Consider the following 125,117-nt stretch of genomic DNA (forward strand, 5'->3'; position numbering starts at 1 on the left):
CAGCCATATTATGCTCATTTTCAGGTTCATAATTGTATTTTAAGGTTGTACCAGAATAGGTTTACATGGTTTAATTTTCAAAAAACACCATATTTTTGTTGTACTGCACCGCTCTCTCTCACTGCTGCAGATCCTCTTTTCAGCTGGTCTCTGTTTTAGCTACAGAGTGAGACCTCTTTTCTTCTTCTTCTTCTGTACTATCTTTGATTGCACTCGCACATGTGCAGTAGCTCAGATGTAGATCATGTCAGCTAGCTAGCTCCACAGACAGTAAAAGAAAGGCTGTTTCTACAACTTCGGTCAGTTACAAGGCAGGATTAGCTGGGAGACTCCAAATGAGGGCGCACATGTAAGTAGTTCTTTTGTAGATTATGGTGAACTTGTGTGTGTTGTAGCAGTGCTTTGCTATTGAGAACGAGGTAGCATGCTAGCGTTAGCATGCTAGCGTTAGCATTAGCGTTAGCATGCTAACGCTAACGCTACGAGCTAATGGTTGCGGCAAGGGGGTAAGCTTCGCCTCAGAGCTCGAATCTCCTATGGCGCCATTTTGATGCTACAAAGCGATCACCCGACATTAGCATTCCATTGACTGCCATTCATTTTGACGTCACTTTGACCGCGAATAACTTTACATCTGAAGCGTTTAAAGACTTTATTTGTCCATTGTTTATTTCTAAAGAAACACGACAATGTATAAAAGGCTCCATTACCTTGTACCTCACGTTATGGCTCCGTAGCAGACGTTTTTGTAAAAATAGGCTAACGATTGTGTCATAATGTGACTTACTGTCGCATAGTAGAGGAATTACCGTATAGTACAGGAGAAGCTCGCAGGCAGTTTGGACTTACATTAGCTGTTTAAGTGTAATTACTAATGTTAACTAGCATTTTAGTTAGCAATAATTAGCCTGTGTCCACGTTATCTCCTTACATATACCTACGCTCTCCTTCTCTGCAAGATTCGGAATGATTGAGATTTCTCTTGGCACAGCTACCAGAAGACTTACAACTTTCAGACACGTTGCTCACGTCACATTTACGTCGTCTCTCTCAGTTGGAGGCTGCGAAGTAATGCTCAGCGCTCACCAGAAAAGTGCTTCTAAAGGCCTTCACTGGTCTCCGTCCAGAGCAACGGGATCTGTTGGTCCACTCTTATATACAGTCTATGGGTTGCGGTTAGCCTGCTCGTTTCGGCTTGTGACGTCACAAGCCGTGCCGATTTTGAACAGCTCACCCAGAGACTGAAGGCAGGACACATTCAGAAACCGTATCTCACTCTAAACAGCATGGATGGATTTTTTTCAAAGTTTGTATGTGTGTGGAAGCACCAGAGACACAACATAACACCCCAAATCCCAGAAAAAGTGATTTTTTTCATAATATGGGCACTTTAACGTTACACATGTTCCACCAAACAAGTTCCTTCCCGAGGCTATTTTGCAGCGGCACCGTGGCTCCGCTCGGCGCTTAGTGAGTTTCATGTTCTAACAAGAAAAATTATCATGTTATAATGTGAAACGTTACATGTTACAACACTAATAATTATCACTATATACGTGATAATTTATTGTTATAACGCAAAACTTTTCACGTTATAACGTGATAAATATTATATTGTAATAACAACATTTTCGTGTTATAACTTGTTTTTATGTTGTAAACATCTTCTTTTTACAATAACATTTTCACGTAATAACATGATACTGATATGTTTTTCATTTTCAGGCGTGGCAGCACTATGCCTCCGTAAGAACATAATACCACACAGTTGAACAAAAAAACAATCATCGACTGATTGATCAAAATAATCATGAATAGCATCCGCAAATACCATTATTAGAATATTGGCCAGTTGTCAGATTTTTTTTTGGTTCTGGAAGCTCATGTTCACAGATCTTTGAAAATCGATTTCGACAAACTCAACTCGGTCAAATGAGAAAATCAGAATCAATCAATCTCAATTTTCTCCTTGGCCAATAATTCAAACAAGGTATCACAAGAACTAAGGGCCAGATTTCTGTCACATTTCCTATAGATATTTGTGATCCCAAGAGGATGGATCCTAATGTTTTTGATGAGCCTTGATCTTTCCGCGTAGCCACCACCACCACATGCAAAAAGATTGCCAGATTGCCTTGAGCACATCAATGCCCCCTATAAGTCAAGAGGCAAGAGTGAAAAGGGAGCAGAAGAGAGAGAACTGAGAGGTGGAGGAGAAATGATGTAAAGAGGGCAGATGAGGTAGTAAGAAGAGAGAGAGAGAGAGAGAGAGAGAGAGAGAGAGACTGGTTGATTGACGATAAGGGAGGGAGAGGACAAGGGCAGAACACTCTCCGGGGAGGCATACTCTCACAGAAGGAGCTGCAAAGTAAAACCTGTTTCACACACAAACACATACACACGCTGCTACCGAACATGCAAGCACCCACGCACTCACCCACTCAATCAGGCACACAAGCACCCAAAGACCAATTGATGCACACAGACATACACAGGCCTTTGCCAGCTGGTGGAGGCATGGATCAGCTTGGACCCAGGTGGCATTGTTCACTAGCACACACAGACAGTGTACATGCATGCACTGCACACAGGGACACACACACTTGCAGGCAGACAGGTACACATACATAGTGCCTCGATACACACACACACACACACACACACACACACACTTTATGCCAGAGATTTATCTTTGCTAGACTCTTTCTTTGGCCCATTGCCTCTCCAATCCTCTTCCAGTCCTCCCATCATCTTCTTTTCCACTGCCAGTTTGGCTGCCACTTCAAGAAAACCCTTTCTTGCATTTTCTCTCCATTTTTATCTCCTCTCACTGTATCTGGCAGATAAAAGCAACAGGACATGAATGACTAACGAAGAGAAGATGGCAAGATAATTAGTGCGAGATAAGGGCGCTAACTGACCATTTGGCTGTTCACTCAATCTTTGTACTCACAGCAAACAGCCTATTGTTGAGATTTGCTCCTTTCAATAGCTCAAGGCGGAGCGTCCCTTGCACCTGCTGTAGTTTGGCAAACATGAAACCAGGGGAAAATGTGGGGACTAAACAGTATAATGCTGATAAGTCATCAGGCAAAGATTTGTTCGCCCTTGCAAACTGAAGTTCCGCCTTGTAAATTATTGATCTTGGACCAAATTCAGCCTGTTCTGGCTGCCAGCAACAGAACACTGTAACAGGATTAAAGATTGTGGTTTCTAATTTAAGGTTCCCTGTCTAAATGTGGAAAACAGGATTTTCATTATAATTATAAGTGTTCTGCATTTATCAAGAGTGTCCTTCTCTGTCAATGAGTTCTTATATACTGTAACTCACAAATGAGTGCATGTCGAAGTCAGGAGTTCAACTCCAACTGTAAATCTGTTTAACATTTACTTTACACTGAATAGCACATGTTGTATTATTAAGGGCAATGCATAGTGACTCTGCTAATGCTTCATCTCGCTATAGCCTTAACTTTCTTAGTCAACACTGTAGTGGTTAAATGAGAGAACAGTTATATAACTGTAACGGCAAAGTTTAGTCTGATGGTGATCTTGTTTACAACTAAGAGGTGAGGACATGTGCACAATTAAATTGGCCTGGGGGTGGCGCTAGAAAAAAAATGTCATACTGTGGTTTCAGTAAAGTCAATATATTTATTTTCCATTAGAGGCATTATCGTCCATACCAAAATGCATGCCAACCTGGACATTAGTTCTGTAGTTTTCTGATCCAACTTAATGCTCCAGTGAAAGAGTGTGGTGCCTGACTTAAATTATTTCCTTCGAAGAGCACAATGTATTTCTATGCTCGGTGCAGAGTAAGGGTTAGGATTAGATATCGAGGTATATATGTGAGTAGAGTAGAAACGTGGGGACGTTATTCGTGTAAAGGATGCTCTAGGACTTTATTCTACTAGTAATATGAACATCGGATTACTTCCCCCAAAACAGAAGTATAAAACATGGTTGCAGTATTAGTTCAACCCTGTTTACTTTTCATGTTAAAGAACTGCCGAAATCACTGTAACAATCCCTGCTCTCTCACTGTTAGATCTTCTTGTTTGCAGATGACCTACAGTAATCATACCAGAGACAGAAATAAACACTGCTAGGGTTAGCTGATGTGGTTCCCTAAATACTATAAACCTACAGTATAGCAAGGCACTTTTAAATGATCATCCATTGAGTAGCATGTGTTGATAAAATATGCAAATCCTGCCCAAATTTGATCTGTCTCCCTCCTTTTCTTCCTCTGCCCAGATACCTTCGCCAGTAAGGTTGCTGCTACCCAGGATCAGTATGCAGATGCATCCATTGGTAATGTGACAGGCTCCAATGCTGTTAATGTCTTTCTGGGCATTGGGGTGAGTCCAGCTCATTTAAACATTGATTCATTAATTAATTCATAGCTGGTGTAAATGCAGTGGTGCTTGTCATACTGCAGTAGTAGTAATTACTAACATGTATTTGTAATAATTCATATGTTATTTTGTGAGTGCTATTCTTTAATGCTGCCACTGTTATAGACAGTCACATTATTCAGTTTGATTCTGCTGATGCTTGACAGGTGGCGTGGTCCATCGCTGCCATCTACCACAATAGCAGGGGGGAGGACTTCAGGGTGGATCCTGGCACACTGGCCTTCTCCGTCACGCTCTTCACCATCTTTGCCTTTATCGCCGTTGGCACGCTGATGTACCGGCGGCGGCCAGAGATCGGTGGAGAGCTGGGAGGGCCCCGGACATCGAAGGTCCTGACCTCCATGCTGTTTTTTAGCCTGTGGCTCCTCTACATCCTCTTCTCCTCACTGGAGGCCTACTGCCACATCCAGGGCTTCTAAGATGACAGGAAATGACGAAGAGAAGGGTGGGACAGAAGGAGAACGTGGAGCAAAAAAACCAAGGGAAGGTGGATGAATGGATGGATTTGGAAATTTTGAAAAATTAAAGCAGTCTCATTGATCGATCACTCCCTCCCTTTACGCAATAGATTAAATGACGGATGAATGGATGGGTGTAGAGATGAAGAAATGGAGGACACATTAAAGCATCTAAAAACAGAATGGAAGAAAAAAACAGATGCTTGAAAGGACGACAGCAAACAGGAAAATCAGAGGAATATGGCCTAACAAGGAATAAACTAAGGAATATGTTATTTTTTTTTTTATCTATAAATCCAAACCAATCAAGTAGTCTTAAACCCACCCCCGTTTTAAATACACTAAAACTAATCCCCAACACACACAATGTGTCTCGGCTGGTTCAACCATACAGAAATGAAGAAAATGAGTTTTAACAAAACGAGGAGCAGAATGTTAAACTAGACCGACACACAGCTCCTAGGTTGTGTGGCTTCAACAACAGCAATCCCATTAATCCCCCTCCAGTTGGAGCAGTGCTACTCCCCCGTCCAACTACAGTAACAGGCCCGAGTGAGACAGAAAAGGACAGAATAACTTTATCAGTATGTACATGCATGACCAGACGATACCGAAAACACAATCAGAAGAAAACGGATATATTGCCACAACTGTTTAATTACAACAAACTGTGTGTGTGCTGGTGTGTGACTGTGTGTTTCTGTGCTTGTGTGTTGTGGGAAGATGGTCAAGTACTGTGAAAAGAATCGCCTCTCGTTTTGCTGTCGCTGCGTGCGATGGTATATGCTTTCGTATTTGAGGTCTTTTTGACTCCCACTCTGCCAGCCTGTAGAAATGCTGTGTAAGACTCTTTTGCCGGAAGGCACATTCAATGAAATGAAATGTTCTGAACATCACTGAGGTTTGAAATGTAAATACAAAGAGCTGAACGTACATTACAGCTCCACTATTTTCCTTCTGAATGTCTTGGTTACGCCATGCGCTCCTAAAAGGGCCCTCGTTCTGTTGCTTTATACAGTAGATGTAAATGATCTAAGGTCTAATTTGAATCAAGAAAGGGTTAGTGTGCTTTTACCTTTAATAAGGCCATGTCTGAGAAGACAAAATGGCCACTCTACCGTTTAAAACTGTTAGAGCAACTATTATCATTGCATATATATATATATATAGGTTACTCTTATGTGTTTTTTTGTTTTTTCAAACTGTGGAATTCTGTTACCTGGTTTTCCACCTATGAGATTCCCACCATCATGTGTCAATTGTAACATTGCAATAGACTTTGCAAACGTAGGTACCGTCCTCTGTGAAACCTCATAGGCTGTCCGTTGCTTAACTGCCTCTGTCATTGTTTTTCTCACTTTGATGCCGCTTTCCCGTTGGTTCGCACAACAGCTTGTGTCATCATCCCTGTGTCTCTTAAGTACCTCCCCCCTGGCTGGTCAGTGGACCAATCCAAATCCTCAAGGGCTTTGTAAGAAACAACCACTAATCCCTAACCCTGACCCTTGATTTATGATTCTTCGCGTAGATTGGTCTTCAGGGGGCTATTTAACAGAGATTTATGTTCCTTAACATTATGCACCAACTGTCCAGATATAAGGATGCTTCTTCAGTGTGGCTTTCAAATGAAAAAAAGACTACATGACAGCTTTATTGAGTGCAGAATTATCAGACCAAGTAGCCAGAGTTACCCTAATATTGGCAAAAGCGACCTGATGATCCAAAGTAATCGGTCGGACAAGGCTTCAACCTTTCTTGGACTTTTTCCCAGTTCAAAGACTGCCTATAAATTGCAGTCAGCCTTATTCCAAATTAAACCATCCATGCAATGTTCTTTCCCGGGCCGCCTCCACTCTGCTTCTTAAATATACTACCCTTCAAGCAAGTGGATCATGAAGGCCTAAACCCAAAGGAAGCAATGAACGTCTGACTTTATATTGTTTCCTTATTTAAGGGCAAGTGTTTGCTCTTGACTGAAGAACCAAAATGTAATCTACGTGATTCACTGCTTCACGCCAGTTCTTGGAAATAAACCACTGACACTTTACTTCAGCAGCCAGTTTTCAGTCTTAACATATGAGCCATCAGATGAAGGAATTGAAGTATTTGCTGTTGTTGGAGAAGTAGGCCTACGAACAGATATGGATAAATACTGTAGGGACATCTTGCTTAGAGTACTTCTAAACTCAGACAAACAGACCCTGTTTAACAAGCTCACAGATGTTCTTGAGACAATTGTTTATAATAAAAAAAATGGGATAATGAAATTTTCTTTACACCCTATTCAAATGGCTTCCCCTCTAGGACCTGTATCACAAAGTGAGTTCAGTTCAGTCAGGCTCTTTTTGGGTTACATCGGTTATTCTGGATAACCAGTCTTGAGTTCATAACCATGACACGTAACATTAACAGATCAAAAGGAGAATGTTTAATATGAGATGTTATACTTTATTTAGAATCATTATCTGATTAGGTATGCAAAATATTTTCTATTCACAAAGTCACCTTATGCTTTCACCTAATGGCACTAATGATACTAGAGTGCAAAGAATAGCTATCGGACCAATCACTGTTGAGAATCAGGACAAGACAGGAATTAAAGAATTTTAGCACAATATAACAGTAAATTAATTATTAACAATATGTGGTCAACTAGCTTCCAGCTTTAGGTCAAAAGTCCTGTTATAAAGCCAGAGTAGATGTTTCCTTTCTCTATAATTATCATTGATTCTACTGGTGTGCAAACATGTTGCTCTGTGCTCTTTATTACTTCTGTTTTTATGGTACAGTGCTTTAGTCTATTTTAGTTGTGCAGCATAAGTTGCCATGTTGATCTAGCTCAATCAAATGTGAACCATTCCTGATACCAGAACGCCTTGGTTCAGCTCAAAGTGTAACTGACTAACCACTAATCTCACTTTATAATACAGGCAATAATAGGTTCTATAATCAAGTTATTCAGCATCATTTTATTAACTAACATGTCGTCTCAGCCCTCTTTTAAATGAATTTTGAGCTTGAATTTTACCAAAAGTCAATGTGCATGATAGGACAGGAGATTTTCATTTAGAAAATTGTGCCAATGGCTTAAAAGGCAACTAAGGGTTCTGTAAACAGTAGGTGTGCTGTTTCAGGACACAAGCTACCAAACAGGCTCTCAAACAACAGTCGAGCTTCTTTGGAAACTCTTGTGAAGTGCTGGGCTAGCTAGTAAACATGTATCAATTAAACTGCAAAAGAAACAGACAGAGAAACTGACCCAGACTTTAAAGCAACACTATGTAACTTTTCCCGTTTCGGTCCCCCTACAGGTTGTCTCATTGGAAATACAGCTGCAGCTAAAAGTTACATAGTGTTGCTTTAACAGGCTCAGAACCTTCTTTCTTTAATAGACAGACAAGATATATATGCTGAAAAAATTTCTGGCCAAACTAAACACATAAAAGGGGCTCAAAATGAAATATTTGTAGAATATAAATCGTCAAGCCTATCTCGACTGTCGGAGAGGTTTACACTTCAGACTGTTAACTATTTTACTCTAAAACCACAGAGATCTCAAAGTTCACAAAACTTACTGTATAAGTAGGCATTCTAAAAGTCCATAGTTTATTGAATGGCACTATATGCATCTGAATTGGCCATAATTTTCCTGCTGATGTTGTGTTTTTTACTTGATGTATAATATAATAAATAGTATTCTAAATTTCATCTGTAAAGTAAGTAGTCGGGGCTAGTTGTAATCCATTTAAAACTTGGCAAAAATCTTGTCACAGACAGCTTGCAATCCCTGTGAGAGAGTAGAGCTGAGCAGAGCCTTGGATTGGATGAGTTTGGCAAATTCACAGTATCTTGAGGACAAGTTATATATAATAAATGTTCTACGTTTTGTAACCTGGCATATATTACTGATTCACCAAATGATGCACCTGGAATATAGCCTAGAAATCTAGACGCACCCTTTCGGCAGCAAATGTAATTTGCAGCCAGGGTCATCTAGCAACTCTGCGTTGGCTTGCGAGCTGGAAAAACCAAACTCTAGTCAGGCCAGTCACATCGTGTATAGAGTCGCTGGGCGGGCTTAACATAATGATGGCAGAGTTGCCACGGTTCCGTGTGAATTCCCTGCTACTTGAAAACAAAGAAGATGGCTGCTGCTGCTGGCGAACAGCGGTCTTTCGAATTGGCTTTGGCCGTGACTCTGGAAGAAGCTTTTCTTTGAGAAAAGAACAAAGAACGGCACTGAAGTCATTCTTAAAAAAGGAAGATGTGTTCGGAGTTTTGCCGACCAGATACAGCAAAAGTTTAATCTATCAACTAGCGTTGCTCTGGTTGGTTGTAGCGCTATCCTATTGCGTGCAGAGGGAATTTGAAAGACAACCGTTTATCCTCATATTGAGCCCTGTCAATGGTGAGTTTCCAGACCCAACATCTTGATGTGGGTCTGGCTTGTCAGGCTACCTGGAATAGACAACTACTCCATAATGAAAATTCCAGTATTTGATGCTACACAGAGGTCCAGCAGCATGACTTGCATACTGAAATATGGCCAAACTCTAATAAACAACTCTAATTTATGCTCTGTAGCATGCAAGCTTTTGTTATTTGCAGCACCAATGTTGTGCAATTTGGGAAAAAAGTAAACAACAAAACATTTGTATAAACTCTTGACAGACAGGCTACTTATTACTTGTATTTGCCAAACTCTGCACAATGTACGGTTCTCCATTAGAGTAGCTGTTCTCTTGTGAAGGCCTTGGAGTGGCAGTTTACCCCTGTTTTGCCAAAGGGAAATCTTTCTATCAGAAACTTACAATTTGCAGTCTGGACTGTAAAGGGTTTTCTAACCAATGGAACTTTCTTAAAACACCAAATATTATTCATATTTCATTAACTTGACTTGATGTTGTCTTAACCTAACCAGAATCTTTCTATTTAAATTTGAATGCATTTGTCTCTTCACTGGCATGGAGCTTAAGGTTTATACACTGTAAAAAGTTATGCTAGCTTGTGCAAAAAAAAAAAAAGAAATAACATTGTGGAAGCTGTTTGCAACACTTTTTAAGTAACTTCAACGGGGTTTAAATTATCTTTGATATTGCTAAATTAGGTTGGATTTACTTCAAATGTGCCCGCTGCCTAATTTGTCAGTGAACTTGCACAGGAATGAAAAGCTTGCAGTAATGTAGTGGTTTGCATCTAATTAGTTTGCTGCACAATTTTTTCAGAAGCTAACATTTGTCATTGATGGGAAGTTAGTTTCTTTTGCTACACCGGCTTTGTTGCACCGCCTCTCTCAGTGTATCTACCTTGACTTGAAGGCTAGTCTGGCATGAAGCTAATGGCAGGTTATTGTCAGCTGTTCCAAGCCCCACAAGGTTTAGACAAAGGTGGGAAGCTAAACACGGTTAACAAAATGTTACCTGCGACTAGCAAGTTTGATCGCTTTACCTGCCGTGATTGTAAGTGACCAGATTCTTTCTTTTCGAAAGCAACTTCTTCAGGCAAAGAATCACGATAGCACTTTTGTCATTCGAATTTAGCTTCCTGCCTTGGTTTGAATTTTGAGGTTTGAAGGGTCAAAGGTTAGCCAGGCCACCGCTGTAAATATAACACTAAGTGCAAGCAATTGTAGAAAAATGAACTGTAGACTACAGTAGACTTTTGTTTATTCTTCTGTGCTGGGGTTTGAAGAAGTGGGCAGGGTTTTAAATGAAGGAAAAGCTTTGCACTGGTTCTTGTCGCTTATGTGAAACGGCTACTATGTTGTTTCGTCGAGTAGTAACAAAGTTGCTTCTGAAATAAACAACAACAACCAATTTTTGGACTGATGTACACAATAATAACGTTGTACCTGATGTAAAAGAAAAAAAAATGGTTGTGAATCAGTTGTGAACCATTAACGATGTTGCTTCTGATGTAAAGATTGATGTTGCATTTCCGTTGCCTCGTTCACTTCTTAAGCGACTGTCTGACAGACTGAGGAATAAATGAATGCAACAGCCAACAGACAGCCAAACGAAAGGAAGGAAGGACAAACACCCCTGCTGGTACAAGCTGAGCGACGTCATGCTGAGACGTTGCTACGGCACTTAATGTACTGTTGAAAAAAAAACAAAAAAACATTACCAGAGCTATTCTCTACCCTTGAAGTAACATTTAACAAGTACAATGTAAAATGACGATGATAAAGAGAGGAAGGAGGTGAAGGAAGACGAGGAGGAAGAAGATGAACATTAAAGAAAAATAATAACATGAAGTTACAGCCATACATTGATTTCTGGGTCAGTGAGATTGAAATGGACTTCTCCTGCCCAGCATGTGTATTGTTATGGTGTCTACCTGTCCCTCTGTGTCTCTCCCCTCTCTTTCTCTGTCTCTGTGCTGCCAAAGTAACCAAAACTGGCAGCAAACCTTTCGTTCAGTCTTTTCTTCCCAATTCCCGTTTTATCCTCCGTCTCCCTATGCCATGTTTTCCATATTTTGGAATGTCAATGTGCTACTTGTTGACACTGTGCATGAATGATAACATGTCTGTATATAGTTATAGAGAATCGTATCCCATTCCCCTGGTGTTGACAAAAAATGGTTTGAATGTTGTACAGATTCTGGTTTTCTGTTCATCTTTTACTCTGTTCAGTTAAATTTTTTAATGGATGTAGAGCTTAAAAACAATATGTTTTTAATTTAAAGGAAGACATAACTTGCACATTATTGATGAAATTATTACTAAGGGTTTTTTGTTAAAAAGGCAATATCTGCTGTTATTGAATGAGAGATGAGATCTTAAAGGAGTTATGTATCTTAATTAAAGAATCTATACGGAAGTTGCATGGGTTATTTGTACAAAAAAAGACACTGCTTGCTACTTCTAATACCGTGGCTGAATTCTCTGACAGAGGGTGAGGAATACTGTATGTAGTACATCTAAAGGTTATTTTGTCATTAAAGAAATAATAATAATAATATTGTGTATATACTGTACAGTGTTACAAGTGAGATGGACTATATGGCCATCACGCTAACCGTTGGGAATTAATTCTACATATTTATTTAAAGGAAACAAAAACACTCATACACTCAAGAATGACATATATTGCCTTTTTGGAAAAGTTGTAGTTTGCTTAAAGTTTATCTGGCTTGCTCTTTCTTCTCACTCATCCTCTTTCTTCTTCTGTGGCTGGTTTATCTGTCTTTTTTTCATTCATCTCTCGTGGTCTTTTATTTTTCGATTGGAGGGGTGGTTTCTATTTTAGATGAGCTTTTGTCAATCTCCTCACTGCTGATTCTGACTTATCCCACTGACTCAACAGTATCTCTAAACCTGCTTGTATTCAACTGTTTTCTATGTATGGCTACATATCAGTACAATATATCTGCCTAGGTCCCCATCTGTTTGAGTCCTTTAAAGGATAATTTGTCATACTTGAGTCTCTGATTCAGAAACGTCTGTCTTTTTTTTTTTTTTTGCTTGCTTGCTAAATCCATCTTTTCATCTTTCTTTCCTTACTCCCTCCTTTGCTCCAGCACATCTTTTTCCACCTCCACACTTTTTTCCCTCCACCCATTCTTTTCTTTTTTCCTCCACCCTGCTCTTTGCTCTCATAGGGTGTAGTTGGGAAATTTCAGTTTGTCAATTTTATTCGGTGTGTATTTTAATATGGAACAATAACCGCAACAGTTATAATGTTGGTAATAATGAAGATAATATTTTTCTTTCTATGTCTTGATTAATGTTTATTTTTTATTTTTTGCGCTGTCCTATGTGTGCCTGTGTTAATTTAGTTATTTCTATTAATTTTTGTTCAACACCAACTGATCGGAGGAAAGTTGATGTATGTGTGTTGCCACTAACTGTGACTGCTCTCCATGGTACTTCTGATAAAACCAATAAAATAAAGTTTGGGATACCCTGTTTCAGAGATCCTGTGAGTCCACTGCCTAGTCTGTGTGTGTGTGTGTGTGTGTGTGTGTGTGTGTGTGTGTGTGTGTGTGTGTGTGGGTGTGGAAAGAGGGGTGCAGATAAAAATGAAAAATCCAGTTCATTGTGGATTAATTATATCTGCATTGATGCACTGTCTCAATTTGTTTGTTTGACTAGAAGTGCATGTGCGTGTGCGTGTGCGTGTGTGTGTGTGTGTGTGTGTGTGTGTGTGTGTGTGTGTGTGTGTGTGTGAGACATTCAATCTGTAATGAAAAGCTTTACGTAATATGAAAGCTTAATTATTATGCAAATTTGCATTAGGGTTTACACTTTCATTTAGTGGAAGTAAATGGCCAACCACCTCTTTTGTGCGTGTCTCGCTCTCTCCCTCTATGTGACACTCAACCACCCGTACAAACAAACATCAATTTTCTTTTATACAGTATGTTCAGACTGTCAATGCTGTAAATGACATTTGTCTGAATGGCTGACATTTTATTGTATAACTGTCATCTGACTTGTTCTGTCATTGTGTCAGAGATGGAAGCGACGGCAGCATCACTGTCTGTTTTTTCATGTGTCATATGAAAAAATAATGAATGTGCATTGTCTCCGTCTGCGCTACTGCTTTTCCCTTAAACACATATTGTAGAGGCTAAGCCCAAGCTTAAAGCCCCTGAGGTGCTGTTCCACGGGTAAAGTAATTGACGCACTTTTTACCTTTTTGATCAATGAAAGTCCAAGTCATATTTGCAGTTAAAACCTTTTGTTCCATTTATTTCTATGATATCTTAGTTGGGTTTCCAGACAAATCACTGCTTGTATGTATGCCTGTGTAGTGTTGTGGTGTTGTGGTGTTGGTGTGCATGTGGTCAAAAACTGTATGTGCTTCCAGGTTGCACCCGAGGAACCAATGATTGGTTCCTATTTATACCAAGGGCACTAATTGGCTCTTACACGTATATTCACCAGACTTACTTTGTCAGAGAAAATTCAAAAGAGATGAATTATTAATTAGTATTAAACGAAAAGCTCCTTTTAACCTACGTAGGGATAGAACATTAAAGAGAATTAAATGTTTGACTAATGGAATAATTAGATCTGCTATCTATATTGTAGCAGATTTGAATAAATTGAATAGTACAATGAGGTTCTAGTTTTAATCAAATGCACAGCTTTAGTTTCGAGCAGTACCTACTGTATTATTTAGCATATCACATATTTATGATTTGTATGTTACAGGGTAAAGGAGTTGTTTATCCTGAAAGATTTTACTCCTAATATTCTCCTTTAATTTCCATTGCACACAAAGCCAAAACAATTATTAAAGTATATATATTTTTTTTTTTTCATGCAAACCGCTAATTAGCTTATAACGCTAGTCGTCGGGGCACGCACAAGTAAAAAGAAATCGCTATTTCTATACCACTAACAAGACTCAAAATAGCACCACACTTCCACGGTAGCATAATGAGGGTCCCTACATGTAAACCGAAGCATTGAGAACTTTGTAAGTGTACAGACAGTTTATTAAAAAGATAGTTTATAAAGACAGTACCGTATACATGCGGGCGACATCTTGGGAAAACAGTCACGACCAGTCGAACGACGAACGCCGTGATTAAGCTATGTTACTGGTTACTGGTTGCACAGCATTCGTCGTTCGTCGAGCCTTGTTAGTGGTATAGAAATAGCAATTCCTTTTTACTTTTGCATGCCCCGACGACTAGCGTTATAAGCTGATTAGCGGTTTGCGCTAAAACTGGTCACATTCGATTAGCGTGAAAACATATCCCAGAGAACGGTCGACTCTGTACCCATGTGTTATTAACCCCTAGGTTTATTTTGCGCCGGATTTGTCCTTTAAGCCTGTACCAAACACGCAAAAATGGGTCTAAAGCTGGCCAAAATATCTCAAGTGCAAATGGTCCTGGCAAGCTCAGGTAAAGCTGCAGGCCTCAATCCAGTTTCACTCACATTTTATCCCTTTGGTCCAACAACTCATTCCAAAAAATGTGGCTCTGGCTTGCTACATGTTTGACATTCTTCTCTAGTCACTCTTTTACTTTGACTTCCTGCAGTTGGCTTGCACCTGGAAAGTAGTGTGTAGTCAGCTTTAACATAGCATTTGTGCTGGGAGCTACCTGCCCTGGTTCAGAGAGGCTTACAGAATTAATAGAGCGTAGCATTAGTTCAGTCAGAGCACTGAAGTCGCACTTGCATTAGAGGATTGGCATCATACTCTCACAGGTGTAGGCCTACAGCACGGTAATTAACGTGACACTATGCTGTTCGCTGGAGCAGCTCCCTCCACCATTCCAATCTATTCCTTGTGTGCTATATTTGCTTGCTTGGTATTGTTTATTTGTCACAAGATGTATGTGTTTAGAGGGGGGATTAGTTCTCCAGCAGAATCCTCATTGCTGCCTAGATTCTAAAATCTAATCGTGTTACCATTTTCAATCCCTTGATGTAAATGTCAAAATTGTCAGACACAGATTGCCTGTAAACACTGTTATAATCCACAGTTAGCTGAACCAACTGAACTGTGTCGGAGGGAAAAAACTGAGGGCTGACCTTTTTCAAGCATTTGCTGTAAATAAGAGCACACTTCTGTCAAACTTGTGTCAAAAAGGGGAGGGTCAAAGTCAAGTTTGGCTGTGAAAATTACAACCTGCAAAGCTTTTAAAGAAAAAGTAAATGGTTATGGATAGAAAGTTACCCAGCTGGTCAGTAGAAAGCTTTTACCATCCATCTGACTGATGGATGAGTTGTGTTTGGTTCGTCTCTTTCTCCCATGCTGCCACTGTGATGGATCATGCTCATTCTCTGTGTGCAGAGTGATGGATTCTACCCATCACAATCTAATCCTTTTTTATTTTATTTTATCATAAACAAGTTTGTCTAGTATTTGTGAGTTGAAATTGCACAAGAATTTGGTGAGACTTTCTTTTACTGCTTGTAGTATGTGTCTGTATGAGTGAATCAGCAAAAGAGACTATTTGTTGCAGTGTGATTTGTGGTGTTTGCCTTGACTCTATTTATTACCTGCCTGCTGCTTTTACTGTCTAAAATCTCATTATGTCACATTTGATTTCTAGACAGGTATTTATCTGGACGGCCTCTGCTCGCAGGTTAGCATGCTGGGTAATTAGTTAGAATTTATGTCTATATGCGTGTGTGTGTGTGTGTGTGTGCGTGCGTGTGTGTGTGTGTGTGTGTGTGTGTGTGTGTGTGTGTGTGCATGCTGCTCCTGAATACAGAATAAAGTCTTAACTGTCAGAAAGTCTCTGTTGGCAGTCAGACTACACACAGCCAGAGAGACAACAGGACCAGCCTTGATTTTCTCTCCACTGTTCACTCCTCTTTGTTTTAGCTGTCTGTCAGTGCTCAACCAAAGCTTGTACACTATAAGGTCCAATATGTAAAACTGACAGCTAGCGTTTAAAAGTTACTGCAGTCCAAATACTGGACAGAGTCGTCTCCCCCACCGCCTCCTCCCCAGACTCGAAGTTCACGGAGGTTGCCAGGTTGAGAACACAGTATACCTTCAAGTAAAGTGTAACCGATGCTGGCTATGCTGACAGTCATAAAAGCCAGTGCTGACGCGGAGCTTTGTACCTGACTGACAACCACCCTATCTCAGCTTAAAATTACAGCAACAGCCGCTAAAAAACACCACTACCTCGCCGTCCTCTCTACCCGACTGACAGACACACTTCCTCGGCTTAAAATTACGGAAAAAAATGCTAAAAACAGCGCAAACTCACGGTCCTCTCTACCGATTCACAGCCATCCTTCCTTGGCTTAAAATTACTCACCGTTTGTCGGCTACAGCTGCTGAACAGGCTAACATTACATGTTATAAACAGCCGTGGCCTGCTTGCCTGGTCCTCCGGTAACATTAGCAGTTATGGCGTGACCAGTAGGGATCACTTTACTGGCTGTGTCTTAATTGTTTTGCGAGTATATAACTCAAGTAATGTTACTCTATAAATTCAATGTGAGTACACAAATGTTGAAATGGCATAAAATGGTCGTCCCTTGTAGCCGTGATAAATTAGCCTGAAGCTAATGCTTACCTGTTCAGGAGGTAATTAACCAACTCTGTGTCCTTTTGGGCTCAAAGCTGTCTCCATCTTTCAAATACATCTCCAATATTTACCTAGGGTTTGTTACGTCTCTGGTCATGCAACTGTTAGAAACATGCCATGTTTTTTTTTAGGTTGGGTAGAATCTATCTCCATTGATCCCATTGTTTGTTTGCTGCCTCCATGGCTGTACTACAGCTGTAGCGTGCTGGGTTTGCATTTTTACAGACCATATGGCAACCCAGCCCGGCTGTCAGAATGGGCAGTTGATACCAACACACAGGCCAAAACACAAACAGACATTCTGTCACAGAACATAAATTTCAAAGGAGAAAATACTGGCTTTAGCATTTGTCAGAAAACATAGTATTTCAGCTTAGCATGTTACCTTAATATCTGATGACATATTGTGGTCATTTTTGGATTTAATACAGTAAATATATTACATAGGCTACTGCACCTTTAAAGTAGTTTTTCTTAAGAGACTTTTGTCCTCTTTCTAGGTTTCCATGGTGGCTCAGGTCTGTTTGGCGGCACCTGGAAGTTGCTCAACATCCTTCCAGATTCATATTCTTCATATATGCTTACAATCCATCAATGCTTTTGATATCCTGATTGTCAGTTCTATTACTACGGTGGCCGACAGGGGCAAACGCCCTGCAACTTAAGAAAACACACGCAAATAGACAAAACATAAGCAAATTAAGAAAACAACTTCATTAATTTGACAACACATGTGCAGCATTCAGCAAACGCGCTGCAAATGCACACAACACAACCAAATACATAAATGCACTGCAAATAAAAAACGATGCAAAAAGAAAAGCACGCAAACACGGAAAAAAGAAGCGGTGCAAAAAGAAAAACAACTTCATTAATTTGACAACACATGTGCAGCATTCAGCAAACACACTGCAAATACACACAATACAACCAAATAGATAAATGCGCTGCAAATATGAAACAATGCAAAAAGAAAAGCACACAAACCCAGAAAACAAATGCAACAAAAAAACACAGCATCCAGATTACACAACGGAAGTTCTCCAGACCCCTAAGGAGAGCAGAGAGAGAGAGAGAGAGAGAGAGAGAGAGAGAGAGCAACTGCATACACTGTAAATAAGTCTATGTTTGAGATGTTTTCTCTCGTTTGGTGGGTGTGTCTCAGCTCAGGTCAAAGGTGATACTCAATCAGCAGAGACGTCTGTAAACTCGTGGTAATAACGATGACGTTTGTTTAAGCCATATTACATGAGAGGGTTTAATTTCGAGGTCCGAAAGGTGCATCACTGAAGTATAGGCCTCCTCAAGTGTAATATTGTGATTATACAACAACGGTTACCAACAAAATAAGTGATATTGTGGAGCAATTCGCTCTTGAAATACAAAAAACAGACAGGATTTATAGTCCCTCCCTGTTTAGTAAACCAGCCAATTTACTGTGGGATTTATCAAACTGAATAAATCCCGCTCGCACATATAAACACAAAACTGCTTTGCTAACTCCAACGTGTTGTAAGTAAGACATCTGCTGAAAAAGTTATTGTATTCATTAGCATGATTGCCGTACTGTTTAGTTCACAAACATCCAACACACCAAAGTACAAAGACATAGCGGACCAGACGCAAGCTTTTATTTTGAAAAGCCGAAGCTCGGGGACAGCACCAGCCGGGAGGGCATGAGACAGGAGCATAGACTGTATATTATTAATATATTATGTTATTAATAATAATAATAATAATAATATGAATTTAATATACAGTCTATGGAGTTCTCCAGGCTGCAGCCATACCCGACTCTAATAAAAAGGCAGAGCGCTCTCTCCCCGTGGGGTCGAAAATCAAGCTGTTCCACTAGCTGCTCCCTCTAGAGGCCTGGAGAATTTCCGTTGTGTAATCTGGATGCAGCGGTTTTTTGTTGCATTTGTTTTCTGGGTTTGTGTGCTTTTTATTTTTTGCATCATTTCATATTTGCAGCGCATTTATCTATTTGGTTGTATTGTGTGTATTTGCAACGCTTTTATGTATTTGGTTGTGTTGTGGTATTTGCAGTGCGTTTGCTGAATGCTGCGCATGTGTTGTCAAATTAATGAAGTTGTTTTTCTTTTTGCATTGCTTCTTTTTTCGGGGTTTGCGTGCTTTTCTTTTTGCATCGTTTTTTATTTGCAGTGCATTTATGTATTTGGTTGTGTTGTGTGCATTTGCAGCGCGTTTGCTGAATGCTGCACATGTGTTGTCAAATTAATGAAGTTTTCTTAATTTGCTTGTGTTTTGTCTATTTGCGTGTGTTTTCTTAAGTTGCAGGGCGTTTGCCCCTGTCGGCCACCGTATATTACTGTATGTTGGTTATTCTGTACACACAAAATACATTGCTTGGACAGCACTGGAATAACAATAACTGCCAGACTTGTCAACAGACTTCTTAATATAAATATACTGTCAAACAGCTAGGGGAGACCTGTTCAAATGTAATTTTTATTTGTGGTGGTGACAGGGTTCTAATAGTCAAAAGTATTAGTATAGCACTTTCTGTACCTTTTACAATAGGTACCAACCTCTGTGTGTAAATCTAATTCCCTAGTTTAGTTTAGTTAAACCCTCATTCCTGTTTTATTTTAGATTGTAGTTTAAGATGTGAGTCTGTCCATCCCTTATTTTGTGGCTTAACAGTGGTTATCCCAATATCTGAAAATGAACATATTTTTTAACCCAAGATGAAAAAGATAATATCAAGAAAAATAAAGGTTCACACAAAAATAAATAACAATCAATAAAGGAAATAGCAATCTATGACCTTTCACCAAAAATATAAACAAATCTTAACCATATCTAGATCCCTTTAACCTTTTTGAGCTACTATATTTTACTTCTTAATGTACTTCTTGTTTAGCTGTGGATAACAGTGCCAAACAATAAAACAACACATTCAATCCTATAGACTCTAAATAAACTGGTGGGCCCAAACACACTCATACAAGCTGTCATGATTGTGATTTTCTGTTTTGTTCTGTTTCCTGTTTTATTTTGAAGTCCGTCTTGTGTCCCTTGTCTTGTCTAGTTTACTTCCTGTGTTTAGTTTTCCCTCCCTTGTGATTGCCCTAATGTGTTTCACCTGTTTGCCCAGCCTAGTGTCACCTGTCCCTTGTTAGTCCTTGTTACCTGGTTTATTTAGTTTCTGTCTTGTCTTTGTCTGGTGTCGGATCATTTTATTCTGTTGCTGTGTTCTGTGAGTTTGTTTGTGTCTCGTGTCTACCCTTCATCTCTGTGTTCCAGTTTTTTTGAGATGGTATGTACTTCATTTTTGTTTTAATAAATCCTTTAAACTGCATTTGGGTCCAAGCCATTCCTGACAAACCGTGACACAAGCCAGTGACCAGAAAGGGAAATTAGCCCTATAAACGTGTGGTGTTCCACAGGGCTCTATTCTTGTTCCCATCGTGTTCTGTCTGTACAAGAGCACATCATTTGTTGTTATGATGATAATGCACAGCACATCAAAACATGTACTTTTTATAGTTGGCATTTTTCAGAATTGATTATTTCCTTGTTGAATAACCCTGCTGTCCGACATCCAGCAAGTCAAGTGGCATTTATGTGGTAGTAATGTCAAGCCTGTTGAAAAAGAGAGAGGGAGGGGGATGTCTCGATGTCTGGCCAGGGGGTTAGTTTTTAGTAATGGGACTGTCACGTCTTCCTCCTAGCACTAAAGGTCCAGGTAGAACCAAAACACATTTACATTTACACACATTGTGTGAGTGTGCGTGCATTCGTAATCATGTTTCACACACATGGAACGGATTGAAATTAAATGTCAGGCAAATACCAGAGCATGAACTCTCCCCCAGAGCCTGTGTGTGTGTGTGTGTGTGTGTGTGTGTGTGTGTGTGTGTGTGTGTGTGTGTGTGTGTGTGTGTGTGTGTGTGTGTGTGTGTGTGTGTGTGTGTGTGTGCGTGCGTGCGTGCGTACACTGTTGGTGTACATGTGCCTGGTGACTTCAAACAAGCCCTGAACAGTGGTTTAAAAATAACAATTACGAATCAATGATCCATAATACACTGCATACACAAAATTGAAATTGTTTTCACATTTGTTTTATTTAGTGTGTATGAGCCATGCTGAAACACACTAAATACTCCTGCCATTTACTAAATACTCACTGAATGATGGACAAATCTACCATCATTTGAAAGCATAAGGAAGGAAGGCTTTATCATGCTCCTTGATGGTGCACTTAACACCTTAGAGTCTGCTGCCAAAAGGTATTGCATTCATAAGCTACATTGTTGAAATAGAGCAAAAAGACTACCACAAAACAAACATGTATAGATGTTGTGATGAAGTTAATGTGATTTTGGCAGAAGCTGATGACAACTGGTGGGTTGTGAATCAAGTCTGATCAAACCACGCACACAGTCCCAATGAAGCAGACAATTAAGATGGGAAAACTCTTAATTGTCTTAATAAAACATTTTAAGTTTCCAGCATCCACCATTCTGCTCAAACCTTTCTTTCTACCACCTTCCATTCTGTTTTTCTTGTCTCTACATCTGATTCTTCTTCTCTCCTTTATTCTCTCCTTCCCCAGTCTGTCATTCCCTCACCTCCCTCTTCCGTTGCTCCTTCCTCTCTTCAACCTTTCAGTCTCTTTCCATCCCTTTATTTTTGTGTTGATTGCTTCTTTGCTCTCTCTCTCGCTCCCTTTCTTCATTCACAGCTCTTTCAATCTCTCTCCCTCTCTCTCTGTTTCTTGTCTCAATTGCTTGCTTTTCACCCTCCCTCCTGCCAGAAGCTGATGACCATGTCCTCCTCTATTTGACTTGTAGGCACCAACACACACACAGGAACACACACACAGTATTAAAAAACAACTGAGTTTACACACAAACACATATACTGAAACAAACACACATACAGTGCACACACACACACTCTCTACAGTAGGTTACTCTGTGTCAGCGTCTGTTCTCTGCCGAGAGGCTGTGGGCAGCGTGATGATGTCGAGTTACTCTGGCGATTTTCTGTTGCTGCAGAGATGCTTTCACGACAACAGACCATGACATACAAGCACAGACAACTACATACACACCTACTCATGGCCGTAGAGGGGAGACAGGAAAAGCAACATGTCAACATGCTCTCAATTATACACACACACACACACACACACACACACAAACACACACATAGATCCAGACACAGAGGCTCTTGACTACACGTGTATGTACTCCTTCCTAAACACAGGCCATCGGGTAGAGTTACCCTACTTTAATAAGGACACTTTGACCGTCCTCAGGTTTTTTTTTAGGTGTGGGATTCACTTTTTTGACCTTTTTTCCACATGTCCCACCAGAGTTAGGAAGATAGAGAGGCAGGGGACAATGGGGATAAGAGAGAGAAGACGAGCCTAGAGCATCATACAGAATAATCTAAATCCTTACAATTAAGTGGGTGTAGCGGAGGATAAGCGTATTATTAGTATAGTTCTGCTCTGGACGACTGGAAGAGTACAAGATCTGGGTCCGTACGTCCCAGCACAATTGGCCCCAGTACCTAAAGGCCCAGACACACAGAGCTGACAGCCAAACGTCGGCAGAAAAGGCAGTCGGACTGATCAGTCAGCTCCCCGAGGTCGAAAAAGTGCCTCAGAACACACCGAAGCGACGCCGACTTGAGCGTGTAATGCGTCTCTATAACAGCAGGCGGCACTAATCTGTATTGTCGCCAAAAAATGAAAACCGGCAGCTGATTGGATGAACGCGTCACGTGGGTCTGGTTTCTCCGGAAATTCAAAGCCAGACTGTCATGGCAGCTTGTTAAGAATACAATCTCATATTTTACTAAAATAGTTCACCGAAACGTGTTTCTGAAAACATTTTAAGTCTGTCTTCATTTCACATCGACAAAGGTCAGTTTAAAAGATTTTCGTCAGATTTTGAGAGGCTTAGTCCCACTCGTCATCCCAATAAACAATTTCATCATAACATCAATTTGCTATATTTTGTAGTCCAACCACAGACTAATATTAATGGACAAAGCATCGGCGAAGTGCTGCAAATGCGGAAATGCCTTAAACCTGCATTCTATCTGAATTCCAGCAGGGGGCGACAGGTGCGGTTGCAAAAGGAGGTCGGTTTTTGTAGAAGTCTATGAGAAAGTGACCCACTTCTCAGTCGATTTATAACCTCAGTAAACATTTTCATAATGAGTTTATGGTCTCAATCGCTAGTTTTAAGTCTTCTGCAATACAGAATGATGTTCATTTTTTGAATTATGGTCTTGTTGATTTTAAAATTGGCGATAAAGCAGGGGGTGTTTTAGGGCGTGGCTATGATGTGATTGCCAGTGAAAGTGTGTAACGTAACGTAGAGTGTAAGCAAGCTCCTCCCTCACTCCTCCCTCTCGTCTAAAATCGTCACATTTGCAACCACGATGGCTGCACCCGTAACGGCAAACTCAACGACTCATAGCAGATCTCCACAAACCAATGGGTGATGTCACACATGCTCTGTCATTAATATTAACAGTCTATGAGTCCAACACAGAGCATACGTATGTGTGTATGAGTTATTTTCTGCCAAATGAGTTTTACAATAACATAAGCTGCTGTAATTCTGCTAGTACTAACACGTTTTATAAATCTGATTTATTATTAAAATACTCTAAGAAATAAAACATTGACAACATATAAGGCTGCATCTCCACCTGGGCTGTAGAATCATGTTTGCCACCCTATTGAATAATGCTGAAAAAACAGTTAATTCAGACTCCTCAAAAAAAAAACTGAAAGCTGAAAAAAGGGAGAAACAGGAGGGATGCCTCCTCCAGTGTGAGCTGGGATGAGCAAGTATATATAATGAATGGATAGTATACTGTAATGATTTGTTAAATTGTGATGGTTATGACATGATTTTGGTGTAAATGTTGTCTGTTGTCTGACGTCTTGAAAGTAGCATTATACCCTGCCAATAAATTAATCAGAACTGAGCTGAATTACTAGAAAAAAGACAGTATATGCTGCAAGAATAAAGTAGAGATCAGAGATAGAAACCAGAGAGAAATAAAAAATAAATATATTAAAACAGTACAACAAAAAGACAAAAAAATGTGCAAGAGAAAAATTAACATGAGCAGAGAAAGAGAGAATGAGTGCTATGCAAATAATTGCAATTTGCGCTGCAGTATGGTGTATGTGAGTTCTATGTGTTCATTAGTGTGTGTGTACAAAGCCAGTCAGAGTATAACATTGCATTGAATAATAAAGTCACACTAATCTGATAGCCAGTGGGAGAAAAGTAAAAAAGACAGAGGGAAAAGAGAATAACAGAGCGGGGGAGTAATAACACCAATCAGAGAGCATTAGCAGAGCAGAGACCATGCAGTAATTGGAGCTGTGAATTGTGACTCATCAACAGCTAGCGAGACCTGAGACACACACACCCATTGAAAACCATCAGCCACTTGTACCACAGTCCCTTTTTCTTTCTGTACTGCAATCACTATTCTCTAATTAATTTACACAAATTCTTTTTGGGCATGCACACACACACACACACACACACACACACACATACATAACCACTTTCACATATTTAATTTGCACAGAAACACAATACATGCCTGGATTCTTCACATCTCAATCTATACATACAGACACACATGCAATCACACACACTCTTTCTCACACTCGCACCAACACACCCACATACAGAAATACACACACACACACACACACACACACACACACAAACACAGACACACACTTCTTTCCCAGCTTGACATTCGCACTGTTCTGCCAGCTACGCCACATAAGTGCTCCTTCCTGTGCTTCTCGCCCACCTGCTGCATCGCACACCATATTACTGAGAGAGAAAGCATATTTTTAACCTTTCTGAGTGAGAAACACTTAACAAAAATTGCCATCTCTCCTGTGAACGTCACTCAAAATGTCCCCTTTTTCAGCATGCATTTCCTTTCACATACATAGGGGAAATAGGATTGTGCAGGTGGTGGACAGGTTGTTGTGCTTGTGATCTTTTGATATTAGTTTAGTACCAAAAAAAAGTGACACCCATGTGATTTGAGTCAATTATTCTACCAACTAAAGTAACAATTTGATGTTGGTAAAAGAAATCTGTCCTGCATTATCAAAAAAATCAAACCCTTTCATTCGCGGCAAATCATTGCGGCTTGATGGCGGTAACATTAAGGGGAAGATTAAAAAAGAGAAACTGGATCTGTGAATTCTCACAGAATCACAATTGAATTCATATCTTGCTACTCAGTCAGAATCTTATTAACCTGGAGTCCCAGCCTCTGTCACAATAATCATATATGTGATGTTTTAGGGCTATTGGCAGACATTTATTTAAGATTTAGGTAATGGCATATAAAGAGCCTTTTTTCCATGTCAACTGAAGTTTCTCAGCTTGCACTCTAGTAACATTTGTGTGGTCCAGGTAGCTTTGCATAAAAAATGGTTGTCATTCACAAGGCTACTTTTACTTTTATACTTTAAGTAAATTTCCAAGCCTGTACTTTGTTACTTTTACTTGAGTAAAGAAGTTAAATCAGTACTTCTACTTTTACCAGAGTATTTTTAACACAAGTATCTGTACTTCTACTTGAGTACAGGAAGTGAGTACTTTTGCCATCTCTGGTAAACAAACAGTAACCCTAGAAAGGTTGCAGAACTGTGACCACAAACCTTGTTATACCCATCATCAAATATGATGATCCATGTCCAAATATGGATTTAAGGTTTCAAAGGAAATCTCTCTGGGGAAAATAAATTTAGCTTGCACGTAATCATAGAAGTATTTTCCTCTACACTGTACCTTAGTCTCTTTATTGGCACTGGCCATCACTTTCTGTATCCATAGGCAAAGCATAAGTGTTGCTAATGTGTGATTTAGCAACATTTCTAGCCTTAATGGCTTAGCTAAACTTTTAGTTTGTACCAAGGTCCTAGTCTGGAATTCAATTCCTTCTAATTTAGAAAACTTTTACTTGAGTTTTTGTAAAAAAAAAAAAAATCTTTACTGATAACTTTTAATACCATTTTACTGTGTTGTAAAATGATTGCCTAGTTATCTGTAGCTATTATGCTCCTGAGATTTGAGGTTTACTTGTCAAGGGAAGCCATACAATAGGCTTCTTGATTGCTTTGGGTCTGCACATGTGGTGTAACTGTTTCTTTCTGTATTTATTTCTTTATTAGGATCCCCATTAGCACTAGCATAAGCATTGGCTATTATTCCTGGGGTCCACACTCATACAGTCAAACACACTTATACTCACAAAACACAACAAGCAAAACAGCTCATCTCATTGAATTTAATAATAAAGCACAGAAAAGAAACAAAAATGTCATTAGGCCAAACACAATATTACCAATCAATCACAATTCCTCAAGAATTCAATTTGCATTTTATTTTTTTACCTTCATCATAGAAATAAATAGTAATTCTCAATAAACAAATTCTTGTCTGAATGATTTTAAATTATATATATATCCACCCTGTGCTTTCACATTTTGCCAAGGGGCAAATAATGACAAATGTAGGGTTTTTGATAAGATTTTTTTTCTGTGATTTATTTACATGTGTATTTGTATTTTGGTATTGAGCAGATGTACAAACAGGAAGAAAAAAAAAAGTAGGCTACAGCCAAAAATGGCTCTATTATTATTACACAACTCTTGCCTTTAAAGTTGTAAAGGTTTAATGAAATTGCCTAATATGTTGTTAAAATGTACAGGTTTCAAAAGCCTGTGTGAAACACACTTAATAGAAATCACATGAAACCCAAAGTTGATATTTGGCCAAGGCTGACACTTTGGTAGTATATATCATTGCAGACAAATCAGCAAAACCGCCATTCAGCTTCTTTCCAGCAGTCAGTTATAAGTTATCTCAATAAATTACAAACAACATTGCAAAAATCCTTCATGTTTCTGAGTTTAGTTTTGTTTCTCTTCAATAAAGGATGGGCACTTTCTGATGCTGCTGTCTGGTCATGGCTTTCATGTACTTGTTGCATGATGATTGAGGCTCTCATCCGGCTGCGTCTCCACAATACTCAGTTGCAAACTTTCATCTCTCTGCTCACTTTCCTCCGTCTCGTCTCGTCTTGCTCTCCTGTCCGTCTTTCCCCGATTATCTCCTTGGCCCCTGTCCACTCTTTGTTCTCCATCAATGCCTTGTGCCCGATCATTAAGATGCACTCCATCACTTTGTTCCATACCATTTCCCACCCCTGTTTTATTTGTACATCCTGGTTCAATTCTTAGTGTTCTCAGATTGACACTAGCCTTGATAAAGTAGTTCTCCAGCTCTGCCACAGGTCCCTTATCAGAGAACATATGGTGCAGGTATGCCTGGGCGTACTGATCTGACGTGATAAGGTCCAGGTTAATGGAGGAGGACACAGTAGCAGAGGTGGTATCCAGCCCAGAGACGCTCCTTCTTCTCCCTGTTAAGTTCAACTTAGTTCAGTTAAATGCAACTCGATAGAGAAAGGCATAAGCCGTTTCCTTGGTTATTTCTAGAAAGTCTACCTGTCTCTGTCTTCATAGTGGATAGAGGGATGGTCACACTCTTTCCTGTCTCTCTGTCTGTCACAATGAGTCCCGTCATGGATCCCTCCTCTGGCACCTCGCTGGAGGGGTCGCATGATGCCACAACCCCTCGACATTTCACGACACACACTGAATTGGACTTATAACGCCTATAATGAAGAGATGGGGGGATGACAGGATAGAATTGGGAAAGAACAGACAATTTATAAATGCATTCATTAATTTAGACAGAAACCTGGATTCATCATTGCAACATTACAGTGATGAGATGTTGCAAGCTTAATGGGCGAGGGCCTGTCTGGTGGTCAACAACCTATTGATGAAGAAATTGTAATAAGTTTTGGCTTTCATGTTTTTTTCCCTGTTTTGTTCACATGCTGTTGATTCTGTCATGATTGCAGCTATTGCCTGTCTGACTGGATATTTTTTTACTGTAAGCAGCAACTCTAAATTGAAAGCTGAAGGTTTACAGCTAGACTTTTATGACAGTCTGTGCTTTTTGTGTGTTTTTCCTGTCAACTTTGGTGCAGGCTGAAGGGCTTGACTCCTAGTAGACAACCAGGCCCTGTGTGGCTGTGGTTTTCACTGTCATATGCTTTATTAGGCTCCTGCTTCCACTGAAGTGCTGTGTGTTTGCTGTCTGACAACATGGTCTCAAAATCTTCAGTGTTTGTAGTTGACCGTATGCTGTGTAGTACACTTCCTGCATAGGTTGTCCACCTACAGTCTCCAGCTCTACCAATCATAATCAGTTAAATTAGACTCCATGGCACTGTGAATGGCTCATGCAACTGTATTTTTTGCTGCCCAAACATGTTTAATTATTTAAAAAAATAATAATAATAATAATAAGTCATTACAAATAAAGAGTCAACTCCAAGCATTTTTAATGTCTAGGTCATTGCCAACAAAGTGGAGTCAAAGAGTTGACTCTTCCACTCAAGTTGCACGTTTAAACAGCAACATCCCAGCCAAAAAGGGTAAATCTAAAAAAACATAAAAATCAAAAATTGCCAACTTATCATGTCTCACCCACACAGTAACCAGACACCATTTCCAAATTGTAGCACACTTTGTAGCACCATTAGTGGCCCAAATAGGCATACACATGTGATTCTATGGAACCAGTACCCCACAAACCCATTACTTCACCAAATGGACATGTGATGAGAACCTCCACTATGGTCCCATCCATTCATGTCCCATTAATGCATGTTACTGACTTAGCTCCGGAGAGCTTCTTCCCCAAAGTCCTTATGCTTACTTGCCTCACAGATTTCCTTGGATTGTGGTGCCACCTGAAACGTGTTTGCAGTTGCTGCAGTGGTCCTGCTTGACGCCCTGCACTGCTACTACTATTATTTCTAGTCCTAGTTCTATTACTTTTGTTGTAAATATAATTGCCACTGTTCATCATACTAACTGCTATAATTATTATGAATCATATTTCTATCATATTTCTGTATCTGTGTCTCTGTGTCCCAACTGGCAGCAGCAGATGGCTGCCCACCAAGAGCCTGGTTCTGACGGAGGTTTCTGCCTGTTTAAAGAAAGTTTTTCCTTGCCACTGTCGCAACAAATGCATACTCTTGGGGGGGAATAGTGTGAGTGTGTCTAGACCTACTCTGTCAAGTGTCCTGAGAGAACTTATGTTGTGATTTGACACTATAAATAAAACTGAATTGAATTGGTTGATTGGTAGATTGCTGCCACTACTGTATTACCTGTAAGCAGGTATAATCTGTGTGAGGTCTTCCTTGTATTGCTCCAGTGCAGCCCTTGCAGCCAGCGGCTCAGCCTGGCCCTCAAAACCAGCCAGGTGAACCAACATCTGGGTGTGAAATGCTGCTCCACTGGCCCAGTGCCTCAGAGACCTGGAGGAACAGATAGTGTAAGAATAAAACACACCTCATGACCACTAATCAGTGATCAGTGTTCTATTGCATTATACTGAATAGTACTCTGCTCTCCTCCATGCAACAATGTTGTGTTCTGCTCTATTCTTTACTCTATTAGGGTTTCTCCAGGTTTGACCAAATCAAATTTAAGACTTGTTAAGACCTTTTTAAGACCATTATGAATGAAATGTAAGGCCTATATCACGATATATAAAAAGTCAGATGTCAGAGTCCGGAAACATTGTCTGAAACAATTCCCAGATTTTCTCTTTGGCATTATAGGACTGGTGTCTAGATTGGCTGCAAAATAAGTTGCATGTTGGTCTCATTTGTCATCGTAATACAGTGAATTACATTTGGACTAGCGACAGAAAGAACTACAACACCACACAATAAAAAATAAAAAAACATTCTAAAGCGCTGCGGGAACATTTCAATGAGCATTAGAGGTAGTGTTACATTGACGTAGGGAAATTAAGACCTGTTTAAAACTATTTAAGACCTAGGACACAATACTTTATACTTTTTAAGGCCTAAAATTTTGATTTTGAAATTTTAGACTTTTTTAGACTGTTTAAGAACCCGCGAAAAACCATGTCTATACTGTGTAACATTAGACCCTGTGCAACAATTCTTCCACTCCCCTGTATGCTGCTGTACTGTATGACACCATCCTCTACTCCACTGTGCTCACCTGTTGTTAGAAAAGTTATGCTTTCTTTTCTTTCAGCATTAAACTATTTGCTTGAAGTAAATGCTAACTATTTCTGCCTCTCATGAGATAATCATGAGAGCCACTGACCTTGTGAAAAGCACAGAATGCCCCTGAGGGCAGAGTGCATGTGGAGGAGATGCCGGGCCTGACCAGAGATAATTAGACAGTATCTCCTTTGTAATACACTCCCTGATTGTTATAAAAAGAAACTGCTGTGAACACATAGTCAGTCATTTTGTCTGTACTTACTGGGTTGTCCATTCTTTGATAAATAATTATCCTAACACCTGTACTGTATTGTCTCACCTGGAGTCACAGTCTCCCCCCAGCAGACAAGTCTTCAGCTGGGTGAGGGTGAGGCTGAGCTGGGCCTCAAGTCTAATGGAGTCCTGGATCAGCCTGCTTTTGTCACTCAGGTTGATCCTGCAGCGCTTCAGGTACTCCTCCATCACCTCCTGGAGCTCCCAAACTCTCTGCTGGAGGTAGAAATGAATGCATAGAAATTGCAGTATTGCAGTTCTGGCACCTACGTATCTTGATATCTGGATTTGGGGTAGTAGGGCTGCAACTAACGGTTATTTTTATTGTCGATTCATCTGTCGATTATTTTTCTCAATTAATCGATTAGTTGTTTGGTCTATAAAACGTCAGAAAATGGTGAAAAGTGGTCAGTGATCGATCAGTGTTTCCCAAAGCCCAAGGTGACGTCCTTAAATGTCTTGTTTTGTCCACAACTCAAAGATATTCAGTTTACTGTCACAGAGGAGAGAAGAAACAAGAAAACATTCACATTTAAGAAGCTGGAATCAGAGAAGTTTTACTTTATTTTTATAAGAAATGACTCCAACCAATGAACCTATTATCAAAACAGTTAGCGATTAAATTAATAGTTGACAGCTAATCTATTAATCGATTCATATTTGCGGCTCTAATTTGGGGATTCATAACTATCCTAAATGTTCTGTGTCCCTTCAACACTTTGTTGTTACAATAAAAATCAACTTTTAGCAGGCTCGTCAAAAAGAAAGTTGGCTGAAATGTCTCAATAGATATATACAGGAATATACTTTAATATTATATCAAGCAATCTTTTTACTTATTCCCCTCATTATTTTCTATCAGAGGCTTTACCTGGCATGATGATGACCCTGCTGACTTCCCTTTCACACCTGGTGACTGTTTTGATGACGTGTAGGCCATGTCCATCACCATAGTAACCACCAATCCCACCAGGCCGGCCAGGCGTGGCTCATCTGAAAAGGATGCCAATCGGCCAATCAGATCCTTCAGGTAGGTTGGCGCCCTCTTCCCAATGTCGCCCTGCAGCTAGTTAAGAAGGAATGAACATAAATGTCCATGCTTAATGGTAACAGAATGTCAGCATACTGCCTCTTACTATCTGTCTCAATAAAATAAAAATGCGAGGTTAGTTGATTTCTCTCTCTTTTTTTTCAAGAACAACTTTAAACTGCATTTTGTCACCATCATATTGCTCCTTTTGGCCATCGTATTGATTTTATAACCTCTTTACAATCCCCAACAGGACCACATTTCTAATACTGAGTGGTGCTTCATTATTTTGCACAATGCTCTTTCTTAACTATCTAAAGGCAACATCTTTCTTTCCCCTCGTGTTCATCTCCACCTGTACTGCATGACTGAACAGATGATTTAAAGATGAAATCAATGAGCAGTCGGCCCACTCAGTCTATTTCAGAAGGCACAGATCACCTTGTGTTTTGTAGTCGGTCTATGTTTTGCTCATATTAAGCATCATTATCACTGATCTGTCACACTTTCTTTTCATTCTTTTTTTATTTATTTATTTTCATTTAAAGAACAAAAGTACATCACCAGTATGTACATACACAAAAAGTCACTACCAGAGGTGTACCTACATACACCTAATACACATTAAATCAAATGTATCATAGGTAGGCTTACATGAGAAATTTATCAAACACAAAATCAGTCTTAATTGCCCAATTATTCTTAATGTCTCTTATAGTGTTGCTATATTGGTGCAGTTCTTGAAAAAAAGTGTTCAAAGTTTGGTTTGGAGTCTGCCCATTTCTTCTTGTGAATGTGGAATTTTCCCAATTACAAGATTTTCAAAATCTAAATCATCTCATTGCCTTCAAAACAAATAATTATGTCTTTATCCTCAAATTGAATTGATTGGCTAGTTTTCCTTCTTATAAGATGTTGAACATCAACCCAAAATACTTTCTTTTCACTCTCATTAACCTGCTTTAGTTGTTCCTGGAGGCTGGCGGCCTGGGAGTCAAGGCTCTCATCGTGATTGGCTAGGAGAAGAGGGTGGACGACTCCGAGGACAGGTACGGCACCGCCCTCCAACATGGCATCGTAGAGGAGAGAACCAATCGCATCCTTCACTTGAGAAAGCTCTTCTTCTGATGAGAACAGCTGGCCCATAATGGTATTTGTATAAAAATATCCTGTGTAGAGACAAACCAGTAAATATTTGGTACTTATGGCAGCTTCTGAAGAAGAGAAAAGAGAAAAAAAAACTCAACATTAAGTACTAATATGTAGGCTAATAGAGTATAAATACAAACCTTTAGCATTGAATATCTGGTGCTTATAGTGAATCACATACTCAGATAATAGTGTAATTACAGTCTCCTATTTTATTTTTTACTAAATATAAACAGGGTTCAAAATAAACTTTTTCGTCCGTTCGTTAACATTTGAACAGCCACTCAATAGATCACCATTGGGTTTTTTTGGCTGGTGAATGAAGCAAATCTACCAGCCACTTGCATATTTGACCAGCATTTGGCTGGTAAATGGTGCTAATGTTGTAACCCTGAATATATTTATTTTATTTTTATTTATTTATTTATTTGAAAGAAAAAGGGGACAATACATATTAATGAACATTTTCACAAATGTAAATATGCCAGATTATAGCGTTAGGCTAATTTCCATCTGCAGACCCCCTGGCAGGTTGGTGTAACACACAAATTAATGAATACATACAAAGACATTATATGCAGAGACAAAAACAGTGATCACATCATCAGAACAAACAATAACAACAAGAGTGGACAACAAGGGACATATAGAAAAAAGAAAAGCATCGACTATAGTGGACACACCACAAACTGTCCTTATATTATATTGATCCATATTACACCATTCTACGTTGCACTGAGCCACATTCCTCATACTGTCACCTGTTTTAAACATCAACATTAAACTATGACCTTAAGGGTTTCAGTACAAGTTGTTAATATATTTAGAGAACTCAAGACACAAGCAAACTATTTAATTCATCATAAAAGCAAGACGTACAAATTTCAAAATACCTTCAAAACAGCACCGTCAAATTTTACACTGACGTTCCAGCAGCATTTCAGTCACATCTAATCTCTCTGTTACTGCAGTAAAGTTGTGCTTTGGGCGGCCTCTGCATGGCCTCTGTCTCTCCACCGCCCCACTTCCTCTGTAGATGCTAGATCCGATCCGCTAGAAGTGTCGACGTCACGGGACGTGCCTCGTGGCCCGCATTTTTCTGCCTCTGATTGGCTTACCCTAGTATTCTTACCCTAACCAATCCCCATTCCTAAACCTAACTACGACTAGCGGATCCGATCTAGCATCTACCCACTTCCTCCTCTGTCCATCACTGCTGCAGTGAAGAGATTAACCAAGACAACACAGCAGCCGAATGTAGCCGAGCAGTAAACCTAGACCTCCCCCTAGCTGCAGTGACCAGGAAATGCAATTAGGCTACTGTGAATGCTGGGGACAGTCAGCCTGTTAGGGTTTGTCTCAGTAATCTCCATCTGAGAGGGTTTTTGTTGCCTCTTTTCTGTTGGTGCGTGGAGAATTAAAACATCTGAGAATAATTATTTTGCACTCTTGTAGTGCTATCTGTATGTGAATGCATGATAGTGAAATTAAACTAATTATCCGTGTGCTTAGGGGACTCCCTGGAAGACTCCATAGGTCCTGAATGAAAGTAATAGCTGCAAACTCATTTTGGCTGTGTTAAACATTGAAAAACTAGGCCAAGGGCTTTCAGCTTTTTTTATTTAGCTAAATGGAACAGTGGCCTTGGTGGTGGTGTGATGTTGACTTTTTTTACATAAGATATGGTGCAAGGGGATTTGGGATTTTATGTAGTATGAGAGATGTTCTTTGTTAACTGGGACAAGGACTTGTGTGCACTGTCAGGCCTCCTCAGAGTTTTGTGTGTATTACCAGCTGTAGCTAAATTAAATCACCCACACTGTGTTTAAAGGACAATTCCGGCGCAAAACGAACCTAGGGGTTAATAACAGATGTGTACCCACTCGATCGCTCTCTGGGACATGTTTTCATGCTAATCGAATGTGTTTGTAGCTTGAAACAAGCTAGCGCGGACCGCTGATTAGCTTACAACGCTAGTATTCGGAGCACAGGGAAAGTAAAAACAAATTGCTTATTATACCACTAAAAAGGCTCAAAATATCACCACACTTCAACGGTAGCATAATGAGGGTCCCTAAATGTTAACCGAAGCATTGAGAACATTGTAAGTGTACAGACAGTTTATTAAAAAGATAAATTATAAAGACAGTCACGTTCATGTATACAGGCGGCCGCCGTCTTGAGAGCTACTGTCTTTCTAAACTATCTTTTTAATAAACTTTCTGCACACTTACAATGTTCTCAATGCTTCGGTTAACATTTAGGGACCCTCATTATGCTACCGTTGAAGTGTGGTGTGCCCCAAATACTAGCGTTGTAAGCTAATCAGCGGTCCGCGCTAGCTTGTTTCAAGCTACAAACACATTCGATTACCATGAAAACATGTCCCAGAGAGCGATCGAGTGGGTACACATTTGTTATTAACCCCTAGGTTCGTGTTGTGCCGGAATTATCTTAAGCCTGAGCTCAGGATAATGTGCATGTCTTCATATCTGTTAATCCTTTAGATTAAACTTGCTAGACCGTCCTCCTAATACTGTCACCTGTTTTTCACAATCAGTTTTAAACCATTATTTTATCTTATTTCCAATTGGTGTGTGAGCAATTATAGTTGCTTATTAGTCCGATATTTCCCTTATAGTTGGCAGAGACCAAACCAGAGCTCAAAGAGAGTGAATGTTGAATTTACATTCATCTGGTGGTCAGAAACACGACTCCAAATTAATGCTAATGTTGCTCCGTAACTGCTAGATGAGTAACAAAGCAAATTTTTGCTATAATGAGCCATATCAACTTTAAAAGGTGGCAACATGTTGTGTTGTGCAAGTGTTGGCTGACCCCAAGTGGCCAGCAGACTTATTAATACAAGTATCTTTTATTCCAGCAAGGACAGCAAGAATGTCACATCAAGTTGTTGGCAAAGGTATGGGGAAGGTGTTGCTACACACATGCTGTTCTCCGGCCCCGTTTTATAAGACTATCGGACTGAAATAAGCTCATTGCACACTTGTTCAGGTTTCAGGAGTGCCAGAGCATTTATTTCTGGGTAGCTCAGTTACTCTCTCACCAATCTGATAAGTAGCTCTTTGGAATTAGAGTAGCAGAATTTAGCAGATAACCTAACTTGGCTGTAACCAACTGCACCACAAATAGGAAAATAGGCCATTTTTAAATTAGACATTTTGACATGAAAAGAAAGCACAGGTATATATAAAAATACATGATGGCTGGCTGGCTCACTGTCACAGAGCCTGGTACACTTGAAAAAAAGCCACCGTTAATGTTATTAGTAACACCTGGGACAAGAGAGATTATAACTCATAGGATAAGAAGTTTGGTTAATTTATGTGAATTAAGATAAATACAATAAGAAAACATAATATTTGGGGTACACATGGGAAGTAATTATTGAAATGGATAATATAAATAGAGCGTTTTTTTAAAATAATACAACTTGTGTGAGCTAGAGGCACCTTGGTGTGCTCACTTATTAATGGTTGGTATACCAAGATGTCAGTGAATTTGACAATGACATGTTGATGTTTAAAAACTTCAAGGCGGTGAAGCTTTACACAGTAGGCACAAAACAAACCGCACATGGACCAACACACACACGTTTCCTCATTTCTCTCCATCCAGTCGGCTTTCCATCCACCTGCTCTATTTTACTTCTCCTGTTATTGGTGCTGGGATTGTGTGTGTCTCTCTCGTTCTCTGTCTCACTCCATGGATGGCTGTTTTGACACACTTTACACTTCTCTGAAAGCAGTAAATATTTAAATGTCCTCGTGTCACACACGTACACACACATCAGCACTCAGAAATGGGCAGGGATGCACACATATACTGTACATGGTTAAATTGTGAGAATTCACTGCTCCTCTTGCTTTTGCTCTGATTTGTTTCGCTCTGTCTCTTTGTAAAGGTCTAATTTCCATCTGAGAGTGAAGTGAAGATGAAAGGAGGGAGGGTGAGAAAGAGATGAGAGAAGAGAGAAAAAGGAAAGATTAGGCAAGGAGAGAATAGAAGGATGAGACAAAGTATAGGTCATGTTGATAGAAGAGAGGAGTTAAAGGAGAATGGCAGATGGACTCAACTTACCTTAAGAGAGACACACACACACACACACACACACACACACACACACACACACACACACACACACACACACACACACACACACACACACACACACACACATAGTCTGGCCTTCTAAATGACAGTCCACTTGAAACCATACTGAATATAAATCATCACATACGGAATGTGTACTTTTACAAGATAATACCACTTGAAACTTGAAAGTTTATTTTTTTGAAATTAGAAATAAAGATGATTTATTGAGGTAGTGGGTTGAAGTGTCTGCATACAGTATGTGTGCTTGTAAAGACAACAGAAGTTCACCCTATTTTGTCGTTTGGACCGATGCATTTCAGGATCAGTGGGAAATTGTATACCGAACATTGTTGCATGCTAAGCATGTTCATGTATTTTTCTTTTCCGTCCATTTCTTTCATCTCTATTTTGTGCCTCTTTCCCCTCATCATCATGTCTCCTCTTCCATCCTCCATCATCTGTATCCTCCTCCCTCTGTCTGATCATTTATGCAGTGTAGGGGATAATAAAAACAAGTTTAATGTACAGTAATACATCACGCCATGGCTGGTGTGCCAAGCGGCATCCATTTTGTGAAGCTGCTGTGTTCATGTAGCAGCAGGGCTAATTATTGCAAATGGCAGCTGTTAAAAGGAGTATTAATGTCTCCTTTCTACATGGATACATCCAATATTATGGGCTGACAGATGTTGGGTCTGGACATTCCACTAGACCCCCTGTCCTAATTGCCTTCATCCCTGACAACACACCAGGGCCAAGTACAGCAGAGGGTGACCAGGGAGAGGAAAGCCAGGGCCACGAGAGAGAGAGAGAGAGAGAGAGAGAGAGAGAGAGAGAGAGAGAGAGAGACACACACACACACACACACACACACACACGCACGCACGCACACGCGCGCGCGCGCGCGCACACACACACACACACACACACACACACACACACACACACACGCACACTTGCTAAATTTAGCCTATTTAACGTAGCAGCTGTGAAATGAATGACAACATATTGTTTACACACTTTTGAAAATTATATATCGATTGGCCTCCGAAGGCTGCAGCCCCTGAATTTGGACACAGCTTAATGTCTATGGTAAGAGCATAGACATATATAAGAAGGGTAAGAGAGACCCCTACTGGCAAGGCCAATACTAGTCACTGCAGTCTGAAGACGTAGTTCCGTTTCCGGTGTAAACAAACAACAAATATGGCGACGTTTAGAAGGTATGGCAAACTTCTACCAGATATGAGCGTTTGTTGACATTGAACACATTATTCAGCATAATGACTGACGCCAGAAGTGAGGCGAGTTTAGTTCGCTACTACTGCACCGCCGGCAACGGGATGGAGCATTTCTTAATCGACGAGGTGAAGCGGAAGCTGGCAGCAGAAGATGTAAGTGTTTTTTTGTCAGTACGAGCAAAGAGAGACAAACCAACAGTCACAACGGCTGTTAAAACAACTCTATTCGCCATACGTTAGTTTGGAGAACTTGATAGACAGACGTGTGAATATGCCCTTTTGATTTGTAACCTGTGTTTAAACCTAAACCCATTTGAAATATTTTGTCAGGCGTTGGCTGAAAATCCAGAATTAGCTTTAACTAGCTTGGTACTAGTGGTGGAAAATAACACATTAACATTACTCAAATAACGTTAACGTTACAATTTTAAAGGTAACTGTTACTTGTACTTTACTTGAGTTTAAATGTTCTACTTTATAGGCTATACTCCACTACAGTTCAGAGGCAAACTTTTTACTGTTCTTCATTTATTTGATAACTTTAGATACTTTCCAGATTTAGATTATGAAATAGGATTCAAAATAAAAGATGATATTATTATATCAATAACACTTTATTCATCCCCAGGGGCCCGGGACATTCACAAGCCAGCAGTATCGCAAAATATAAAATTACATACCTAGGCTAAAATTAGCCCACCTTTACCAGTTGCAATATTAAAGTTATTAATTCATCAGCAATCATGATCCAATAATATAATATGCATTATATTAAAATGGGCTATTCTGCAAAATGAGTATTTTTTAATATATTGTGATCCTAATACTTTACATTTGAAAGGCATGGCTTTATATTGAAACAGTAGTTCTGCACTGTGATGTTGTTACTTTTACTTAAGCAAAAGATCTCAGTTCTTCTTCCACCACTGCTTGTTATGGTAAATAATGAGATTGGCCATCTTTCACTTTCCCTTTTAGCTTTTAGTTATTTGTTTAATTTCCTTCTTTTCTGTGATGGCCCTGCTCCAGTATCAGCCATAACTACAGCAGATAACTTCTAAAATAAAATAAAAATACAATTAGGCCTATATAAAGAAATCTCCTGCTACCTTTTGCCTTGCTGAATACAATAACACAGGCTTTTCCAGTGTTACACCGAAATCTGTGACCCGTCAGAATGTGTTTGTTACTTTGTGGGAAAAATCGGACCCGTGCAGAGGCATTAAAAAAAACTATATAAAAACAGTGTTCTTTTCACTGTTAGTCTCGTTTGCTGTTACAGGTCATTTATGATCATCAGATGAAAAATTACACAGTTTCAGAAACATTTAAAATTTACATATAGTCACTTTAAGTTAAAAAATAAATAAATTGAATTGTGATGAGAGTTGAGCAGTCTTTAAACCCTTTTGTTGTTGTTGTGTTTCCAGGTGTGTCAGATGCCAGGTAAAGTGTTGTTCAGCTCCTCTGTGGGGATCAACAGAGTCAGTGAGCTCAAAGCTGCAGAGAGACTCTTCCTCCTGTTGAAACAAGACTTGCCTGTGCAGCTATCTGCTAACACCAACCCAGGTACGTTGAATGCACATATACATGTACTACAAAACATGGGGAATACCTTGGCAGATATTAAGTTGTATGCCTGTCTTTCAGTTATTGTGCATCTTATAAGTTTAAAAGTCTGGGCGCCCGGGTAGCTCAGTTGGTAGAGCGGGCGCCCATATATAGAGGTTTACTCCTCGATGCAGCGGGCCTGGGTTTGACTCTGACCTGCGTCCCTTTGCTGCATGTCATTCCCCCTCTCTCTCCCCTTTCATGTCTTCAGCTGTCCTGTCAATAAAGGCCTAAAAATGCCCAAAAAAATAATCTTTAAAAAAAAAAAAGTTTAAAAGTCTAAACTCATAATGGCATCATTATAATATCCTTCCACACCACTAAAAGAAGAAATCCCAAAATGGAAACAAAACCACCATAACAATTCAGTGCCTAATTGCCTTAATTTTGTATTGACTTTAGTGTTGTGTGCTCTGTAATGTTCATAGCAAAAGCAGCCTCTGTGCTGCAGTCCAGAGTGTTGGGTGACAAGAACCATTGGACCAGTGCTGTAATGACATGGAGCCACCTGCAGGGGGAGCTGGAAGGCAGAAGGACTACTGTCAACCCATCAAGCACTGCCCTGGGAGTGACAATGAAGAAGGAGGAGGGGAGCAGGATTGAAGAACAGAGGGGAAAGGAGGAGGAGGAGAAGTGCGATGAGGAAAAGAAGAGTAAGAGAGAGACAGCACAGAGAGGGGAAATGTCGAGCGGTGAAACCTGTGGAGCGGAAGCCCAGATACTGGAGAAAAAGAGAAAGAGGGATTCTGAAGAAAAAGAGTCTAATAGTGACAAAAAGGCAGAGAAACAGAGGACATCTGAGAAAGAAAGAAAGGGACAGTACAAAGAGGATGATGAAGAGGGGAGGAGTAGGGTTATGGAGTTTAATAGCTGTGGACAAAATGAAAAAAGAGCAATGATATCAGACACTGATTTGTATAGCAGAGGATCAGTTTGTGTCAACGCAACACCAGAACAAGACCACAATCTGGAAAGAAGCTGCATGAAGATGGATGACATGGCAAAGGACTTTGCTGTGAAAAATGTGGGACATGGTAATAAAATAATTGTTTTTTCTTTTTGTTTTTTTTTAATTCAACATTTACATTTAAAAGGCCTTTTATTTCTGTTGCTGATTTTGTTGTGTGTTGCTTCCCTTCTGCCTTGTTGTGTTTGCCTCCATGTGATGAAGTGAAGACTACCGGAGGAAGAGGGATCAAACCAGAGCCTTCTTCTCCTGACCCGGTCTCTTTTAGGATTAGCTGCAAATGTACTGGATCTCTGTCACGATACTTTAATACACAGGTAGTGGAAATTAAGAATGCACATGACAAAGCATAGTAAAGTCAGAATATTGTCACTGGCAATCATATGTTTAGGCTAAGAAGTAATAAAAGACATAAAACACAAATAAGTGTATATTGTGTTCAGAGGAATATTGCGTGTTTGCATGTTGTATCTAATATAGGAGGTGAGCAGAGTGATTGGAGTAGGCCTGAGCAAACTGCTGGGCTGGAAGACTGACCTGAAGAATCCACAGCTGGAGGTAAACTTTGGTTTACTGTATTAACAATCTTCCTAGTTGTGTTGATTTGTGCCTAGCTAGTTCAAAAGATAATATTCTGAATGCCTTTATGGGCCTAACGTGTGATATTTTCCCTCTTTGGATAATGGTGTTGGCAGATAATCTCGGCTCTCTTGCCTTTCTTTTCAAATGCAACGTAATTAGTTGTTGGTTGATTTTTTTTTTCTGCAGGTAAATGTTAATTTGAGTGATGACCACTGCCTGCTGGGGATCCCACTAACCAGGTTATTGACAAAAACTCTTTTCTGCTTACGAAGCAGACTTTGAACAGAGACTGTTCAGAGCCAATCTGTAATAACAACATGCAATCTCTGCTGCATGTTTAGCTTTCGATAATTTGTATTCCTTACTGCTTTTCAGAATCAAAAGTCACTCACCAACAGCAAGTGCTGCTGTATAAATAATCCCAAAACATTATTGAAAATCAAAGTCTCAGAAACATAGTGGATTTGGACATGGTGGTGGGTTATACACCTTTGCATCTTTATTTAATTTGATAAGGAGTCATAAGTAATGGGTCTCCCGTCTCTTTCCTTCAGGCTACCTCTGGCTCACCGGAGCTACATTAAAACCACAGGACTGAGATCTACTGTAGCCTGGGCTATGGCCTCATTGGCTCAGATACAGGTACTAACACACACAGGTGCTGGGTGCCTGCTGCTGTATTCTTTTATTTCTGGTTTGTACATTTATGACTTCTGAAAACCATGAGGAAACTATCTTATATATGCAAATCAGAAGGCATTATTAAATTATGTAAGCAAGGGCCTTCTTTTTGTCTACGTTGTAGAGAGATCCTTTGCCATTTAGAGTTTTTGTTTGTTTTACCAATACACTAAAAAGGCAGGGAAGGTTTGTGTGACCATTGAGCCTTAAAGCTGCTACACTAAAGCTGTCCTCATTTTCAAACGTTTAGCATGATGTTTGTTGTCTATAACATGATCGTCTGTGTGACTGTGATGCAATACTGCTCGTCAGTCACTGTATGCGTTTGACCAACTGTATGTACTGCATGTTATCTCCTGTTTCCCAGCCAGGCTTCTGTGTGGTCGACCCAATGTGTGGGGTGGGAACCATCTTAATAGAAGCCGCACAGGAACATAAGGTCAGGACAGAAATCTACAGAGCTCCTGTATATATGTTAAGCGTAGAAAAGTCGGAATAGTTAATTTTTTAGGGTTTGGAATTGGACAAAACGTATAAAACATTTGACAAATGGTTCGGTGATTGTACACATGGCTACACATTATATACAGTTGTTGACCTGATGTTTGTTTCTCACGTATTGCCTACCAATTTAAATAATAAAAAAGCACTAATACAGTCTAATTGGAATATTTCCTAGTCACAATTAGTGCACCTTTTTTGGTTTTTGACATGATTTAATACATTTTTGTTTATTGATTACTTTTAATTTGACAAAGCAAGTCTTAATGGAAATATCAAAACAAGTACAAAGATTAAAACATAGTGTAGTTTTTAAAATAGTGTATACTGTGGCGTGCAATTGGAACACTCCTACTATAATACCATCTATCACTCTCAATGTGATCTCCAGGCGTCCCATTTTCTGGGTATGGACATTGATGATGGACAGCTGCTGAAGGCCAAAGAGAACGTAGAGTTTGCAGTGCTGGGAAACAGGATACACCTGCTGAAAGCTTCATCTATGAGTAAGAAACATGCACAAAATGATCACTGAAATAATGTTAGATGTTTGTCATTAAACCTTTTTATATATTTTTTCATTAAGGTAATGCTCATATCCAGAGAGAGCTACAGTTGGTGTCTCAGTAAAATTAATTTCTGTGTAGGAGTTTTATGGTACAGCTATGTATACAAATAGTCAAAGGCCAAAAGTACAGTATTAATGCATTGCTTTTTGTAAAAGGGGAAATATTTGCCTTTAAGAAAACTGTCACATGAACATAAATATAGCTCAAATTGAAATACATTGTGAACGCTTTTAAAGCATTGTCAGTGTGCCACACTGTTACAAATATGATTCATCTCTTGGATAAATTTGATCATTAATCCCAGGTGATGGTGCATTTTACTTAATCCATATCTAGCTTTTAGAAAATGTTTTTTATTTAGCTTTTATTGTGATCTGGGGATCCCAAGCTGCATGTGTTGGATGGGAATAAGTGAGTGGGAGGTGAGAGTGAACCCTGCTGTCGTGTATTAAATTACCTCTTGGCTTCCCTGTCCTCTGTGTGTGTAGTGCTGCCTCTGCCCAGCGCCAGTGTAGATGCTGTAGTCTGTGACCTGCCATTTGGCAGGAAGTTTGGCACCAAAACAACAATGGCTGCCAACCTGCCACTCATCCTCACTGAGATGGAGAGGTTTGTGCCTCTGTGTGTCTGTTTCCATCGCTTCCTTTAGAATTGTTTAGTGAATCAGAAAATGTTACTAGTGGTTTTGTGTGTGTGTGTGTGTGTGTGTGTGTGTGTGTGTGTGTGTGTGTGTCTTGAATGAGTTGTGAATGCACTATGCATGAATTCTGGTGTTTTGAATTTGCTAAACTGTCTGCAAACAACATCACACATCTAATGATTAGTGTTCTGAGCATGTATGTGAGTCACGTAATTTTGTATCAGGGCCAAAATTGGATCACTGATAATATCTCAATTGTGTAAATTATACGAATTTAATGAAAATTGCTGAATAGGTGTGTGTGTGTGTGTGTGTGTGTGTGTGTGTGTGTGTTATTACATTTTGTCCTGTTGTTTTTAAAGTAAAACAAGCTCTTTTTTTATTAATTCAATAATATATTTTGTAAAAGTCTTCAAATAAGCTTGGAAAAATATTGTCTGTCCACAAAAAAGAATAATACCTATAGTTAATTTAATTAATGTTTGTGTGTTTAGAATCATCTGTATAGGTGGTACCCTGGTTCTCCTTCTGAGTCCTCAGTTATCTTGTCTCCTGAAAAAACTCCTGGCACAGACAGACTCTGGACCAACGTCTAACCAGGAAACAAAGCCTCAAACTGGGATACAAGACTGCCCATCTCTTTCTCCATCTTGCTCAAAGCAGCAGACATTCCAAATCGTCCAGGGGGTCAACTCCCCACCTACCCAGAAAACAGACCCTTGGTCTGTGCTACAACACAGTCTGCCTCCCCCTCTCTCCTCCCTGAAGCACCAGGCAACTCTTAGAGTCAGCTTAGGTGCGATAGATGGACTTATCCATAAATACGTCAAGACGGAAACTTGATTAATGTTGTTGGAAGTTACATTTGAAAGTAATTTACCTTCTTGTTGTTACTTGTCATGAAAAATAAGTAGTTTTGTTGAAATGCCACACATTATTAGGACTAATACTACTGCAATTGCAAAACATATGAAGAAATATATATATTTTTAAAACACTGTTGAATTTTGAGTTGTGTGAGCTGTGGATTTGAAATTTTGCTATTCCAGAGATAAATAATCTATCCATTTTCCTATCCTACATTTAATTTACATTCAAATCATGGTAACTGCATTTGAAAGAACCTGACTTGTGGCAAAGGTCTTGATTTGTGTTTTTAAAGTATTACTCCTATGGAGCTATTCTGTTCTTCATATTGTCAGCAAATTCCATTAAAAGACCAAAACCAACAATGTTCCAGTTTGTCTCTCATAATTGTACAAACTCCCTACATCTGTCTGTGGCACTCAGCCCCAAACCCTTTGGTTCCTACTGAATATGCAAATGTATAGTGTCACTAACCTTCAAACAACTTGCCACTGTAGTCTTTACCAAATGTTAGGCGTAACTAGTGTGTCTTCTAATTAATACATGTTTGGTGCTCTTGAGAGTATTAACGCCACCAGGACGGTGAATGCCCATGTTCATGCCGAAGAAGCAACATGTCACCCAGTGCATGTGGCTCACAATGTGTTTTTGATAGTTTCTGGAGGTCAATCGCACAGAAGAAAAAGCTATACCAGTCTCTTGCTACACCGACAACACTTGTTAGGCTCAATTCATTGTTGGTTTGGGTCTTTTATTGGCCAAAAATATGGAATATCACTAGCCTTATCCTGTAAGGTGACTGGAATGACAACTAAACTTGTGTTCTTCCTGTAACGCAGACCCCATCAGCTGAATCACAATGTTGCCATCTGTGCTGTTTAGCCCTGCTTAGCCCAGTTTTATACTAGGACCAGACAAGGCCACACAGGGCTTAATGTTTTCATTCATTTCCCCTGAGATGTAAATTTCCTGTATGTTTGTTGTCTGTACATATTAGAAAATGTGGCTTCACCTTCATTGTTTGAATTCAATAGTTGAAATTGATCAAGTAAAAAAATATCGGTTTAGGTGAAAATCAGGTGTAAGGTGTTTTTCTGACCTTTTTAATTTTAACCTGCATAACTAAATTAACAAAGTTAACAGCTCCAGCTTCCTGGTCAGACTCTTAATACATCCATGGTCAGACTCCATGGAGAGTGTACGCCATGATGTCCATTGCGCATGCTCAATGCGCATTGGAAGCCATGTTGGAGCTACAGTGGGTTCGGGTTGGGATTTTCTGACGCCGTATGTTTTTCTTAAAATATCTGTTTTCATACATTGTCGGAGTTCGTCAAACGTGCGCGATCGGCGCCGTAATCGGCATTGGAAATGATGAACTCCAGTGTCGACCTGTCCCGGCGGAATCCGCAGGAGGATTTCGAGCTGATCCAGCGGATAGGAAGCGGCACATACGGAGATGTGTACAAGGTACAACTGCAGTGAGGGAAGCAGCCACAGAGGTCCATTATCGGACACAGTGGTTAGACACGCAACGTATAGTTTTCCTTTGTAGCCCTTCAGTGCTGTCGTAACAGTGGAAAACAAACCATGTAGCCATCATTAGCTTGTTTCTGAAATACTTGTCTTATTTCGTGTTGATGTTTACTGATGCAGTATTTAGTCTGGTACTCGTGTAGCCTACCTAATTCCATTGTCGGACACATAGCAGCGGTGATGTTTTATGACTGTTATTGTTTTGGCCTTTCTCCCCGACTATTTGCGACATTATGTACATTAGGGTTAACGTTAAAGAAATACCAATTAATGGATACAATTCTCGGTTGCCGAGTAATCATAAATAACCATAGCTAACGTTGACTGTAAACCGCCAGTCGGAGCTCGGGCGCATACTTTACGTTAAATCTGATTTTGTCGAGCAGAAATCGAACGCTGCATTCAGGTGCTCCTCGGATGGTCAACTATCATCCAGCAAGCACTGAGACACAAACGCAAAGAAAAACACTGCTACTGGACTCGCTACTGTATATTTAACTTAATATTTGACTATTAAATTTCCCCGAGTTAGGGAGTCGTTCTTCCGAGTTCGGTGTGTTTATGAGCTTTAAGTCGTAATGTGGAAAAAAAAACAAAAACATGGGGCTACAAAGATGTGTTGTATTTCATTGCTCAGAGCGTTTCAACAGTAGTTGTTTCCACATTGAAGCTTTATATGAGTGAGTTTGTCCCAGACGTGTTGCTGCACCAGTAAAAACCACTAAAATATCTGCACCAGTAAAACTAATAAAATATTGCTTTACCTGACTTGTTATCAGGGTTAAGGCTAATAAATAACTTTTCTAATTAATCTAGGTCACTAACTAGCGACTAACTCTTACAGACTAATATTAGGTCATATGTGGGTTAAAAAATGATATGCAATTCGTGTATTTATAAAAAAAAGTTTCTTATCATTAATCCAATATTTACTTTCGTCCGCCATGTAACTGCGTATTAGGACGCCAACTCGGAAAGTCGTAGCAACAGTTTCGCCCACTTTCTAGTTGTCGTTCCGACTTCAGTCGTCATTCACGTGGATTTTCCCAGACTGTTCCTCATTTTCCGATTATCCCTACATCATTTGAATGCAGCAATATTCACTTTGTACTAACGTTACACAAGTCTTGGTCGTTACAAAGAATTAACGCATGCCATGGCGACATGTGTGTTTACTCGCCGTAGACTGTGGCCATTGTCTAAAAAAATTGCGGTGAATAACTTACCATTAATATTAAATAACGATTGATTTAGAAGTGTCCCATAAAAGACATTAGCCGTTAGCTGTCCGAGAACGGACCCAGTAGATAGCATCAATAAGCTAACGTCGTGGAAACATTGTGACAAAATGACAACAAGGAATGGTTCGTTACCTGTGCGGTAAAACAAACTGAAGCAAGGGCAACCTAGTAGGTTCACCATTAATCGTAATATTGCAGAGTGTTTGCTGAATTAGTTAAAACTGTCTCCGTTTTGCTGTGATAGAGACTGACAGCTGCCTGCCTGGAAATCCAGTTTGGCTAAAGCGCTCAGGGCTGAGCAAGCTACAACAACAACAACAACAACAACAACCATAATTTCATCACTCCGTATTGTTATTATTTGCGTTTTAACACCAGTAAGAACTAGTCGCCGTTATTAAGGAACTGGGGCGTTGATTTCTATGTCGACTGTCTGATTTATGTGGCGTTAAAGCTGTTATTTTTGGTGATACACTTTACCAAGGCCCTGTGCTGGTAGCAGACAGCCTGCATCCTAAAGAGAACAAGGAAGAAGACTTGCGTTTATTTATCCCGCAAGGGGAAATTCACAATTTTCGCTCTGCTTGGTACAGTTATTACACAAGATAAGGCAGTTCCTGAAGTATAACCTAACTCCACCACAGTCATTTGGGGTATCACCATTTTTACTATATGTTACATAGAACAGTTGTAATTGTCATAATCATATAACACAACTTAGTGGAATACAATGTAGAAACACAGCAAGGCTGTTACAGGTCATGCAAAATTAATAATATCACAGAAAACGTTATGCTGCAGGACATAAAAACAAATGCAATCCATGCAAGATAGGGTTGCTATAAATCCACAGCTGGGCACAATATACATAAGTACAGTCCCCATCAGTTAAAAAAAACATAACGTACGATACCTTCAAGAGAAGCACACTTCTGATTAGCCTATTAAAACAAGTATTGAGATCTTATTGATGCCTCATCCTTTTTGGGTTTGGACATCAGCTCTCTATAGTATATCAGTCAGGTTATGCAAGTTAAACATCCAAACTCTTAGCTTGTAGTTGTTTGTGCTGCAGTCACTTTATTGAGGTATTTAATTTCGCCGCTGTGTGGGGGAGAGGCTTTTGGCAGACTGAAGACTCATTAAACACTGTAACAGGACTCAATGCTGTTTGGTTAACCTCTAGGCTATTTGTGGTAATTACAGGAATACAAATGTATGTTAAAGACGAGACATCCACAACGATTTCCAGTCGTTTTGAATGTAAAGATGCCACTAATTCTAAAAGTATATCCCAAAACAAAACCCTGTTACCTGTCATGTCTTACTTTGTGTGTGTTTCCATATTGTATCCATCCCTGCTGCAGCTAATCTTGTTGCAGATACTGTAGGTCTGACAGGATCACTGCAGCAGGCCAGCATTTCAGAGCTAACTCACCTGCTAGCTGTCACAGTGCACAGCTGATTAATGTGTACTAATGTAAAAACATTTAAAAAAAGGAGCAAAACATGTAATCTATTATACATAATCATGACAGGATAAGTAAGACATCTTCAATTGTGCAGACTGTTGATGCATCCATTCATAAAGCTGACAATACTGTAGAGAATACAATTGTTCTGTAGCTGATGCTACTTGATATAGTACATAGTAACAACGGGGGTTTTGTTGATGGACACTTAGGGGCTCAAACCTAAAACCTCTGGATTAAAGGATGTCCATCTAAGCACCAGGGCACTTGGTAAACCTCATTGATGCCTATATTTGGTTCTACCGCTCTGAAATCTGTGGCGTGGCTTGGCTTGGATAGGAATGTTTGAGCAAGAAACAAAGTGTGAACTCTAGCTAGCTTGTTTTCTCCTCTGTTTGTAGCCTCTTTGTCTGTATTAGTTAAAAAGTGAAGGAGGCGGATTGGCTGATAGCGTGACGGGCCTCCTGACCACAAGACTGAAGGGTTGATCCTCCAAAGGGGATGTTATAGGGTACAGTGAAGTGGTATCTTCTTTTGTAAGGGAGGGACCAGTTTTTGTTTTCAGATACCAATAATTTGCTGATAGTTTCAATAAACTGGGCCATGATTCAATTCATGCCGAAGATTAACCTGTGGACTGAATCCTTTCCACGGAGTAAAATACCTCAAAAGCATTCAGATCATCAGCACCACCAAATCTCTCCATTGAAACTCAGACTAATGAAATTCTTTAGTTGCTCCTTAAGGAAGGGTGAGGCAGGGTTGACTTCAACAGACCCCCTGAGGCTGTCTAGTAAAAAAAAGAGAAGAAAATACTGCATTTAGGGCTATGCAATTAGGGTTGGGTACCGAAACCCTACGCAACCGGTAGGAATCGGACCGGATTAGAACGCAAATTTCGGTTCCTCATTATGGTTCCACTTAATGTGTCAACTGAAATATTTTCCCTCTGTCGCTCCGAAACGGACGTAAAAATATCACACTTTCTCTGTAGTCTACCGTTAGCTGGCTACCGTAAATGTAGGCTACTTTTAAAATGCCATATTTTCCCTCTGGGCTCACCAAAACGGACGTAAAAGCATATTAACCATTCACTGCACGTGATCGCTAGTAAACATATTACACTTGCTCTGCTAGTCTATTGTTAGCTAGCTAGCTTTTAGTGCATTTAAAATGCCTAAAGGGAAGCGGTCGAAAGTGTGGCTGTATTTCACAGCCAAGGTGACTTAGGTTTACTTATTATATATTTAAGTACTTTAAAACGTAAATATATTGTTCAATTTAAATAATTTTCAATTAAAAAAAAACTCTATAAAACAGCCTTTCTTTGATGTCATTTTTCAGTTTTTCAAGAATCGGTTTAGGAATCGGAATCGTTTTAAAAGTACCGGTTCGGCATCGGAATTCTAAAAATCCAAACGATACCCAACCCTATATGCAATATATATGTTTCACACTGTATTGATTATCATTGTACTTACAATCCAAGAGGGATTCCTGAAAAACTTTACAATGCCAGTTTGACCTTTCATCATAGTCCTGTGTACATAACACCAACTAGACATGTTCACGTGTGATTTAGGCCTACTACTCCTAAACACAAATCATTAGCTTTGTGTCGATATTGGAAGAAAGCCACCCTAATCCACTCGTATTGGAGGTGACAGCACTGAGTGATTTCCAATTTTCAAAGCTGCATTAGGCTGCCTCTCACGTCTGTGGCTTAAAACGCCACTGGAAAGGAGCAGTTTGAGTAGGGCTGGGTATCGTTCAAACATTTTCGATACCAATACATTGACTTCGATACCGGTTTGTAAACGGTAATTTTTTCGAAACCAATTTTCTAGAACATAAATAAATTACAACATTATGGCACAAATCTTTTGATCTATTTTTCATTTCCTACTATGTGAGCCCCATCTCTGTGCATGACGTAGAATTTTTCCTGCCTGCTTCTACGACGTGTAACGTTAGACAGCCAATCACCAGCGTTATTAGATCTTGGTAGAAGCATGCTGCGTGCTTATTGGCTCACTGCCTCTGACGAGATCTACTCTTTAGGTATTGAAATTGGGTATTGAATGACAAGGCATTTTTTGGTACTCAGTACTTTAGAGGCAATTTGATACCCAGCCCTAAGTTTGAGTGATTTAAACGTCCACACAGAGAATTCCTGTAACGTGATGCCAGTAAACTCCACACAACATGTTATCTGACTGGTGTGTGATGCTTGAAAACCAAAGAAAAATAAACCAACTGGGGAAGACAAATATCTGACGTTGATGAGCCAGGCAAACTATGAATGGCCCATTTGCTTACTGATATTAAATGTATACTAATTGTATTGAGTTGTCACTTCATATGGGCGGAGTACGAGACGAGACGCTCCTCTTTTGCAGTCACACTTAGCCATTTAGACTGCTTCAGAAGAGCTTCAATAAATGCCAGTATCAGCTTGAAATGTTGCTCTATATGAAAACCTGATCTGTTGGTGCTGCTGTAATCACTACCCTCACACTCCGTTCTTCAGAAGACGTGGCACAGGCCAAGTATTTACCAATGCACGGGATCTGGCGTAACTTTAAATGTTTAAATACGACGACTGACTCGTTTTCTCATGGTGACAGTGGCTTCAGATTGAGGAAGTAGAGGCAGACAACGGCCTACAGTGGGGATAGAGATCAGTTAATGAAAAATCAATTTCAGTCGCAGTGTGTGCTCTAGAAACATGCCAGGCATCTGGGTATTTTTGGACTCACACGTAAGGGGCAAGCAATGCTACCAGACAGCATTTGTTTATGCCTGCTCACTTTTTAAAACTCTTTTTAAGTTAGTCTACCCAACTATCCCAAAGCTGGCATGGTTATTTGGTGCATGTTATCAATATAAATTAAAAAATAACATGATAAAACAGTACATTTGGCCATTTGGGGGAGAATTTCCTATTCAAATCCCATTAAAATGCATTGAAATCGTGGCCAGGTTGGCTCAGTGGTAGAGCAGGCGCACATATACTGAGAGGTTTATGCCTCGACGCAGAGGTCCAGGGTTCGAATCCGACCTGTGACAATTTCCTGCATGTCTTCCCCCTCTCTCTCCCCCCTTTCTCACCTAGCTGTCCTGTCAAAAATTAAAGGTGGAAAAGCCCAAAAAAATAATCTTAAAAAAAAAAAAAAAAAATGCATTGAAATCTTCAAGACAAGAAGAAGGCCTTCATCTCTAGTTCATTAAAGCACAAAATATTTCGAGGCTTTCTGTGTATGCATTAACGCTTCTAATGTATTTAATACAAGATTGATCTACTCAACAGTAATACATGTGGTGACTAACGATTTCCTCTGGCGAGACCCTGGTGTGTGTGGCACAGCTGGGCAGCCGTGGTCCAGGAAAGCAGGAATCTTCACTTCCTTTGTGTGTGGGTGTGTGTGTGCGTGTGTGCGTGCACTCATGTCCTATTGTTTCACACTAGTCCTGCAGCCTGCAGCACAACACACAAACAAAACCAGATGACATATGGCTTTAGAGTTACAATTAAAAATCTGCTGGCCCAAAACCATCCTGTTTTTGTCGCTGTTCCTCCAGTTGTTTGCTCACTGAGGTGGATACAGACCTCAGCCTGCATTCACAATAGCTCTGAAGCAAAGCAAGGTTCCTGAAATCCTCTTTGGCCTCAGATATATAAGTACAATTAATGTACTGTGCAGGAATTTGTATCTGTGCCACTGGTGCAGTGACATACTGATAACTAGCATAGTTACACAGTAGTTAATGACACGCTGTAGTGGCAAGAGACAAAACCAGATGCAGCAGTAAAAATAGCCCTCTGAAGTCATTTTACATTCATCCACTGTAGAGTCAGGCAGCATGCAGGGGGATTACATTTGGTTTCTCTGTTAATGTTACAAAAGACCTGTTAACAAGGAAATTACTTTGCTCTCAATCAAGTAGTGGTGTTCAGTGCAGACTTACTTTAAGGTCTTATTAAGAGTGGTTAAAGTGGCATTTTTAGGAAGTGCAGTCTAATATGTATTGTTGTACAGATGTGTTCACAGCCTAAGACTGAAATATTTTACAGTCATTCCTCTACATAGACTGTCAGAACTGACATGTGTATCTCCTGCTCAAAGCACTTTAATTTATTTCATCATGTAAACGAATGGCCAAGCCTATGCGGTTTAGGGCATAACCAGCTATTGAAAGTACATTGAGCCATGTTAATCAAGTTTAATACAATGTAGCTTGTATTTGCTGTTTTAACACATACTGTACCAGGCCTAGCCTAAGTGATTAACACAATGTCTGCAACAATAAGTGAATGGTATGACTCTCTGCAGGGTGGATCAACACAATAGAAATAATGGTGTGACAGGTGAAGAAGTCTGTGGGACGTCCCCTGCAAACACACATAATTTACAGCTGCATTTGAACTGGAAAACATCCCCTCAGCAGGTTGTACTCTCTTTAAATAGAGGAGCTGCTACTGTCAATCAGTGGGTCTGATTCATTAAATCTAACAAATGAATTACTCTTTCAACCAGGCTGTATTTTAATTAATCAATCGAGGTACAATCCAGTGAAATGTAATCCCATTAGCTCCTTCAATTTGTGCATGATTCACTATAAAGCAGACTGGGGGGGGGGGGGGGGGTAATAAAGGCTTGTGTGAAAACAAAGGTACGGCCACTAATTAATATGGATTTAGTATGAATTATTTTACATTACCATGACAAACTAAAGTAAACATAAAGCAGCTGCCTCATCTCTAAGTTACCAGAAAGGGATTAAGTCTTTGAGGCTGGTTTTGAGCACCTTGGTGTTCATACCTCTGCCAGGGCTACAACTCTGCTGCTGAACAGGTTGAAAATCTTGGCACCATGTTAGCACAAGTGTCAAATCCTATTTTGAGATTGTGTGCTCATGTGATGGAGTTGGGAGTGCTCAAACATGGCTTGGACTAAATAATTGTTTAATACCAGCTGAATGCCTCTGAGGAAACATTCACATGAACAATCAAAGGTGGCAGGAATGTTTATGTCTGACTATTGTTGCTTGAGTTTTTCTCTGACTCCTCTGAAACTACAACTAGACACACTGCACATGCATTCATACACGCACACTATTTGGGTGGGTCAGTGTAGTAGGAATGTGTGAAGTGTGTGGTATGTGACTTCACAGGCCAGCACCAAATGTGAACGCTATTGGTGCGGAGGGAGAATCAGTCACATTTGTCTCCTTAAACATGTAACTTTGGTAGAACTTCAGAGTTGTTAGTAGTAATGGGCGATAGAAACAATATGCAATATAAACGATACAAAATTGGCCTACGATAGAGATTTTAATTATATTGCACTATAATGCATGTTGATGACGCAATCTACCTGCAAAATTTAGAGCCACGAGCTGCAACCGGCTGCAACACAACAAAATAATTTTCTTTGCCTAATACTGAAAGTGTTTTCAGTACAGTGTCTGTTCCTTAACTAAAAAGACACCAGTTTTTCCTGTTCTCTGCATCTTGGGTGACATTTAAGAACCAAGGACTTAAACTAACTAAGTGTAGTGCCTTTTAGAATGGTTTGCATTGAAGAAAAGAACCCCATTACTTTAAGCTTTTTCTTTGTTAAAGTCTCTGCAACTAGTGTACTTGAATTTTATTTATCTGCAACATCATGTTGTATAATTACAGTTTTGCACAATAAATGTTCTCAAAACTACATACTAGGTTTCTTTCTTTAAAAAAATACATTTAGCAGTTTGGCTTTCCTTAGGGTCTATGTAACCTGTTCTGAAATAGTTTATTATAATTTATATATCGTGAAGGATCGTGAAGGCTGCAATGTATATCGCAATATGGATTTTAGGCCATATCGCCCATCCCTAGTTGTTAGTTTTAAAACACCAATCGCAACCTTGTTTTAAGAATGTTATGTGACATAAGTATTTGAAACTAGTAGGGTGATGAGTTCAAGTTGTTTCAAAACTCCTGCATGAAGAAATAAATTCATAAATAAACTGCATTGGACAGTAGCGCGGTGATTTTGTGCCTCTGTCATTGATTTCACTAGTTTGCAGTGCAGCTCCACTTTAGTGATTTCCTTTCAGCCCAGCTGAGTTGTATTGGAAACTAATGTCAATGTATTGCTATTGGTAGAGCTCATCACTTGCTTTATAAAGAAGGATTTCAATATGAACTCTTCTGGGTAGATGAATACTTGCGTGCGTGTGCGCATTAATGGGTGTTTTGCTTGAGTGGGTGGTTATTTTGTTGAAAGACAGGTGTGCTAATTAAAAACACTTTAGTGCATTTCGCCTCACCTGTTCCCCTCCGAGGGCCATGTGTTGATAATGGTTTAGCTGGTAAGACTTAAGCTTTTTGGGAAAACAAGCTGCAGAGTTGTGCCTTCACCATTTTTGCCATACAAATGATTACTAAAGAATCATGCTTTAAACGCAATATACTAATCAAAGGACGCTTTTTGCATGTGGGTGATAGCCACCAATTGTTGACCGCTTGGTTCCTAGGAAGGAATGATAAGATGGCGGCGTTATTTCAGGCCTGTGTGTAGTGATTTCAAGAAAAACAGAGTGTAAATTGTAATTTCCCCACTGGGGATCAATAAACAGTATAAATTATTAAAATAAAAATAAAATTAAAAAAGAAGAAGCTTTACTTTGAATAGGAGACCTGGACGGTGTGCTCATTTGGTTGATTGTGTATGGTGCAGGTTGCTTAAGCCGAAGCCTTGTGGAGAAATCTATTTCAAAATGTTTCAAAAATGATGGAAACTAAGAAGAAGTGTTTTGTCTTTAGCTTAGCGTCAATGTATTTTGAAGGTGTTTTATAAGCTTTAGAAGTTTGTTAACCAACAGATAAGGTGATAATATTTTATCTGAAGTACCCAACAGTAGTAATGTGAACATTGGAAATGCATGTCACTATGTAATGTCAATAAGCAATAAAACAAGCAAAAGGCAATTGCTGAATGGCCTGATACTGAAACCACAAATCAGTCAGAGGGAGTGAATGAACAACTACTGCAGAAGTTATTGCCCCAGGCCTTCCTTAACACCCTGACTCACTGTAATGGAGCTGCTCGGTGGCTTTCAGTAGAAGGCTCTGGCTGCTCCTGCATATGTGTGTGTGTGTGTGTCAGAAATTGTTAGAAGAAGAAAAACAGTAAGCGTGAGATTGTGATCTGAACGGAAAGTTTAGCAGGCAAGTTTTCCAAGTTGTCCTAAATAACGTATGAGACCATGAGAGGAGAGGAGGTGGCCTGGATGAGAGAGCCACCAATTAGGGCTGCACCATATGAGAAAAATATGCAATAACATTGTTGAATATAGCGATAACGATATTACTGGCGATAAATAAACAGATATTAAAGTGTACTCAGTTCTGCCTTTTGCTGCTTCCAGTATTCTGCTAAAATACAACAAACTGCTTGTTGAATTATAAACAAACGACAGGAAATCGTTTCCAACATTCTTTTATTCAGCAAATTAAACAGAGTAAAATATATACAAAACGTAAAGAATACACACACACACACACACACACACACACACACACACACACACACACACTCACAAACTAGAAAATTAGCATTCAACAGCGACAAACATTTCTTTTTTATTCATAGACTTTTGTAAAAAGCAGGATTTTTAGCCTGTTTTTAAAAGTGTTCAGTGTGGAAGCCTCTCTCAGTTCCACTGGCAGGGTGTTCCATATCATTGGGCCATAGACACAGAAAGCAGCCTCCCCTGCTCTCGAGTTAAAGCAACACGAGAACTTTTCCCGCTTGTGTCCCCCTACAGGTTGTCTCATTGGAACTACAGCTCGCGCTACCCGATCTGGCAAACTTGCATAATGTAATGTAACGGACAATTCTGCTTCCAACCTGCAAGGGGTCCGAAGCGGGAACAGTTCTCTAGTGTTACTTTAAAGCAAGGGATGGTTAAGAAGCTGCTGCCTGTGGATCTGAAAGTTCTTGCTGGTTGATATCTAACGAGCATGTCTAGCTGCAGTGCCATTAAGAGCTTTATAATATAGGAGCAGAATCTTAAAATCAATTCTAGCCTTGACTGGGAGTCAGTGTAAAAGTCTAAGTACAGGTGTAATGTGTTCAAACTTCTTTGTTGCAGTTAGAATGCGTGCAGCCGCATTTTTAATTAATTGTAGTCGCTGCACAGCTGATTTCGGGACGCCGGTGAACAGACCGTTACAGTAATCTAATCTACTTGTTATAAATGCGTGAGTCAATTTTTCAGAGTCTGCTTTTGACAGAAAGCCCCTTGATTTAGAAATATTTTTAAGATGGTAGAAAGCTGATGATTTGTGACTTGATTGATAAAGGAAACAACCTTAGAATAAAATCAAATGCGCACCCTTGTATGTTCTTACAGAAGTTGCAGGATTACATCTCAAGCTGAGTGGGCTGATTAGTATGGTGAGCTGCTATTGCTTAGGCTGTTCTTGTTTGTTTTTCATGGTCAGAGAGGAGAGAGTGAAATGCCACACTGATCCTCCACTGAGCTAGCCATATGCTGAGGATATGACGCACACGCACACACACACACACACACACACACACACACACACACACACACACACACACACACACACACACACACACACACACTCACACACACGCAGCCTAATGGAGGTGTTAATGATGGATATTAGCTAAGTTACTTCATTACTGCGTTGTACTGTAGAAGCCCTCATAAGACCACTGCCGATCTGGCAATACAATACATGGCCTTGCTTTGAGGGAAACTGTACATTTCTTTATTTGTTGGTCCCTTTTTTGAGTTAATTCTTATTAGGTCAAATCTCCCATGTAGGGCAGGGTATCACACCTAAACAGTTTTTTTTAATCTTTTTATTTAGTGAATTTATTGAACATGTTAAAGTGTAAATGTTAAAATGTTAAAGTAAAACATTTGCTTATAATAAATAAAACAGCAACAACTAAGCAACTCGAATAATATTGTTATGTATAATGTTCAAAAGGGATAGGAAGAAGTTGAGAACTTTTCCAGTCCTACCCCCTCTTAATTTTCATTATTCATAATAGAATTTAATATTTTTTAAGTTGGGATAAATTGTTAATTTTTTTTTTTCCTTGTTTTTGGGTACCGAACAAAAATGCGTCCATAACACAGTTAAGTACCGGAAGTTGGCATTAAATGTTTGCTCACATTGACACATTGATGTTTGATTTATTTTTTCCTCTCAGATGTGACGTTTTCTTATTTAAATCATACTTTTTGACTATTTTAACTTAATGTACAACTGAGAATTTTGTTAAATAAAAAATTATAGTCCTTGAAGTATCAGCATTTCTTTAAAGTATACCGAGGTCTATTCCCAAGTACATACAGCGCATCCCTAATTACTTCCCCCTTGGCCTGTGTCACCATCACACCCAGTAATCTGTGCCTCAACATGTAACAGTCAGGCTCCCAAGCTGTGTTAATGTACTGGTGATATCATCAGTCATACATTTACATGACATTTAAGCTGTTAGTTTCGGAGTTCTCAACCAGAATAAAGTAAAATGAGCAGATAAACTTTGCTTTTTGTTTTTCCAACCGTTGAATATAACTAATAACAAACGGCTTTCTATTCAGTGGTTCCTTTGTTTGCTCATTTATTAGATCATTGCTTATTCAATCATTGCGCATTCACTGAATGGATTTTTCTGAAATGTCAGGGAATGATGGATTGTGTTGTGGCATTTTTGTGTTGTGGCATTTTCAATATTACACTGAAAAGCCCATTTATTTGTACAAGAACACTAATTGGATTTGATGGACTGGAACATTTTAGGAATCCCACTGATTGGCACAAAGGTTGAGTTTGATTAAGCATGAATGTTTGTGAGAATGTTTCGTACTAGTTGTTTCTGATTAGCATAGATGAGCGCAGCACCATTTGTTTCTTTGCTAGTTAGTTGGTGATCAAACCTAAAACCTCTCGGACGGTCACAGCAGCCAGCCAGTCGAGTCGAGTGAGGCCAACAGTGGCACTGAGCGCTATGAGTCATCTCTGGTCTGTCTGCTGACTGAAGACACACTGTCTCTGCTCTCCACTCGGCTTCTTTTCTCTTTGCGTCTCTTTGTATCTCCTCCCTCCCGCCACAGCTTTTAGGGCTGTGTAGTTAATCAAAATTTAATCGTGATTATGATTTCGGCTCCCAGTGATCACAAAAACATAATCGAGAAAAACAATTATTTAGCTCATTACGTTTTGCAAGTAAACTCTTATTTTCTCTTGTGTTCTGAATGAAAAAATAAAGTTTAAATAGGAAAAGTATTAAGGTAAATTTCACAGTTGTATGTGGTTTTTTTTTTACTGTTGATTTATTTAACTTTTTCCACTGTTTTTTAAGTTCAATAATTGCAACATCTTTCCAGAAGTCAACAAGTAATTGTGTTAAATTATCGTGATTTTTGACCGAAATAATCGTGATTTATATTTTTTTCCATAATCGAGCAGCCATAACAGCTTTACTTTTGTGTGGGTAGGTCTCTTGTAATTCCTCCTTTGCCTCTGTATTTTATCATTTTATCTTTCCAAATTAAATCTTTGCCTCCCTGTTAGACTAAACAAAACAAAAATATGTTATTGTCTTTAATATCACTGGGTAATTTTGGTAGTACAGTTGTTTTTCCCATGGTTGTCCTTGAGTTCTTTGTTTTATTTTATCCTCTCATCGCTATTGTGTTTCTGCAGTCCTCTGCAGTACTCCACTGCCTTGTTGGTGAAATTTGAGTTTCTGTTGGTGCCACTTTTTCCCCCTTAAGCCATGGTGGCTATCACTGCTCATGCTGACTATGCAGTTCCGTTTGCATATTATGCATCACTGTATCACAGAAAACTTAAATGGAATTTGACATAATTTGTCAAAATCTCTCATGTTGATACTATAATAGGGTAGGAGCATTGATTAAGCCAGTGCTGCAAGTCTTCCTTTAATTATAGCTTAACTTTTTCCTTCTATTGTGCAGCACTTTTAACAATTTTTCTGTCATTTATTTTGTATTACACAGGGCTCAAGGCTAACTTTTGAAAGTGGTTGCCGGCTTGGCAACCAGGCATCAGCTTTTGGTTGCCGAAATTGACAATACGGTTGCCATTTTTTTATACTGCCTATATTTAGAGCAATTAATTTCTTATGTAACTATATCACACATTTTAATGATGAAACAATGAGAGAATGGCTTGCAATATAATTCCCAACCCCTCTCGAATAGGGATGCAACGGATCACAAAACTCACGGATCGGATCACTGTTTTGAGCCACGGATTGGACAATTTTTGTATCAGCTCAAAAAAGGGGGGGATTTATATGATTATTAAACATGTAATAACAATAATTACTTCTTTCACCAGTAAATTGCTGTTAAAAGAAAGGAAAAAAACAGACGATAAAAGGGTATTTTACAATAACTTTGAATGCACCACGAGGTTTACCAGTTTACCAGTAAATGCAACATTTTGTCCCATCTGTGTTGTTTTTCAGACAACAGCAGTGACCAGTGCTAGTTTGTGTCTTTTAGCTCATAGCTTTAGCGGCAGACTGTTGGAATCCTCTACAGTGAAATACAGTCACTAGGGCTGCACAATTAATCGAATTTTAATCACGATCACGATTTTGGCTTCCCACGATCAAATTCACGTGATCGAGCGATATTTAAAATGCTTCATTGCGTTCATAGAACGCTCTGTATCAAAGTTTTTTTTTTTTCCCCAAGCTCCGTATCTCTGATCACGTGCCTCCATGAGCCAATCAGAGTGGTTCCCTGCACAGCGTAGTTTAGTTTAGATCATAGACTGTATACTGTATACAGTCTATGGTTTAGATGTAGACAGTCACAGAGGACAGAGAAACGTGAGGAAAATTCCACAACAGATAGCAGTCGGTCATAAATCGTCACAAGGTTTACCAGTTTACCAGTAAACGCAACATTATGTCCCGTCTGTGTTGTTTTTCAGACAACCGCAGTGACCAGTGCTAGTTTGTGTCTTTTAGCTCATAGCTTTAGCGGCAGACTGTTGGAATCCTCTAACAGTGAAATACAGTCACACTACCGTTTAGCTGTCAGCATTTTAGCCGTGTTTAATCCAGTTACTACTGTAGCTAACGGTAGGATAACGTTAGCTACTGTGTAACGTGTTATTAGTGTTAACTAGCGTGACATGCAGCGATGTTTCTGTTGCCTGTAACGTCTGTTTTGGAGCATCAGAGCGCAACGCAGACATTTAAGTGGGACCGTAATCCGTGTTGCTATTTCGTCCGGTAGATACCGGGCACCGGTGCCCTATTGGCACCAAATTTTAACATGCGCCGTTAACGTGAACAGAAAATTGCGTTGCCTGTATCTTTTCACAGCAAACGCGCATGTTTGGAAAGCGGTCGAACAACAGCTGAAATGGCATACTCCTTCATAGTATCCTTCAACAAAGGAGGAATGTAGCACAATATGGATGTGAAAGCAGTTATAATTAGACTATTTGACAATAAAATGTGTTTTGGTTAAAATCAACAAATAATCGTGATAATTAATCGTGATCAATATATTGATCAAAATAATCGTGATTATCATTTTGGCCATAATCGTGCAGTCCTAACAGTCACACTTTTACACCGTTTAACTGTCAGCATTTTAGCCGTGTTTAATCCAGTTACTACTGTAGCTAACGGTAGGCTAACGTTACCTGCTGTGTAACGTGTTACTAGTGTTAACTAGAGTGACATGCAGCGATGTTTCTGTTCTGGAGCATCAGAGAGCAGCGCAGACATCTGGCTAGCTAAGTGGCACCGAAATCCGCGTTGCTATTTGGTCCGGTAGATTAGCACCGGATTATAACATGTGCCGTTAACGTGAACAGAAAATTGCGTTGCCTGTATCTTTTCACGACAAATGCGCATGTGTAGAAAGCGGTCCCACAACAGCTGAAATGTTGTGTTGCGCACGAACGTAGTGTTTAAAATTTTACAGAGACAACCAAATAAAATATTGACTTCTTTTGAAATAAATGTTCCAGTTTTGCAAGTTTTGATTTGTTTTTATATATTAAACAAAAAAAAAATTGAACAGGTGGTTGCCAAAGGGGGCAACCAGAGACAACGAAATGGTTGCAAAGGGAAACCGGTCAACCGTTGCTGTCGAGCCCTGTTACATACTGTAGAAAAGAGCAAAGAGCTTAGAGGAAATGAGGGAAGAGAGAAAGATTGGAAAAGACATGTAGCCTAACAAAAGGTCCAGGACAGGACAACCCGTTCTCACTCCGAACTCCTAAATACGGACGTTTGGGCAGTGGCTTTCAGTGTCAGATACGACGAAAAAAGCACCCTTCAGCGTGTGTGTAGAACGCATCAGGGAGAGCAGCAGCTACACGGCATTTGAAGATGACGTAGCATTAAGAGTGACTACGGTAGTGAGTAGTATGAAAATCCGCATAGGGAGGTTGGTTGGGGTGGTGGATGGGTCAGACAACACAGGACTTTCACCTAGGAGACCGGGGATCGTGTCCCGCATGTCACGTTTCCTAAACACAACCGTCCTGTTTTGTTTTTTTCCTGAACCCAACCGTCCCGTTCTTCTTTTCCTAAACCCGACCATCCCGTTCTTTTTTTCCTAAACCCAACCGTCCTGTTCTTCTTTTCCTAAACCCAACCGCCCCGTTCTTGTCCAGCGTGTCATGGAAACGTAAGCCCACCTACAACCTTTTACTTAACCTAACTGCGTCAAAAGTGACGCCAATAGTCCCGACCAAACGCATTTAGATAAAGCGTGTTTACATATGACGCTAAAGGAGACTTTTAACCTCAATAACAACGCCAAAGGCACCTGACCAAGTGTCTGTATTTTACGCAGTAGGGAGTGAGAATGTGTTGACCAGGACATTACATGTACAGTACCAGTCAAAAGTTTGGAGACACTTTCCCGAATGACTGATACTGCACATAGTCTTAAACTTCAAGGACACTGGGATTAGAGCCCCCAGCACTTTTTAGTATAAGTAGTGTAGTCTTGGAGATCAATTGCGTTAGGACAAACAACTGAGAATAGAGAACAGAGCCCTCGTTTTTAGTATATTGTAATTTGTAAATGTAAGCCTGAAACATTGCTGAAAAGTCTTGATTTGAAAGAACATTTCTGGATGGGGCTTGATGGATGTTCTTATAAACAGAAAGTTTACCCTGCATTATGTTACAGCGTCCCAATAAAGTGAACACACCAGAATGTAAAATGTCATGTTTTTTCTCTCGAATGTTGTATAAATATGCAAGTGAGGCTGCAGCCAAGATCCGGGTAGGTAGGCGTGTTTTTTGTTTCTATCGGTCTCTGCATTGAGACTAGAAGTGTTCGAGACATGACACATTACTCCCAGGCTGTTGGTGATATTAAAGTTCTTGTTTTGTCTCTCATGTTGAAACTTGTGGTTTTATCAGTTAACTTAAAACGTCTCTTTCTCTGTCTCACTCGCTCTCACACACACACACACACACACACACACACACACACACACACACACACACACACACACACACACACACACACTTCTGCAATGTCACACAGTCATACTTGCACATTCTTGGCCTGAGAGAAGCAATTCATGTCTTCTCTGAAAGACCATCTTTTATTCATGAATATTTCACATAGAATTCCTCTCCCGCCTCAATAGCTCTGCTGCTAAATGTAAACACAGCTGACTATTTATAGAAAACCAGCCTCAGCGTCCTGCAAAACCCCTGCTTTCTTTGACAAATGTCAGATTTTCAGGAATAGAGGAAAAACTGTCTTGATTTCCTGTTGAAGTCCATACATTCCTCTGTCACTTCGCCTTATCTGTGGTGTGTGTGTGTGTGTGTGTGTGTGTGTGTGTGTGTGTGTGTGTGTGTGTGTGTGTGTTTTGAATGAGTTGTGAATGTGCTATGAATGAATTCTGGTGTTTGGAATTTGCTAAACTGTCTGCAAACAACATCACACATCGAATGATTTAGTGTTCCGAGCATGTACGTAAGTCACGTAATTTTGCATCAGGGCCAAAATTGGATCACTGATAATATCTCAATTGTGTAAATTATATACGAATTTAATGAAAATTGCTGAAAAGCTTTTCTGATACAGAAATTCTGCATTTAATAGCAACCGAAGTGCATTAGTCGATAAAGGGTGAGGCATTGTGTGTCTGACAAATGGATTATAGGTAATTGTGCAACAGTTCTAAATGGGATTCAGCTGTCCCGAAATTTCTTTGTAGTATTAATTACACTTACCCATCATGCCTGCTGTTTCTCCCATGCACATGTCTCTATCATAGCTTTATGACCTCTACCGCAAGGGGCTGCATCGGTGGAGGATGTTGGTTAGAGGAAGGCTAGTTTGAGTAACAGATCCATGAGTTTGAAGGCTTAAGTGGACAGGAGTTTACAACTCTGTAAAAAGTTATCACAGCTGCAATCATTTTATCCTCCATGACCGTCGTCAACAGAAATACACTGTTCACGTTACAAAATAGGAATACGCGCGTGCACGTATCTGATTAATCAACACAGTGCGTTGTCGGATGGCCTCACATTGCGTTGTGGCAAAGATTGAGCCAGGCTCACTTTTTTCCGGATTTTCTGATTCCTTAACATTATGTAAATGAAAAACCTGGCTTCTGTAATTCAGTGACTCACTTTCTCTCTGTCCATTCTTTAGGCTCGTAATGTAAACACAGGAGAGCTGGCTGCTATCAAAGTCATTAAACTGGAACCAGGTGAGTTATCTCATCTTTCTTTTGTATTTCCTTTATCTCCATTTTTGCTGCTTTATCTTCCTCTCCATCCATATATAAACTTGTCTCCATTCTTCTTTTTTTCTCTCTCATCTTTTTCCTTTAGCCTTTTTTCTTCATCAGACTCCTTTTCCCTTCTTTTGCAAATAATATAGCCATATAATGTGTGTGCGTACACTTGTCACTCCAGGTGAGGACTTTGCTGTCGTCCAGCAAGAGATTATAATGATGAAGGACTGTAAACACTCCAACATCGTAGCCTATTTTGGCAGTTATCTCCGGTAAGTGTGTGTGCATGTGTGTGTGTGTTTCAGATGTACAATGTGCATGACATTGCAGCCTTTTACCGTAGCGCACGTGTGCGTGCGTGTGTCAGAGAAAGAAAAAGAGAGATGAGCTGGTATGTGTGAGAAAGTGAAGGACAGATGTGTAAGGGGAATTCTGTGTGTGTGTGTGTGTGTGTGTGTGTGTGTGTGTGTGTGTGTGTGTGTGTGTGTGTGTGTGTGCGTGCGTGTGTGTGAAGATATACTGACAAGGTGTTCTCTGTGTGCGTGCAGGAGAGATAAGTTATGGATCAGTATGGAGTACTGTGGAGGAGGTTCTCTGCAGGATATCTATCACGGTAAGAACAACATGCACCTAAACAAACATTTTGATGTTGACACTGCTGTTTTACCCTTTCTCACTCTGTGATATCCATCTCTCTTTTTTTTTCGCTCTCTCTCTGTCTGCCTCTCCCTTGTTTCACTCCTCTAGTAACCGGGCCTTTGTCAGAGTCACAGATAGCCTACATGTCACGGGAGACCCTGCAGGTAGCGTATACAGTGTGTTTTATGTCAGTGTAGTTATATTTTTGATCAGGAAAGGGGGAATAAACAAAGACACACATATTGGGGCATTGGTCCTCTGCTTAGCCGAAACTTCAATTTCTCTCTCGGTGAAATAATGAGAACATAGACACCAAAATCATTAAAGAGCTCAACTGCTGATTGTCTCCAGCGCTTCATGCTAACACTTTAGCATTGACTCTGAAAGAGAGTTGGCTACTTGCTGTACATTCATGAAGTCATAAAACTACCCTGATCTATTTAAGATTTATTTTTATTTTTTTATGTTTTATGGCCCCAAGATGAAATTCGTGTTCTGCATTTTAAAATTGAAATAGTGTCAATTTAAATAGAAACATCATTTGGAAGTAAACAAACTTGACATACATTGAGACCAAACTGGAGTTATTCCCCAAAGCACCACAGCTGCATAAAGTTACAGAGGAAATACTGCAAAGTGTTAGCATTGTACACTGGAGCCAGTCATCTGTCAGAGACACGGATGATATGTCGGTGCTGCCAACTGTACATTGAGCCAATCTCCCAAACATCTGATTTTCATTTAACTAACAGTTGTTTTTGGTGAGGAATATCTAAATATCTCCTTTTACAGACATTTTAAAATGGAGCTCTAGTCTGTTTTTCAGTGCCCTGTTTCCTTTTTTTTCTGCAAGTGGCAATAACACCAGCTGCTGTGTGATTCTGTTTACAGGGTTTATACTACCTACACAATAAAGGCAAAATGCACAGAGACATTAAGGTGAGTTTGGAGAAAAAACGGTATGGAATATGCATGTCAGCAAAACCTTAAATTATGAAGGCCTTTTCAAGTCACCTGTTAATCGTGACCTGCTGTTTTTGAAGGGTGTAATTCAGTACAATTGGCAACAGCCTCACAAATCGCCACACAATTGAATTAACACCTTTTCCTTTTAAGTTGTCCTAAGTTTATTGCAGGGTTGTTGTATTAGATGACTTCAGATCATACTGCTGTTTCTGTTATTTTGTCCAACACAAGTATGTGAAGTAGAGCCGGAATCGGGCCTTAAAAGTTTGGCCCGACAAGGCCCGAGCCCGACAAGTACATTTTGATTGACAGCTTTTTAAAAGCCCGAACCCGTTTACAGCCCGACATTATTCAAATGTGCGCACGCACACAGCTCTTTTGCCTTTTGTCAAGAATGAGTCATTTATACAGTTTTTTAACATAATTTATTCATGACTAACGTAGGCTCAGACCTTGCTTTTTTTGCTGGTGCAACCAAAATGTAATCGCCAGAGGCCAGCCTCCGTTTCACCTCCTCAGCATCCATTTTCGCGCTAATCGAAACACATCAACTGACCGCTCATTTACCGCGCAACCCAGAGCGCGAGCCCAGCCCGAGCCCGTGTAAAATGATAGAAATTAAGTCCAAACCCGGCATAGATCTTTAGCTCTAATGTGAAGTGAAGTGGTTCAATTCAATTCTGGCAATTCTGTTAAGCATTAATTATCATTGATAGGTGAAATAATATATATATATATATATATATATATATATATATATATATATATAATATATTTTTTTTTATTTTTTTTTTATCAAACAAAGAATACGAGCACATAGATTTAGTGATGTTGAAAATGAAAATTGATCCCCAAATTATTGTTGAGACAAAGCTGATGGTGTTTGTGTAGGCGAAAATGATTATTGAATCATAGCTGCAGGCTGCATTGATCAATGACAAACCACTTTGCAATAAACTTGCACTGCTGAATGTGCCTCTGAAGTTAATTTAAATTGACCTGAGGTGTGAGATCTTGTGTTGGATCCTGATGCGTGGCGTGTTTGTCTCTGACAGGGAGCCAACATCCTCCTGACAGACAACGGCTATGTTAAACTAGGTGAGTGGAACCCGCAAAGCATCTGCAAGTACCTTCTACTTCAAAAGACTGAATCTGAATGGCCTCATTTACTGACTTGGTTTCCTCCTCTCTCCTCTGTCTCTCTCCTGTACCCCCTTCGTATAATCATTTTTTTCTTTCTCTCCCACTTTTAAAAATGTATTTCTCCCTCATGACATTCCTTCTCTTTCTCCCTTTTCATTTCTGTCACCCCCTCCCCCTCTATTATTCTCATTCTTCCTTCTTATTCCCTTCCCCTCTTTTTCTCTCCTCTCCTTTTTCTCTCCATAGCTGACTTTGGTGTATCGGCCCAGATTACAGCAACCCTAGCCAAGAGGAAGTCGTTCATTGGAACTCCGTATTGGTTAGTAACTTGTGCTTGTTTTTCTCCATCAGCTCCCTTGATACTGCATATGGATATGCATGCAGGCAGAGCAAATGTATATAATCTACATTTTCTTCTGCATGCAAGAGTCCATCAATCAGTTGAGGAAAGTGTGGGAATTCAATCAATTCTCTGACGTCAGGCAGAATGAAGGATTTTGTCTAATGGGTCATGCAACAGGAATATACCAGAATGTGTTTTCTACAGTTTTCACGTGTTTATTTTGCGTTAGCTGATGATTCTCAGTGCAGCTGTAGTAGAATCAGACTATTCACCCCTTTACAAAACCGTAACAAAGCAGGAATGAAAAAGCATTTTGTTTTGGGTCCATGAGGTGCTCCTACAGAAGCAGAATCGTAATAAAGTCATAGAGGTGAACATCAGGGCCATGGTGGGGCCCCACAGGGCTGCTGCTGTTGTGCAGTTGCTGCAGCCAGAGAAAAATCCTGTAGAAAATTCTGACTTTGATCATGTGTGTAGCGGTTTAATTAACCTGATTAAGTACTTGGTAAAAATTAGAACACATTTTACTCCCATTCTTTCCTCTTTTATTATTTTTTTTTGTTCATGCCCTCTCTCTCTCTCTCTCGCTCTCTCTCTCTCTCTCTCTCTCTCTCTCTCTCTCTCTCTCTCTCTCTCTCTCTCTCTCTCTCTCTCTCTCTCTCCATAGGATGGCTCCAGAGGTAGCAGCAGTAGAGCGGAAAGGAGGTTACAACCAGCTGTGTGATATCTGGGCTGTGGGCATTACTGCAATAGAGCTGGCTGAACTACAGCCACCCATGTTTGACCTGCACCCCATGAGGTGTGTGTGTGTGTGTGTGTGTGTGTGTGTGTGTGTGTGTGTGTGTGTGTGTGTGTGTGTGTGTGTGTGTGTGTGTGTGTGTGTTTGTATGTGTATAATACCTGTTTGGGCTCTAATAGCAGAGTGGAGACCTGCAGTCGATGTGGATGAATGTTAGAATTACAAAGGAAAGGGCCATGCTAATATGTGATATGGAACATGTAAATCTTACCACACAGTGTGATTGGAGCAGAGACGTTCCATCAGTGTTTAAAGCACTGATGCTTGTTTTCGCAAAAGTTATATATACTGTACATATAAATATTGGTGTCCTCAGTAAATGTAACTTGTAGCTTTCTATTATACAGAGTATAGCATTATTACAACATATGTTGTATTAAGTATTATAGCGTAGAGAGGCCTACATGCTACAGTGGTAGCTCCACTGTTTGATCTTGTCATTATAACTGTGTGGTTTGAGGCCCTTTCACCATTATGTACCAGTACTCTGCTGTAAAGGCTTGAGGTTAAATCTGTGTCTCTCTTTTTCCTCAGGGCTCTCTTCTTAATGACCAAGAGTAATTTCCAGCCTCCTAAGTTGAAAGATAAAGTCAAGTGGTAAGAAACCACCCTGTCCATGATTTCTGTTATCTCCCTCACTTGTCTTTCTTTACTATTTTCAGTCGAGATACATTGCAACACCGCACTGTTTAGATTACCCAGTTGTATCAAATATGTGCCTTGCTTGTTCCAAGACTGAAATATTAATCCTTTCTCTTTCCCTCTCTCTACAGGACAAATAACTTTCACCATTTTGTCAAACTGGGCCTCACCAAGAACCCAAAGAAGAGGCCCACAGCTGAGAAACTGCTGCAGGTGAGCAATAAAAAATTTTTTTTTATAATTCTTAAAAACAAACAAATCACTCTAAGGGCCCTATTTCAACAATCTAAGCGCACGGCGTGAAGCGCATGGCGCAGGTGCGTTTAGGGCGTGTCCAAATCTAGTTTGACGGCAGAAAACAGGGTCTGTGCGCCGGGCGCATGGTTAAGAAGGGTTGTACTTAGTGTCTTCATTAATTCATAGGTATGTTTTGGGCGTAACATGCAATAAACCAATCAGAGTGTCATCTCCCATTCCCTTTAAAAGCCAGGCGCGTTTGTAATATTTTTATTTGTAAACTTTGTGTGCTGCTGTGCTTCCCTGTGTGTGTGTGTGTGTGTGTGTGTGTGTGTGTGTAACAAGCATAGTGTGCGTGCGCTGTGCATAAGCCTAGGTGTATTTTACTAATTTGCTGTTAAAATAACAATGAAATGCTGCGCTATTGACTTTAGACCAGGTTTTTGTTGGTCAATGGTGCGATCACTTCCCACTGCCTCAAGATAGCAATACGCCAAGAATTTACCTGAACACACCTCCCTGTAAGGTGCATGCAAATGCAGGTGCATTTGCTATTTAAACGACGCGGGCGCTGGACGGGAAATTGACAACTGCGTCGGTCTTAAACTAGCGAAGACACTTACGCCGGGTGCAAGATAGGGCCCATTATGTTGTTTTATTTATACAAGTATGTAAACTTTACAATAGCATGAATTGCTACAGTGGTACGTAATATAAAATATAACCAAATTCCCACATGACCGGGTCATATATACTAGTGTGTGCTTCTGGTGGTGAAGACTTTATGGCACGTGACATTTAACTGGACCAACACCACTGTGAAAATGTAAACAACAGAAGCCAGGCATAAAATCTACTTGTGATAATATTTAATCACAAGGTGTTGGCTGTTATATTCATTCTCGCTAGTGCCACAGCCATTAGTCATCCATTAATGGGCTGGCTAATAGATTAAATGTTAATCAACTGTGTGAAACACCAAACACCTGTCACAGTGCCTACTAAAATACTTGAATGCCTTTGTGTTATTTAAGTATTGATCCGACACAGACAAAAAGTCATATTAACACAACTCTCGCTCTCTCGTGGCTGTCTTGCAGCATCCTTTTGTGTCCCAGCCTCTCAGCAGGACGCTGGCAATAGAACTGCTGGACAAAGCCAACAACCCCGACCACAGCACCTACAATGACTTTGATGACGATGACCCCGAACCGGAGGTAACCTTTGACCTTCTCAGGTTTTTCTTTCAAAAACAAAAGTGTCATGGAGCTTGCAGACGGGTCAACAGAGTAGGGATTATGGTTTTATTGGATCTTGCTTCTTTTTCTTCCCTTGAAATTGTGAAATCCCTTCTGTCTCCTCATTTGTTCATTAAATTACATCTTTGTCAACCACCATTCAACCGCCACAACCTCAGCCTTTTCCCCGGCACATGTGACTCATCTTATTGGTCTTTGCCCTTCTCCCTTTCCCTTCCTTGCTGTCTTTGTGCTGTTTTCTCCTCTTTGGTTTTCACATTTCACTCTTCTTGGCTTTCATCTTCTCTTTTCTTCTTCCTCTTTCCTCTTCTCTTCCTCCTTGTAGCACTTCTCCTTTCTCTCTACCTTTTTCTTCTCCTTCTTTCTCCCTTCCTTTTTTTCTCCTGTCTTCTTGTCCCTATCCCCCACCCTCTACCTCCTCGTCAGTTTAAGTACAGGAGTCATTTTCTACCCATAAGCCCCGGTGCTCGACGTGCACCCCGTTTTGCGGCCCGCAGGAAGGTACCAGTTTGGGCTGCGTTGTCTGCAGTGATGTCATTCTAACACGAACGATACTGTCAGTTGTTTTTTCACTTGGAGGAGGACCGCAGAACGGAATGAATAGAACGTGGATTTCCATTTAATTCGGTGTGTGCTGGTGCTGTCATGGAAACTGGCATCGGCATGTCATTTATCAGACGGTTGATGGATTACCATGGCAGTTGCGTATTTAGCTCAACATGCCAGTAAGCACATGATCGTAATTTTGATATAATCACAACACTACAATGATGTTATTATATAATCACAGTTGTAGTGACCTTTACTAAAAAAATATGGAATATAATCTATTTTAAAACATTTCATGCATGTTTGGCCTGATGACGAACACACTGCCATTGATTTTAGTATGGCTATATTACTAGTATTCACTATGGGAAATACGCTTATTTGCTTTCTTGCCAAGTGCTAGATCAGGAGATCGATACCACTCTCATGTCTGGGGGGAAAACAGCCAGTCTGGCTCTGTCCAAAGGTAATAAAATCTGCCTTCCAGCAACTCGAAGCTCGCTAATCAACTCATTATATCTAGTTGTTTTTTATCCGTACAAAACAAAAAGTGTAAATTGTCATTCTAGGAGGGGTTACTTTGGACAGAGCCAGGCTAGCTGTTTCCAGTCTTTATCCTAAGCTGCAGCCTGCTGGCTGTATTTACCTCACACAGGAGAGTGGTCTCAATCTTCTCATTGCAAGAACTCAAATAAACACATTTCCCAGTATGTAACACTAATACTTAAATTTCTATGTGGCTGTAACTAATATTAGAATGTCATAGTGACACACACTGACCACTGAAAAAAACTATGCTCAATTCCATGACGACATCATTGCCATTTTGGCTAATTCATAGCAGATCACTAAATGTCAGCTCTTTTCATTCTAGTTCTGTGGCGGCAGCTTGCCGATAAAGAAATGGCTCAATTCATGAAGATGGCTACCAAAATGTAACATCATCAAACTCCTTAGAATAATGCATCTAAACCAACGTCCAGGTCAAATTGTATTTGCCAGCAAATAGTGTCAGGTTCATTGTGGTTTGTTTTTGTCCACTTAAATGCTAGAGAGGTAGTGTGGGGAGTACTCGTATGTGTCAGCCATGGAAGCCATCTTCATCTACCTTTGCCATTACAGGTACTAACCATGAGTTGTGTGTTATGATTGTGAACTTTATTACACCTATAAGAAGTGGGTTTAAATTGACAAATCTATTAGTGGAACTGCTCTACAAATGTGGCTTTGATAGATGCATTTCTTGTATAGTCTTGGTTTGTCTTTTTTCCAGTGCTTCACGGGCATGGTTTGATGTTGCTGTGGTTTGAGCTATTCTACAAGGATGAGTTTAAATCTTGAGATTAAATACTGAAGACATGAAGTCAAGTAGAGTTTGGAAATCTGTTATTTCTGTGCAGCGTTCTGTAGTTTAATCTGTGAATGGCCAGTTGTACCGTCTAAACATAAACATAATGGTAATGAAACAATACTTCTGTTATTTCTAAAGGAAACCAACAGCTAGCATCACATACAGTAGTCTACTCAGTGTATTTAAAGGTCCTATGACATGCTGCTTTTGGATGCTTTTATATAGGCCTTAAATTCAGCCTTGGTGCAGAATTACAGCCACTAGAGCCAGTCCCACAATGATCTTTCCTTAGGATGTGTCATTTCTGTGTCTGTAGCTTTAAATGCTATTGAGGAGGAGAGGGGGGGCAAGGTGGAGGGTGGGGGTGTGGCCTTGACCAGCTTGCAATGGGCAAAGCAGAGAAAGGGGAGGTAACCTTTCCCCTTATGACCTCATATAGGGAAGATTCCAGATTGGCCCATCTGAGTTTACTTTTTCTCAAAGACAGAGCAGGATACCCAGGGCTTGGTTTACACCTATCGCCATTTCTAGCCACTGGGGGACCATAGGCAGGCTAGGGGAACTCATATTAATGTTAAAAACCTCATAAAGTGACATTTTCACTCCATGGGACCTTTTAAATGAACACAGCCTGGGTTAGAGTAGAGGGCAGTGGATTGTGGAATGTGATGCCAAGACTGTTGGGATCAGCTGTTTGCCACATAAGTCACCTAAACCATATGTGTTCAAGATACTGAGTGGCAGTCAGAGACGAAGAATATCCTCTATCATATGTTTAGAGGGAATGTTACCTTACAGGGACTCATGAGGACAGTTTCAACGCTCAGGGGAAACGTTGATGTTGTTGCCAGGGAAGGTTTGTTTTTTCCGTCGGCTGCGTTGCTATGTTTTGGTTGTGTGGTTGCATAGTGTGACTGGCTGTTTTGCTGTGTCATCAAATCCCCCCCACAGGAAATAGCAGAGGGATTATGTTTTTTTTTTTTTTTTTTAAGCCTATTGTAATCATACCAAGTGGCATGTTAACTACTACACTGTGTATATTCTTTAAACAGCTCTTTGACTGTGTGTGTGTGTGTGTGTGTGTGTGTGTGTGTGTGTGTTTGTCTTTCCCGATAGTCTCCGGTGTCTGTTCCTCATCGTATTCGTTCCACCAGCAGGAGTGCCAGAGAGGGAAAGACACTGTCAGAGATTAACTGTGAGTTCATACACAAGGTCAACGTTAACAAATGTTTTCAGACAGAAAACAGAATTGACCAGAACATTCTAACTCTCTGTTTACTGTATTCCCCTATCCCGTGCTGTTCCCCTCTGTGTTTCACTGTTGTTGTTTTTTACCCCTTTCTCTGTATCTTACTTGATCTTTCTCAGTTGGTCAAGTGAAGTTTGATCCTCCCTTAAGAAAGGAGACAGAAGCTCATCATGAACCGGTGAGTTATTAGCTGTGGCATTTGTGTGTGTGAGAGAGAGTGAGTGTACTGTGTCTGTGTGGTCGTCACTTCACTGGTACCAGCATGGCTGATTCTCACCTACTCACAGGAAGCACCCCAAAACAATCCATGTTGTTGTCAATCTGTGTTGAACCAAACATGAAGCCCATCCACATAATTTACTCTGGCAGTTTCAAAATGGAGGCATTTTAAGTAATGATGTCCCGATCTATGCCAGCCGAGGTTCAAAAACCTTTAAGCAGGCAGGAGCGAAATCAGATGAATTGAGATCAGAGTGTCAGGGCTCTCCTTTAGGTTCAGGGCTCCAGTTGAGGTCGTAAAGGCATCCTATCAGGATTCCTCCTGTGGAGGCCATGTCCAAATCTCGGATAGGACCAGAACATGCTTGTGGGATAATCGTGTCCAACCTGGCCTGGAAAGCCTCAGGCTCCCCCTGTAAATGCTGGACGACCCTGCTTGGGAGAACAACAGCCTCTGACCTAGATAAGCAGCAGAAAGTTGAAAGTTGAAAGTTGCAGAAAGAAAGCATAAAGTTGCATAAAGCATTAGCTGTCTCCCTTCTGTCTTCGGCATGGTGCCGACACTGACTGACAGCCAGCCAGCAGCCTTTGACACGGACACAAAAACAACTGTGAACCGTGAAACACTGTCAATATTAGCTTTCTCGCCACAGTTTCTCCTTATTTACATTGATGGATGGGACACATATCTACCAGCTTGGATAGAAATGTAAGGGTAGATATGGTATCTTTGCTTTATGTTTGAGTGAAAATACTTAATTTATTTATGCAGGATTTTGGCATAACATTATGGTTATTGTACTGCATTGCCCTAAAAAAAACATACCGGTATGCATTGTTTTGAGCCGTAGTTGCTTGTTAAGTTGATTTTCTAGAAACTAAAGCTGGTTATGCTATTACCTATCACTTTTAGAACTGCTGAAAGGAGTGTTCGCTTGTGGACAAATGGGATGGTGCAGGGTTCATTCACAATCACAGCGTCTTGTTAAAGTCCTCCGCTCACTCCCTCCCACTTTTTCTGTCCTTCCTTTGCACTTACACTTTTTCCACAAACTCCCCAAATATTCCCTTCAAGTCGGCTGAGGAAATCCATCCTAAAAGGCCTTCGTCCTTCCTCTTTCCCTCCATCTATTTATCAAGCAATTTGGATTCATGTTACGAAACATAGTCACCAGCGTAGGTCTACATTCATCATTTGTCCTTCCGTTTCTACCCTCTCCTTGAAAGTAATATAATAACACGGGGTCTCTCTCTGTCCTGCTGACCAGTGTGGTTTTCAGTCCTCCAAGATCTGTCCATTCAGGATTACGGTGCTATATGTAGCATTTTAAAATCAATAAGTCATTACCACATTAATATTGTTATATATTATTAATAACATAATTACCGATGAGCAGCAGCCTTCTGTGGCATCTTTGCTCAAAAGAGACTCTGGCAAACACAGATAGTGCAAAGAGACAATGGCTGGAGTAACTTTCGTCATGTTTAACCTCTTGTGTAATCCTAAACAAAAACCAAACACACCCATAGCAACACTCAAGAACCTGGCTTAAGGAAACATGTGGTCTCAATTCAAAGAAATGCTACTTATAATGTCACTGGAATAAAACAGAGGCTACCAATTGTCTCATGGGTTCACTGAATGAGGCTATATATAAAGCTATCTATATTCATTTTATATTTCTTAAGCTTCACGTAGCACCAATGGTACATACATGTAATTTATTAATGTCTCTCCTCAGTTTTGCTGATTTTGAACCCCCATCTCCACCAGTTTATTCCATCCTATCCTCTCTCATCCTATACCCCGATTCATCCCGTCTTCTCTTCAGATTAAGACTCCAGTATCTCCCTTCTTATCTGTCTTGCTGATCCATGGACTTCAGAGTCCATTTTGGCCTTATCCATTTTTCATCCATCATCCTCTCTTGCATCAGTGTCAGTGTACCCCCCCCCACCCCCATTCCCTCCATCAGTCCAGGTTAATGTATTAACTGAGGTCTCTCTCGCTCTGTCTTGCTGACCAGTGTGAATCTGAGCCCTATCTGGACTGTGTTGAGGAGCTCTACTATACCGCGAGATCTAATCTGGTAGTACTCTATCTATCCGTCTCACTCTCTTTCAGCCTCTCCCTGTCCACCTACATTGGCCTTTTTTCTTTTTCTCCTCAATCTGTCTCCATTTCTTTAACCTTATGTCTTCTTTTTTATACCTCCGTCTTTCTCTGAAGGACAAGTACCTGTCCTTCCCTTTGGCTCTCTTGCTTTCTGAGCCCTTGCTGTCTCTTACATTTTTATTTTTATTTCCCAGAGTGCTGATTGTTTTGGCTGCTCCATGTATTTTTGTTCATTTTCACAGTTTTGTTCCATCTATTCTGGTCCGTCCGTCTGTTACTGTTCATTTTTGTTCTTCTTCTTCTTCCAGCCTTGGCTTTTGTCTCACTAACTGGTGCAGTTGTCATGGTGACAAGAGTCTTCAGTGATGTTGTTGTTCTTTCTTGTTGTTTTCAGATATACGTACAATACACACATTCACACAAACAATACAGTCGATCAAATCAGATTGTAAATCTTGCCTTTTGTGTGTTAGATATGAAGTTTGTGTGAGACAGACTAAAACACACACACACACACACACACAGACAAAGTTCAGAGGTCAGATTCAGTTGTAGAGCTGCACGTCGGAAGGTTGGTAGCGATGCAGTGCTTTGCTTATGTACACTTAGTGAGGACACATACTGTAGGTTTGAACACAGGCATTCCTACTCACAAATTTTATATCCAAATTTATAAACATTCACACTCAACCTTTTAATGTTTGCTGTATAATACCTGCCTGTTATATATTTATTTTTATATATTTCTCTCTACAGAATGTTTGTCTCTCTTCCATACACTATTGCTTATATGTTTTCTAACTTCTTAACGTCCTGTAGTTGACCAGAGCAACGGGGCCTATTTTGTGTGCGTGTGTGCGTGTGCGTGTGCGTGTGCGTGTGCGTGTGTGTGTGTATTTGTGTTTGTCTGTCCGTTGGCAGCATGTGTGCGTTTCCCTTTGCACGCTTGTTAGGTTGTCATTATCTTTAAAAGTGTGTTTGTGACACAACGCTGCATTCACATTGTGGCTTCATGTTATAGATGTGAAACCCAGTATTCATTTATTTCAGTCAGAGAATGGCGCTAAACTCAGCCAGGGCTTCTTATTGTCAACCTTAATCAACTCAAGGAACATAAACTATAAAACTATATGAATCATAATTATCCAGCACACATTCAAAAAGCTCTGCTAAGTTGTCTTTCATTCAGGTTTAGAAAGAACACTTTTTCTAACATACCTGATTTCATATTGATGATTCATTGCTTAAATTTCATAAAACAATGGCTTCCAATCTGAGGGCCGGCATCCCCTTAAGGGTCCCAAAATGTATATGAGGGTCTTCCAAACAGCTATTGTCCAATCAAAGTTTAGAAACTGTAACTAGGCACAGCACGCTTGTCAAACTCTGGATTTCTCTGCCGAAGCAGAGAGAGATACTCTGTATTTAAAGAGTTTGATGGATTGTGTCTTATTTTATCGCCTTTCCAAAAACACAAGAGTTTATCTGCTTTAAGCTGTCTTAGCATGTCTATCAAACTATTTAACAGAGTGTTATCTCCAAGGCATAGGGAGCCCATTGACTAACTAGGTAACATTAGTTTGTGGAGTTACAGGTTACGTTAAAAAAACAACTAGCACATCCACTGTATAGTATTTCCCCATCAGATTGTAGGGTTGCTTAAGTAGCCAGCTAGCTACAGCTGATCAAATCTGCTGGTTGAAAATGTTCTGCTTTTTGTGAAATACTGGATACGTTCACCTCTGTGGGGGCCTAAAATAAAACTCTGTCTGGTTGAGGTCATAACTTTTGATGAAAGGTTGTGATGTTACATTGCACCTTAAATTTAATTTAATAGGTACAGTTTCTATTGTATCAGCAACCCTGTTATTGTCGAGCATTGTCTTTATCAAATCTATGAAGACAAGAGGGATTTGCTGTTGAGGCTAATATCTTATTATTTATATATATTTGTAGGCCACAATGTGAACTCAGCAAGAGTCAAATCTATACACGTAGAGTTCGCCATAGGCTCACTGTGTACATCTGTGTTTGTCTATGGTTATGAAATGAACTTTGAGATAAATTGCTGTTTTACTAGGGATATTATTATTTCTAGCAGTCAACACAGCCGCTACAGTGTAGTAGCAGCCCCTGCAGTAATTTGACTATTGAACAGGGTTTCAGTTGTAGTCACTATTTCAATGTGGTTTATTGTGGCAATAGGCCAGGATCTTCAGCCCTGTTTATGTCCCTTGAGAAATCGAGTACAGTAGCACCTACTTCAATGAGCTAGTTATGAAGTATTATGTCACAGTAGTAATGTCATTTGTTTGTCTTGTAGGACTTGCAGTTGGAGTACGGGCACGATTCACCAAGTCTACTGGGAGGAAACAAGTAAGTCACTTACTGCCCTTTTGTCTCTCTCTTGCTGTCTTTTTTTGTCCTGATGTCTTTCTTTCTCTTTTTACACCTTCATCTCTTTATCTCTCTGATGCCTCAAGATTCTCCCCTTGTGGACTAACAGGGAGAGCCAGAATGTGAGATAGGGCGAGTTTTTGTTTTGTATAAGCTGTACAGTATGCTTGATGATTTATTCATAATTTGCAGCTAGAGGGTGTACTCTAAGCTGTGTGTTTGTGTGAGCTTTCTGCTTTCAAGTGTGCTTTGTGCAGTAAGCCGAAACTCAGGTTCAGATCAGGGCAAATTATTTCCTCAAGCATGTAGATTGTCTCTGTAAATTATTACTTTCTTTCTCACATTTATACTTTTCTCTTAATTTGTTCAACAAAACAGGAGTCTTCTCAAATCTGTGGAGGAGGAGTTACAACAGCGGTAAGTCAGACCCCTCTCATATCCTGATTCACTCAGGGCCTCTTGATTTGCTGGTGTTCTAACCACGCCCATCCATCAGCCAATCATTTTTAATGGCAGGACTAATCGGGCCAATCACACGCAACTAACGCTGTTGTAATGACTTCAGTCTGTCACTGCTCTCAGCATTTTGGCTTCTTCTGGGTTTTATTTTCCCTCTGCAGCTTGCTTCACGCTTTGATGTCAACAGGAGAAGGCTGTGCTTCATAGGAGCTTCATGCAGAGCATGGCGTACACACACGCACTCACACTCTCATATGTGTGTTCTCACACACACACACACACACACACACACACACACACACACACACGCGTGTGTATACAGTTTTCCAGCCATTTTTCTGGCAAGTTTGTGAAGACTTTTTATTGCCCCAAAGATAATGATGATCATCGTGCTTTGCTATTTTTTATAAGACAATCTGATACGACATATGTGCTGCAAATCTATATTGTGTTAAAGCCAGGTTTGCTGAATCAATATTTGACATATATGATCTAGATGTCATATTGTATAAGGCTGTTTGGCTACACACTTAAAATGTAGTTTCTTTAGCTTCAGTTTTTGTTTCTGTTGGTTGACAGAGAGAGAGTAGTAGAGTAGATAACAGTCTTTACTTGTTTCAGTCTTTGTGGTTGTATTACATTACATCTCCTGTTTCAGAAAACAGTCAGTAGTTTACAGACCTGGGTAAAATGCTGTTCAAACTTTCTTTTAGTGTACAGAGGTGCCAGGTTTGGTAGTTAAGTGTCTGACTGTGGTTTTTCTAGTTTCTTGTTTTGAAACAGCAGATTTTAAAACATCTTACTGCATCTAAATACAAGAAACAAATATCAGTATACTGTATGTGGCATGGAATTCGAAATTCTAGCTGGATGGAATGGGTACAGTATATTGACTTTGCATTGAGGTTTCAGAAATGTAATAATCTTGAAAAGTTGTCTATTTGGAACAGATGCAGTATTCCAACATAGACATGCTTTGTTTTTACTGTAAATTCTCAAATGTTTGAATAATGAAAAAATGATTCAACAGATGAAAGACTGGGCAAAAAAATAAACACCCAGGTAAAAATCTTAAAGGAGCATAAGCAAACTCTCATTGTCAAGTTTATCAGTAATGCTGTTTTTATTCATTAATTGATTTCAATCGCTTCTACTATGCCATTCTATTGATCCGTGTAAAGCTTTTCTCAATGCAACATAACACTTTCTGGACAGATGTTTCACATTAAAAACCTTCCAGTGGCTCAAAAGGCAGGATCCCTTCCCTTTCCTGATTAGACTTTTACTTTGAAACATCTACAGGAAGTGTTGCGTTTAGTTGGCAGGCGCTTAACCAGTGGTAGAAGGTAACGAAGTACTTAAGTACAAATTTGAGGTACTTGTACTTTACTTGAGTCTTTTGTTTTCATGCCACTTTCTACTTCTACTCAACTACAGTTTAGAGAGAAATATTGTACTTTTTACTCCCCTACATTGATCTGACCGCTTTAATAACTTTACAAATTAAGATGTTTGCACACAAAACATATGTGGTTTATAAAATACGATGTGTTATTATAAATTAAACTACCCAACCATATAACGGCCTACAAGTGCAGCTGAAATGATTAGCCGATTAAACACAGAACTGTTTTGATCGTTTCCACTTTCTAAAATGTGAGGATTTTTCTGCATTGATTATTTTTATGATGATTTTATGATTATGACATTTTCCTGGTGATACTTACATACTTTTACTTAAAGGTGCAGTAGGTAAGACTTATGAAACTAACTTTCTGTGATATTTGCTGAAACTGACCCTATGTTTGAGTAGAACTACATGAAGCAGGTAATTTAAAAATAAAAATCTGGCTCCTCTGCCACCACCTACAGCCTGTAGTGCGATTTGCAAAAATCCACCGCTCCCTGTTCAGATGCACCAATCAGGGCCAGGAGGGGGTGTCTAACTGCGTGTTAATCACTGCTCATGCACACGCAGTCATTCTCTCTTGTGGGGGGAGGGGCTTAGGAGACCGTTTTGGGCTTTAGTGGAAAGGGGGGAGGGACTGAGAAGTTGTCGATGTTAACATTTTTTGGTTAAGTCCTGGATCTTCGCAATCCTACCTACAGCACCTTTAAGTAGCATTTTCAATGCAGGACTTTTACATGTGTAGCATTAGTACTTTTACTTAAGAAAAGGATCTGAATAAGTCTTCCGCCAATGCGCTTAACACTGATCACAAGAATGACAAAGAAGAAGCAACTGCAGTTATCTTGTGAGGGAGATCAGTATTTCTGTTCGATTCAACTTCCAACATCAAATCAAAAACAGTAGCAGGTTAAAAAAACAGAGCGAAGTCTTTCTAAAACATGATTAAATATACTCATAAAACGGAAAAGCTGCTGTCTAATGTATCGTTGTTTTAAATAATATTTGAGAATTTACGGGATAAAAATTGAGGTCAAGTTACTATGAATTGACTGATTAGAGGTTAGGTCTACTGTGTAGAGGGGTGTGTAGATCTGTAAGGACTGTACAGGGTCAAACAGTAAGTTGAGTTGAGTCTTGCCTGGTTGTCCGGGTCTAGAGGAATGACCGGAGATCGGAATTTATTGATTTTGTTGTTGGAATGGGAAGAATTTATTAATAATATATAATTTATTTTTAGTTTGGATCTGTTCAGTCCTTTCAGATCTGCCCAGGGTTCAAGGGATAGAAGTAGTTTGTGGATGAAGCTTCACTCAGATCTCCCTCCCCTGTCCCTTCTTCCTCTATCCTCTTCCACCTCCTCCTCCTCATGTTGTCATCCTACCTCCTTTGCTTGCTCCCTTAATCTCTCCCTCCTATGCCCTCTCTGCCTCAACCCTTTATTTCCGTTCTCTTCCCCCCTTCTCTCACCCCTCCCATCTCCTTTCTTACCCACCCTCCTCCTATCTTCACCTCCTCTCCCAGGGGCCATGTGGCACACTTAGGGGATGATGATGATGAGGATGATGATGGTGCAGATGATGATGAAACTCACACTCAGTAAGTTTTCTCCCAGTCTTGGAAGTCTGGTAGCCTCCCGCCGTGTCTCCCCATCTCTCTTTCTTTCCCCATCCATTCCTCCGTCTTTTCAAAGGGGAAAGGATGAGGAAGAGGAGTAAGACGAGGCAGAAGGCTCCCCGTCTTTGCCACAGTTTCATCAACGCATTTCTATGCAGCACACCCCACCATCACGCCACATATTCCACCTGTGTTTGTGTGTTTACAGTGTGTGTGTGTGTGTGTTGTCTATGCCATTACTACTGTCTTTTGTGAAGTTTAATAGCTACTAACAGTAACCCTAACCCTAACAACTCACCTGGAGTCTGATAATATGTGTTTTTGATTATTTTTCAGTTATTTCTACATTTGACTTCCATAGATACACAGGGACAGTGAATAACTTTAGCCATGGGTAGGGATAAACACCACAGCATTAAAGAGTACACGGTAGCTACATGTTAACCCAGCTACATGTAAAATTCTGGCACGTCGTATCAATTCATTTTCACTGGGTTCTTAGTTGTTTTTTGATCCATGAAATAGGAGGTCTGTGTGTAGTTTCGGTCCTTAGATAAGTGATCCTTATAACCTTGACAGACATCTTATTTGCTGTTGTCTTGTTTTGTTCTCCACTTGCATCGCCATCTGTGCGCCTCCTTGCTGTGTGTGTGTGTGTGTGTGTGTGTGTGTGTGTGTGTGTGTGTGTGTGTGTGTGTGTGTGTGTGTGTGTGTGTGCGCGCGCGCGCGCGCGTGTGTGTGTGTGTGTGTGTGTGTGTGTGTGTGTGTGTGCATTCACACTGTCCTCTCCTGCCTCTATAAAACTGTGCATTTGGCGTCTAGCCTCATCGCTCATTGTGTAAAAGCCAAATGTTTTCAGCAGGCCAGAGCTTTCTTTCTAGTCATATATTTTCCACCGCAGTCAGAAAGGCCCCAGTACAACTACTGCAAGAATAGAAACAACCTGGATTCCTAAATGGACTGCAATCAATAGCAGTGTGAAGTGCAATCAGAGCAACCAGAAACTACGCACTATAGCTTTAACGAGTTCAATCACAGACTGTAACTTTTAAGCTGTCCCAGCCCTGAATGTTAAACCGTGTCAGTTACAGATGAGTTTCTACTGATAAAGTTTACATTAAGGGGTTAAGCCATATATCTGTTGACTGCCATTTAACTGAATTACTGTCTCATTTTTATTAGTGTTTCTGTATTTGTGCTCACTGTGATTGGCCCCCAGCCTTTTGATTTGGGTGCTCTGATTGGTTCTTTGTCTGTCAGTCATTAACAAGTGGCTCAATAAATCTGCAGTCTATAAGGCAAAATGGATAAAGTCTCTGCGAAAGCAATGCTGGTCTGCAGTCAAATTTATTATTCTGTTTAACAAAGATGGCTACAAATAAGCATACTTTATAGAAATTTGAAGTATAGACCTTTTCACAGTTGTAAACATAAACATTATAAATGGCCCCAAGTTGGTTTCCTGTTGTAGTGTATGGGAATGACGTTAACCAGGGGTCATGCTGTTGCCTAGCAATGGAATTCCACTGAAAAGGTCTATTGGAAAGTCATGTATATCCTTAAGCAACACTGGCTGTAATTGCCATCAGTTTTTCAGTATCAGCAGTGCTGTTCTCAGAGATTATACACATGCTCCATCTGTAGTTGTTTTTAATGATCTTGTGTGTCCCAGTCAAGCTGTTCTCTTGTGTCTGTCTCAGTGATGAATGGTGTCGGGCTATGGTTGTACTTGTCATTTCAGGGTTTCTTTTAACATCTGATCACCCTATAAAATACTACGTTTAGTCTGGATGCACAGAACATGTTTCAATGTCCTTATTAACCTACAGTAGATTTAAACAGTGTGATTGTTCTTCTTTTGTCTGTATGTGATCCAGCCTATTCACCAAAGAACAGTTTAAAGCAACTGACAGTAGGATTTTTCTTAGGTATTTTCTTAAGTAGTTTTTTTAGAATAGGTATGGATACTAAAATATGTGATCTTATTATATCTGTCCTGTATGGTCAAAGGGGAAATTGCTTTGAAATGGCAAGTTAAACCATAGCCTATGCCTATATGTTGTTTTCAGTTCAACTCTTGTTTGTAATAAATAATGTGAAGTAGTCAATGTTATGTATTTTGTCAAGCAGAATCTCCAATTTTCTCTTCTCATTCTTCAGTAAATCAAGCACTATCATGAGGCCAAAGGTCCCACCTCCCCTTCCTCCGAAGGTATTAACAACTGAATGCATCCACCAGCCACAGTCAATGAATTTGTCATTTGAGGTTTCATTTTAAAGATCAGTTTAAGTCTAATTTTGTAACATGGTTGTCTTGAATTCTGATTAATGCCATTGAAAATGTGATGTGGTGGTTTTGGGAAATGAGCTGACCCTTTTCTGTATTTCCCCTCAGCCCAAGTCGATCTGCTCGTCCCAACCCCAGCAGCAGCAGCAGCAGCAGCAACAACTAAAACACGACGACAGCCAATCACACAGCGAGGACGACGGCGGAGGGGGAGGGACCATCAAACGCTGTCCAGTCCCAGAGACGCCAAGCCCCGCCAAGGCCGCCTCCAACGTCCCTCCGCGGCCCCCGCCCCCGAAGCTGCCGCCCCACCGCCGCAGTAGCCTAGGTAACGAGAGCCCGACGTGCGCGGACGTCGAAAACTCCGCTCCAGAGGATGATGGGAGCTTTAGGCATTTCTGGGAGTGGCTCCACACGCCTCACACAGAGGAGGAGCTGGAGGAGGCATGGGAGGTGCTGAAGGAGGTGAAAGAGGAGCAGGAAAAAGAGGAGGAAAAGGAAGAGAGTAAGAGCAGCCCCTTGATAGATTGGTAGTGTCCGCAGACCCTGTCGTCCCCTTCGATTGGTTTTGTGGTCTCCCATTAGTCAAGTCTTCGTAGTCTGATTTCTTTGTTCCATGAATCCATTAATATCAGTGCTTTAAATCTTTTGTTTGTAGTTTCTTCCGTCCCATCAGCTCCTGCTCAATATAAGTGTCATTTTTTGTGGTTGTTTAACCCAATCAATCAATAGCTAGCAGCCTGCTACAGGTTCCCCCTCCCTTCTTAGAAGGAAGAAGGAAGAGGAGAAAGCATTGTCCTGGCTGATCAGAACTCAGGCAACAACACATGATAGTGATATGACACATGACACGATATAATAGAGCGGATACCTCAGGAATTTTGTTCAGTTTGGTTTAGTTTTTTTGTTTTTGATTCACTTTGACTAAATGTGTTTTTTTTTTCTGTTCCTGTTGGCAGCTTTTATGAATGGAAATGAACAGTTTCATTGAACAGTAATCAAACATCAAACCTGACATCAAGGCGCGAGTTCAAACGATGTAATTTACTTTTGAGGCAAACTTTTCTCTCTCACGATTAATACATGAGAGATGGAAGCTGAACAGGAACAGAAAACACCAAAGCAGAAACAGACTTTATTATTTCATTTTATTTTGAACTTGATAAGGATACTTCTGAAGGAATACATCAATACCGTTTACATCAAATCATTTCTAGTACATTTAATCATAGCTAAAATATATTGTAGTTTATATTTTAATTACTTCGACTAAAGAAAAAGGGTATTTTATAAAAGCCACAGTTCTGTAAAATCTAACTTTTAATTTCTATGAAAATCTCTGGACTAGAAAATTAGCAGTAGTTTGGTTCACCTGTTTACTCACAAGATTGAATGAGACAAGGTGTCGCGTCCTATTATAACAAGTTGGTTATTGGTTGATTGATCTCTATTTGTAGAAACTAATAATTTGGTTGTGCTCTATAAATTTTACCAATTACTTTGGAACCAACTTTCTCTCTGGAGATGTTTACTGTTGTGTTTGGAGTTGAATCACAGAGATTAAAAACTGATTGGAAAGAATATGGTTTATTGTTACAAACCAAATCAGTATAAACATTAAATAGATAGAAATCAAAGTTTAGAAATATACAGTTATGCTGGAATGGTCCAATAAGTCTTCAGCAGGCACGCATTGGTGGAGTTGCACTGTGCGTCTGTGTGTGTGACTGTTCTCCCATTCATCATGTTTTTGTCCATTGCTACTGCAAAAAAAATCTCATTATTTTACTTTTTTATCAGCCAACTCTTAACTCTTTTAACAGAGTAGGGCATGCAGATGTGTTCTTTACTTGCCAGAGTGGTAGAGTAGACAAACCTACCAGTCAGAATTGACCAATATTGACCACTTTCTAGCAGGTTGTATGTGGTGCATTAACACCTTGCTTCGCTCATGACTATATTTGATCCTCTGTATTCTTCCTGCTAGCCTGCTCCCTCCCTCCCTCCCTCCCTCTCTGCTCCCAGTAGTGTGTTTGTTACTGTTTTAGTTTAACTCCTCTGTGTCTTCAGCCCTAAAGATTAGGTTGTACTCATTAAAACAAATTATATGTATGAGAAAATGACAGTGTGAGTGGATTGTTATTGCAGTGTGTTCTGCAGCTGAGTCTGTTTCATTCACTTTTTTTCTCAAACACACAGCTGCATATTCACTCTCTCTCTCTCTCTCTCTCTCTCTCTCTCTCTCTCTCTCTCTCTCTCTCTCTCTCTCTCTCTCTCTCTCTCTCACCCCCCCTATCTCTGTCCCTCACACACAATCACTTTCTCTGAGTTTGTCTTTCACACATTGAGTTGTGTTTGTGTTGTTGCAGGTAACGGGCTGAACACAGCTCCACATCCACATGGTGGAGAGAGGGACAGTCCAGCAGACAGACAGTCCACCATGCCCCCTAGTGTCCCCATACGGAAAGACAAGAAGGACGTTCCGGTAAGCAGACTTGTAGAGCAGTGGCTCGGAGACCTCCAGAGATCTCTGAGGAAGTTCCAGTGTGTCAAATTCTAAACTGGATGTTTTAACTGAATTAGCTTAAAGTGAACTCCTTCATAAAATTGTTAATTATTGACCTAATGCTGTGGCGCAAATAAAAAAAAAAAAAAAGTCAAGGACTTTGTTGAATGCAGTTGGCTGTGTTTTGCTGGTGGGAAGCCAATCACTTCCTTTTATTTGCACTAGCGACTCTTAGTGGTCGGTCAGGGTGCCTGTGCAAAGGACAACAACAAAGTCCCCAATGCACAGGGATGTTTAAAACACAGAGTTAAAAAATGGAACTGACATCTGAGCATTTGTAGGAATTGTTGGTGCTGTATGAGAAACTATAGGACTGTATCTTTCTGTGTACCTTCAGCTTCATTATTCCCCCTATGTAAGATTCACTTACAACATGTTACCAAGTTATTTTATTATCCTGACTGACTTTATGTGTGTGTATGTGTGTGTGTTTATCTGTCTGCCCTAGAAGCCAATCAGTAATGGCCTCCCCCCTACACCCAAAGTCCATGTAAGTAACAGTCTTTTTTAGAAAACAGTTATTGTGCGTGCTATTGTCCAGTAAAACAGAACCTTTGAAATGACAAAGTCAACATTTCAAGAATATAAACTATTTAATCTAATTTAATCTTTTTTTGCATTACGTTGTATTTTCAGTTGGTTTTCTCTATAGCAACTGATCAGTTCTTTAAACCAAACTCTTTGCGTTTTCTGAAAACTCTAAAAACCCTGGAAGTAGGGCAGGGCGATATGGAGAAACTCAGATATCGCGATATTCTTGTCCTTATATCTCGATGTCGTTATTGTGGCGATATTACAGGGTTGACAATTGGTGCTTTAACAAAATATCTTCGCAATGAGATTTTAGATAAATAATCTTCAGTAATGTAGATATAATGACTAAGTGGGTAAAGGTAAAAATAATAGAAGAGCTAGAACAGTCTGGTAACACAGAAAATGACATACATCACTTTACTGTAATGCAGCCTTTAAAACCAGGAAAAGACATAATCTCTGGCAAATCTAAGACGATATCTAGTCTCCTATCACGATTTCAATATAATATTGATATATTGCCCAGCCCTACCTGGAAGAAAAGTCAGTATCTAGCTCGATGAGGTTTTCTTTTCTCTGAGCAAAAAAACACTCAGAGGAAGAAAAGAACGCAACACATTCAAGCATCATAATCTGTAGTTTTATCGTTCGTCTCCTTCCATTCGCAGATGGGTGCGTGTTTCTCCAAGGTGTTCAACGGCTGTCCTTTGAAGATCCACTGTGCCACCTCCTGGATCAATCCCGACACCAGAGGTAACCAAGAGGAAACCTGATACAGTGTTGAACATCAATTTACAGGGCGATGAATGCGTCCTGAATCAAACCAATCTGACTATTGACGGAACTTCTCAGTGTTGTCTAATGTGAGCTAAAATGTTTGTTTTTATGTGTGTTTCAGACCAGTATTTGATATTCGGAGCTGAAGAGGGGATCTACACATTAAACCTTAATGAGCTACATGAGACCTCCATGGAACAGGTGAGACCAGGGATCATGCATTTTATGATGAAAGGAATATACTTCAGGAAAAATATGGTTTTCACCTTCTTTTTTGGTTTAAACGTTTTTATTGTTATATGCAAAAAATTCCTAAATAATAATGCTTTCCAGTGGTAGTCATATCTGGTACGATGTTTTGGGTTTTTTTTTTTCAAACAGAAACCGTAATTATTAAAAAAGTTCTTTGATCTTTGAAACTGTCTTGATTCATCTTAATTCTCACTCTACCTTGTTTCTGTCTGCAGCTCTTTCCTCGGCGGTGCACCTGGCTATATGTCATGAACAATTGTCTTCTTTCCATATCGGGTGAGCTACAACACCTCTGTGTGATGGAAGTTGACTATATGAATAGTATTATTTGCATAACACCCTTTATAGATCCTGTATCTAAAGTCAACATCATTCATTCTTTACTTTTGGTTTCTTCTTTTCTGTTCTCCCCTTCCTTATTCTGTTCTCTTCTGTTTTATTCCATTCCAGGAAAAGCCTCACAGCTGTACTCCCATAGTCTGAGCGGTATGTTCGAACAGGCCAGACAGTTACAGAAGTTACCAGTAGCCATTCCCACACACAAGCTGCCTGATAAGATGATTCCCAGGTAATGTAAACACTAAAAGTGTATTTTACTTTTTTCATCAACTGAATTGTAATCCTCTACTCCTCTTTACGTATATGTCATAGTATTAGTCATAGAATAGTTAAATAACTTCCAATGAAAACAGAACATTCATGTCACTTTGAATCATCTCAACACAAAAAAAATACCTTTTTTGAGTGACTCTGATTTCTTTCTTTGTCTGTTTATAGGAAGTTTGCAGTGTCCAATAAAGTTCCAGACACTAAAGGGTGCCAAAAGTGCTGCGTAGGTGAGTTTTAGTGAAGGAGGAGTTATTTTTTTGTGACTAAAAATAATGCTTGTTTCATGGCTCGGCAGCAAGTTCGAGACTAAATTTGTTGAAATCTGGCCTGTTACAATAATTACATAACCACACATAAAAACCATAGAAGAAGTGACTTGATGTTATTCTGGTGTTAACCTGTATATTATACATTTTTAATAAAAAAAATGTGTATGATATTACTGTTGGTACTTATTGTAGGTCTCATCAGTAAAGAATTACACTTAAAAGTGCAACACTGTAAACCCACAAAATGTACCTTATACAAGATGAAAACATTGGTAACACTTTACTTGAAGGTATTGACATAATCGTGACATGATACTGTCATAACTATGACATGACACTGTCATGAACGTGTCATAAACGTTATAAACAAGTCATAAACGTTTATGACTTCTGTCATTAAGTGTCATTCGGTTTTTGTCATGACAAGTTGACATTGTTTGGGTTGTCTTGATTATGACAACTTGACATTAATCAAAGTGACATTACCAGAAGTTGTCTTGGTCATGACAAGTTGACATTAAATTTGTTTGGGATGTCTTTGTAATGACAACTTGACACTAACCAGGATGACATTACCAGAGTATGTTTTTGTCATGACAAGTTGACATAATGTCATCCTGTTTAATGTCAAGTTGTCTTAATAAGGACACTCCAAAGAAATGTAATGTCAAGTTGTCAAGACAAATACATCTTCTGGTAATGTCATCCTGGTTAATGTCAAGTTGTCATTACAAAGACATCCCAAACAAATTTAATGTCAACTTGTCATGACCAAGACAACTTCTGGTATTGTCACTTTGATTAATGCCAAGTTGTCATAATCAAGACAACCCAAACAATGTCGACTTGTCATGACAAAAAACGAATGACACTTAATGACAGAAGTCATAAACGTGTATGACTTGTTTATAATGTTTATGACACGTTCATGACAGTGTCATGTCATAGTTATGACTATGACTATTTCGATACCTTCAAGTAAAGTGTTACCAAAACATTTTACAGGTAATTGTGAGATACAAAGGCTACCAAGAAAGAAAATCCCAAATTACTGATAACTGGTGTTGTTTCCATGCAGTTCGTAACCCGTACACAGGCCATAAATACCTGTGTGGAGCCTTTCAGTCTAGTGTCATGCTGTTGGAGTGGGTGGAGCCCATGCAGAGGTTCATGCTCATCAAGGTCAGTTTTTGCTATTCGAAACCTCTCATGTGTGTTCCCTGATCTCCTGTTTTAGCTAATTTTATTACAAAACCCAGAGTATGAAGAGTATAAACTTGTAACAAAATTTCAAAGGTTGGTCTAATGTCTTTAAAGGTTAAAATGTTTGATTAGGGTTGGGTACCATACTCTGTACTTTTTTGGGTACCGACCGAATAACGTCGGTACTACCGAGGACCGATTCACGTTAAATCAAAATGTGCCAAATTTCGGAACCTGAGAGCGCGTAAGTGCGAGCTAATCTGTCCTCTCTGCATGTTGACAGAGGTTTATCGGTGTTTTAAGCCCCCAAGGTGCTGCCTGGAAGGAGACCTTGGGGGCTTAAAACACCATGGAGCTTGACAGAGTGCGGAGCGCCGACACACACACACACACACACACACACACACACACACACACAGCTGTGGTGCGGACGGAGTGAAACTACGTTGACTCTGCAGTTGGTTAAGTCACGGCAATGCCTGTAAAGCCCTTGCAAGTGTGGTTACATTTTTCAAAACGACACGCGGACAACACTCGCTACAATAAAATATAATGACAATGCGAAAGCGTCCGCGGTGCGGTAAACACTTCCTCTGAGACGGGCAGGAACACCAGTGTTCCATTTGCCCTGGTGACTGACTGACAGGCTGGAGGTTGTAAGGCAAGGCAATCTTATTTCTATAGCACATTTCAGCAACATGCAATTCAAAGTAGGTTACATTAAACATTAAAGAGCAGTTAAAAAGAGCTAAAATAGAATAAGAGTAAGAATGTCCAGTGTAAGAAATGAATAATTATTTGATTGAATAGATTGTAGGGACTGGGTTTGGGAGGGAAGAGGAAGGGGTTTTATTTAGTGTGGAGTTCTAAATAAATAACAAAATGTTCTAAGTAAATAGATTAAATAGGTTTGGAATTATTTTTACAGCTGAAATAAATGTGTTGTTATTACAGAGGGAAAGCACCCAAAAAGGTACCGTTTGGTACCGGAACCGTATGGTACCGGTAAAAATGTGAACAGTACCCAACCATATGTTTCCAATGTTTGCTAATGTTGAAATTTAAGCTAAATCCTTAGAAAAGTCGGTTACACCTTACTTGAAGGTATCTACATAAGAGTGACATGACACTGTCATGAACGTGTCATAAACATTATAACAAGTCATAAATGTTTATGACATAATGCTTCTGTCATTCTGTCATTGGTTTTTGTCATGACAAGTTAGGGTTAGGGTTCATGTGTCATGACAGTGTCATGTGTTCATGACAATGTCATGTCACTCTTATGTCGATACCTTCAAGTAAAGTGTTACCGAAAAGTCTTACTCAGCTATGTGTTAGCAATACTGCCTGCTAGATTCAAATAAACCTGGATCTTTTTATATATTGCACTATTGTAAGATTTTTGTCTAAACACTACTGTTGTCTATTTCTCTAGCGGAACGTTCTGCTGACCTCCTTGGGAGATGTCAGTAGTCCCGTATCCTCTGAGATTACAGACGCTACTAAGGCAACTTCCCATTCTTACCTACTGTCTCTTCATCTACTCGACAGAACATCGACTTCCCGTTGCCGTGTCCGTTGGAGGTCTTTGAGATGTTGGTGGTCCCGGAGCAGACTTACCCTCTGATCTGTGTGGCGGTCAGTAAAGGCACCGAACTCAACCAGGTGGTCCGGTTCGGCACCGTCAACCCCAACTCTACCTCCTCCTGGTTCACAGAAGCAGGTGAGAACAGTGCGACCAGTTCTTGTTATGTTGCACCAACAGCACTTGATTTTTTTTCTTCTGAGATGTTGCAGATGTTGTTGTGTACAGCATGGTGGCCAAAATAATGCTTTCTCTCTGCAGACACACCCCAGACGTGCGTGATCCATGTCACTCAGCTAGAGAGAGACACTATCCTAGTCTGTCTCGACAGTGAGTAACACAAACATATTTTTTCACGTCTGTGCATTTGCACCGTTCTGTTTCAACAAGTTTTTCGCAACAGATTTACCAGAATTTCACTCCGCTGCTTCCACTCTCTTCCCACTCTCTCCGTCTCTTTCTACAGGGTGTATAAAGATAGTGAACCTCCAGGGCAGGTTGAAATCCAGCAGGAAGTTGTCAGCCGAGCTCACCTTCAACTTCCAGATTGAAGCCACAGGTAAAAGAGAAAAAAAAGAGCTTGCACTTGTATATTTTAAACCACCAAACTATAACTCATGACATAAATATACACCAAAATGTCTTTCGTGAACTGAAAGAATGAGTAATGTTTCTTACTATTAAAGGAACTTAAATTGACATGCTGATCTACTAGTGGATTTATACTATACAAGTTTATTTGTACTTCACAGTCCTTGATATTGTTTCCGTTTCTTTGCAGTTTGTCTCCAAGACAGTGTACTGGCCTTCTGGAGGCATGGCATGCAGGGACGCAGTTTCAAGACCAATGAGGTGAGATTGATACTGAGTGTCTCTGTATGTGTGTGCCCGTTTAGGAAGGAAATGCACAGTGGAGGTGATCTTTGGACCGCCTAACGCGGTTCACTTTCAGGCGTCGTGACAGGATGTTATTTGATTTCAGACTATTACCATTGTTGTAGCTTCTGAATTCCTCAAATGTAAGGATGTGATGATTAATGAAGCAGGTATTAGGTTAATAGTATAGGAAGACTTTTCCAACCTGTAAAAAAACATGAAATGAAGCCTAAATTAGCAATTTTTTATCAGGATACATATAATATCCCTATTTTACTTCTTGGCCACAATACTTGAAATTTAGTCAGCATCCTACATTTGGACTGGATTCTCCTGGCGAGCTCTGATGTTGACATTGTGTCTCTTTGTCTTACTTTCTCTCTTCCTCATATATTCATCAGATCACCCAGGAGATCTCTGACAGCACACGCATCTTCAGACTATTGGGATCAGACAGGTGAGAACACACACCAGCACACATCTCCTCACTTCAAATATATATATTACACACACACACACACACACACACACACACACAGGTCTCTGTTAACATCCTCTCTGATGTCTTATCACTGAAGACGTTTCGACTGTAGAGATCCAGATGCTGAGGATAGAGGCCTCACTCTGCCCAGGTACACTCACTACTCGCTGGCCACTGCCAGCTCAAAACGCTGCCTCTTTCTGTCTGAGATCTGCTTGACGCCAGATGTCATTGATCAGGAGCTTTAAGGCTGTGTGAGAGGAAGAGAGAGTGTGTCTGAGGAAATTCAGCAAGGTTTTGGGGGATTTTACCTGTTCAGTCATGACAGCATAGACACCAAAATCATTTGTCTGGCCTGACGCTGCAGGCTAAGACTATTTTAAACTGATAGTAAGACAGTAGCAATATCTCAAAATTGGACAGTGAGATGTTGTAGTAGCTCTTTAGTCAAATACTGTGCATCTGGTTTTGTGTCAGGGATTGGTAAAACCTGCACAAAATAATACCAAGAACTACCTTTGTAGGGAATGGATAATTGTTGGTGTTTATTGTCTCATTACTGAGCAGCTGAGTCCCTTTTGAGTTCCGATGTTATGATGGGTGAAAAGTGTACTTTGTGAAGGGTTTAGTGTCCGAGCAAGTCATCTCCCTCTGCTGCCTTTTTCCAAATAACAGGGCTTTTACAGGCTTGGACCATATCCTGTGTGGGTTTCTGGCTGTCTCTACATATTGCTACAATACATCCTGGGTCTTTACAATGTCTTCTTATTTTACTCAGTGTTGTATTTATTTTTTGCCAGAAGCAGACTGGGCTGTTCTTTTATCTGGGATTTGAAGGTGAAATAAAGACTGATTCGTGTTTTGAAACTAAACTGGATGTCGTGTGTGTGTGTTTGTCTTGCAGGGTGGTGGTGCTGGAGAGCAGGCCTACAGACAACCCTACAGCCCACAGCAACCTCTACATCCTGGCAGGCCATGAAAACAGCTACTGACACACACACACACACACACACACACACACACACAGACCCACACATGAACACACTCTCTAAACAGCCTACGGGAGACACACTCAGCCCAACCTATCTGCTAACCCAGCCAACCTCCTCTGTAACTGGGAGATGAGCTGTTCATGAGTGCAGATGTCGATCCCCAGTTGCAGACGTTTAAAAATGCACCGCAGTTACAGTTACATGTGTATTAGTTAAGTGTGTTGTAGTAGGGCAGCGGGTAGCGGAGCTGTTTCTGACAGGGCGAGGGTTAAAACTGCTGGTCTGAGGCCAGTTTAGGTTGAGATAGCCGAGGGAGTCTGCACCTCAGTCGAGCGACTTCAACCAAGAATCCTTCCTGATACCATCCCACCTTTTCCCTTCATACTGCACACTGGGGAAACCGCATCCAACACAGAAGTCTGACATCAACACTACTTCTACTACTAGTTCTACACATACTACTACTACTACTGCTACTTGCGCTAAAGCTTCAACAGAAGAGCCATCTTGCACAGAAAACCTTTCTCTCCTTCATCGTCCTTTCTCCCTCTTTCCTTTCCTCCCTCTTTTTACTACACCTTTATTTATTGTGGCATGATGTAACTTTAACAACCAGGATGGCTTTCCTGTTTTATTTGTTTGTTTTTTTTTTTAAAAAGGATTTAAAAAAAAAAAAAAAAAAAAAAAAAAGAGAGAGAGAAAACAGACTAAAAAGCTTTGCCACCTCTGCTAGCATTGAATTCCAATATCCCGTCACAACACCACACAAGTGCTTAATTGACCTCTATTTAATTGTTGTAAATATAAATGTAGTATTTTTTTGACAGAGACGAACACTAAAAAGACTGGTCATGTAGATAGGCGTGTGTATAGTTGCTCTGTACAACCGTGGAGACAAACGGAGAGAAAGACAGGCGTGGAGGAGGAGTGACGGGGCAGTAAATTCACTTCCTAGTTCCCCGATCCTGTGACGAGGGTCCGGAAGCAAAGACCCCCGCAGTCTCCTCAGGTGGACAGCTTTAGCAATCTGATATTACTCTAATAATCTGGAGCTCAGGATTGAACTGAGCAAACACAGGAAGCAGCGCTGATTGGTCATTTTCATGTTGCATCTGTCACCTGCGACACTTCCTGCTCGTTTGCACCATAGCGACAGTCGTCGGGGCAACGGCCGTTACAAATACTGCTCATTTAAGTTTATTTCTTTTGTTTTGACATCCTCCCTTTGATTTTTTTTAACGCTGTTTTAATCAAAAAGCTTTTTGTTATTTTGCTATTTTTTTTATTTTTTATCGAACCACTGGTGTTACAAATTTGCACAGAGAAAAAGGTATTTGATAAACAAATGTGATGTCATTATAATATATGACCGTGTGTGTATGCACAGTATGTGTGTGTGTGTATGTGTGTGTGTGTAGACGTAGAATATGCACATACAAGTGCGTCATGTACAGATCTGGTCTTAAACACGTGACAGTTGTGTTTCCGCCCGAGGCCACTTGAAAAGAGCACCAACAGATATTAAAAACCAATAAAAAAAAAAGCTGAATTTACACAGAAGGACACATCATTTATATTTATTCAGTAGACCTGGGATATATATTCACCGTAAGCCATCATTTCTAGCATTGAATTGAACTGTGGAATTCCACAGGGGTAGAGTTTGCCCCATATAAAAGTGCAAGGAGCTGTTCTATTAAAACAATTACATACAATGGTTTAATATATTTCACTATGAATAATCTGGAACAGTTTGAATAATGAGTGGCAGAAAACCCTTCCCATATGATACTCCAAAGAGGATAAGACAAACGCTACAAATTGTTTTAAAATTCTGCTTGAAACAGATCTATCAAGCATGGACACATTAACTGTACAGAGTAAAATAAAGAGCTAAAGGCCAGAGCCTAGCACTAGCCTCTACTTGGCAGGAAATTGAACTTCTGTGTAAGTCCAAATGTTGTGTTCCTTTTAGTCATATTTGGAGAAGTTTTTAACTTTGGCCTTCATTGCTGTGACTTTTTTAAAGGCCGGCATCTGTATAAGAGATCACTACATGCATGTAGATGTGCACTCTGTGGTGTGTAGGAGAGTCTACATGTGGCTGTACACTACCAGTCTTTACAAGCTGTGACACTAGAGGTTGCTTCAGAGGAACTCACTAACTGAGACAACATCGCTAAACCTGAGATCTTAAAGAGCTGAAACGTTTGGATTCATCTTTCAAGTGCGTCACTTTCTAGGAGTCAGTTTCTCATTCATTTCTTCATTTTCTCCATAGAAACACAGGTATAAGCTTATAAGTAAACCAACCAGCTACCAAATATACAGTATCTATCCAAACAAAAACAACATGTGTAAAATAAAATTAAAAGTTACTGAACTGCTAACATCAAAGCTGAAATCCAATTGACAAAATGGCAACGGCAACAATTACAAAGTTTTAAAATGTTCTACCTACGGAGTAAATGTAAGATTTATTAATGGAGGACAACATTTCAGCTCTTTTTAGATGTGTCACTGAATGTTACTAAGGTGGTTTTAAAAGAGACACGTCGCCATGTTGGGGGACAATTTAAGAAAAGAATGTAAAATCTTTTTGTAAAAGCTTTCCTTCCACTGCTCAGAAAGTCATAATCTCAAACTTTTTTTTGTCACTTTACCAACATGGCAGCATGTCCCTCCTCCAAACGTTAATTGACAAGATTCACACCCTACACACTATTTTACTATGCTTTCATTGGGTTTAAACAGATCCTCTCACTGGATTCCAGCTCCTGCTGCTTTATTGCACTGTTGTGGCGAAGTAGCTAAAACAAGGATAGTCTAGTGAAGTGTATAGAGCTTGAATCCACTGTGAGGATATCAATTATTTGTGTACTTTCTTTTTTTTTGTATTGCCTGTGCACACTTTTCTTGTATAAAATGCCCACAGTGTTGCTTTGCACCTAGAAAACAAATGTCAGAAATATGAATCATATAAGACTTGAAGATAGCACACTTAATTGCCATGTATTGAGTTTGGAGTGGAAAATGTATTCCCTGATGTTGTGCCCTTCGTAGAACTCACTACCCCAGATGAGCGACTTAGCCACGATTGTGCTAAAATATGTGCTTCTAGCCAACACCCATTAATAGAAACGTGTCATAGATTGAGTGCTGCAACCCAGTTTTATTCACAGTCAGATTATTTAACAAAACTATTTTCTTATTCTTCTTTTTATAATTTGTTCATTCAGTGTCAAAAACATGGGAGTACTACCCAGCATACTCAATAGGCTCGCATTGACATTGCCAATCATTAATTAATCAATTTTCATATTTATGCTCAATTCAGTTGATTTGATTGATGCCTTTCTTCCTCACCGGTTCATCATAGTTTTTGGGAAAAAATGTATCACACATTCATTTACATTAGGGATCGGTTGATGTCAAACATATATTTTACATTTTTAAATGTAATGCCAAAATATGTTGAAATGAACATTTTTATGGCCAAGTTTAGATAGTCTACCTCATATGTCCTAGATAGAAAAAAAAATAAAAATATATATATATATGTCTGATTCAAAAAGACAGCCATCCAGAGTATAAAGTTAATGGTAAACAAAACATCTTCTCTAAAACTCTTATTAAAATATCTTTGTTCTCTCAGTTGACGTATGTAAATGATCAGAAGATGAGAAATTAATACAATTTACTAAAATGCACACAAGACAAAATGAATGAGAGATTCCACTGAAAACGACTTACAGCTTCTTTTTTAAGGTTTTCTCTCTTTCCTGAAATATCCAATTCCTTTTTAATTATAATATCTCAAGCCTAAGTTAAAACTCATCCTGTATCATACAGTAGCTGTGGGATTGAATGATGCTGCCGTGGCTTCTGATTTTGCTGTCATAGACATAAGCTTAATCTATGTATATTCCCCTGAAGCAGATGCCAACATCCATTCCATTGTGCTGAACTGTTAAAAAGACAGTTTTGTTTTATGAGCTCAACTACTCCTGGGTCAAATGATGTGGGAAAGTAATTTAAAGGGATTGTTTAAAGATGATGTAGACACGTGATATGTTCATGTCTTGAATGTTAATGAAAGATAAGTAAATTGGCATTTGGTTATTTATGGCTCTCATAGTGTCCGTGTGGTAAACCCCATCTATCTGGTGCTCCGAGCAGATTAAAGTAAACACAGATGAGTTATTTGCAAAAGCTGTTTGATCCTCCCAATATAAAACACAACACAGTAAGCCTCCTCTGTTCTGTCGCTTTTACATCACCTTTGTCTTTTGTTTTCATAATGCAATGCACACGTTATAAAATGTATATAGTGTAAAATAAAAATGGGTTTGTTTTACATACTGTATAATTGCCTATATTTTGTTTCAGAAGTGTAACAGATTTATGAGATGACAGGTTAACACATTAAAAAGAAGGAACTCAAAACATTTGGGGTCTTGTGCTGTTTATTTTTGACGGACAGAAGAGTTTAAGACAAGTCGACACGTCACAGTGGGAAAAGCACAAATTTAGAAGTTCATGATGGCTGAATCATGGTTAGCTGCTTTGCTTTCAGGGTTTTGTACATTCTGGCTCATTGTCACACTCACTGTCATGGCTAACTGGGACACTTGAATTGAACAGATATTACATACATATTATTAGTAACACGTTTGCTTTTGTCTACTAAAAAGGGTGTTTTTCTCTAAGAGCACTAGTCCACCAGGTAAAAAAGTGATGCTTTTATTTAGAGCTGTTTAATTACTGATCTTCATTTTAGAGCTAAAAAGGGCCAATTCCAAAATAAACATACACAATTGCATTGATGTGTACCTGATTCCAGGTCCAATTTATATCAGTTGCAAAGCTGCATTTCCAGGTCAACCTGCACCATCTATAGGCAAGAAAACTAATTCATGGCAATTTTTTCTGTAGTTGAGGCTTCATAAGTTACATTTTAAGCATGCATGATGATTATTTCTTCAAACAGTGATACTTACTGTAAGCTCCCTTCTCTAATGGTCAAGGAAAGAGCCTATTGTGCACAAGTTCATATCTTAAGAAAGTATAATAATAAAAAAAGAATAATTCAAAAGCAGATTTTTGGTGCTTTATAACCACAAGCTAATTTTGTTTTACTGTTGAATATTTAATATCAACTAAAGGATAGTGTGACACGATAATGTTCCCTCTTTCTTTTATTTGAGCTAACAGATTCTTGCTTGCAAGTGGCAGAAGTTGGCACTTCTAACAAGGACCAAACAGCTGGTCCTTGTGAAGAATCTGCAGCCTGCTGAATGTGAGTGAGTGATTGAGTGTTTAAAATGATTTAAATGTTTTGTAAGTGGGGGTTAAAAAAAACCTACAGAATCAAATTAAGTGTTAACGGTGAAAGACTGGAACTTTTAATCAATTCATCTGCTGATACCTAGAATAATAGCCTATTTATAACAACATGTATGTCCAAGTTAAGTCCATTTTAAAAGGAAAAGGAACCAGCTGAGCAACATAATGCATTTTCAGTGTGGACCTTTTATTGAACAATTTCAGGTAGACATTTGTACTGAAGAAATAGGTGTCAGAGCCGGTTAAGGGGTGAAATAGTCAAATTTAGGAATAGCAATCATATTTAGAGTGCTATTCTCCCACAATGACAGATAAATGGGGAACCATCTGTCAAATCAAACTTTAAACACTTCAAAAGAGGCTCTATATTAGGTTTGCACAGATTTGAAAGTTGGGGTAGAAATGATACACCTTGGGGAAAAAAGGGGAAAAAAAGGAGTTTGTTCTCTGAAAATTTGGAAAACTGAAGGTAGAGCAGAGCTATTTACAGTATAGGGATGGATTGTGTCAAACTATGCCCTCTAGTGGACACATTTGTGACCACATCTTCATTAACAAAAAGTCTAATTTGGTCTGCATAGTCACATTTAATCTAAACTGACTCAAAACACATGTAATCTAAGGACCTTATCCTCCTGTGTCATCTTGGTGTGGGCAAGCATTACTATACTCGTACTATTACAAAGACTAAAACCTTCATTACTGTTTTGTTGATAAATGGCGTCCACAGCAATGTCAAATGCTTTCCCTCAGTATAAAGGCCAGGGGCAGGATTTTGTCTTTCAAATAAAACTTACATTTATATTTGGAAATGATAAAAGGAAAAGTTGCTTAGCTAAATGGCTTACACATGTACAGCATTTATATAGCAGTTGTAAATGTAAAACAACCTCAGTTTGTATCTTAAACTTGTATGTATTACACTTTCTAATTGATCAGTCTGTGTGTGATAGAGTGGTGTTCATACAGCTGTGCCACGGTTTATCTCCAGCTGTACCAGTTTGGGATTTTTCCCCGGTGTCTCGTGTTCACCGTTGTTTTGGTTTTCTGGTGTTTTCTCACCTCCCTTCTCTTTCTTCTCATCACTGCTCCTGTTGGAAAGAAAGCACATAGGTCAGTTTGATTCCTTCACGTCAGAGTGTCCATGTACCTCCCTCTTTTCACAATCACTCAAAACAGCTACAGTATCAAGCCATTCCTGTGCTCATTTCCATTCTTACTTCTTCTTGAAGAGTTTCTTGAACGAGCTCCTGAAGCCTCCTTTGTCCTGCTTCCGACTCCTCTCGCTGAATGGGGTGTGGTTATTCTCCTCTGTCCCGCCTCTCCATTTTGACTCATCCCCCCATGATTGGAACCCGGAATCCTGGTGGGGTTAAACACAACAATAGATTTATTTCAATTATGGTTTGATTACATTTGGTACCATTCATTCTGTGCTCAATGTTCAACTGACAGACGGACAGCTTTCAGGTAAAGACATATTGATTTGTTGCCATATTTGCTGAAACCCACAATGCTGAGCAGCCCATGAAGATCATCACTGTGCTTGTTGATATCCACTCTGTTCCCCAAGGGGCTGTGGACCTTACGGGATGGGGTGGGACACCCCTTGCTGCCCTTACTGCCCTGGCGCTCCAGCTTGGCATGGCTGCCCAGTCCCAACCTTTTGGGGTGGTCTGATAGAGGACCACCATCCAGACCACTCACTGTGTTGTCCATCTGCAGACCGTTCAGTGACTAGACAGCAGAGAAAAGATACTTGATTTTTACACATTTAAGAATCATTTTACTGTAGAATCTTTATCTCTACGTACATATAAGCACATACATGCTCACCTTGCTTTTACGCTGGCTGGCCTGAAGAGGACGATGCTGATTGCGGCGCATCATTACAGCTTCATCTGGAGATACACATCCTCGCTTGGGCAGTTTGTAACCATTCCCATGGCTTCCACCATTGCCAAAGACATCTCGGGTTGTTGACACATTGGCTGCCATTGCGTGATGTGATGCTGAAGGGGCTTTGGGGCACCTCACAAAAGCAATGTCAATAGAGGAATCTGAAGAGGCAGAGGAACAGCGGTCGAACATGGAGACATCATGAAAGGAACTTCTGTCCTCTTCATAGAGGCTCTCCATCCCTGGAGGGTCTGGAGGGAGAAGGAACTCTCCAAGGGCATCGGCCAAAGCGGAGCCTGGTTGAACCTGACGGACGTCTGCAGGTCTGGAGGGCAGATGATTCTGGCATGACATGGACCTCTCAGATGCTTCACTCTTTGGGATACTGCCAAGACCTGAAAGCCAAAGGTTGGTTCACTGGTTGACCGATGGGGCAATTGCCCCAAAACATGGGTTAGGGTTAAGAGTTGCATATCGGTTTCTGCCAAATCCGTATATTGGGATACATAAAGCGACATGAAAAACCTAAACAAAATAATTACAAACAGGTCTACAAAGACCAGGGTGCCAAGATGCTGAGTGTACCCTGTCTTGTTGACCCAAGACATTGAGGCCTGTGTCTTGGACTTAAGGGATTGATGGATTTTAGTCAGCATTTGCCAGAAAATGTTTGATTTCACATGGGGTTAGACTTTGGCATAAGACTTTTTAAAAGTCTACTCTTCTCCTATTTCTTGTCACTGGGCAACACGATGTAATGCCTTGGCAGGTCTTTCATTACCAGGGTAGACCAGGGTTAAACCCCTGTGTTGGCAAGCAGTCACCCTGTTGTGTTTTTAAGCAAGAGACGTAATTTATACCAACTCCAGGTATGCTACTTAAAAGGTTCAGTATGCTTGAGAAGAAGTGTTGTCTGAACATGTCTAAAGGTATGTGTTTATGCCTGTCCCAAATGGCCATATTTGGTTGATAGACGAAAAACCTGTAGTCATAGAGAGACACAATAAATCAGCTCCTTGAAGTGGGCATGTGTGTTCGATTGTGAGTTTCACAGTGATAAAAAAGATATGTGTCAGAAGCTGACAATCTGACAAGCACTTAATTTGAATCACAAGCCTACCAAATAAAACACCCAGCATGCCTGGAAAAATTATAATTAGAAGTTTCTGTGACTACAGACCTGTTGGTTTGTGGCTCCGTGAGTCCAGCTCGGGGCTGAAGAAGTGGATCTGGGAGGGCCACTCTGTGTCGTAACAATGAGTTTCGGGTTCCTGGTCGCGATCCCAATCCTGGAAATGATGAGACTGGATCTGCTCCAGGAGACGCTGCTTGCTCCGCTTCACCTGGTTGACATGTTCTCTTTGAGGAATAGATGATTCATATAAGAGGATTCATCAACCTTTTTAACAGCAAAACACTGATAAACCCACTGTATGTTACCTGCCTAGCAACAAATAGGAAGGTAGTTAAGAATGTAAAAATACTCACAATGTGGCACTGTTGCAAGGGTACGGTGAGCCAATGTTGTTAGCTGGAATCCCACTTTCTACTGTCTTTAACAGCTGTTTCATGGTAGACCTGCAGTGCAGATCCCCTTATTTTGTTAGGTTCAAACAGTGGGAATATGTCTTGTTTAACCTCTTACCTTTAAGCATGTTTGCTATTTTTTTGTAGAGTGGTAACTGACCTCTTCACCTCATTGCGGTTGTGCAGCAGAAGCTCCTGGTTGTGCTGGAGGAGGTGGTGGTACTGAGCCGTGAAGGACCTGAACTGCTGGATGCACACCAGCAGCAGGTAGTAGTCTGGGTGCTCTGCGTGTGTCTGCCTTAGCAGCCTCTGCACAAACACAGATATACAACTTACTTATTTATGTTCACACATCTTTGAGCAGAAGTTGTCTTCAGATTCATCAGCATCAATGAGATATTAAATAGTCATAGTTTTCTGTTTCCACTCCATGATCATGTTTCTATCTTCATGCATTAATATTTGTTGTTCAATTAACTTTTTCAATATAAAGTGCGTGGCGTTTTCGTTACATGTATGACATGTGCTTTATAATGTTTGAGTTTAAATTGACAGTGTATGGCATTTTAAAGTGTGCCTTAACCCAACCTGTAGCAGGAGCAGGTACTCAGGGATCCTCTGAACTGGCTGAAGGAGCAGAGTGTGGAGGGAGGGTTTGGATTCATCACCCGTTATTTCACTCTGATAGAAGCACCGTGCAACCAATCAGGATGGAAGAACAAAACCAGTTAGTACAGCAGGTATAAGCAATGTGTCTTTATTCAGCTGTATCTGTAGCTATGGTACACAAACAGGACTTGATATTAACGTTTTGGGTTACCAGCCAAAGTGGCTTCTACATATTTAAGTTAGAGCCACTGAAGCATTTCTGAGTGGTTTTGGAATAACAGGGATGCTGGTGTTGGTATTTTAGGTTTCAACATATTCTGAATTACCATACTGTCATGTAATGCTTTTCATGTCATATCATGGCCTATCACATCACTTCCTGTCCTGATCTCATCATGTCTCCTTTTGTGTTACCTCCAGGAAGGCAGAAGATTTCATTGAGGTGGAGGCAAGCATGGTGACGACTGACAGACATTCTGGAAGCTCCTTCAGGTAGGACACATAAAAGTCCAAGAAGTCACTCTGTAGGAGGACAGAAAGACGAAGTAGAGAGAGATGTTAGGCCATGTCAGGCACCCCCCAAGTAGTTAGGAGAGAGGGGGGGGGGGGGGGCACACCACTCCACTAGGTCTGTGCTGCACTTCCACTGGCCACCCTCCATTTTCCAAGCCAAGAAACCATACCAGCGCAATCTATCATTTTCAGGCCTTCCTCTAATCCACATGAAATATAAGCACATATAACAAACTAAATGAAGGGAATTTTAAGTAAAAAACTATTTAAAAAGGAAACCTATTACAAAAGTCCAATAACTGTATAAAGACATTTGTTTCATGTAATAATATTTTGATAAATTTGTAATTAGGATTCCTTTTCTTTTATTCTTTTTATTTCTTTCCTGCAGTTTTTCTTCCTTAAGCTCTCCAGCTATCAGTGAGCGAGGACCCATAATGCATTGTAAACATGCCTTTATTTTTTCTAAATAGGTAGGTGTTCCTACCAATTACTTCATTTCCTCCCATTCACTCAGAGCCAATTAGCCACACATTGGCTTTAATAGACTCATCAGCTTCAGTGTATTGTGTCTGCTTTTGGCTTTCAGCAGGGGTTTGGCTGCCACTAGCAGCCTCCTAATATAACAAAACAGTTTTTCTTTTTTTATTTTTGATTCTTAAAGTCCACACATCCCTGGAACATTTACATTTTTAAACTTTGTGGCGAATTGAATTCCCAATTTTGTCTGAGAGGAAGTTCCCTCAAATGAAAATGGAAATCCTGTGCACTCAAATGTTTTTTTTTTATAGAAATAACCTTTTTTATATACAAATCGGAACATTACCATCACCATTCAGTGTCGATAGAATACCTGTGTGTGTGTGTGTGTGTGTGTGTGTGTGTGTGTGTGGGGAGGGGGGGGGGGGGGTCAAGTCTTTCAAATAATTGTAATTTTGTCAGCTAAGGATTAGTATCAGTAATTGTGTACAGTGGTAACAAGAATCACTGCTGTTTCTGTACTACATCTGTTCTCCAACTTTCAACATGGCTCTGCTGGAATTTGACATTTCTTTTAATGTTCGTCATGGCTGCCAAAGTGATTCAGATTCATTATAAACAGCCAGTCACAGTCACAAGACCAAGACCCCTCCGCATTAAATAGCCTGGAACAGCACTGTGCATTGTGAGTAGGAGGTCTTTGATTTACAAGCAAATAATCTGGAGGTCCACATCTTTTGTAGATATATCCTACTTTTCTAGAGATTTTCATGTTTGGTTATTGTTGCTGGTTAAACTTTGTGGTCATTTTGGAGGCTGTGGTTTGGGGTAGTTGTGTTGTATCAAATTGCATTATACCAAATGATTCCTTAATATACTTTGTCAACAGTGATTCAATTATTTCAAAAAGAAGTGAACAAGTGCAAAGAAGTGAAGCAATCTGTTGCACAAGCTACTCAGCCTGGACTGTATACAGACATTGGAGCAGCAACCCGAGCTAGCACAAGCATCTTTATGGGCTACTGTCTTGTAAAGCAACTTCATTTTGACCTTACAAATTGTTCAAACAAATGGTGAAAGTTGGTAAAATACACATAAAAATTACTCTCTATATTCAAAATTTGAATTTGTGGTTTACCTCTTTGCTGGTAAGCCTCATAAACACATCTCCCATGATGCCTTGCCACTGGCTCTTGAGCACACGCTCCTGGAGAGTATGGAGGAGCTCAAGGTGCTGCTGGATCAGAAACCTCAGAGTGCTGGGAAACGGACTAAAGACAGCGAGAAAGTGAGAAGAGGGTACACAGAGAAAACTTTCTTTGTTGCAACAACAAAAAACAAGAGAAGGCACAAACTGATAAAATAAGAATGAAACATGTTCTTGTCTTACAGAAAAATGACATGTGAAGCCAACATGTGAAAATGGTTTTAATGCACGTTTTTGTAAAATTTCATTCATTTCTTCGAAATGTGAATATTGTTTCAGCTCCCAGAACCAGCCCATATACGGAAGTAATTGCAAACATCCTTCATGTTTGACCTTTTATGTAATATACTGAACTTTGTGACAATTATTGTGCCATCTTATGTGACAAACATCTGGCAGCAGGTAAATCAGATTAAAACAAATGCAATCCTTAGGACCCAGTTCAGCATTTGCACCTTTTCATTGGCGCTTTTAGTCATTGGGAACACGTGTGCTGAAGCTGAAGCAGTGATTACATTAGCAAGCTGTGTAGAGTCTTTTCTAAAAGAGTATCCTCTCTGTCTCACTGGTGTTTATAACTTGATTTTATTTAATTAGTTTATTTCCTGTTATCCCCTCACTGTAAGCTCTGAAATTAGATTGGTAGCCACTCCTGGAATAGATGTATGAGTGTTGATCTATGTGTGTTTATGTGGATTAGTTAGTTAGTGATAGACAAATATAGAAATCACTGTAATCTGTGATATTTATTAAGTTTATGGCTCACAATATAGAGAGATATTTTCGACATCAGATAAGGTTGGCGATGTCTGGGTCATTCTGCGTTTCCAAAGGTTGTGTGTGCACCTTCTTATATGTACTTATTGTTTAAGTGAGACCTGTCTACAGAGAAAAAGTATTAAATTAGCTCCATTTTTAGTATTGGTTCATTTGAATTAGGTGTGTTTTGGATGTCCAAGTAAGATTTTGAGAAATTGACCCTTTTAGTCAAACTGAATTCGGTTGTCTTTGTGTGTCCGCACTGCAGGCTTACCGTTTGTCTTTGGAGGTGAGAGCTTCTGATCCATTAAAGGAGATGTTGGCCTTCAGTAACAGAGACAGGTGGGACACATAAATTCTCTCTGACTCCAGCAACTCGAGAGCGACTCTCTGTCTCTTATCTGCACACACACACAGACATAATATAAGACTAAAACTATATATTTTGCCATATGTACTTAAACATCTGTTCAAGTCAAGCGAAAAGTTTGACATTTTGGAAAATACACTTCCAGTACACTTCATCTGACTTATATCTGTCCGTTCAATTTGAGGCTGGAGCCAGGAGACAGTTAGCTTAGCTTAGCATAAAGACTGGAAACAAAGGAAAACAGCTAGCCTGGCTCTGTCCAAAGACATAAAAATCCACCTACCAGTGGCTCTAAAGTTAATTAAATAACACATAGCTTGCGTGTTTAATCCGTACAAAAACAAAGTTTAAAAATGACAGTTCGTGCTGTTATGGTTAGGCTACTATTTCTTGAGCGGGTGTAGTGACTTCCTGGAGCCTACTCTAGTTGCCTGGCAAACTTAAGGTGACAAGAAAACTTCAAGAACAAGATATTATGTTAAGTATAAGAATATTAGTGAGCTTTAGATTTCCCCCTGTTTCTAGTATGTATGCTAAGCTAAGCTAACTGGCTGCTGGCTGTAGCCTTACATTTAATGGACACACATGAAAGTGATATTGACCTTCTCGTCTGGTCGCTGGGCGAGACAGCGAGAAAGTGTATTTCCCAAAATGTCAAATTATTTATTTAATGAATGGGCATGTATTGTGTGTGTAGTGGGATTACTGAGCAAACTGTGAGTAGTAGTAGTAGTGACTCGTGGTGGTAAGTGGTAATGGAAGTGCAGTGGTACTATTATCATTAGTTGCATTAACACATATTTCTTACTGTTTTCAGTTTGGCTGTTGGCGGTCTCTGTGTCGTCTCTGCTGTTCTTCCTCTCTCCCCGCGCTGGAGATCGGGGCGGACAACCTCTCTGCTGCTGCTGAGCCTCCTGTTCAGAGGTAGAGGCTGCAACACACACACACACACACACACACACACACACACACACACACATATGCATAAATGTGAGTGAATGGCTTTTATAAATCTGTTGTTTAATTTTCTTCACTTATGCTTCTTCCCTTATAGTTTAGTGGATAGACGTGAATGACATTCACACATAGACTCACTCTGTGTGGATGTGGTGCTCCTCTGTGGTGAGCTACTATTTGGCAGACTGGAAAAGAAGTGTTGAATAACACTGAGGTCTGGCTGGCTGGGAGCCAAGTAAAAGAAGATTAAAAACAACTTATTTAACAAGTTACACATCATAGTTCAGCTCAACCGCACTGTGATGTCATTAGTAGGCATTCTAGAGGTCTACACATACTGTATATACATCATAAACTTAGCACAAAAAGTAAGGAAATTTGTGTTTGGTAGATTATTTCTCTGTCAATAAATCTTATACCGTTGGAAAGCCTGTTTAGTTCCCTTTCAAATGGTGCCCCATTTGTAAGGAACATGCATTTGTGGGATGAGCAGCAGCACTGAGTATGTGGGTTGCGCCCATGAAAAATTCTCTGCCAGTGCCAAACAGCTTATTCTGCCATTGACTTGTTTGGTGTTTGGAGGATTGGATGATTGAAGTTTGAAGAAACAAGACATATTGGCAATTGAACAATGTATTAATTTCTCAAACAGGAGCCTGAGTAGCATGTTGAAGAACCATACACAGCCACAACAGCCTGGCACCTCCTCCTCATGCTGGTCACCAGCCTGGTCACACATTGCTGTGGGATGGCATCCCATTCTTCAACCAGCAGTCCTGACCTCAACCCCATTGAACACTTGTGGGATCAGCTTGGGCTTGCTGTTCGTGCCAGAGTGACTAACACAACCACGTTGGCTGACTTGCGACAAATCATGTCTTGTTTCTTCAAACTTCAATCATCCAATCCACCAAACACCAAACGAGTCAATGGCAGAATAAGCTGATTGGCACTGACAGAGAAGATTTGGCAAAATGTTCATGGGCATAACCCACATACTCAGCTCATCCCACAAATGCATATTCCTTACAAATCGGGCACCATTTGAAAGGGAACTAAACAGGCTTTCCAACGGTATAAGATTTATTGCCAAAAAGCATTGTTACCAAAGAGAAATAATCTACCAAAAACAAATTTCCTTACTTTTTGTGCTAAATTTATATACATCAAAACAGCAGATAAGTGAGAAGAGTGCAATAGTGTGACATTAAATGGGATTCTAATGTATTTTTGTGGATGAAACAAATTTGTGTATATCTACAGTACATCCCTTTTTACGTATGTTCCTATGTTGCCCTACCTTTGTGGAACAGAGATGATATCGTTTTCTGACTGAAACAGTTCTATCCTCTTCTGCACCTCCCTCTGTCTGCTCGACACATCCTTTATGTGGAGCAATGCCACATTGAGCTCATCCTGCAAGCAGATTATACAAAGGAACTGCATTAGTGTCAAGACTGAAAGTGCCAGTGCTATATTTTACACTGTGTGCTGCCAGGTAGGATTTGGAGGGAAATCTGCTGGGCGCTGAGTGCACGAATAAAGAAGATAGCATTTTTCTTACAGACCAACTAGAGTTAAAGCACTATTACTAAAGCAGCTGGAAAAATCTCTTTCAACACAGAGAACTTCTTAAGTGAAGCCACAGACATAACAAATCGTTAAACAATGTGAGGATTTATGGGAAATGTATTCTAAATGTCACTAAAACTAAAGAAAATAGTTCTGTGCACCATCTGAGGTGTGGTAATCATAGTAAATATGAAACAACATACACATATACACATTTATTACACTGGCATGTGCGTGTATGTTCAACTTTAACAATCTTTCATTATATTCCACATAGCCATCAAAAAGAATACACCATGATGCATCGTGTGAAAGTAAAAAAATTCATGATGTTATGAATGAATCACCCTTTTGTGGGTTTATGAAGTTGGTGTGTTTGTGTCTGTGCAGATAAATGTAATGAACAGGAAATGGTAAATTCCACAGATCCTACAACATAGAAGATGTACATGCCTGTCAGTATTTCTGAAGTAAGTAGTCTGAAAGAGTTGCCTTCCTATCTAATAAATGAAATTAGTTTACAGTTCCAGTCAGATGTTCTGAATTATGTTACAGCGGCCTCTCCATCTCACCAAGAATAGACTCTGTGTATGTGCATGTGTTTTCACTGTGTAGTGGTATCTCAGCACCTTGAAAGTGTTGAGCAAGTTCTTGAGGCCCATGATCTTATCATCCACGTCAGTCTGATAGGCCTGGAGCTTCTCCTCCAGGCCATGGTCCCTCTGACGCAGCTCGTACAGTTCCGTCAAAGCAGCATGGAGCCCCACGCGCAGTTCAGCCACCAGGCCCTGCAGCTGCACCACAAGAAGCAAAGGAATACGTCATGTTTTTAGTGGTGTGTTTTATGTTGTCGAAGTATTTACTTGAGTTATTTTAAATTCCCTTATTTTCTTCATTTGTTTCGTTATTTTAAGGCCACAAGTCTTACAATCCTCTATTCTTATTCTTTATTTTATAAAGGACAACACACATTAATTAACATTTCTGTAAATGTGCCAGTGTTAGCCAGCCGGCTAATTTTCGACTGTAGTCCTTTGGCCAGATGATTTTAGATCAGAGCAACAGGAAACAGCAAGACATCAGTACAGGTTAAACTATACAGACAGAAGTCAACAAGACACCATACAGACAGCTAGAGCAACAAATAATAAGTGCACTATCAGGACTCCACTATGGGATGTTTACTTGTTTACAATGTTTCTGTTTCTCTACATTTATTCCAATATCTTTGTGCTGTTTATATTTCATCAGCTATTTCGATTTTAGTATTCTGCGGGAAGTTGTTTTCAGTGTTTGAGTGCGTTTTGTTCTCTTAACATCCACTTTTCTTTACTGTCTTTTAGGTCTACGAGTCTTGTTTTTCCATTAGTTTCTATCTTATTTTGGTTTTGGTGCATCTTCATTTGGGTCTTTTCAGACTTCTTTTATAGTAGAGAACATTTTCTTTCAGCAGCCTACATTCATCGCTTCATCATCTATGTCTTACATACTTATTCCTGCTTTTTTTAAACAAATGTTTACATCCTTTCTTAATTATATTATTTAAGTAGTGGATTCTTTATCAGCTTCCCCTTTTCTCTGCAGTTTTTCATTCATAGCTGATTGAATTCATTCAGCCGGCATAACTGAATCAGCTCATGGGAACATAACATGGGTTGAAGCAGCTCTCTCTCTCTCGTCCAGTCTTTCCACCTCTCTCTTGCTCGCTCTCTCTTGGTCATGTGAAAGGCATCAGGCAGCACAATGAATAGATCATCTGTCTGTTTGCCTTCTGCTCTCCTTCCTTTCTGATGCTATCAGTAGTCAACATGCTACGTCTTTATACTTTGGGTTGCAGATCTAAAGAGCCATTACAGTATGGATTTCTCATAAATCTTTATATCAATTACAAGTTTAGCTAACGTGGTTGGTTCCTTTGAAGAAGTGAGTAAGAGTGTACACAAATGTAAACGCTACAATGTTTAGAAGTTGACTTTAGTGGCCTCAGTGAGACTCATTCAGAACTCCATTTGAAAACAATATTTCATGTTTTGCAGCTTTTGTGAGTTATGATTAATGTAGAAAAGGTTCAAATGCATAAATGTTTAGTCCTGTGCTCCTGACAGATGGAGGGAAGGCTTGAATGACAAGAGAGTCATGGCAAAGTATTACCAGCCTTCAGTCAAAGTGAGTGGTAGCTTTGTCAACTCTGCTGATTGGTCGATGAAATTGGCCATTCACGTCATTGGCCATGAAAAGGTTTCTAAAGTTGTGTAGAAAAGAAGAGGTATTGATTACCTGAGCAATTTCTATGTTAGCTTCCTCCACATTTTCTTCTTTAACTAAAAGAAAGAAAAGAAAACCCAGTTAGGCACCGGCAGAGGCAACAGTTCACTTTGTGAAAGTGTTGATTGATTCCATCATATGATGACTTCATATTCACAAGTAGGCACACTGAAAAGGCACGAATGAATGACACATCCATACCTTAGATAAGAATGTGTAGAAAATGTAAGTTCACATTACGCTGGCTTGAATGTCATGAGAGAGATGTAAACTTCCACTGTGAACAATACACCTTACTGCTGTCACAGGAAATCCTTATTCATATAATTTAGTTTTGTATTTATTTATCAACACATTCATCAGAATTAAAGAATTATATACTCAGAACAGAGAACACAGTAGGGATGTTTGCAGCATTTTTATCTCACTCCAGTACCATTATCAATGCTTCCCAAAATTAAAATGACACTGATGATTTACCAGAAGCTGCCCTCCTCTAGTTTTCTGCTTGAGTAAAAACCTTTAATTTACTTTAACCTTTGATTTTCCATTAAATCCAACCTGTTGACTCTTACTATACATATTATAAAATGCTGTGTAAAGGCTGCAAAACACTGTTGATGCAATGGACTCTTTTCTTTGAGGTAAATGCATTTATTTAAAAACTTACAATTACAAGCACTTATGCCTTTTAACTCCCAGGAATACCTTTTACAAACTCTTGGTCCATGAGCCTTCTCAATTCTAACATATAGGCCTACATTCAAACAACAACCAAAGACACTGTGAATCATATGAATCATTAGACACAAAATTAAACAGAGTGACTATAAGAGAACGTTGTTCATATCTGTACTAAAAAGTCTCTGTGGTGAAGGGTGTGTGTCTGCATTTGATGTGTTTGAGGTAAAACAATTTGCACCAGGTTTCATGACAAAAAACTTATGCCACAGACGTCAGTAAGGTTTATGACCTGAAACGGCTACACATGCCTTTCCTTCTCAGAAAAGAGATTCATCAAACTACACGCAAGAACAAGCATCATTTATGTCTTTCACTCCTTTAAGTTGATCTTCCTGTGCCTCGGGGTAACTGTCAGTCTTTCCTATTTTCCTTGTAAATGGAACAGCTCCAGGAAGTGTCTTCTGATGAAATCACTGATTAGTCGTTGCAGCAGAACTTTGAAGGACATGTTTACAAATTAATTGGAGTGCTGAAAGAAAGTGCTGCACAAGGAAATTCCTTTTTATGATGGATTTTTCTTTTAAATGCAGTAAAGTTTGGGACAGTTAACTGGTTGTATAAAAGCACAAAGCTTGTGTTTGTTGTGGAAATGTCACAGATCGAGGCTGATGTCAACATTGCAGAGGGTCATCTGAAATACATACTAACATATATTATCATGCATAATTAACGAGGCCCGCAGGCACAATGTACCATATCTGTATTGAGTAACATTTCTTAACTGTGACAGAGCAACAACAAAAAAGAATATACAGGGTCCAACAATGTAGTCTTTCTGTCATAGGGTATGATAAATTTCCTCTGAAAACTTGGCTTAGTTGCTGCAGGCCAGAAAAAGTTGGCGTCAAGATGTCAACATTAAGCTATACTGTCCCAGAGTGACAGGCATAAAGACAAAAGTGGTAACCATTGGCAAACCAAGAGGATGTGCTTCTGTGATCGGAGCACTGATAGGAAAACACATGATGTTAAATTTATTTAAATTAATGTACAAACAACATTAAAACTAATAGTATAATATTATGCCATTATGCTATGGCACATTGTACATGGAATCCAGTAAACGCTATTGTGTGATGGGTTCGGGCACTCTTTAGTCTTTTCAAACACCCTTTTTTTTTGGCTTTTCTCCTGGAATAATGACGTTAAAAGTTTATTACAATATTGAATTATTTCCTACTAAAGCTAAATCAGCCGGGCCAATATTATTGGTCAATATTAGCCTATTGCTAATGTATTATCAGTGGAGTTTTTGTAACTATGAAATATTAATATTGTTATTGGCCCCCAAAATTCAGTGTTGGTCGGGCTCTATTTTTTACTACTTGTTTTGCCAGACTGCTGCTGCTCTTCTGCTCCATCTCTTAAAGTGAAAAGATGTGTTTTATGCTCTTTGCAGATGCAGATGTTATGATAAATAGCCTGGTAGCTTGTTGGATGAGGGACAATTGTTTTTTGTGTCAAAACATCTGCAATCAGATGAATTCTGTTGGGTTGTGGCATCATTCAACCAATGAAGCTTTCTTGGCCCAAACCTGTTGCATTTCAAATAATCCATAGCCATTGAAGAAAAGAAAAAAATGAACTTTTAAATTTCGAACTTTCTTTCTTTGGGCTGTTTTTCGGACAAAACAAACAATTTGAAGACGTCACCTTGGTATCTGAGAAGTTCTGATGTTGACATTTTATAAACTAAACAATGAATTGATTACTGAAAGATAGAATTAACACAGTGGCAGTAAAAAACTGAATTTTTCGTCCAAGTTTTTCAAGTTACAGCTCAAGTATTTTGACACCTGTTTTACCTTCTGACACACCTTCCGTCTGGCCTTCTGTTTCTGTTTTCCCATTCTCCATGCTTATGTATCCTGTCTGGTGTGGTCCAGTCTAGCTCACAGCTGTCCGGTTCTGAAGACTTTATCCAGCTCAAGATGACTTCAGTCCGCTCCTCTTAATTGTTCTTCTCTTCTGAACAACCTTATCCTTTGCTGTGATCACTCACTTTCTCTCTTCCCAAGCATGTGAGTCCTATGATTTCCCTTTCACACAAAAAGGTCCTTGTCTTTAGAGAGTATAGAGCGATAAAAGGGAAAGATCAGGAGGGGAGAGAGAGAGAGAGAGAGAGAGAAATTGTTCATCTGACAGCCACACACTGTCGCTAACTCATTAGATTTAAGGAGGCATGACTGGTTGCATGTATGGTTTACACAGCAGCACTAATCAGAATAAATACAGAACATACAGTTATTGCAGTGGATAAAAGTGAAACTAGCTTGCACTCCCCTGCTGTAGAAGTGGAGGATTTCACAGGAGTCCAGTTTGTAGCTGCAGTGTAGTTTACGTAGATGGATTTGGGAGCATGTGTTGGTAGATGTATCACTAGGACAAGTGAACTTCATGTGTTTTAAAACATGTTTCTTTTTTTCTCTTCCTTTACTAGATTCATTTATTTGACTTGCTCAGGCTGTAACATATTTGTATACCTAAGCTATGTGAGATCACAGGCAGGCAGAGCCACCATGACCAAACATACACAGTGAGTGTTTCTTGGCCATTGGACTCAGTGCAACAAGCTGTAATCTCAACATTCATCACCTTATAATGTTAGTGTGGCGAACATATTAGCAGCAGTTGCCTATTTCCACATATAGCACACACAGAGCAACATCACCATTTGGTGTTGTGTTTACGGCGACTTGATTAATGTAGGTCCAATACTCACTCTCTTTTAGCTCTCTTTGCTCTCATATCTGCACTGGAACCAGCACTGGAATTGTTGTTGGCAGACTGAGCCTATAGAAAATGTGTATTGTATTGGGATATACAATTTGTTTAATATGAAAACAAGTGAAATTAATAATGAATGTGATGTGTTTTATTTCCTATATTTCTAAGCAGATTTTCCATGCTGTATTCTGATTTCCATGCTGTAACCCCCCCACCCCCGACTGATTATTGGTCCCCTCTGTGCCACTCCACTTAAAAAATCCTGGAATCGCCCCTGCTGTCCACATGTGTAAACAGTAAGCATGTGTTAGACTGACAACCAATGTCCCATGGCTGCCAGAAGCCTGTTTGTCTCTACGTCCATGTCGGTACATCACTGTGCTGGAAGCCTATCTGTCTGCTCCTGTCAGTCGGTCTCTCTCGCTTCATATCTAAAGCATGTCTCTGTGTTTCCTCTGTCTTTCTGCATTGGAGAAATTAAACCCTGGAGACAAACAGCTGAGCTGCTCTTCATTTCAACAACAAACCTGTGTTTGAAGGTTACATCATTACCATCATCTGATTCTCTGGTTACATGTGAGTATGAACAAGGAGAATGTACTGTCCATTTTGTCTCTGTACAAAAAAACACAACAAAACTTGTCTGATTTATCAATAATTAAAATGGGGTTTAGAGAAAATGATGATTGTCCTCGCGGCCTAAACGTTCAAAACTGTTATTAAACCTATCTATTATTGTTGTTGTACAATTCTTTTATATTATTCTAACCATCTATAATGCTTTTTATCTTCTGTTTTAACATTTATTACAGCCTAATGTTGTAAGTGTGTATATTGTGTCATCATTTTACAGAGGGTCACAAGTTGCCTTTACCTGTGAAATATGCCTTGATTCATATCTTAACTTACACATGTTTAAATAACATGATGATCATCCTGTAAAGAATTGTTTCTCCACGCCCCTTTTCTACACAGGAACCTCTCCTGTAGTACAGGACCAGTAAGTGTAAGGAATCCGTGGCTGAACAGAGTATGCTGCATCTGTATTTTAAATAAAGGAGAAAGGGGTTGTAAAAACTTAAGCCTGCTACTCCTTTTTGCTATGCAGGTCTCAGCCTGAAGAAACAATACTCCAGTCTGTTATGCAAGGAATCAATTTCTTTGGCCTTTTCTTATGAAGACCATACGTATCATATTTGTTTTTCTAACACAAGGGTTACAGCACAAAATAGGAAAACCTCTGTCAGACAGTCATAATAAGAAAGCGGTTGCGTCCTTGGTTCTTGGTCTGAGTCCAATATAATTAAATAGAAACCAGTAACAATGAGTATCATCAGATGGTAGAAAGGACAGAACTCCTTCCTTTCTTTTTTGACAGCCATATGACAGCGTTTCAGTGTATAACCAATGTGGACAAAATATGACCTTTTATATAATGCAATTTACTATAACTAGACCACAGAGTTTTCTATAAGATAAGTAGGAGCCCCCTGTTATCAGCTGAGAAAAAAAATTGAATCCGTGCACTCAGTTTTGTAAACTGTGCCCACAGATTCACAATCCGTGCCATCGGTTTTGTAAAGGCCATACCACTCGGCAAAATACTATAGCCTACTATAACATATTATATTTGACATTCTCCCTATCCTGCCTGTAAAGGAAACGTTGTTTACTACTCCAGTAAATAGGACGAACTATATGTCCGCTCAGCTCATCAAACCCTTTGGCTCAGTTATGATGATAATAATAATATTTATAATGATAACAATAATCATTTTAATTAAAATACAAATATAGGTAGGCCTATACATCATATTATTTTATGACATAGCCAGCATACATACTAGCCTACATAAATAGGCCTACATCAAGAATTAAAGCACGGTAGAATCGACAACTTTCTGACAGTGTCAACAACAATACAAAACTATTTAGTTTTGCAAAGGTTTTTATTTATAGCACCATAATGTGCAATTTTGGTTTTCATGTGTTTTTGGTCAGGGTACTAAAGTATAACCCATTTTTCGTTTTAAACCAAAAATGAAAAAACGAAAAAACGGGTCGATGTTTCGTTTGGTTTCAAACCAAAAACGGAAAAACCAAACTATGAACTCCGTTTTCTCGTTTTTCCAATGTCCATACAAATTAAAAATTAACTGGAAAACTGCTCGTTTTTCAACTGTTGTTTTTTTGTTATTTATGTTTCCGTTTTAACCCAAGAGCGAGAATACGGGCTCATTTTTATAATGTGCATAATCATTGAAAATCTGATGGAACACAGGTCTCGTTTATAATGTTATTTTGGTCTTACGTGTTAAGTCAAAAGTTGACTAAAACCAATGCGCTCTGGACAGGAAGTAACATTAACGTGTCAAAATAAAAGTATGAGCGCTGTAATAACTGCCAGAAGAACGAGGCACTTTATGAAAACATTGTTTGCCTGTAGCTTGTCAGATTAGGCTAAAGTTAGCTATTTAGGGTTATATAAAGTATTTCATTATTTAATAATAATTTTAAAATCACATGGAATCTATATTCATCTATTATTAGCCTATGTGTGGCAGTTATTGACTAGTTACTCTAATCTTACACCAGCCAGTAAAAAGGCATCTAACACTCTTTCAACCAAATTAACCAAAAATAACATGCATTGTTCCCTTTCATGCTCTTCGCAAGTAAATTAATATTCACAACTTTCATAAAATTTGGGGTGTTTTATTCAATTTTATAGCAGTTACGGTCTTCCCGGGCAAATTTTGACCTGGTAGTGCAACAGGGCACTATTGAGCTTTACAGAAGATAAACACACAGGACCTGTGCATATTTACAAGTATGTGCATGCACACAGACACACACACACACACACACACACACACACACACACACACACACACACACACACACACACACACACACACACACAAACACACACACACACACACACACACACACATAAACACACACACACACACACACACACACACACACACACACACATACACAGACAGACAGACAGACAGACAGAATGACACACACACACATAAACACACACATACACAGACAGACAGAAAGACACACACACACACACACACACACACACACACACACACACATACATACACAGACAGACAGACAGACAGACAGAATGACACACACACACATAAACACACACATACACAGACAGACAGAAAGACACACACACACACACACACATACACAGACAGACAGACAGACAGAAAGACACACACCCACATAAACACACACATACACAGACAGACAGAAAGACACACACACACACACACACACACACACACACACACACACACACACACACACACACAAACACATAAACACACACATACACAGACAGACAGACAAACAGACAGAAAGACACACACACACACACACACACACACACACACACACATACATACATACACAGACAGACAGACAGACAGAAAGACACACACCCACATAAACACACACATACACAGACAGACAGAAAGACACACACACACACACACACACACACACACACACACACACATAAACACATAAACACACACATACACAGACAGACAGACAGACAGACAGACAGAAAGACACACACACACACACACGCTTACCAAGAGCCTGGGTCTGTCCGAGGTTTCTTCCTAAAAGAAACTAAATGAAAAGGCTTCTTTTTATTGCAACTCTGCAGAATATTCATGGTTAACCAACTTAACTGCCATTAATTTGAGCGTGATGAAAAACTCTTGCAGATACAACTGGCCACATTGCAAACCTCTCATCATATTAGTGAGGAAGCTGCCATGTTGCTTCTCTCATCCTGGTCTCCTCAGGCCCTGCAGACTGGACCACACTTGTGGTTTACTGCTAGAATATTACAGTAGGCCACTTTTCTGATTCAGATTTACCACTTGAATCTACAGCACATATATGATAAACATGCACCAGCCTTTGTGAAAGTGTATGTTCTGAGAGAGAGAGAGAGAGAGAGAGAGAGAGAGAGAGAGAGAGAGAGATCTCGGTTGTAACATTAAACGTTTGCATGATTCTGTGCCATCTGCTGCTGCTCCAACAATACAACGGCAGTAAATATTTATATTACTTACCAAGGTTCCAACCCAGTACCTTCTTGCTGTGAGACCACAGTGCTTACCATTGACCATTCCTTATTGTAATTCAACCACACAATACCTATCATGTATTATATTTTATTATCCAATATTGGCCAGCTACTGTTTCAAGGGCTTAGTATGAGCAGTGAACATCTAATGAGCTGGGTGATCCAGGCACAGGCCCAGCAGTGAGGAGGTCTACCATGCTCACCATGAACTCTGGTCCAGTCTTCAGGGCCTGAGGAGACCAAACCAGAATGAGAGAGTCTCCAGTACACATTAACTTGTTAATTTATGTTCTTCATCACATTGACATGTTCATTGGCAGCTAATGTGGTCAACCATGTCACATACAATATTCTGCAGAGCAATTAAAAAAAAGCCCTTATATTTTCTGGCTGTTTTTACTGGCTGGAGTAGATTAGAGTAAAAGTAGTCAATAACGCCACACATAATGTAGGGGAATACAGATTTTATTTAAAATGCGATTTAAAACTTATTATAATCCTATTTCTATTTTAAAACAATATCCATTCTTACTCCCTGTGTGGCTATTAATGAATGTTGCTCAATTAAATACTTTATATAACCCTAAATAATTAACTGTAGCTTAATCTGACAAGCTACAGGCAAAAGCTAAAGTACATTGTTCTTCTGGCAATTACAGCTCTCATACTTTTATTTTGACACGTTAATGTGACTTCCTGTCCAGAGCGCATTGGTTTTAGTCAACTTTTGACTTAACACGTAAGACCAAAATAACGTTATAAACGAGACCTGTGTTCCATTGATTTTCAATGATTATGCACATTATAAAAATGAGCCCGTATTCTCGCTCTTGGGTTAAAACGGAAACATAAATAACAAAAAAACAACAGTTGAAAAACGAGCAGGTCCGTGTACGTTTTTTCGTTTGAACCACAAAACAAAATAAGGAGAAACCACCTGTTTTTCGTTTGTCGTTTCAAACCAAAAACAAAGAAACTGTAAAAAAAAAAAAAAAAAAGAGCCGTTCTCCCGTTTTTGGTTTCTGAATCCAAAAACGAAAAACGACTAAACCAAATTCAAATAACGGTCCGATTTTGGTTTTTTTAATTCCTTTTTTCATTTCTCCGTTTGAATATCTACATTAAAGGAAAGACAGGTTGGCCAAGTGACCCGGAAGTAATAGTAAATATGGCCTATAAAAATAAAAGCCAAGCTGTTAGAACGGTCATAATATGCAGCACTAACGTTATACCAGAGTAACGTTAGAAGAAAAAAATCAATCAATAAATAGGCTTATATAAACCTGGACCGGAAGAAATCTGTTAGCAACAGTAGTTTATTACAGTGATTTAATATCGTGCCTATCCACGTATACATCACCAGTCACGTTTAATGAGCGCATTGTTTGGTTCAATCCAGTTGGTAATAGTTAACCTAAGAACTTATTGTGTGTGCAGAGTTGTTACTGTTAGCACTATATTATATAATTAAATGAATATTTAATGTGGTTTCCACCGTAATGTTCCCCCTTTCTACCAGCAGGTGGCAGTATTTAAATGACTGACTGTATGGTGTCTTTGGTAACTGTTTTAAATCAAGATTACTGATACAGATGTATTTATTGTTGTTCATTTCATTTGGTTTTTGATTTTGATTTTATTTAAAATCAAATTAATGTTAATCAGTGGAGCAGTGCTGAGGATGAACTAGAGTTTAAGAGTCTGATAGCTTGGGGGAAAAGCTGCTCTGCAGTCTGGTGGTGCGGCAGCAGAAACTTCTATATCTCTTCCCAGAAGGCAGCAGGGTGAACAGGCTGTGGCTGGGTGGGTACTGTCCTTTAGTATCCTTTGGGCTCTGCATAGGCACCTCACCTCACCTCACCGACATCACTGATGCTCGGGAGATGGGTACCAATGATCTTCTGAGCAGTTTTAATCTCCCGCTGCAGAGCCCTCCGGTCCTGGGCCGTGCACATCCCATACCAGTTTGTGATGTTTCCAGTCAGGTGATCACCACATCATCAACACATTTGCTGATGTAAGATGTCACACTGATGATGTATAATCCTCAAGGCTCTCCTGGGTGGTGACCTCATCTGTCCACACTTTGACTGTCCTTACTTATGATCAGACTTGCAGCACTGTCTTTATATTTCATGAAAGCTTAAATGTTAACATAAAAATGTTTTAGAATGGCATAAAATTAAGAAATGAGAATGTGTCTGTACACCTATGTGTCTTAAGCAGCATAAGCAATCAACATTTGTTTGCTTTCACTCCCTCTGACTGCAGCTCAGTATATCATTTGGACTGTGCAATGACAGATATCGTAGCAATAGATGATGGAGAAGTGAACTGTGCATCACTGCATGAACTTTATCTGAAAAATGTGTGTATGTAAAAGTAAAAATACAATTCCATAAATGATATTCCATAAATATTATCCAAACTTTAGGAGGTGTTCTCTGTAGTGTGGTCCTGTAGCAATACATAATGATGGCAGTTGTTAAGTGTAAACAATTTTTGTATATTTGCAGTAAATTACAGGTAGCACGGTTGCCAGTAAGTTACTGTAAATCGATTTTACAGCAAACTACTGCAGCTGTACTGTAATGCAATTTACATTATATATAACAATACTGTAAAAGCACAAACAGTATTTTACTATATTTTTATGGTATTTTGTAATTTGATGCTATTGTACTGTAATATGTAGTTTTATTAATATTGATACATTACTGTTAATTATTACTATATTATTGATCATTACTATTATAAATAATATTATATAATAATCTCCAGCTACTAATATTGTACTACTAATAAGGTATACTTCAGAATAACAAATACAAATCAAAAGGCAATCCAAACATTGTTCTTAATTTAAAAAATAATTTTATTTAAACATTTTTAAAATTTTCAACATTTTCCTGTCTTCGATGACATTCACATTTTTCCTGCAAGTTCAGCCCAGAGAGCTGCAGCAACTTTCAGTCAAATGTGATAGTGTTGATATCCTTCAACATGTTTTCACAAAGAGCAGCAGCAGGCAGCTGCAAATGTTTCACTGCTGTCCAGCTCTCATGATGAAAATTCCCTCAATAGATCCATCTGAAATCATACACATATATTATTACTATTGTGTTGCACAAATGGAAGGAACTGACTGGATTCCATTATAAAGGGATTGTATTTTACTTACCATCATAATGAGGGTGGGGGTGTCTGTCTGGTCATCTGATGTGCCTCAATGTCTGCTTGGGTTGCAGTGACCTGCATCATGATAAAACAACATTAAGCAAAGAGTTGTTACAGTGTCCCAGGAAACATTAGTAGACTATAGTGATGAATGTGGGTTCTCTTTGGATGTCATTATTGGTTATGAGACAATGGGTACTGATGTTTGTTACCTGACAAAAAATACCTTGTCTTAATAAGTTAGTTATTCTGCTACCGTTAAATTCGGCGTCATGTTTGACTCTGTAGAACTCCGATTTAATGAATCAGTAATAATAAAAATGTGTAAACTGCGACGTTAAGCAGACGAACATTAACGTTACCTGGGAAACATCATTAATCTCTTTACATGGAGTTAAAGTTAAAACCAAATTATGTTAAATCATGATCGCCGAAATAGTTAGTGAATGTTTATGAGTCGTAAGAAAACATAAATGATCTTTAAGAAGGAGTAGATGTTTACTGGTAAAGCTCGGCTCTGTTTAATGTAATGATATATTAATGGACGTTTGCCTCAGACAGTGAACGAGTTGAAGATTTTATTTGTTTTTCTAAACTTGTCAAATCAGGACTAAATTATCCCAGAGAGTCTGAGGAGTCTTAAAAACACAGTTTGAGATTTGTGAAAGCTTTATTCTATTTGTGAAAATGCAATAAAGGGAGATTTTAATGTATTTTTCACATATAGACTACATTGGACCAGGTCCAGATCCAAAACCACAATACTTAAGACTTGTCAAATCAGGACTAAATTATCCCAGAGAGGCTAAATAAACTGTTTTATTTTATTGCCACAGCATGGCCTTTGCTAATTGACATTCAACGTACAAGTCCACGTCTCTCCATGTCATTTCTTATATCCATGAGCAGGTCTTCCTTCTCACTTCAAAAGAAAAGTAGAAAAAGTTATTTTTACCTTTTGGAAATCAATCCAAATATCGTCATAGATTTGCCAGTGGTTTAATTTACTCTTCAAATCCTTCTCCTTCAACATAAGTGTTGTTTTCTCACCTTTCCTCAGAAAAAGAGGCAGGACTGAGTATTAAGATTTTTTTTAATTCATACTTCATAGGCCATTGTCTCAGGTGAGGAGCAACCCCACTTCTGGGGAACGCTGGGTCCCGATCTTCTTTGATGATGAAACCCAGCTGGACAGGATTGTGAAATACCTGTCAAACTTCCTCGACAGCTGTGACACACTCTCTGATAAAGTGTGCACCATGGTGTCTTCTGACAGGATCAAATACATCCTAAATGTGTTGCTGTCAGAGATAGGTCCACAGTAGTTCCACATTATATTCATGAAGACATTTTTTTCTATGACTTAAAGTGGCTATATGTAACTTTCAGTTTGTGTTAATTCTAGCAGCCACTTTGGACAAAAGTGGTAGTATTTTCACCACACCTGCTGTCGTAAAGGTCTTTTCTTTACGGTGCTGTATTGCCCACTGTAGATTATCAAGTTTGCGTTACCGTGTTTACACAAGTACAGGGGAAGACCTGCTCATGGATATAATAAATGACATGGAGAGAGTGAGTTAATTCTTGTCCAGTTTTGACAAGTTTAGGTATTGTGGTTTTGGATGTGGACTTGGTCCAATGTGGTCTACATATGCAAAAAAAACAGTAAAATCTCCCTTTATGGCATTTTCACAAATAGAATAAAGCTTTCACAAATCCCAAACTGTGTTTTTAAGACTCCTTAGCCTCTCTGGGATAATGTAGTCCAGATTTGACAAGTCTAGGTGGATCTAGACCTAGTCTAATGTGGTTTATATGTGAAAAAAAACTTATTGTGTTCTCATAAAGACAATAAAGCTTTCACAAATCTAAAAGTGTGTTTTAGACATAATTATAAATTTACCTTAATGACTAACACTCATTCAATACAGTAAGAGGTTAAAAAAACAGTTTTAAGTTCCCCTTAACTGCCAAATCAGAAGCTGCGAATCGGATGCCAACTTCAGCGTTGTGGCTGCACTAGCGTCACCAGAAGGGAGAGATGAGGAGGAGAGGGAAAGCAAAAGACAAGCAGGGAGACAGAGGCCAAAAAGAGATGTTGAATAGATTATTTGCTATATTAGAGATTGCCATTCAAAAAATAAATGCATTAAATTAACTAGTTTGTCTGTGTCTTTTAAGTTTTTGGGTGTGTATATAATATAAACTGTTTTTCAATGTTTATTTTTCCATCAAATTATGACCTGGACACAGGAAACTTCTAACTGAGTAATTATATTCAGATGCTACCTGTTTTAATAACTAGTTAGGTATACAAGCTCTAAAAAGACATTAATGAAACATGTATCTTTATTATAACATTTATTCAAACATTACTATATACTGTACACAAGTATATTCAACATGAAGCGGCGATCAGACTCAGCTCCCGATGATGGTGTTGCTTCCGGACTGCAGACAGAAGGAGAAAGATTAGGTTAGTCCAGTAGTTATCCAACCTGTCCTGGTAAGATTAGAATTGTATCACAAGTATATTTAAGCATACTGAAACATGAAGGTACTTCATGTAACTGTGTAGTGGTGTAGTTTCTTCATCATCGTCTTAACTGACAACTGTTGACCATTTAACACACTTACACCTACCTTTACTGTATTAGT

General features: G+C 39.6%; 5 protein-coding genes across 21 annotated transcripts in view; 3 read left to right on the plus strand and 2 right to left on the minus strand.

The window, feature by feature from the left end:
• slc8a1b (solute carrier family 8 member 1b) overlaps window positions 1–5,124 on the plus strand; it is a 141,706-nt gene extending 136,582 nt beyond the window's left edge. For both annotated transcript variants that reach the window (XM_031315980.2, XM_031315981.2), the window contains exons 10-11: window positions 4,261–4,364; window positions 4,568–5,124. In XM_031315980.2, coding sequence (XP_031171840.1) covers window positions 4,261–4,364; window positions 4,568–4,840 — 377 coding nt within the window. In that variant the 3' untranslated portion in view covers window positions 4,841–5,124. The remainder of the gene's footprint in view (window positions 1–4,260; window positions 4,365–4,567) is intronic.
• A 21,086-nt stretch (window positions 5,125–26,210) lies between these two features.
• LOC116061756 lies at window positions 26,211–33,625 on the minus strand. 5 transcript variants are annotated; one of them, XM_031316111.2, is made up of 7 exons: window positions 33,413–33,625; window positions 32,328–32,584; window positions 31,212–31,406; window positions 30,387–30,553; window positions 29,192–29,341; window positions 27,447–27,616; window positions 26,211–27,361 (listed from the first exon to the last, which is right to left on the minus strand). In XM_031316111.2, the coding sequence occupies exons 2-7, from the start codon at window positions 32,514–32,516 to the stop codon at window positions 26,913–26,915; spliced, it is 1,320 nt and encodes a 439-aa protein (XP_031171971.1). In that variant the 5' UTR covers window positions 32,517–32,584; window positions 33,413–33,625; the 3' UTR covers window positions 26,211–26,912. The 5 variants fall into 5 exon arrangements, with proteins under 5 accessions (XP_031171971.1, XP_031171969.1, XP_031171967.1 ...); XM_031316109.2 differs by having other exon boundaries at window positions 30,387–30,556; window positions 32,328–32,539; window positions 33,413–33,623; XM_031316107.2 differs by having other exon boundaries at window positions 30,387–30,556; window positions 33,413–33,623.
• A 4,166-nt stretch (window positions 33,626–37,791) lies between these two features.
• thumpd2 (THUMP domain containing 2) lies at window positions 37,792–44,659 on the plus strand. 2 transcript variants are annotated; one of them, XM_031316106.2, is made up of 12 exons: window positions 37,792–38,029; window positions 39,307–39,445; window positions 39,916–40,521; window positions 40,659–40,771; window positions 40,935–41,012; window positions 41,223–41,275; window positions 41,591–41,678; window positions 42,085–42,156; window positions 42,610–42,724; window positions 43,276–43,396; window positions 43,922–44,318; window positions 44,386–44,659. In XM_031316106.2, exons 1-11 carry the CDS (start codon window positions 37,919–37,921, stop codon window positions 44,268–44,270), a joined length of 1,845 nt encoding a protein of 614 aa, XP_031171966.1. In that variant the 5' UTR covers window positions 37,792–37,918; the 3' UTR covers window positions 44,271–44,318; window positions 44,386–44,659. The 2 variants fall into 2 exon arrangements, with proteins under 2 accessions (XP_031171966.1, XP_031171965.1); XM_031316105.2 differs by having other exon boundaries at window positions 43,922–44,659.
• Window positions 44,660–45,506: 847 nt separating this feature from the next.
• LOC116061752 (mitogen-activated protein kinase kinase kinase kinase 3) lies at window positions 45,507–98,621 on the plus strand. Of its 11 annotated transcripts, XR_004895157.1 has the most exons (36): window positions 45,508–45,764; window positions 64,264–64,321; window positions 64,530–64,620; window positions 64,897–64,961; window positions 65,096–65,151; window positions 65,879–65,926; window positions 67,009–67,051; window positions 67,343–67,415; window positions 68,107–68,238; window positions 68,773–68,835; window positions 69,012–69,093; window positions 70,218–70,334; window positions 73,393–73,471; window positions 73,645–73,703; window positions 75,772–75,834; window positions 78,184–78,236; window positions 78,636–78,674; window positions 81,649–81,723; window positions 83,902–83,953; window positions 84,137–84,533; window positions 86,398–86,513; window positions 87,043–87,084; window positions 87,797–87,881; window positions 88,027–88,106; window positions 88,373–88,433; window positions 88,608–88,725; window positions 88,935–88,993; window positions 90,114–90,217; window positions 91,793–91,964; window positions 92,088–92,156; window positions 92,293–92,385; window positions 92,608–92,678; window positions 93,104–93,159; window positions 93,281–93,334; window positions 94,088–94,281; window positions 94,320–98,621. XR_004895157.1 is itself a non-coding variant. In XM_035991972.1 (35 exons), the coding sequence occupies exons 1-35, from the start codon at window positions 45,666–45,668 to the stop codon at window positions 94,173–94,175; spliced, it is 3,009 nt and encodes a 1,002-aa protein (XP_035847865.1). In that variant the 5' UTR covers window positions 45,507–45,665; the 3' UTR covers window positions 94,176–98,621. The 11 variants fall into 11 exon arrangements, 10 of the variants coding, with proteins under 10 accessions (XP_035847865.1, XP_035847864.1, XP_035847867.1 ...); XM_035991972.1 differs by having other exon boundaries at window positions 45,507–45,764; window positions 87,046–87,084; window positions 94,088–98,621; XM_035991971.1 differs by having other exon boundaries at window positions 94,088–98,621.
• A 1,100-nt stretch (window positions 98,622–99,721) lies between these two features.
• On the minus strand, window positions 99,722–114,700 carry arhgef33 (Rho guanine nucleotide exchange factor (GEF) 33). Its single transcript, XM_031316104.2, has 17 exons — window positions 114,229–114,700; window positions 111,692–111,735; window positions 110,044–110,208; window positions 109,143–109,258; window positions 107,981–108,066; window positions 107,694–107,816; window positions 106,790–106,916; window positions 105,688–105,820; window positions 103,971–104,078; window positions 103,536–103,628; window positions 103,108–103,256; window positions 102,909–102,998; window positions 102,601–102,779; window positions 101,358–101,815; window positions 101,034–101,258; window positions 100,742–100,884; window positions 99,722–100,612 (listed from the first exon to the last, which is right to left on the minus strand). Exons 1-17 carry the CDS (start codon window positions 114,278–114,280, stop codon window positions 100,483–100,485), a joined length of 2,421 nt encoding a protein of 806 aa, XP_031171964.1. The 5' UTR covers window positions 114,281–114,700; the 3' UTR covers window positions 99,722–100,482.
• Between the last annotated feature and the right edge of the window lie 10,417 nt (window positions 114,701–125,117).

Source organism: Sander lucioperca, chromosome 15, assembly GCF_008315115.2.
Source record: "Sander lucioperca isolate FBNREF2018 chromosome 15, SLUC_FBN_1.2, whole genome shotgun sequence".
In the NCBI taxonomy this organism is placed as follows: domain Eukaryota; kingdom Metazoa; phylum Chordata; class Actinopteri; order Perciformes; family Percidae; genus Sander; species Sander lucioperca.

What these genes read in the sequence shown, in the direction of transcription:
- thumpd2 (XM_031316105.2), top strand. Translation starts at nt 37,919, where the DNA reads ATGACTGACGCCAGAAGTGAGGCGAGTTTAGTTCGCTACTACTGCACC. An exon ending in ATCTGCTAACACCAACCCAG is followed by an intron (nt 39,446 to 39,915) that starts GTACGTTGAATG and finishes TAATGTTCATAG; the next exon opens with CAAAAGCAGCCTCTGTGCTG. An exon ending in GCTGAAAGCTTCATCTATGA is followed by an intron (nt 42,725 to 43,275) that starts GTAAGAAACATG and finishes CTGTGTGTGTAG; the next exon opens with TGCTGCCTCTGCCCAGCGCC.
- LOC116061752 (XM_035991971.1), top strand. Translation starts at nt 45,666, where the DNA reads ATGATGAACTCCAGTGTCGACCTGTCCCGGCGGAATCCGCAGGAGGAT. An exon ending in TCTGCAGGATATCTATCACG is followed by an intron (nt 64,962 to 65,095) that starts GTAAGAACAACA and finishes TCACTCCTCTAG; the next exon opens with TAACCGGGCCTTTGTCAGAG. An exon ending in AGAGGAGGAAAAGGAAGAGA is followed by an intron (nt 84,534 to 86,397) that starts GTAAGAGCAGCC and finishes GTGTTGTTGCAG; the next exon opens with GTAACGGGCTGAACACAGCT.
- arhgef33 (XM_031316104.2), bottom strand. Translation starts at nt 114,280, where the DNA reads ATGGAGAATGGGAAAACAGAAACAGAAGGCCAGACGGAAGGTGTGTCA. An exon ending in CTAACATAGAAATTGCTCAG is followed by an intron (nt 110,209 to 111,691) that starts GTAATCAATACC and finishes CTTGTGGTGCAG; the next exon opens with CTGCAGGGCCTGGTGGCTGA. An exon ending in AATCTTCTGCCTTCCTGGAG is followed by an intron (nt 103,629 to 103,970) that starts GTAACACAAAAG and finishes TGCTTCTATCAG; the next exon opens with AGTGAAATAACGGGTGATGA.
- LOC116061756 (XM_031316109.2), bottom strand. Translation starts at nt 32,516, where the DNA reads ATGGGCCAGCTGTTCTCATCAGAAGAAGAGCTTTCTCAAGTGAAGGAT. An exon ending in TCCAGGAACAACTAAAGCAG is followed by an intron (nt 31,407 to 32,327) that starts GTTAATGAGAGT and finishes CTTCTTAACTAG; the next exon opens with CTGCAGGGCGACATTGGGAA. An exon ending in CAGGGTCATCATCATGCCAG is followed by an intron (nt 30,557 to 31,211) that starts GTAAAGCCTCTG and finishes TTCTACCTCCAG; the next exon opens with CAGAGAGTTTGGGAGCTCCA.